This window comes from Amphiura filiformis, chromosome 3 (assembly GCF_039555335.1).
Source record: "Amphiura filiformis chromosome 3, Afil_fr2py, whole genome shotgun sequence".
Classification (NCBI taxonomy): domain Eukaryota; kingdom Metazoa; phylum Echinodermata; class Ophiuroidea; order Amphilepidida; family Amphiuridae; genus Amphiura; species Amphiura filiformis.
This window is the reverse complement of record NC_092630.1, coordinates 82,820,873-82,937,515: the sequence shown is the minus strand read 5'-3', so window position 1 is coordinate 82,937,515 and position 116,643 is coordinate 82,820,873. Positions and strand designations below refer to the sequence as shown.

The 116,643-nt window shown below is 38.2% G+C and overlaps 1 protein-coding gene across 1 annotated transcript; it reads left to right on the top strand.

Annotated features, from left to right (window-relative positions):
• The first annotated feature begins 20,011 nt into the window (after positions 1–20,011).
• On the top strand, positions 20,012–111,445 carry LOC140147549 (E3 ubiquitin-protein ligase HUWE1-like). The gene is given in 81 exon segments (XM_072169329.1): positions 20,012–20,037; positions 23,532–23,626; positions 24,489–24,581; positions 25,635–25,841; positions 26,444–26,517; positions 27,249–27,390; positions 28,884–28,970; positions 29,336–29,383; positions 30,815–30,883; positions 31,755–31,854; positions 32,921–33,021; positions 33,584–33,645; positions 34,353–34,441; positions 35,937–36,017; positions 36,438–36,526; positions 36,994–37,095; positions 37,751–38,075; positions 38,593–38,673; positions 39,421–39,527; positions 40,315–40,492; positions 41,790–41,881; positions 43,131–43,354; positions 43,749–43,806; positions 44,373–44,549; positions 45,166–45,411; positions 46,167–46,752; positions 46,755–46,799; positions 46,802–46,823; positions 47,950–48,072; positions 48,942–49,015; positions 49,818–49,978; positions 50,627–50,959; positions 52,379–52,489; positions 56,019–56,111; positions 58,500–58,699; positions 58,963–59,044; positions 59,275–59,415; positions 60,118–60,236; positions 60,841–60,919; positions 62,040–62,207; positions 62,968–63,109; positions 63,699–64,063; positions 64,258–64,444; positions 65,688–65,864; positions 66,983–67,287; positions 67,691–67,936; positions 69,026–69,197; positions 69,200–69,229; positions 69,232–69,252; positions 70,331–70,633; positions 72,038–72,097; positions 72,438–72,505; positions 73,834–73,975; positions 74,460–74,573; positions 74,992–75,246; positions 76,503–76,571; positions 78,172–78,397; positions 78,979–79,283; positions 79,593–79,846; positions 80,377–80,738; positions 81,273–81,361; positions 82,197–82,352; positions 82,706–82,808; positions 84,614–84,681; positions 85,779–86,047; positions 87,164–87,461; positions 90,177–91,303; positions 92,261–92,453; positions 92,882–93,033; positions 93,793–93,941; positions 94,755–95,110; positions 96,202–96,362; positions 97,132–97,422; positions 98,289–98,670; positions 99,625–99,958; positions 100,972–101,046; positions 101,048–101,182; positions 102,618–102,723; positions 106,348–106,647; positions 107,701–107,891; positions 108,134–111,445. Coding segments are annotated over 80 exon segments (14,055 nt in total). The 5' UTR covers positions 20,012–20,037; positions 23,532–23,581; the 3' UTR covers positions 108,237–111,445.
• Positions 111,446–116,643: the final 5,198 nt, after the last annotated feature.

Here is a 116,643-nt window from a genome sequence, read left to right as displayed (position 1 = left end):
TTTCAAATGTTTAAAGAATGAATATCCATCATACTTATCTTCTCAATTTGATTTTGTTCATGATAACCATAATCATATAACTAGAAATCATACTTCTAATACATTGATTGTACCAAAATTTAAATCAAATTCAGGTCAACGTACTTTTCATGTCAGGGCAGCCTATGCATGGAATTCTTTGCCACCGACAGTAAGAGCTCAGATGGAAAATATGACTTTAGGCCAATTTCAATCAAAAATTAAAGAAATTTAGGCCTGTCTTTATCTATATTTTATTCATTTACTTGCTTGATTTTTGTATATAAATATAATTATTGTATTTTGAATCATGGTATTTATAATTATCTTGTACATGTAGTTGATGATACCATTATACTTATTTGTAATATATTGTAAATACATTGAAAATACTGTATCAGTCTGTATGATACTTTGTAAATATTGTGTATCATAATATATTTTGTTGCTATATAACACGTATCAATGAGGGCCTGCTTGAAAAGCAGTGCTTGTCACTGAAGCAGTATAACCCTCAATAAAGAAAGAATAAATAATAATAATAATAATAATGTTATGTTTCAACTAGTTGTCCTCAACTTGGCCATTTGCCGGGGCCATTTGAGCTCATTGTCGAAGGAGTGGCATGTGCAGCATATTGAAAGTGGGGGTGGGGGGGGAGCATGTTGTTCAGTTCCCCCGAATGGAGTCTGATTTAGTTGGGTAAGGTGCAGTTTTAGCGTTTTCCCTGAATGTCCAACACGAAGTGGGGGCCCCCTTTGCGCACGCCACTGCGAAGCAAACAATTTACATGAGGGATGATGTGTACCCCAGGGTGGTGAATTAGGGTGGTGCAATAATTATGTGTACCCCGGGGGTGAATTATAGGGGGCAAAGATTTTTGGCAGGCCAAAAGGGGGGCAAGCATTTTTGGCAGGTCAAAAGGGGGGGTCAAGCGATTTTGGCAGGTCAAAAGGGGGGGGCAAGCAATTTTTGGCACAGATATGGGCACCGTTTCTATATTACGCCCTAAAAAGGCGTAGGAAAACGTTATGAACACGTTCAAATATGCAAAATTTCCTGCTCGATCCGCTCGCATTATATGTTAAAGGAGTATTTCGTGATCCTAGCATCATCTTTTTATGACATTTTTCAGTACATATCCACGAAAAAAGCATATTCCCAAAATTTCAGTTGATTCCGATTTTGCGTTTGCGAGTGTGACGGGATTCGAAATATTAAATATTATTATTTAGTATCCTTTTAATTTTATTATCCAAATCACGAAGTGCGCCTTTTTAAAGGCGAATTTTCGTTTTGCATTACGTCATTATCAATCAATCAATTAACTGGTAATACGCCTCGCTGATTGGCTGCTTACCACGCGGTATCGCCGGAGTGGAAATTTCAGTCACTCCGGTGATGATCGTTCTAGGTAATTATATTTCTCTTGTTTCTTTCGTTATTCTTTTATTCTTTTTATTATTATAGATGGTTCTGGGAATTGAATCATTCCAACTCAACTTAGATTATTATGTATAGAACACGTAGAGGTGATTTGGGGTGAAATTAATTTTAGGATGTATTTTAAGCGATTTTGTGTGAGCAATTCGAGTGATGCTTCGTTGTTTTATTTTCCGTGTGCGTGTATACGGAAAGCATAGCATCTCTGCACATTTCTTATCGGTTTGGGCCACAAATTCACCCCCAAAATCATGCTTTATCGTGTTCGTATTTCAAAATCATATGTTTTAAACAATATAGTATTCCCGGCTGCTCATGTTGGTATATAACAGTATTTTCTAGGTGAAGCGGAAAGAGAGAAATGGCTGATTTAGTTCGTCTATCTTAGATTATTTTATAATTAAATTATTTGGGTTCCATTATTGCTAGATGGCGTACGTGCAGATTGGTGCATAGTCACGTCATCGAGGTCAAAGGTATACGTACCGCACAGCGCATTACTAGGTAGCACATATACATGTACATGCGCTAATTGCGTTACTCGGGTTTTCCCCGAATATATTTCGGATTTTTGGATTTAATTAATTATTAGAGATGGCGAGTTGCGTATAATATTAACAGGGTTATTATATTTTCGCGTTGTATTATTTTCGTTTGGAAAATAATACTCTCACTCTCTTTCTCACTTTCCACAAATTTATTATGTGTTTACGATATTGTCTGACTTTTGACATTATTCATCATTATTATTAGTATGCAAACATTGTAGCCTCAGCTAAAAGCATTTGTTTAATAACGAAATTACATTTGGTCAAATCATAGAGGCTTTAACATTTGAGATCAGAGTATTTATGTGAAACTCACGCAAGTCACACCCAGATACTATTTTAAATTAATTAGGTCTTTATTACAAAACATGTCGTGTGCAGGGCCTATGATCTCATATAAAGTGTGTGAAGTGTATTTAAATATTCATGTATTTTTATTTTTATAATATGTGAATATTAAGAGCTTACGGAAAGTTATTGGTAAGATGATATGGTATATTTTATCATTATTATATGTGATTTCAACAGACATGATTGTGTTATATTATGGTTCCGTGCACGTGTATGTTTGCTTTTCAGTGCTTCAGACAGGCCTATGTGAGAGTGCGGATCTACGGAGTAGTGCACTGGGTGAGGTAATAACACCCTGTAGGAAATAACGCCGAGGCTGCGGAGGCGCCCGGGGTTATTTCTGAGCGGTAGTGCATCGACTAAGGGTGAGGACACCCCGTAGGAAATAACGCCGAGGCTGCGGAGGCGCCCGGGGTTATTTCTGAGTGGTATATCAACTGAGTCAGCTGAGGAACCTGGAAGGAAGGAGAGAGGCAATGGATCAAAAGGTACTAGCACGGATCCATAAAAGAGAGGAGGTCTGGGGGCCTAATTACTGCGGAGGGTAATATTTGGCGAGTTAATGGTAGCAGAGAGGAGGTCTGGGGGCCTAATTGCTGCGGAGAGTAATATTTGGAGAGTTAAGGGTAGTAGAGAGGAGGAACACGTCAGGTAGGACTGGTGTCCTGGTTCTACGTGGACTGGTGTCCTGGTTCTACGTGGACTGGTGTCCTGGTTCTACGTGGACTGGTGTCCTGGTGCGACGTGGACTGGTGTCCTGGTGCAACGTGGGCTGGTGCCCTGGTACTGCGGGTATTTGGAGGAGAGTTGGGCCAGTCCGAGTTGGGTGATGGAGGAGTTTGACTAGTCCGAGTTGGGTGATGGAGGAGTTTGACTAGTCCGAGTTGGGTGATGGAGGAGTTTGGCTGGTCCGAGTTTGGGTGATGGAGGAGTTAGTCGGTCCGAGTTTTGAGTGATGGAGGGCCTGAGCTTTGAGTGATGGAAGTAGTTGACCAATCCAAATTCTGAGTGATGGAGGTAGTGACAAGGCCTAATGGTATAGTAGGGCCTAATGGTTTGTATAGTGCTATTGTTTATAACACATAGTCTGTTGAAATCTATATTGTTGTTTACCATGTCGTAATTTTAAGAGTAATGATGCATAGAGATATATACGTCATGTATCGTAAAGATACATATGTATGTCATCTTTTATGTATTGTTGTAAATCTGGTCTGCACCTAGAGGGAGGCCTCTATGTGCAAATTTTCAATTGCGTTCAAAAACTTAGCTGTATTTTTCAAAATATTAATATGTGCCAATGCATACTATATGTCATTTGCATGTATTATACCTATTGGCATGCGCCGCGTGGGGCCATGCTGCCCAATTTTTCGTATGCCAATAGGTAGTTGTGTTTTATATCATATTTGTCAAACTTTGTGATGATATCTTGCCACTACATGCTTGCATGTCGTACGCAAGTGTCGTCGAGATTAGCATGGCGCTTCATGGGGCTACTATGCCCAAATTTTCATTTTGTACTAAATAACTTAGATTTTTTTGTAGGCCTAACATGTTATATAATTATATTAACACATTTTTCTTATTTCACTCCGGTGATGATCGTTCTAGATTCTGGTGTGGCGTATTCTAGCATGTTAATTTGGCCCGGGTTTACAGATCCGACTGTTGCCGTTGTGTAGCGTGTTATTGGTGGTACGGCAACTTGTGTTCACTGTTACCTGCTGCCCGGTTATTGTGACGCGTGAGACAGCCTGCTGGCCAGATTAAAAGCTGATGTTGATCAATATGTGAGATGGGTATTTGTGGAGATAAAGTATATTTTGGAAGCCCGTAGTATGTTATACAGATAAGACAAGTGCCACGAATAAATTAGTAACAAATTGCTGAAGTAAAAACAAAGTATCACTGCAGTTTTCTTTGAGGTCCATCACAGTCTCCTCCAGTGCATAGCCGGATTCTAGCTCCGGCAAACCCACCTATAAAGCCACTTGCTAAGTACCTAGCCGCTCGGTCCCGTCACAAGTGGTGGCAGCGGTGGGATTTGTTTGGAGATTAGGAGGAGTTGTGAGTTAGATGGACCCGGAAACTACTGTGGTGTGAACGGAGGGTAACAAGTCGAGGAAGTTGAGCAAGTAGTAAACCCGAAGTCTTGGAAGACCGTGAATTCAAAGAGAGGTGGAAGAGCAAGTTGAAGTAAAAATAGAGGAACAGTGAGAGTATTGAGCAATGTCGGGAAGTGAAGTAGGAAAAGATGGAGGTAGCCCTGGATGGAAAGAGAAGTGGGAAGGGCCTCGGCCCGGTGATAGTAATGCATCGGAGTTAACGGCAACAGAGGGCAAGGTTGAAGCAGAGCAATTGGAGGAGGCAGGCAGTAATGAAAGTGATATTGAGAGTGAGTCCGGAGGTAGTTTAGGCGCTGTTAGTGACTCAGATATGTGGGATGAACCTGATGATAGAGGGCGAGAGGCTGCACGTTCTAAGAATATAACTCGGAAACGAAGGGATAGTACTTCTGAGGAAGGGAAACAGACTCAGAAGAAGAGAGAAGTAGAACGGTTGCAAAGGAGAGTTAAAAGAAGGACTCGAAATGTGTCTGAGGAAGAGGCACCTGGTAGTGATGAGGTTGAGGGTGATGGCGCTAGACAGGAGCGTAGAGGGCGACGGTACAACCTTAGATCTAGGGGATCCGAGAAGATGGCGTCAATGTTGGAGGCAAGTGAGGATGTTGACTCTCGAGAGCAAGATGCCCTGAAGAGAACAGCGAGCAACAGGCTTGATGTGAGTAGTAGAGATTTGGACCGAGAGTTTATGGAAAGATATCAACGTCACCAGTCGAAAGAAGCAGAGATGGATAGGGTCAAACGCGAGTATGAGTCGAAAGAAGCAGAGATGGATAGGGTCAAACGCGAGTATGAGAAGGAACTCGCGGATTGGCGATGGGAGGTGGAAGTGAAGCGAAGAAGTGTTGAGGATGAAAAAAGGGCTTTTGAGGAAGCAGCTCGGGATGCCCAAAACCTGGAGATGGCACGTAGGAACGGGAAAGAGTACAAATGGAGGAAAATGCACGGGCAGAACGTAAAATGCAGAAATTTGAGGCTGATGCCCAAGTTAGGAGACATGAAAGGCAAAAGAGGAAACAGGAAATGCATAAGGAGGAAGAGGAAGGGAAACAGGAGTTACAGCTGATGGATCAAAAAATACGGTTGATGGAACGGGAAGAACGAGAGAAGCAGGAGAGAATAAACCAGTTGCGAGATAGTCGTAGAGAGCAGGAAGAGTGTGAGAGGGTGGAACGAGAGATGGCGAGAGAACGCAAAGAGACTGCACAAGCACAACGTGACGAGCGGCAGTGGAAAGACTTGCAAGAATGGGGAAAGAACACCAAAAGTCAGGCATTCCAACTGGAAAGATCGCAAAAAGAGAGCGAATTTGAAAGTGCTATGCGTGAAGCCGAATTGCGGGGGGTAGAGTTGCGAGCACTGCAAGACAGGGAGTGTGAGCAAAAGTACGGGCCTGTGAATATGGCATGGCCATCCAGAGACGGAGTGGAAGTAGGCTGTCAGACCGATGATTCCAATTCAGGAGAAGAAGTGAGACGGCAGTCTAAGAAACAAGGTCGGCAGAATAGAAGAAAAATACTGCGCAAAGGACACAAAGATAGTGACACTGCAGAGCAAAGCCAACCGGCCTCCTTAAGGCGTGATAAGAGACTGAAGGGGAAAAGCCAATTTGAGGCCAAGTTTGGATCCGTTTCGGGAAAGGCAAAAGCAAAGGGCACTCTGCATGGCCAGGAGACTAAGTCAGATCAAGTAGGAGGTAAACAGTCCAAGAAGAAGACGAATAAAGTACGGACATGTTCGAATAAGTCACAATTGGCTAGCGAGACTGAAACGAGCAGTGAAAGTGAATCGGAGTCTGACTTTAGGCCTAAATCGTCTTCCAAGAGAGCATCGGTGTCAAAGAAGAAAGCGATAGAAGTAGAGAGTGAAACTGAGAGTAGCGATAGCAGTGGGAGTGACTCTGACACATTGTCAGAAAGTGAAGGCAAGCGTAATAAAGTCAGCAAAAAGGCTAAAAGGAGCACTGCAACGGCAAAGCTACTGAGAGAGTCCAAGGGGTCAAGTGACGATGAGAATAAAGCTTCCTCAGGAGTAAAGTCAAATAAGAAGAAGCCTTCAAAGGGGAAGAAGTCGCGGGGAAGGAAGAAAAATAAGCCTGCATTGACATCCACGGATGAGTCCACGAGTGCAGACGACACAGTTAAGAAACGAGGAAGTATGAAGCCCCCGAAGTTCAATGGGAAAGGCTCATTTAAGGACTTTGCCGCCCAGTTCGATGCCTGTAGAGATTACAATGGCTGGTCAGATAGGGAAGCCGCATTCCAGATGTTTTCTTGTTGCCAAGATGAGGCACTGGCCACGCTGAATGTGAATGATATTAATCCACGTGAGGCTCGTTATGCCAAAGTAGTGAAGGTACTTAAACGAGAGTTCGGCCCACGTGAGTGTCCCGAGAATTACTTCCTGTCTCTTTCTCGGCGTGAGCAAAAGCAAGGAGAGAGCCTCCGTGAACTGGGGAAGCAGATCAAAAGGCTAGTGGAGTTGGCGCACCCGAAGTCTGAGAAAGCAGAGAAAGATTACATAGCTAGAGAACATTTTAAGAGGGCGATAGCTGATACAGAGTTGCGCAAGGAACTCTTCCGGTCGACCCCTAAAACTCTGGTGGATGCTATAGGGCTTGCTGAGAATGTAGAGTCATTCTGCAAGACAGAACAGACCAGGGGTTGTGGGAAGCAGGTTGGCTATAGTAGAATAGCGACTGAAGAGAGAGACTACTCACCCAGAGATTCTGAAGTGAGTGAGTTGATTGCGCGTGTGAGCGAGATGGAGCGTGACTTGAGGTCAGTTAAGCAAGCTAGACCTGAAGTTGCCTCTGGTAGGGGAGAGAGAAGTGATAGTCTTGGATACCAGAGCCAAGATGAGATGGTGAGGGTCTTGCTAGAGAAAGTGGAAGGAATGGAGAAGACGATGAGTACTGGGGCCCAAGGTCCAGTTAATAAGAGTCCTCGGCCATCCCCTGCAGCAAAGTCGCAGCAACCACCGCCAAATGGTAGAGTGAGTCCGCGTTCTCCAGCTCGTCAAGACTTCCCACGGAGATGCTTCAAATGTGGAGAGCCAGGGCATATGCAGAGGTCCTGTCCACAGCTAGCTGGTGAACGGGTAGACCAGTGGAGTGAGTGTCGCAATTGTGGAGGCCGTGATCATATTTGGTGGCAATGTGAACGCCCGTTGGCATGCTTTGAGTGTCATCAGGAAGGACACATGTACCGGAATTGTCCTGCAAGATGGCAGGGAAACGAAACGAGGCCAAACCAATGGTCCTGGGGGAGGCCACCTATGAGGAGGGACCAAGGCTGGAGACCGAACCAATTTGCGAGACAGGGGAACAACCAGAGTCAGACACCGGGGAGACCGAACTTCTCACGGACATAAGAGAATTCGCCTTGGGGATAGGGGAGAATGAGCCCGGGGAAATAAAGGATCTATGGGTTTCAACTGTCATACAGGGAGAGAGAGTAATGCTTTGTGTTGATTCAGGGCCTCCAAAGTAACATTAACACCAGAGCAGTACCGTCAGATCCTGCAGGCGAGACGACCACCATTGAAAGAAGAGAAGGTATACTTGCGACAGGCTGATGGGTCCAGAGTGCAGATAATGGGATCAGCCTATATGGAAGTACAAGTGGGTAGTCATGTTGAGAGTGTGCCAGTCTACGTCGCACAAGTCAGCGATAACTTGCTGGGAACGAATTTTCTAAGGAAGTGCGGAGCCAAAATAGATTTTGATAGTCTGCAGCTGATAATTCGTGGTGAGAGAGTGGATTGTCGCACTAAAGATGACAAACCATTGTATTCAAAGCTGGTTACGTCTTCGGAAATTCGTATACCTGCAGAACATGAAATGGTGGTCCCTGCATGCTTGGCTGGTAACAGGAGAGGTAGCATGATGTGCTTGGTGGAACCCATAGATCAGGGGATAGAAGATGATGACTTGATGGTAGCCCGAGCCGTAGTAGACGCTAGCTCGGAAACCATACCAGTGAGAATTATGAATTTGGGCTCAGAAGAAAAGGTGCTTAAGGCGGGAAAGGTAGTTGCCCGTTTGCTCCAGATTGAGGAGGAAGATGTTGAGGTTGAATGCGAACAGTCGGTACGTAGATGTGAAGAAGTAGGAGCAGAGGTGGAACTTCCAGAGCACCTGAAAGAATTGTATGAACGGTGTGCCACTGACTTAGAGCCTGAGGGGAAAAGACAGATCTTCGAGTTGCTTGTCAAGTATCAGGACATATTCTCGAGGGGCGAGTATGACATAGGGCGTACCAAGTTGGTCCAGCATAGCATTGACACACAGGGTGCCCAGCCTATTAGACAGCCATTGAGACGCTCTTCACCTGAGCAGAGGACAGAAGTTGAGAGACAGGTGGCTGAGTTATTGGACAAGGGTCTGATACAACCTTCTGATAGTCCATGGGCAAGTCCAGTGGTTCTTGTAAAGAAGAAGGATGGGTCAAAGAGGCTGTGTTTAGATTATAGGAAATTGAACGAAGCTTCCGTCAAAAGCGCTTATCCGCTTCCGCGGATTGACGACTCGCTCGATGCGCTAGGAGAGGCGAAGTTCTTTTCTACTTTGGACCTTGCGTCAGGCTATTGGCAAGTAGAGCTGGACGAAGATGCCCGTGACAAGTCTGCATTCAGGACAACAAGTGGCCTGTATTCCTGGAATGTACTCCCCTTTGGGCTGTGCAACGCACCTGCCACGTTTGAGAGGTTGATGGACAATGTGCTGGCAGGTCTGCGTTGGGAAGCGTTGCTGGTCTACCTAGATGACGTCATTGTATTTGGCCGTACAATTGAAGAGTCCCTGACAAGGTTGTCCTCAGTGTTTGACAGATTTGGGAGTGCCGGGCTGAAGGTCAAGCCAAGCAAATGTTCCCTACTACAGAAAGAGGTCCGGTATTTGGGACATATTGTGTCCGAGAAGGGGATACACACAGACCCGGACAAGATAGAAGCCGTGAAGGACTGGCCGACACCAGTTACACAGACACAGGTCCGTAGCTTCCTGGGACTGGCGTCATATTATCGGCGATTCATACGTGATTTTGCTGATACGGCTGCACCATTGCACAAGTTGACGGAGAAAAGTGCAAAGTTCCAGTGGAATGAAGATTGCGAGAAAGCCTTTGGCACATTGAAGGAAGCATTGATAACGGCACCAGTTCTTGCTTACCCTAAATCAGCAGGACAGTACATCCTGGACACAGATGCAAGTAATTTTGCAATCGGGTGTGTACTGTCACAAGAGCAAGAAGGGGAAGAGAAGGTGATTGCATATGGTAGCAAGTCACTGAAGAGAGCTGAGAGGAACTATTGTGTGACGAGGCGAGAGCTGCTAGCGATTGTGGAGTTCTTGAAGAAGTACAGACATTACTTGGGAGGGGGCCAAGTGAAGGTGAGGACAGATCACAGCTCCTTAAGGTGGCTGTCGAACTTCAAGAATCCGGAAGGCCAACTCGCCCGGTGGTTAGAAGTAGTGCAAAGCTTTGATCTCTGCCTTGAGTATCGCCCTGGTAGGCGTCATCAGAATGCAGATGGCTTGTCCAGGCGCCCATGTAAACAGTGTGGTCGATGGGAAGGGCAGATGGCCAAAGAGGCAGAAGAAAGCCAAAGACAGGAGGCAGAAGTTGAGGAGGCTGAGTTAATAGAAACAAATGAGATTCCAATGGCCACAAATGAAATTGGGACCCAGACAGAGCCAGAACTCGAGCTGGAAAGTCGTGAGGGGGCTGAAATTGCCCAAGTCAGCACTGAAAACAAGTATAGTAGCGGTGGAGAGCACACTCTTGAGGTTGAAGGAGTTGGTGTTATGCTGGACACACCAGTGACAGAAGCAGCAGAGAACAGTGACACTGAAGTATGGCTAAGGCGTATCACTACCATGCCTGAAGTTTCGCTGACTTCTATCCGAGAAGCTCAGATGGCTGATGAGACCATGTCACCCATTATAGTGTGGAAGGAATCTGGGGGTGAACGACCCAAATGGGAAGACGTTGCACCTCAGTCCGCTGCACTAAAGACATACTGGGGCCAGTGGGACATGTTGACGGTGAAAGAGGGCGTCCTTCTGAAGCGATGGGAAAGTGACGATGGCAAAGAATTCAAATGGCTACTAGTGCTTCCGAAGTCATTAAGGAGGAAGGCACTTGATGCACTGCATGCATCGAAGACTGCAGGCCATTTGGGTAGAGAGAAAACCTTGCCAAGGCTGCGAGAACGGTACTACTGGGTTGGTATGAGCGCTGATGTCAGAGTTTATGTGCGGCAGTGCGTAGACTGTGCCCGTAAGAAGAACCCTCCGTGCAAACGTCGAGCCCCGTTGCAGCAAACCCGTGTTGGAGCCCCTCTAGAGCGAGTGGCAATCGATGTCTTAGGGCCCCTTACAGAAACTCACCAAGGAAATTCATATGTCCTTGTGGTAGGGGACTACTGGACTAAATGGATGGAGGCATACGCCATACCTGACCAGCGTGCTGAGACAGTAGCAAACAAATTAGTGCATGAATTTGTGTGCCGGTTTGGAGTTCCCCTGGAACTGCACTCAGACCAAGGGAGGAACTTCGAGTCAGAAGTTTTCAGTGAAATGTGCAAGATACTGGGCATCACCAAGACAAGAACTACCCCTTATAACCCGAAGTCTGATGGTTTAGTGGAGAGGTACAATCGTACCATAACCAATGCAGTGTCGCTGATGTTGTTGCCACTACAAGACCAGAAGGAGTGGGACAAGTGTCTACCCTATGTGGGCTTTGCATATAGATCAAGTGTACAAGCATCTACCGGTGAAAGCCCTAATATGATGATGTTAGGACGCGAGGTATCTGCCCCAGTTGACCTAGTGTTTGGTGCAGTGCCTGGAGAAGGAGAATGTGCAACTGACTATGCAGAAGAGTTGAGAGAGAGAATGAGAGGTGTACACGAAAGAGCTAGGCATGCTCTGGAAGCGAGTAGTAGGCGCCAGAAGCGAAACTATGACCGCCGAACACGAGATCCTATCTATAAGGAGGGTCAGTTTGTGTGGCTGTTTGATGTCAAGAGGAGACCTGGCTTGTCAAAGAAACTCACACTGCCATGGGAAGGTCCCTACCTAGTGGTGACAGCACTATCGGATGTTACCTTCCGCATACAGAAAACGGCCAGAAGTAAACCAAAGGTTGTGCATGCGGACCGCCTCAAACCATATGAAGGACCAGAGCTAGAGCCCTGGGTGTTTGAAGCTCCAGTCCCGGCAGAGAAACCGTCTGAGTTGGAGACTAATGTGTTGCCGGAGGTGGAAGAATCAGTGGGAGCACCAAGGCCAGATGGTCATGTAGTCAATGGGGACAAACCTGTAGAGAGTCAAGGAACTGAAGAGAAGAACTCAAGTACGAAACTGGGCACAGAGAGACCAAGTAGCATGAGGAAACGTCCAATGAGGGCGGGAGAGAAAAAGAGGGTCCAGTTCAATCCAGAGGTAGCAGTGCGACACATTCCACGATGGGGAAAAGGCAATAGAGTCCCAGGGAGTGGACGTATGGTGGAACAGGTCCGGGATACAGGAGAACCTAAAGGAACACCTAATGTGAAAGACACATATGGACCCCAGCTGTGGGTGGGACGTCGGAATCCGAGCCGAGTCAGACAGAGACCCATTAGGTACCGTTAGCCTAAGAGTAAACCAGGAGAGATTATTGTAAAGTATTAATCCCTTGTATTTTCTTATATTACAGAAATCGACATGGCTTCTAATAGAGCAAGAGTGGATGAAGAATGGGAGAAGGAAAAGGAACGATGGCGAGGAGATTTCCGCCGTGAGTACCAAGTATGGGAGAGAGAATTAAGTGAGAGGGAGAGGAGAATGAGTCAGGCGGAAGGGTACTATCAGCACTGGATGGAAATGAGGAGACATGAACGTTGGCAGTGGGAGATGGAGTTAATGGAAAGAGAACGGAGGGTCAGTGCGCAGGAAAACGAGTTGGGTATGCTGGAGCGGAAATTAGAAAGAGCAGAAAGGAAGTTAAAGAAACAGCAAGAGCGGGTAGAAAGGAAGGAACATGAGAAGCGACAATTGGACAGGAAGATCGAGGAGGCAGAGGAAGAGATACAGAGACTAGAAGAGCTCGAGCGGCAAATCATGGACCAAGAAAGAAAAGAGAGGGAGGAAGGAGAGTATCGACAGAGTCTAGAAGAATGGTCGCAGCTAGGAGCTGAAGAAGACTAGGATCTGCTGTCATCAGAAGACCGACTCCATGTTGGACAAAGGATATTTTGGCCTCGGGCATGTCAGATGATCAAGCTGACTACCATTGCCAGAAGATTGTTGGCTTCAGGCATGCCAGATGATTAAGCTGACTACCATTGCCATGACTGAGCCGGGAGGACCATAGGACGCGATATATTTAAAAATGTTGTAGAGTAAAATGTGTATATATATGTGTAGTGTAAGACAATTTCGAACCCCGTTAGTGTTTCAAAGATCACATTTTGACGGAGCGTCAATAATGTTAGGAGGGGCTGTGTGACGGGATTCGAAATATTAAATATTATTATTTAGTATCCTTTTAATTTTATTATCCAAATCTCGAAGTGCGTCTTTTTAAAGGCGAATTTTCGTTTTGCATTACGTCATTATCAATCAATCAATTAACTGGTAATACGCCTCGCTGATTGGCTGCTTACCACGCGGTATCGCCGGAGTGGAAATTTCAGTCACTCCGGTGATGATCGTTCTAGGTAATTATATTTCTCTTGTTTCTTTCGTTATTCTTTTATTCTTTTTATTATTATAGATGGTTCTGGGAATTGAATCATTCCAACTCAACTTAGATTATTATGTATAGAACACGTAGAGGTGATTTGGGGTGAAATTAATTTTAGGATGTATTTTAAGCGATTTTGTGTGAGCAATTCGAGTGATGCTTCGTTGTTTTATTTTCCGTGTGCGTGTATACGGAAAGCATAGCATCTCTGCACATTTCTTATCGGTTTGGGCCACAAATTCACCCCCAAAATCATGCTTTATCGTGTTCGTATTTCAAAATCATATGTTTTAAACAATATAGTATTCCCGGCTGCTCATGTTGGTATATAACAGTATTTTCTAGGTGAAGCGGAAAGAGAGAAATGGCTGATTTAGTTCGTCTATCTTAGATTATTTTATAATTAAATTATTTGGGTTCCATTATTGCTAGATGGCGTACGTGCAGATTGGTGCATAGTCACGTCATCGAGGTCAAAGGTATACGTACCGCACAGCGCATTACTAGGTAGCACATATACATGTACATGCGCTAATTGCGTTACTCGGGTTTTCCCCGAATATATTTCGGATTTTTGGATTTAATTAATTATTAGAGATGGCGAGTTGCGTATAATATTAACAGGGTTATTATATTTTCGCGTTGTATTATTTTCGTTTGGAAAATAATACTCTCACTCTCTTTCTCACTTTCCACAAATTTATTATGTGTTTACGATATTGTCTGACTTTTGACATTATTCATCATTATTATTAGTATGCAAACATTGTAGCCTCAGCTAAAAGCATTTGTTTAATAACGAAATTACATTTGGTCAAATCATAGAGGCTTTAACATTTGAGATCAGAGTATTTATGTGAAACTCACGCAAGTCACACCCAGATACTATTTTAAATTAATTAGGTCTTTATTACAAAACATGTCGTGTGCAGGGCCTATGATCTCATATAAAGTGTGTGAAGTGTATTTAAATATTCATGTATTTTTATTTTTATAATATGTGAATATTAAGAGCTTACGGAAAGTTATTGGTAAGATGATATGGTATATTTTATCATTATTATATGTGATTTCAACAGACATGATTGTGTTATATTATGGTTCCGTGCACGTGTATGTTTGCTTTTCAGTGCTTCAGACAGGCCTATGTGAGAGTGCGGATCTACGGAGTAGTGCACTGGGTGAGGTAATAACACCCTGTAGGAAATAACGCCGAGGCTGCGGAGGCGCCCGGGGTTATTTCTGAGCGGTAGTGCATCGACTAAGGGTGAGGACACCCCGTAGGAAATAACGCCGAGGCTGCGGAGGCGCCCGGGGTTATTTCTGAGTGGTATATCAACTGAGTCAGCTGAGGAACCTGGAAGGAAGGAGAGAGGCAATGGATCAAAAGGTACTAGCACGGATCCATAAAAGAGAGGAGGTCTGGGGGCCTAATTACTGCGGAGGGTAATATTTGGCGAGTTAATGGTAGCAGAGAGGAGGTCTGGGGGCCTAATTGCTGCGGAGAGTAATATTTGGAGAGTTAAGGGTAGTAGAGAGGAGGAACACGTCGGGTAGGACTGGTGTCCTGGTTCTACGTGGACTGGTGTCCTGGTTCTACGTGGACTGGTGTCCTGGTTCTACGTGGACTGGTGTCCTGGTGCGACGTGGACTGGTGTCCTGGTGCAACGTGGGCTGGTGCCCTGGTACTGCGGGTATTTGGAGGAGAGTTGGGCCAGTCCGAGTTGGGTGATGGAGGAGTTTGACTAGTCCGAGTTGGGTGATGGAGGAGTTTGACTAGTCCGAGTTGGGTGATGGAGGAGTTTGGCTGGTCCGAGTTTGGGTGATGGAGGAGTTAGTCGGTCCGAGTTTTGAGTGATGGAGGGCCTGAGCTTTGAGTGATGGAAGTAGTTGACCAATCCAAATTCTGAGTGATGGAGGTAGTGACAAGGCCTAATGGTATAGTAGGGCCTAATGGTTTGTATAGTGCTATTGTTTATAACACATAGTCTGTTGAAATCTATATTGTTGTTTACCATGTCGTAATTTTAAGAGTAATGATGCATAGAGATATATACGTCATGTATCGTAAAGATACATATGTATGTCATCTTTTATGTATTGTTGTAAATCTGGTCTGCACCTAGAGGGAGGCCTCTATGTGCAAATTTTCAATTGCGTTCAAAAACTTAGCTGTATTTTTCAAAATATTAATATGTGCCAATGCATACTATATGTCATTTGCATGTATTATACCTATTGGCATGCGCCGCGTGGGGCCATGCTGCCCAATTTTTCGTATGCCAATAGGTAGTTGTGTTTTATATCATATTTGTCAAACTTTGTGATGATATCTTGCCACTACATGCTTGCATGTCGTACGCAAGTGTCGTCGAGATTAGCATGGCGCTTCGCGGGGCTACTATGCCCAAATTTTCATTTTGTACTAAATAACTTAGATTTTTGTAGGCCTAACATGTTATATAATTATATTAACACATTTTTCTTATTTCACTCCGGTGATGATCGTTCTAGATTCTGGTGTGGCGTATTCTAGCATGTTAATTTGGCCCGGGTTTACAGATCCGACTGTTGCCGTTGTGTAGCGTGTTATTGGTGGTACGGCAACTTGTGTTCACTGTTACCTGCTGCCCGGTTATTGTGACGCGTGAGACAGCCTGCTGGCCAGATTAAAAGCTGATGTTGATCAATATGTGAGATGGGTATTTGTGGAGATAAAGTATATTTTGGAAGCCCGTAGTATGTTATACAGATAAGACAAGTGCCACGAATAAATTAGTAACAAATTGCTGAAGTAAAAACAAAGTATCACTGCAGTTTTCTTTGAGGTCCATCACAGTCTCCTCCAGTGCATAGCCGGATTCTAGCTCCGGCAAACCCACCTATAAAGCCACTTGCTAAGTACCTAGCCGCTCGGTCCCGTCACACGAGTTATGCATGATTATGTGTATTACACTGCTCCATAGACAATACGTTGTAATTTCGTTCTGGTGCACCAGAATGAAATTCAAATTTCACGATATCTTTGCTAAACGAATTAATCTGCAAGAAATATTTTGTACATAAACATTATGTAGCCAGAGGTTTCCAGTGATATAAAAATCTCAACTTTTTTTGAGAAAAGTGGGGGATGAGGCTGTGGATCACGAAGTGCCCTTTAAGACAATTTAAGGTTTTAAATTCGGGTTCCCCAAAATCTTGCATGTGTAAGGGGGGGCAAAGATTTTTGGCACGTCAAAGGGGGGGCAAAGGTTTTTGGCACGTCGAAAGGGGGCAAAGGTTTTTGGCACGGCCAAGGGGGGGGCAAGCGATTTTGGCAGACCATTTTGAGAATTCACCCCGGGGTACACATAATTATTGCACCACCCCTTATAGGGGAGGCAAAGATTTTGGCATTCCAAAGGGCAAGCATTTTTGGCAGGTCGAAAGGGGGTCAAGCAATTTTTGGCAGGTCAAAAAGGGGGGAGGGCAAGCGATTTTTGGCACAGATATTTTGGGCACCGTGTCTATATTACGTCCTAAAAAGGTGTAGGAAAACGTTAGGAACACGTTCAAATACAAAATTTACTGCTTGCTGCGCTCGCATTATATGATAAGACAATTTAAGGTTTTAATTTTAAATTCAGGTTCCCCATCTTGCATATGTGTAAGGGGGGGCAAAGATTTTTGGCACACCAATAAGGGGTGGTAAATGTTTATTGGCACGTCAAAAGGGGAAGATTTTTTGGCACGACCAAAGGGGGGGTGCAAGCGATTTTGGCAGACCATTTTGAGAATTCACCACCCTGGGGTACACATAATTATTGCACCACCTGAAGACTAGAATTTCTGCTGAATGGTGGAAGGTCCGACTTTCTCATCAGGCCTATACAGGTATTTATTTTATGGAACCTTTGATGATAAAAGTTTAGAAAAAAAAGGGGACGGTCAACCCGGGTCATCGGGAAGCTGCATCCAAAAATGGAGGGGCTCACTGGTTAGCCGCACCTAAAAAAAAAAAAAGGGGGGTCATCGGGTACCGGACTTAAGGGGCATGACAGGCACATACCGTCACTTCCAAAGTTGAGGGCCCCCAGCAGGGGTTTTCTTCATTAATTTTGCAAATGCTGAAGGATAACTTGAGAAACTGAAAATTGATTATGTCCGACTTCAGACTGATTAGCTTCAAAAGTGATCTCACCACATTTTTCAGTAGGGCTCGAGATATCCCGGGGAGATATAAAATTTACTCAGCTTTAGGGGCTGGCATTTTTCTTCTGAAGGGGGGTCTAAATTTACACATTATTATGTTCTCAGAATCTTCCTTCCTATAGGCCCTACTTTGTCCGGGTATTTTGTACAGAGGTGAAGAGTCCAATATAATCAATTATTATGTTCTGATGAGTCCAAGTGTGTGAAAATATTGGATCCAAAACATAATAATGATAAAATTGGATGCTTTACGCCCAATACCGGTATTTATTGGTCTCGCTGTGAGTTTTAAAACTCATGGATTGACTAATAAATATGGGCTCAATTGATCCAATTTTATATCACACTTTTTCCCCCAAAATTTTGTTTTCTACAATTTTTTGACCAAAACTCATTTTTGACCAAAATTACATTTTTGACCAAAAATCACATGTTTGATCAAAACTCACATTTTTGATCAAAACTCACATTTTTGACCAAAAATCACATTTTTGACCAAAAATCACATTTTTGACCAAAAATCACATTTTTGATCAAAAATCACATTTTTGACCAAAAATCATATTTTTGACCCAAAATCACATTTTTGACCAAACAATCACAATTTTGACCCAAAATCACATTTTTTACCAAAAGATTCTGAAAACATAATAATGATAAAATTGGATGGTTTTTTCACCCAATACAAAATTTATTGGTCTCGCTATGAGTTTTAAAATATTGGACTCGACTTCGTCTCGTCCAATATTTTAAAACTCATAACTCGACCAATAAATTTGTGTATTGGGTTCAAAAGAATTTCATATCATTATTTATGTCTTCAGAATCTGGCATCTTATACCTTTGTACATAACCTGGCTGTCCGATTAATTTGTGTATCGGTGTCCGATAAATTTGTGTATCGGTCTCGGTCTGTAACCTCTTCATAGAGTGCATAGTTCATAATACCGTACTTTATATGCAAAAGTCACCATGTATGTCTCTTTTGGTGTGATTGGCATGACCAAATATCACATTTTTCACACAAAAGAAAACATTTTTGACCAAAAATCACATTTTTGACCAAAAATCACATTTTTGACCAAAAATCACATTTGTGACCAAAATTCACATTTTTGACCAAAAATCACATTTTTGATCAAATATCACATTTTTGACCAAAAAAACAAGATTCTGAAGACATAATAATGATAAAATTGGACGGATACTTTTGCATGATACCTGAATTTATCGAGTTTCGAGTTTTCAAATATCGTGCGAGACGAAGTCGAGCGTGATATTTAATGGAAAACCAACATTGATCCAATATACCTTTTCCCAATGTAATGCCAATGATATGATGCCAATGGAAAACCAATATTAACCCAATATTTCTCGCCAAGATTACACCAATGCCAAGTTGCCAATGGAAAATCAATATTGATCCAATATATTTTGCCAATGCAAGGCCAATGCTAAATGCCAATGGAAAACCAATATTAGTCCAATATTTCTTGCCAAGATTTTACCAATGCCAAGTTGCCAATGGAAAACCAATATTGATCCAATATCGTTGCCAATGTAACGCCAATGCCAATAATTGCCAATGAGAAACCAATATTGCTAGCTATTGCTTCCCAGGAAAATACCAATGCCAAGATTGCCAATGGCTTTCCAATATTGGGCCAATGTGTGTATGTTGTCTGGGTTAGGGCTACACATTTAGCCCGGGGGGGGGGGGGCACTCACTAAAAATGGGTGACGGGGATGACATTGACCCCCATTTTTCAACTCCCTCTCACCCAATGACCCCCTTTTTTGGTTTCCTGTCACCAAAAGACCTTTTTCAAAAATGTTGGGGAAATTTCTGATAAATCTCTCACTAAATGACCCCGTTTTTTCAGTATTTTTCCTAAAATTTGTCAAATTATGATGAATTTTTGAAATTTTATCAACTTTAATATCTTGACCCAAAATTTTTCCCAGTCTCACTGAATGACCCCCTTTTTTGGTCCCGGTCTCACGGAAGGACCCCCCTTTTTGGGGACCTTCTCACTGAAAGACCCCCCTTTTTCAGTGTCTAGGCTCTCAACGAAAGACCCCTAGTTTCGAACTGCTTGTCCGCACATCCCCGTCACGTCTAAATGCTTCTAAAGTCGAGTCCCCCCCCGGCAGGCTAGCACTACCCCTCCACATGTTGAAATCAGTCTTTTTGAATAAAATAAACACACTATCTATGGTCATCTTGTTACTCATCAAAAAAATTATGACCCCTCCCCCTATTTTTCTTTCCAGAAATTTATGACCCCAGTATATTTGGGACCCACCGGAAGGAAATGACCGCTCCCTAAAAGACCAGGCTCAACCCAGTCATTGCCAGTGTCACACGATCGTGAAGTGTAATGTTTTAAAGTATCAGGTACAATGCCTGTGTAAGAGATTTTGATTACACTTTTGGCAGCTCTTTTACTCTTTATCTTATGCAAATTAACACTATTCTATTATTTTTCTAAATAAATCTGGTTGAAACAAAACCAAATCTGAAATTTGAGAATCTTAACTTGGCGAAAAATATAACTTTGTATTGAATTTTATTGAACGAGACTGTAATCCGGGTATTTTTCGGGAAAGATGGCGGCCATGCATGTGAGTTCGCAATTTCGCGAAAATTTCTCATTTCCGTAGTACTGAATATGTATCACTTTTGGGTACGATTTTGTTGTTGTATACTGAACTAAGATGTTGAGGTCAAAATGTTGTTAGCTAAAATGTATTCTTTGCTTAAATATAACCTTAAAGTGCGCAGTAAACTAAACTACGTGCTACGACACGTTTTCGGAAACTGGTTTAGCTAGGTATGCCCACATTGCTTATTACAGAGGGCCTCATTCAACTCCTACTTGTGACCACAGAAATGGCTTAACTGTGTAATCCCCATAGGAAAATACAAAAATTTGAAATTTAGACGCCAGAAACCTTACGTAGAAAGATAAAAAGTGTCAACTGGTATACCTTGATATAGAAGTTATCATACACTGATAGTAATTTATTTTCAAATAAAATCGCTTTTCTGTAAAATGGATCGCCGTACTGAAAAATGTTGCATGTACTTGCTTGTTTGTACAGTAATTCATTGTAAGGTACTGTCAATGATGGTCACAGAACTTGGAAAAATACATTTGCCCATAACTTCGCTAATTTTTGTCCTACAGACATGGTTGACCCCTCATTTTTTAAGTTAAATAATCACCTTTCTAAACAAAACAATTTCAATGTGAAATATCATACTTGAAAATTTGATGATCATACCTAGTTTAGCTCAGCATGCAAATGCATGAATCATGTCTAGTGCCGTACTATTACGCTGACTTTCGGATTCGGGGAGGGGGACGATTTCGACCTCCTGGGTTGTTTACAAACAGAGAGGTAGACAAAAAACCGTTCCGCGTGTCCAAACACTCAAGTATCAGAAGGATGGTCCACAATAGCGTGATTCACGTAACCTGAATAGGGATTAAAAAGCTGTCACGTAGAACCATGTGCTTCTATTGTCCAATTTGCCATCAAGATTTCATATGGAAACAGTTCAGACCCAGTACAAGATCATGTCAGAAATTAATATTTTGTTCTGGGTCTGATTATTCGGACTAAATCATGTCATGGAATGCATGCCATGAAACAGCATCAATTTTCATGTTGAACAAATTGAATAACCATGTCGATGCTTGATATGTAATGAATTGTGTTCACCTGTACAGTACTATCATGACTAAGCTATCATATAATAAGGGACTATCATTATTGTCAGTAGCATGGTTATCATTTTCTGCGGGGTCCCAAATTTTCCAGAAAGCGCAAAAGAGGGCGAGATGGCTGAGCGGTTAAGGCATTGCGCTGTCGGCCGGGAGATACGATCGACGAGAGTTCGAGCCTTGGGCTTGCCTTGGTGAAAATTCTCCTTCCTCCCAAAAAGTTCCTATATGGTCGGGAATCCTTCAATTAAGTTCAGTTTCATCACAGAATTTAATTGTAGAATTTCTTCTCGCCCCCATACACTGCTTAGCACGTGCAGATATAAGTAGTGTGTGCGATGTCCGTGGTTCGGAAGTCACGTAAAGCCGTTGGTCCCGTGTTCAGGAGGATTCATCCCTGTGCACGTAAAGTGTCAGAGCTATTCGAGAAGGGGGATCATCCCCGGTTCTGAAAGTGATATCTGCACTCAGTCCTAGGTTCCTGGACAAAGTTGGCGTTTAATACAGCTAAGTCTGGATATGCCGACTCAACCAAGAAGAAGAAGAAGAAGTCGGTGTTAATCAATCATGAAATTGCGACCCGGGCCCGCCCCCCCTATTTTGGCAATTTGTATTGAAATCGGTCTTTTTAGTAAAATAAACACTATGACTATCGCCGAATTGGTCAAGCTGGGGAGATTCATACTAGCGCCCTCAGCGCTTGTTGGTCGAAAGACAGCCTAGGCTAATAGAAATTGGCACTCCATTCGTGGTGGTTGTTGTTATTTAAAAGTGTGGACCAAATAATAATAAAGTACCGGTATCCATAAAACCAGCCCTCGAATTAACCCACGGCACCCATGCATTTTGCCGTGGGTGCCCATCCCCACTGCCGTAATGCCCTCAAAATATGTCCTTTACCCAAGGCAGTCACTTGCCATGCCCTCGGCCTCGAATGAAGTTGCCGTCGGTGCCCCAGCCCTGCCCCTTCATTATAAAATCATCTACCGGTATCTATGTTTGTGTGTGTTTTCTTCACTTTCTTCACGTCAGCAAGTTTACATTCACGTAATTTGTTATATAGAGAATAACATTTACATAAATCTTTAAAATCGCATCAGAAAAATGGAAGGAAATAGTCAAATATTTGCATCAAACTGAGATGTGATGCGATGCAATACCAGCAAACAAGAAGCTTTGTAAAATTGTATTGCTTGTTGCCCAACACATCAACATACAAATGATACATACGTGCCGACGCACAAAAATATTGTGGGATGCACATTTCCCGACCAGGTTTTACAGTTGTGCGTCCAATCGGACGCAGAGCTTTTGAAGGCTAGCGGGAGCCTTGATGTGTAGCACATATGTGCACAGTGATTTTCATCACTTGTTCTAGTGCACTTTTGTATTCCAATTGATTCATGTTGTTTCTACAGGTTTAGCACTTCTCTGGGCCTTGGAACTGGTAATTTTTGGCTATTGAACTTTACCTACATGTACTTCTAATGCCTACATGGCCAATTCCATGCCAAAAGTGCCTTTGTAACGTCTGTAACAAAATTTTGGAACATTATTGCTCAAAACAGGAGCATTTATTTCAAACTTGCTAATCATGCCTCCATAGATTGATGTCACACCTACTCAAGATAGTAAAGAAAAAAAATCTAAGGAAGCACCTTGACAGTTTTTTTTATCATGAAAAACGTTACGGACGTTACATTTGAGATAAAGTGTAACGTCCGTAACACTAAATCAACAGTGTAGGACGATACAGGAGTATTAATTTCAAACTTGCTTTTCATGTTTACATAGAATGGAGTCAGGGCTTGCTCAGTATAGTTAACAGAAAAAAATAAAACACCGAACTGAATGGAGATTTAAGGATATGTACCATCTGTCAAAAAGGCAGGCACTTTTGCGTAACGTCCGTAATGCTCGTTTCTAATTTCTGTAGCTAATTAACTAAGAAAGCCAAAACAAAATTGCTTCATTATATTGAACATTAGAGTGTGTACTAGTAGCATACTAAGAAATAAAGTGTTATCCTAACAGCAAACAGGTGTGCTATTCACTTAAAAGTTGCTTGTTGCATGCATCTGTAACGTCCGTAACGGTGGAATTGGCCATATGCTGTTTCTGTACCCCCCCCTCTGCGTACCGCCTAGTCTGGTATTTTACTTGTGTCCCCACGTCAAGTTGGTGTATTGCTCTTTTTCTTTTCAAATGCAAGTGAATTATAAATTCATCCGCATTATACAATCACAATTCCTAGGGTCATTATATAATGTTTTGTAATGCAAATGTGTACAATGTAGAATATTTCTTAATTAAACTTTCATGCTAGTAGAATATTTCTGTTTGCATTCAAGATGAAACTCATTATTTATTATTGTGCATTCCATATAGGCTGCCAGTGATGGTTCTCTAGTCTAATAATAGCATGTACAGGCCTAACAATGAAGATTGACCAAAGTAAACTGAAGAAAAGCACCTCTGAGGTGGTAAGTCAATAATTTTTTTGTTTTATGTAGTTATTAAAGACGTCATGTGTTTTTGGATGGTTGACTGAAATTTTAGAAGTTATTAGGCCAAAAAAAATAATGGTTTGTCTCAAAGCTCACGAGTGGTTTGAAAACAAATGCGAAATGCGCTTTTTTTTTTTTTGTTTTGGTTTTTTTATTCCCGACTTTTTCATGGTATTTGGAGAAAAAAAATCAGATTTTTGCTGAATTTTTCTGGAAAAACAAAAAAAATTTGAAATAAAAAAAATTCTGCATTTCTTTTTTTCCAAATCTCACGATTTTACAAATCCGCGCGCGAGCTTTGAGACAAATGCAAGTTGTAACAACATGTTTATTTTTAAACACATTTGAGATGATTATCTAGTTTTCATTCAATTTTGTGAAATTCATCTTTATACTGTAACTGTAGATAATCACTATTAAGGTAATATTAAAAATCCTTGAACCATGTTGTGATTAACGTCATGATCATACATGTATATAATTTTATTATTCAAGGTCATTTAAATTTAGAAGTTTTACATAACACTGATAACAGGTGTTCAAATTGAGCATATGGCAGTCAGAGGGGGTGCATCCTGAACAAAGAATGACTGGAAGCAAAATTGTCTCATCTTCAGTTGACATTGTTCATTGCCCTCCATTGAACAGTCATAGCTCAACATTTGACCTCAAGTTGCAGATTGAACTTTGTATAGCTCTCTCCTCTGTCTTGGTATGTGTTTGGATGTCCTTGGAATTCCATGTTTTGAAATTGGACATCATGCTGTTATATACGATGGGTTTTGAATTATGCCGTTCCATATTTAAAATAATTTCTTATTTGTTTTTGACATTCCAGCCAGCTGAGTGCAAGGCTTTAATTGAAAAATTGAAGAATTGCTCTGATTTACATGCCGAATTACAGCTCCACAAGACTTGGAATCATGGAAAGGTAAATCTTTTTTTAATGACAGTAAAAGAATACATCAATGTGGTACAAATTGCACTTCTAGAAATGTTAGGGCGGGCTGTCAGGCGTGCTTTTAAATTGCACTCGCTCGGTAAGAAGTTTAGGAATTGAGATGTGCTATAAGTAGCTCACGTACAGGCAATTTTAAAGTGTGCGATCGCACTCGCATGCCTTAAAACATGCGATATGTGTGTCATTTGTATAATATCAGAATCTATTTTTTTTCTTCTAAAATTAAATAAAAAAGCAGTTAAAGACCCTAGAAACTCCTTATTATTTCAAGGTTGGAAAGCGGAGAAATACTGCTAAGTCTGCAAAAAGTTAAATATCGGCTCGGATCCGATATCGGCCGATCAGTGAACAAAAGTCATTTCGGTTCAGCTCTAATGTAGATTTCAAATGGAGTCAACCATTCAGATAACCCTGTTTGAAAATCACAATCCCTCTGTGGTAGATTAAATTCATGTCTTTCAAATTGTGTGGATTTCAACTGGAATAGTCCAATGTGTCAATTGTATGCAACCTGAACATAACTGATTATGTATTTCTATGAACATCAAGGACATGACAAGCACTAGAAAGCCTTAACAAAGATTAATAGTAGCAGGTGGGAATATCTATTTTACTCTGGGAGATAAATCAATCAAGTCAAAGTGGCAGACCATGCAAGTTTACAGCAGTTGTAATTCATAGTATATTGTAATGATACAGGACTGAATGAATATTACTTGGCAAGATATTTGTGTGAATTATGCTATACAGCTGAGTGAATTTATTCAAGAAAAAAATTGTGAATCAACACTCAAACAATCTCGCCAAAATAGTTTGAAACATTAAAAAGTTCATTCAAGAAACATTTATTTCACAACTTCAAAAATACATAGATAAATGCCATAATTTGCAAACCAATTACATACAAAACAAAGTAATGTGTCCGATCACAAACGCACTGATGACAGTCAAATTCGATCACCATTGCAGTATAATTTCAGCGGATTTGAGTATAATTATATTCCTTGTTTTAAATTGGTCTAGTGTGAACTATATCACTGGGTGGATGTGTTGGACCGTTTTGATGCCATCCTGGAAGACGGTTGCAAAACCGAGCCAGATACGGCCTGGCACCTGGCATGTGACCAACCTAATAACACCAAGCTAAAACAGCTCATACACAGTGTGTTAAACTTCACAGCACTGCTCATTGAACACAGTTTCTCTAGGCATCTTTACAACTCTATTGAGGTAAGAATCAATGATTGTGTATTTTTAGGAATAGAATGTATTCAATAGACGGGGCTAAGTAGCCATGTTGAAGGACATGCTTGACAAGTTCTAAAATGTATGATATCAGGAATGTAAATCTTCCGGAGTTCCAGATTTTTTTTTTTTTTTGCATTTCCGGAATCGGGTGATGATAATTCATCATAAAAAGAGCCCAAAAACTTTTTTAGGAAGAGATGATACCCTGCAGCCTATTCCCCGGACAAACCCCCTAAATGTTCAATACCACACACAAGCCCGCGGCCACTTGTCCAAGGACCAGATGGATATTCAAGAAATGGATATGTTGCCCATTTACATCCATGTGTATGTCAAACGGGCAGGTATGTAGGAAATTCCACAACCATTCACACCTGTTCTATAGGTACTTAATTGTATCAACACTATATTCCCTAAGATAGAGGACAATGGTAATTGTATGTAATTGAAGATGGGAAGTTATGAATGGTGTCATATTCAATATAGGCCAAGATATACTGTCAACTGTCAATACATATGTGTGTGTAGTGTGCTTTAATAGTGAATTGGTTCATGTTTCTCTCATTTTTCTCTTATGTTTACAGAATTTGACAACACTGTTATCTTCATCTGATATGAGCACAGTGCTTGCAGTGCTTAATTTGGTCTATGTATTTAGGTAAGGTTTAAAATAAAACCCAAATATTTACAGATGGTAAATTACTGTACAACTGGTTTCTGTTAATATGCATTATAAAGTATTATTTTGATAATGCATTATTAATGTTTCGTGATATCAAACCATCTTAACTTCAATGTGTTTGAGTTACGCCAAGTAAAATAAATATCATGTATATTGTCCCCGTGCTCACTGATTTTTGGAGATTTTCAAATATTTTTGTTATTTTTCTTATTTGCTCCTTTAGTTTCTAAAATTGTTGTGATGAAAAGACATGTTTAGAAGTTCTTGGTTATCATTTATATCATTTATAAACATAATGCAAACACTTGGTTCAAGCTAGGGATTGGGATTTTGGGAAAAAACAAAAATATTAGGAGCCTCCCCATTTTTATGATGTGTTGACCAGACCTTCGTTTCTATAGAATCTTGGAGCTCTATCAATTGCTCTCCTGGTTTCAACAAGGAGCTCAAATTGAGCTCCTCAAATGAGCTTTTACTAAGAGATTTCACCCTTCTTTTTCTGCGTTTGACAAAGCCTTGCAGTTGCAATTTTACACAGAATTGAAGAGTAAATTTGTAACAAATTAACAAATAATAAGGGCCTCTCTCACCAAATTCTAAGTACAGACAAGATGTGTGTTGAAAGGCAGTCACTTGGAGGAAGTGGTCTGATATTCACAGCAGTGTGCCGTGCATTAAATAAAGATGTTTTTTTTGTACCTTTGCAGCAAACGTTCCAACTTCCTGATCAAATTGGGTGGAGAGAAGAGACAGGAGCTGTTTAATAGGCTTACATACCTGGCAGAGAGCTGGGGTGGAAAAGACAATGGTTTTGGTTTAGCTGAATGTTGTGTCAATGGATCCAACCCTGTAAGTAGAGGAAAGGATTTTTGCTAGCCATAGGCTTCAACACCAAAAGTCAACGTTTTAAGATTTTCTCAAAATATCAAGCGCTCAAATTACAATATTTTCAAAATTATAATTATAAACAACAACAAAACAAATTTAAATTAAATATGTAACATGATGAAATGTATCTGAAGAATAATACAAATTTATATGGATTAGATAGCAAATCACAAACACAATTTCCGATACCATATGTATATGTATGTGTGTATTCACATTCAATAAGTCTTGCACGGAGTGAAATTAATTAGAAAGTACCATTTTAAAAATCAGTTGTATATCACAATGTCCTTACTTACCTGTCTATGACAATACAGTGATCACTCATATGTGATGCGATCAAGCAAAATCAGTCGGAACTCAGAAATATCGATTTTGAGATATAGCCAAACAAAGGAAATATTTCCTTGTTTCCTCTTGTTTTGGAAACTCTTTAATTGCTCATATCTTTGGAACTGGTTGTTCAATTTCAATGGGGTTTTGTGCAAAATCCAGCTTTGAAAATGCTTTTTACTATCCTATAGGAAACTAAAAATTTAATATTTCCGAGTTCCGACTGATTTTGCTTGATCGCGTCACATATTTCACTATCCATTCATGGCAGAGCATATGTAGTATCTAGATGATTGCATTGTCATTCAAATGGATATACAGCCACCCAAGGGGTGAAGCATGGCCATGGTGATGTTTGAATATGGTGCCCATAAGTGAGAGCTTTTGGCCCCCTCAACAATGTGTTGGGCTTATGTTATGGCGTTGTGGTTGACGGCTGTATGGGTGGATGGAAGTTTAAATCCACACTGTGCAGCCTACACACAAAATGATGCAATGACTCAATAACTTAGAATTTGGTAGGATGATAAGAGTATGGTTACCTCATATGCTGTATAGTTTTTGTGTCAAGCTATTTGCATGTTTTGCTGGAAATTCCATTAGACCACTCTGCAGCCTACATGCAAAACCAATTAACTTCTACCTTGGTAGGATGATAAGAGTACGATGTTATTGCACATGTATGAGTGTGAATGACCTATTTGCATATTCTTTGTAAAAACCTTTATTGTGTACAAACTTTTGTTCTGGGCCACCTTCATTACGAACCGTGCAATTCTAGTTAATAAATCTTTACTAAAACAAGACTTGTAACTAGAAGTTAAACTGTGGTGAATTTAAACATTTGCATATTGTTACAATATACGGGAGGTGAAATCATATTGTTGTTTTCCTTCAAATAGAAATTGGAAAGATTGGGTACAGGGACTACAGGAATAGTAAATGACTGGCATGATTGGGTCTTACATAGCCTTAGATGAAATTGTTTTTAAAGTTTGACTTCTGTACTGAATGTAGGAGCAACTGCTCTTTCTATAAATTGTGAAGTAGTTACAAATTATATCTATAAACAGTCAAAACTATTTCCTCATCTTATTTGTCTGTATTCTTGCCATAAACAGAAATTCCCAGCTAGTGCTACAACCCTTCACTTTGAGTTTTACTCTGAGAATGCAAGTACCCTAGATGAGAAACAAGCTTCAAAGAAGGTAGGTCCATGTCTTTAAAACATCTTTTTTCTATTTTTACAGGGCATACATTTGTTTTTCATTTTGCTACAAAATTGTAAAATGTAATTAATGTTTGGCCGTAAAATATATGATTAGATTATGTTGCTGTAATGTGTAGGTAAAGGATGTATGGAGAAATAAGTAAAGTATCAAGTGACACAATCTGGTCCATGAATGCCAAGGGCGGCAAATTTGAAATAGAGATGAAGGTAAAAATATGTCACATATAATTCATATTGAAGTAGTATTGATTAAAATGTTGAAATTTTTATCTTAAAGCAGCCTGAAAAGTCCAACATGGCTGGATTGTACTAAGTCTTTGTTGAATTCAATTATCTTTACAGCATGCTCCCCATTCAGTCACTGTTATACATATAGAAAATGTAGATAAGGTAAGATCCGTTTTGATATTTTTCTTGGAATAAAAAAAAAGTTATTGTGTATATTCTGTTACATTTTTGTCTCGTCTGAAAGGCGGAGACTATGCAACCACTTTTCCACGTGTGTCTTGTTATGTACAGAGTGAGACTGAAGAACAATACTTGGATAGAAATGTTGTTTTGATGTATGTTTTATGGATGACTAGAAAGATTCGGGGGCAGGTTCCCTGAATAGTCTGCAATTATCTGCAATAAAACAAACTAAATGAACCATAGCAATCACATATTCCAGTTAAGGCTGTATGGCACAAAGCCTTCCTGGAAGGAAAAGATTTTCAGTCCAATTTGACCATAGATGGTTTTCTTTCATTTTACCTCATTATTTCAGCATACAATGACCAGAATACCTTCCTGACAGTTGTTACTGACATTATTTTGTATTGTTTGGCAAAGAATACTGTATAGTTGGATATTTTCGCTGAGTCAATTTTTTGTGTGATTTGATTAATTCTGGACAGCTTAGTGGGTATTTAATTCGCTTTTTCAAATATATTCACATTAAGTACTAGGTGTAATAAATATTTATGCAGGGTTAATAATTCACGGCTGCCTGTTTGACCACAAAAATGAACCGCTATACAGTATCAATAACCAAACAAAACAAAAATTTGACCAAACTTGCATGGCTTTAATTGATACCATTAACAATAAAACACTAATTATCATGGGTAATGAGAATGGCTATGGTAAAACAAAAATACATGTGTAATTGTAGAATACGAGGCACCACTCTCAAGTGAGGGGTTAGGGTTATATTAGGGTATGAGGTTAGGATTAGTGTAAGCGTTTAGAGTTCGGGTTAGTATGTAAGAGTTTAGGTTTAGGGTTAGGATTAGTGTGAGGGTTAGTATTAATGTAAGAGTTTATGGTAGTAAAGTTCGGCTTAGTATTAGAGTAACAGTGTAGGGTTAGGATTAGTATAAAATTAGGGTTAGTATTAGGGTAAGAGTATGCTAGGATTATAAGTGGTTAGGATTAGGATAAAAGTTTCGGGTTAAGATTAGGGTTAAAGTTTAGGTTTAGGGTTAGGATTAAGGTGAGTTTATGGTTAAGGTAAGTGGAAGAGTTTAGGGTTAGGTTTAGGATTATTATCTATTCCAACCCCAGTGACACCGCATTAATTTCCCTAGACCTTTGGATGTATTGACATCTAGGTATTAGCATTTTATTTAGAAAAAAATCAATATAACATGGCTATAGTGCTAGTGTTCATGCCCCTCCAGTGAACATATGCCTAATTCTACCCAGGAAAATATGCATGATGTGTCACCCGAGTTGGTAAATATGATTAGTAAATAAGAATGGTATCCCATATTCTGCAATTACTCCTAAAAACTATCCACTGCACTGATAAAACATAATGGTGGTATGTGACTTTTTCAGGTTGCTAGTAGTCCAGCTGATGTAATGGAAGATTTGCTCAGGAATTACAACACACCTAAGGACAAAATGGTAAGTTGACTGTTACCAATATCAACACATTTTGTTGACCAGAGAAAATTACATAGATCAATGCATGAGGAAAAGTAAAGCAGTCACTACAATCCCGGTCATAATAGTTTGAACACTTTTAACATGGGTACTTCAAATATGCCCCCATTCCCCCCGATCAATGTTGGTAGTTGTTTTTTGGCCATGCACCCCTAGCGACATCCAACATTGATTGGTGGGGCAAGGGGAGGGTTGCAGTAGTAGGAAAGGGTTCAGACTTTCCACCAAATAAAATGAAATTTTGTATGTCAAGTATAACAGAAATACAGTTTCAAACAGTTCTACAAGTGTTCAAACTATTTATGACCGGGATTGTAGGTTAAAGGCCCATTCAGTGATTTGCTCATCTGGAGGATTGTAAAAATCATCAAAATTCAGATTTTGGCACCTTTGTTAGAGCAGGGATGCAAGTTTTCCTGCTTCTGCAGGAATTCCTGCTTTCCTGAAGTCCAAATTCCCGCACTTTTCTTTTATTTCAGCCCGTTTTGAGGCTTTATAACCGTAATTTGGGCGCTTTTTCAGGCTTTTCCTGCAAAATCACTTCAGGCCACTTCCAACCCTATTAGTGTTATAGATGTGCTAACATCTAGCCTGATACAACAATTGCTGTCGTAAAGTTAAATTGGGGCTATTTTTCAACTTCTACGCCACAAACTCACTGTATCGCTGTTAAGTTGTTAGCAGCATACAATGGACTATTCATTTGAAGTCCACGTATACACCCGCTACTGAAGACTCGACCTTAATCTTACGGGATGGATTTCAACTGGAATAGTCCAATTGAGAAAAAATTGTTCCAATTTGATTACATATTTTGTTTTTCTGCCACCAGACCTTGCTGTTTACTCACATACGATTAGCCCACTGCTTTTCCAGCCATGAAAGGAGATTACAATGTGTACAGACCAGGCTACAAGCATTGTCTGTATTGGGTAAGTGAAATCAAAATTACAGGTCATTGGTCCTAAGGGCCATTAGTTTGAAAACCCAATAACTTAGTTATAAACCCTAATCTTTACCTTAACCTGATCATTAATCCTAACCCTAACAGTAAACATAACCAGTAAAGTTCAATTTTTTTTATTCCAAGAACTGCTGTACCCCATGATAAAAGTCAAGAGACCAGTGCAATGCAAGACATATGCGCAATCCTATCAGGTATTGACTAAAAGCAAACAACATGTTTTTACATGTGAACATTTTAGGGAAAAAAGTTTGTAAAATCATGGGAAAAACTGTTGCATTCTGCACCTTGAAGGTGAATTTTAAGCAATAGATAAAATGACTTAATAGAGGTATTTTAATTGTATCCAAAGGTTGTAGAAGCATTAGTAATGAAGTAACGCAGTCAATTTAAGAATGAAATTAACTTATTGTATAAAAAATGACAAAAAAATGATTTAAATCAGTGATTAAAAAAATATCATTTGATTTTAATTGTGATTTAAATCGTGATGTGCCAACCCTGATTCCTTGTGTTACCGAGTTATGTATTAGAAAGCATTAAACTAAATGTGTGAACCAAGACACAACTTTCATGAATTCAAATTGCTATTCTGTCGGTCCATGCCACGTCACTTCCGGTTGATGATGCGACTCACGGTCAAGTGAAAACAAGTCCCTGATTCGATTTTTGTTGATGATTTCTGTCATTTGTGTTATGTAAATTTTGGTCGCAAATAGTCAGTGGAATCAAACAACCGTGTCAGGTGGAAGAAACTTACTTGATTTACCGTTTATATACTGACAAACTTAAAATTAAATTCCATGGTCGAGTGTCGTTTTTTCCGAAATTGAATGTCACTCCAACAATATATTGCTATGTAGCCTCCTTCACAGCCGGTTTCTGTTGTTCATAACAAACCGTGAGCCACATGCAGTTTGGGCCCGAGACTAGAGATAGCCCGGATGTTGGACCGACAGAATAATAGTTGTTTTTTAGCTTCTTCATTATTGTATATATTTTTTCATTGTAGTTATATTTTTTTCTCTTTGTAGTTTATTCTAGTGCAATCCAAGAGGTGTCCAACACATTACTGTATAATGGCCTTATAGAAGAATTAGTTGATGTACTTCATCTACAGGATAGTATACTAGTGGTAAGTGGTGGTCTTATTTTTGTTTGTTTTGTTAGGAACAGCATCAATTACATATCTTTCATCAGCACTTATTGACAAGGAAATAAAATGTACAATTGGTCCAAAGGGAATGACGGGCATTAAGCATTTAGTGTACATGTATGTTGTAAGGCTGCAAGCAGACAAATGTATAATTTTATCCCCCAATGACGATGGTATGAGGCCATATCCAGTGAGCATTAGGCAGCAAAAATGGTTTGTTTCTTTGTGTCATGCAGTGCAGTATGCATTTTTGCAGAAATTCTGACATTTTGAAAACCCCCAAAACAAGTAAACAAGGAAACAAAGAACGTTTTTCTGCACAATTTTATGAATGTGCATTGGTGACTGATCAAAAAGAAACCTTTTTCCGCTTTATCAGAATTGATTCCTTTTTTATGCACTTGCCATTTGTATCAATTCCATGGAGCTTGTCAAGTGATTAATTAGCAACAGACGGCGTATGTTAGAACCATGATTTAAGGTGGAAATAGTTAAATATTTGCATGTCTTTTTGATTAATTTACCTGATTTTTTTTCACAGGACATCAAAGCTGCTGCATTACGTACATTAACATCTATAATTCACTTGGACAGAAACCCAAAGTAAGTTTCACCAAACCATAATTTTAAAATCTCATGTAAATTATGTACTTATTTCTCATAATGATTTTGCTCACCTTTTTGACACCAACCATGTAAATTCTAAGACCATTAAAATGATTAAAACAACAATTCAAATCAGCATACCTTGAATAATTCAGCAAATTAAAGACCTCTTATGTTCAGAAATTGACCTTTTAATATTGACCCAATAATCTATTTTAGTTTTGTAGTGACGACTGTGTGACCAGGATGCAATTTACTTGCTGTACGCCCCTGATCTTGAATCTTGCTGAGGGAAATCTGGGAATTAGAGAAAAACTACCAAAGTCAGGGAAATTTAAATTTTGGCATACACATTTCTTTGAAAGAATGCTCCCTTCTCCATCTCTAGGTCGTTTAAGATAGTCCACACCCGATACAACTTTGGTAAAGTGGAAATATTTCTCATTGAAATTTTGAAATATCAAAGAAATGCAGGGAAACCTGCTTTGTATGAATCAAGTTTCTGACCCATTTTGGCTGATTCAGCATGGATGCATGAGGAAACCTTTGATGAGTTAACAAGAGATGATGGGGCACAAGAAATCAATTTTCAAAGATCATTTCTATCTTACCAACATGAGATGCTAAGCAGTGGTCTCTCAGTGGGATTGGTTAGTATAATAAATCTAACATATTGATACATAATGTTTCCTTTGCCATTACAGGTTGGTTAGTATAATAGATGCAACAGGTGCCACATCTTATCATGGCTTCCTTCCTGTGCTTGTCAGACAATGTATACAAACAATGATAGGTAAGAATCAAGCTAACTAGCAGCATAGGTTACTGACTATAGTTAAGATTTTGTTTTCAAATGACATTAATATCAATGTATGTGCTGTTGTATTTTATCTCCATGATTGAATAAACCTACAAGTGCATTAATTTTTTTCATTTTGACGTCAACAAAATCATATCTAGTCATTAACCTTGTTCATAAACATCATAAAGATATATTTCCTTCCTACCTGCAATAAAATTAAACCGACATTACTGCATAGCAGGGTTGTAGCTATGCACACACAAATGTTATTTGAGTATGGACAACAATGTAAGAAATACACTTACCAAAGATCAGCTGCTATTGGTTCATTGCCTCTTGAATATCAACACCTAAATATGTGAGAATATAAGCATCTTGACATTTCTTGACATGTGATTATGTCAGTGTCCAGCTAAGATAATCAACCATCAGTCACATATGATTTCTATTTGTCACATTAATGCTAAAATCCACACACCCCCTATGGAAGATGTGACCATACTCTCCCATATAGGGGGTGTGAATTTCAAATGGAGTCACCCATTCAGGTAACCTCATTTGAAATTCACACTCTTTGAGTGAGAGATTAAGGTAGAGTCCGAAGTTTTAAAACGGAAGAAATTCACGGAATCGGAGGTACAACACGGAAAATGACATTTTTGTATGATGTGACAACAATTGTTAAAAGATAAGAGAAATAAATGTTAAAAACAATCATGAGTTGTGTTTCTCAATTTTTATTATAAAAATACTGTTTAATAATACAGAAATAAAGGTATATTACCGAGGCATGAACCCCCTATATCCCTCCAAACATCGTAATAGTCAGCCTATTATCGTGAGAACATTCCAATCAGAACATAATTGATTAATATTGAACACTTTATTGTGATATTAATATCATTGTTTAGGCCAAATAAAAAAATAAACATGTTTCACGTCCCCTCCCGCTTCCTTTTTTGAGGTTTCCTCAAATATATTTTTATTTTTTGAAATTCAGCTATAACTTTTCAAAAAATATGTCTAGGAAGTTGGGATGCATGCTATAGCCTTGTTAAGATAAAAGAAACACTTTAGGAAGGTTTTGTGATCATTAGAGGGGGTGTAACTCTCAGAACAACAAATAAAAAAGGGCCTCTTCCTTTTTCCAGGCATTATTGTATACGCTAAAACAGCTCTAAATATGTGTATTTACACCAATTTTGCGATAAAAAATAGAAAATAAAAAGCCCCCTCTTCCTCCTTTTTTGAAAACCGGACGTGAAACATGTTTTATTTTTTACTTGGCCTTATACATTTTAAGCTTTATTCATGACACAGATTTACAAATTTTACAACACAGATTACAACACGGAAAATGGATCTTAGAAAATGGTGAACTTCGGACTCTAGATTAAGGTCATGTCTTCCACAGGGGGTGTATGGATTTTCACTGGAATAGCCCATTGCTAAGGATTTGTAACCATATTGTTTATTTTCTTGACAGATCCAGCATTAGAAGCATTCCCACACACATTAGCAACAGCCTTGTTCTCATTCCTCTATCATCTTGCAAGCTATGAAACTGGTAAGAATCTGTCATTATTATTATACAATAATACATTCAAGTTACACATATCACTAGATCACAGACCAAATGGTATATATTAAATTTACAGGTTGCCTAATCATGGAAGCTTTTTGGGTTAAGGCACAGGTCTCTCTAGTAGTAAACCCGAGGTCCTGGGTTCTAATCTTCGGTACGAAACACGAAAAGTAATACCACCTGAGGTCTTGGTTCAATTTTTAGGCAGGCTCACCTCTCCTGTTAGAAGATGTAAAATAAGAAGAGAAGAGCTTCTTGTTTCTGCTGGCCTAGTTTTGAACTACTGTGCTGTAGCCTTTGATAGCCCCTGGTAGGATTGAGTTAAAAAGTGGGATCACTACGATTTTCATAATTGTTTGGTATACTTCTTATTATTGCTTGTGTTTTTGTTTCATTTCATAGGAGGCGAGGCTCTAGTATCTTGTGGTATGATGGAATCACTTCTCAAAGTCATCAAATGGCCAGGTGAAGATGAACAAATCCATACCACAGTAAGTATTTCTTCTTACCTTCTATGTCAGTAAATTTAAAAAGTGAAATTGGTTGTATTCTCAGGTTCCCATTATAAAAGCAGACCCGTCGTAAAAGCAATCAATCCGATATTTTTCAAGCTGTACACAAATGAATATAGTCAACCCAATGCAATAATGGCATAACTCATCCTTAAGGGTATTCAGGAAAAGTAAAGTTAAAATACAGGCCAAAAAATTGAGCAGATGTATACACATGGTAAAGGGGAGCTAATTTGGTTGAACAGTGTGTAAGGTTAAAGCAAGGGTTATATTATACTTAATGTATGTATAGGTTCCATGGGAATCATAAATAATTCCAGTAATTCTGCTCAACACAATAGTGATGCTGTTATTCATTTGAACCCTTGATGATTCAATTTAATTAAACATCGGATATTCTTGTATACCAGGAGTAATGACATTACCATTACTTTATTTTATTCCAGTTTGTGACACGAGCTGTGCGTGTTGTTGATTTAATTACCAATCTGGACATGGCTGCCTTTCAGACCCACACAGGACTCACCATATTCATCAACAGACTGGAGGTAGGTAGCCTGGAGTACATTGAGCATTGTGTGTTATTGCTCTGTGTGCTAGCCACAGGCTTCAACATGAAAGTCCCAAGTTCTGAGATATTTTCTCAAAATATCAAGAGCTATCTTAGAACCACTGAACCAATACTATAGCCCGTCAACTCAGAAGTACAAAGTAAATAGACCTCGGAAACTGGAGGTATGAGAATAATTATTTCAGTGCAATGCGTGTGTAAATGCTTCTTTGGTGCGCCAACTGCTGCGCGTTTGTACATGCTGAGCGCACCATGCTCTTTATGTATCACATTTTTTTAAACACGTAGTGTGTGACGCTAAGCATCGACCCCGATGTCACAGATTTGCTTTGTACTTCTAGGTTGAAGCAGTATAGGTTTGTTTGTACTCATTTTAATGCATTTGTCATGGTGATTCTAAAAATGGTCATGAAAATTTACAGTTCAAATAATTGAAACTTGTCGTCTGCAGTCGACACCCGCATGGAGACTTATGTACTGTTGAAATCATTCTGTGTGATTCTAATTTCATTTTGCTATTGAATTAATAGTAAAAGGTGCATGTTCTTTATTGGTGTTCTTTATCGTAATTACTTCCAAAGAAGTATTCTAGAGTGACAGCTGCTAATAATTTATGCAACTTAATTTTTCAGCATGAAGTCGGCATATGTCGTCAAGAAGTTCCTTTTGTCTTGCGCCCAGCAATCAGCAGCAGAGAAGGCTCAATGTCACCTTCACACTACTCAGATGATGCAGTTGCCATGGAAACAGATGCCTCTGAAATGGGAGCATCTACATCCAGGGATTCAGTGGTTGGAGATGATGATGAAGGAAGTGAAGATGCCAGTAGCAAAGACAAGAAAAAGAAATCTGAGAACATTCAGTGTTTTCCACAGAGAGCAGCTTTACTCAAATCCATGTTGAACTTCTTGAAGAAAGCCATTCCAGATCCAGCATTCTCAGACAGCATACGACATGGTATGTTGACTCCTTCTCACAATTCGGTATTGAAATTACGTAATGTTACTATGTCAACGGGATCACACGCTTGAGTAATGAACCACAATCTAAACAATCATCACACAAAGTATATGGCACTCAAAGGGATATCAAAATAGTATGATCTGGTAACCAAGAGAATTACGTAACCACTTTGATGCTAAATTGGTTTGTCAATTGAATACAGATTGATGGCAGTCAAGATGAATAGAAATTTCTTACAAATTGTTGTTTTTTGTTTTTAATATGTCTCATTTGGAATGAACTAAAAGTGCACTCCTAAGAATAGGTTTGGATGAATGGTTTGAAATGTCCCTATATAGCAAAAACTAAATTGGTAATAATTCCACCTGTTCAATCCTAGTACAGTACATAGATGGGGTGCATTATTAAGAACAGACAAAGGTCTGATTCCCTGACCCAGTTTTCTCAGGAAAAAAAGAACATATGTATAAATGAGCGTTGTTATGTTATTTACATTTTATTTTTACTGCAGTTATGGATGGATCGTTACCAAGTTCACTGAAGCACATAATCAGCAATGCAGAATACTACGGGCCATCACTGTTCTTACTAGGTAAGAAAGTGTAACCATTATCAGTCGTGTAGTTAATCAATAGGTAGCTTAGGTCATGGAGACAGATCCCTGCAGTTTCAATATGTTGTGCACTTTGACATGGCGCTTTATCCTCATTTGCCTTGCTCCACCCAGGTGTTATGCGAAGCTGTTAGGTGATAATTACATTCTAAGTGTAAAGGGCAGTTGAGCGGCATGTGTGCTTGTTACTTGTGAAAGTGAAAAAATTCTGATGTATCGGGTTTCCAGTACACCTTTGTACATATGCATTCCTGTTGGTCCCGGTTGTTTTTGCAGGTGAACACTTCTTTTGACTATCATATTTTAACTTCTTCTGTGCCTACATTTGTTGTTTGTTTCTGCAAAGCATCCTGTGTTTTACTTGCTTCCCCACATCAAGTTAGTTACACATTGCTCTTTAAATGTTCAGTTGTTCGCATATTTAAGGTATCCTCTTGTATCATTTATTGATCCTTGATGTTTTTTGTGTCATCGTCTGTTGGATTCACCATTACCTACTTTTTATTGTAACTGATACTTAAAAGTCAATTATAAATTTTATGGAATATGGACCAATGTAACTAACTTTATAAAATCATCCTAGTAATTCTTGCGTCCAATTACATACTGTCTAAAGTGCAAATTGGTGCTGTAAAACCTCATTTTGAAGGAAATTTGAAGGATTTTGTACATTGCATTTGTTAAGCTTAAATCAACATGTTTTCTTGGTTGTTTTGTTGCCTACAGCCTGTGAATTGGTTACTGTGTATGTGTTCCAAGAACCATCTCTATTATCATCGTTGCAAGACACAGGACTCACAGATGTCATGCTACATGCTCTGCTCATTAAGGATGTAAGTATTACACTATTAGCTGATAATGATAGATAGGATAGGAATCTCAACAGGACATTGAATGGACCTATAAAACTTAAAGGTTTACACACATGCACACAGTCACGAAGACTGACAAGTCAAGAGCTTCTTACAAACTAATTTGCTGGTAGCTCACAAAAAGAAAACATACTATGCATTGTAGCCACCATTAAGCTTTGAAGCTCAAAAATTGAAGTTGAAAATAAATTTTTAGTGTTATATGATGGTGAATTTGAAATTATTTGTTTCAACAAAAAGAACAAAAGCGTATGTTTTTATAAAAGTAAACACTTGGATATAATTTTATTTAGGTAAGAGTTTAGCCTGGAATAATCATAGCGAAAATCTTAACATGCCTATGCCAAGAACAGATTTTATGAAAAGAAATCGTATAATAAAGATGCAGTGCTATGAAATTTCATATCTAATGATGTGCAAACTGGCCCCAAGTTTTAGTTCTATCGAAAATCTTTTTACTATAATATTCTATATTGTTTAATTTGTTTTTGTGGTGTACTGTAATTTGTCATTCTTTCTGTAACACTGCCCCAGGGAACAATCTAGGCCTTCTGTGCAAAAAGAAAGTTGTTGATTAATTGATCTCTCAAGGATTGTATGCACAAGGTGGTCTTACATTCTTAGTAGTAGTATTATTGTTACACAATATTTATAAGGCGCTCTACAGACTGTTACTATTGTTTTCATGTAATTCAATATTGATTGTGTCATTATCATAGCATAACATCTCCTTTCTCGTTTTCATCAGGTTCCTGCCACCAAGGAAGTTCTTGGTTCACTTCCCAACATTTTCAGTGCCCTTTGCCTCAATGCCCGTGGTCTACAGGCATTTGTGCGGTGCAAACCATTTGACAAACTCTTCAAGGTCCTTCTCTCACCAACCTACCTTCCTGCCATGAGGAGACGTAGGGGTGCAGGAACTATAGGTATGAAAGCTTTACTGTCTCAACCTTTTAGTTTGCCTTTTCACCCATTCCACGGTTCCGCCATATGTGAGGAGAGCTTCAATCTGTCAACACACATGAATGGGAATTGAATCGGTCAATTAACATTGTATAAAACCATGACACCCAAAAAAAAAGGCTATACTGATTTTGGATAAGCACTCTTACTACTATGATGCAGCTATAAATACTGCTATACATGCTTATGTTATGAAACTTTACTGCACCCATGATTGCAGTCTTGTTACCTGACTTCAAGCTGGACCACCTGTACTGCATGTGCATTGGTAATCCATTCATATCCACAAATATGATAAATATTTATGCTTGCTTATTCATTGACATTCATCTCAGATTGGAGATTAATGGGTTTGAGCCCATGTGTTAAGATATGGTGGTTCACAAGGTCTTAATCCAAAGCAACTGGGTCCCTTTTTCTCTGGGCAGAACGGTCACTGAGAATGTGTTTTATGTTGTCATAAAGGAACTGCAAAACAGTCCTTGCATATGGTGGACCTGTGCAGTGGGCCAATAGTAGTAACTTCAAGGTGTTAGACCGAGACCAGTCTTAATGGACTGGCAATTTTGGCCCAAAAATGCATAACATGTCCGATAATAACCTCAAGTTCATGAGATAAATGTACATACTACAGTATCCTTTAAAGGTCAAAATTTTTTCTCACTCTAAATTAACAACCTACATCCTCTAAATGTCTATAAAAGAGCAATTTTTGATGCATTATCGCGGTTGTAGCATAGGACAACATTCCGACAGTCACCATTTTGATGTTGCAAAATTATAAATGGCCTTTTTAGACATAGCCGGGTTAGCTGTGGATGGGCAGTTTTTGGATCCTGGTTAATACCCTATAATATTTTGCCATAAACGAGAGCATATTTTAAGCGTACATGGCATATTTTCTGCGTTGAAACATGCTTGTTTCTGTTTGGTTGCTGAGGCGATCTGCTGTTGCCGAGTGGAAATTATATGAAAGAACTTTGCGCAATATGTTTTGTTAGCTCTGACGTAGCAACATCACGGTAGTATGCGCTTATCAAATGTTTACTGCAAAATATTATAGCATTTAATTTGCTTGAATGGAGTGAAATTATATAATGACCAAAAAGATGCTGGTCGAAAAGAGTGCATGTGCTGGCTGATGAAGTATTGAAGTGAGAAATTTGGTAATGATTCAAGTTTTTGTGTGTGGGTGGATGTGTGCGTGGTTGGAGCGAAGTAAATGTTTAACTTGTGTGTTACATTATCCATTTGTTATAGGTGATACAGCTTCATCATTAGGTAGTGCAATGGATGAATTGATGAGACACCAGCCCTCATTGAAGGCTGATGCAATGAAAGCAATAATCAAGGTGAGCAGGCATTACTACTCTTTTAATTTAGATTTCTTTCTAAATATGATGACTATTTGGAAGAAATAGATATTTATTTTTTTAAGTTTGGTTGCCCCTTTAATGACAAAGCACTGATTTACAAGGAGGTCCTGCAAGTACTTAACATAATAAAACAACAGCAAAATGTGAGATACAGATCTGTATAATAATTAGTTCTTTGTCAGCTGGCTTGGCTGCCAGGTCATTATTAACTTGATTTATTTATTTATTTTATTTATTTATTTATTCTTTCTTTAGGCAGGGTAAAATAGCCCTTTCAATGTCAATGCACTGATTTCCAAGGAGGCTCTGCAGCAAAGAGTACAAAATTCTTATGCAGTAATTAAAAAAACAATTTTAAAATCCATTGTTAAGGCTATTTGTCCAGGCTATTGATTAACACCAGTGATGCAACGCCGCACCTTAGGCACACAATTGGGCTACTTGGCGATCACTTGCTGCTAATCAAGAAACCGTGCCGCCACTTTGCAAGTGTCAGGTCGCGGCAGTTAGTTTGATGCATTTTCCTTTCAATTTAGCCGATTTGTAAAGATTTTGAGTCTCTGAAGCTCCCAATTGCAATTACAAAGGGTTTTGTGACCATTTATTGATCGGTCTGTAACTTCCCAATAAGTACCAGAAGTTTTTAAGTCAAGTGCTTTTCTGCCCAATTGGGTGATTTGCGCTCTAAATTAGGGTAAATCCACCCAAATATCCAGTATTGGGCGCTTATTTTAGAATCTTAAAAATTGGGCTAATTACTGCAGCCTGTTGAGCCAGTGTGCCTCGCCTTCGCACTAAAATGTTCTGGCAACGCTGATAAGCACATCCTGTGTATTGATTGTGCTCGGTGGAGATCAAGTGCAAGTTATAGTTTCAGTAAAATGTAACAAGAAAAAATTCAAATAAATGTCCACAAATATCTGGCGATAGTTCTCCATAAAAGATATCGTAATGAGCTTTTAATCAGGGAACAATATTACTAATACTGTACTTTGTTTCACCTCAACTTTGGAAGTGACATAGGCACATATTACACTGGTAGCTGTATCCAATCATGCATGGCATGCTACCTTAATCCGGCAGACCATATTATACACTTATGTATACGGGCAAATTATGTTGTGACCATGATAAACTAAATTTGAGTTGAAACAAATAGAATAACCGTAGCAATATTAACATCAATGTAAAGATTTGCAAGTGACTTGATGATCTGTTTGAACAGCTCCTAGAAGAAATCAACATCTTAGGGCGTGATCCCAAATACATCTGCAGTAGACAGCCATCTAAATCTAAGGGTCTACAATCAGGTGGTGGCAGTGCACCAAGTAGTAGCACTAATGATGCAGCAGAAGACAATACATCAAGTGATGATGAGGAGGATGAGGATGAGGTTGCTAGCACTGTCAGTCAGACAAGTACATCAAAAGCAGAGACAGAGGCTCAACAGTAAGTACACTCACCTAACAATCAAGGCATTTCACCAGGGAATTTCAATCAGTACTCATTTGGATTGTGTTATATATATTTTTCCCCTACACAGCAAAACAGTAAATTAATCATTTGTATCAGGGTGTTAGGTTAATAAAACCCATTTGGAAATGAAAATCTTGTTGGAAGTTTAAATATTTCCTTTTTTTGCTACCTCTGAGGATAATTCAATCAGGGACAGGGATTGCTTTATTACTTTCACAGTGGAAACTATATAATTGTGCTTTATTTGAAAACATCACCTGCAACAGTTTGTTCATTAACTTCATAATGTAAATAACATGCCATAGATATTAAATAGTGATGTTTTAAATCAGGAACTGAATGAGATTCTGATTGGTTTCTCTTGCAGGCAATCAGGAGCCGAAGTGAAAACACCCATCCCTCTATTGGACTACATCTTGAATGTGGTAAGTTGATCATCTTGGTTCTTATTAGCTATCTGCGTTGTGTGACGCGGTGAAAACATGCGTGTCATGTCCAACGCAGTCAAATCGCATTCGGTATGTTGTTAACGGCAGCAAATGTTGTAAACAACACAAAAATTTGAATTTGAATTTTGGTGCACTAAAAGCAGACATTATGGATTCATTGGTGCAAAAAGATGCAATTGTAGACCATGCACCAGATACAGCAAGTGTGAAAATCTTACCATTTTAAAATATAAGCACGTTTTGGGCACAGTTTTGATGTTTATTTTAAACTAAAACACCGATTTCTCAGAGGTCACCTTTGACAACATTGCACAATTTTTGTGATAAGATGACTTAGAAAAATATGTAAGCAAAAGGTAATTTTTCTGCACTATGTGCTAAGAGCACATCAAAGTCTAGGGAAGGTTTTCTCATTTTTTTTAAATTTTTATTTTTTTAAATAAATGCCATTTTTGGCTGAATAGAGTGACAAAATTGCTTTCTACACATGTTTTTTCAATATTTCATAATATTATTAACCAGGACATTGTTCAATCTTACAGATGAAATTTGTGGAAGCTATACTGAGCAACAATGCAACAGATGATCATTGCCGAGAGTTTGTCAACCAGGATGGTTTGACTCCACTAATGGGTGTCCTTGGTTTACCAAACCTACCCATAGATTTCCCCTCTAGCCCTGCGTGTCAGTCTGTAGCTAATGTGTGCAAGTCAGTTCTGGTGAGTTCAGGCAATATTTGTAATACAAATAGAAGTTGTGTATGTACTTCTGCACTTTTACTATAATCTTTGTAATATAAAATTATTTTAAGAATTGGGTGAAGGACTTGCAATGTTGAGCATTGATGAGTACTGAACTTTTATACATGTAATCATGTTCTTTTGTGTGCTGTGTGGGTGGGGGTGTCTTGTGTTTGATGATTGTTTTATGAAGGTATGTGTAGAACAAAGTTCACTGTTGATTATTCAGAAATCAAAATATAAAGACCCAAACAGGTGTTTGTGTGGATGCTCTGTCCACATAAATTGGTTTAAGTGTTGTTAACTTGTATTTGTCAGAAATTATTTAATACTTATGCTTTCATTGTGTTCTGGTCATTGGCTTCGACATGTATTAAGTCCAAGTTTTGAGATATTATCTCAAAATATCTAGAGCTATCTAAAGAACCACTGAATCTGTACCTATTTAAATATAGTTTCATGCTGATTCCAAATTGAGTCATGAAAATGTACAATTCTTGAAATTTTGTAATATTTAAAGAAAATTTGGAACTTGTCGTCTGTGGTCGACACCTTTGTGGAGAGGTTTAATGTGTGAAATTTGTTGTAATTTCAGTCATTAGCACATGAGCCTAAGGTGCTGAAGCAAGGTTTAGTTTGTCTGCGTGCTGTACTGGAATCATTGGAACCGTTACACCAGGCAATGGACACACCAGGAGGATCTATTCTACTCAAAGAATTAGTCAGTGCACCCAACATCAATGAAGCCCCACAGTCATCACAAGCCACACCTTTGCTTCATGCCATGGCATCGGCCCATGCTTATGTTACTCAGTTTGTACATGTATGCAGGGTAGGTCAGGTAAGTCAATATGTGCAGTTAACTAGAACATTCAACTGAAACTAAGTTATGAGATAACATATAGTTTCATAGACCCAATTCAAGTTGAATTGTAAACAAGAGAGGGATGAATTCGTCATTAATTCCATTGCTGCTGCAGACCGAATTATCAGCCTCTTTAGTACCATTTTGATTAGTTACAAAGAGGGTTATATTTGATATTGGGCCAATCACAAGATATGAGAAAAATAGGCAGTAGGGCTGAGAGGTTTAGCTTAAATTTGGTGAGAGATCTTTATTTTGATTGGTTACTCAAATGATTGCATCATGTGATTAACCAATCGGGGGCACAGTAAGAAAGGCTGTAGTGCCAATGAAATGATTAGTTGTCTCAAGCCAGAAGTTTGCAGCATTCCAGAATTTGAATAGTTTAGAATTTGAATAGGCTAGATTTGTTTCAGGGATTTAACAAGTGAAAGGGCTTTGATAAATGCCCTCCTTTATTTGCATGCCTGTTGTATGTAACTAAAGTTAGTATGTCAGATGAGGGAGGAAAAGAAAGCTAGTGAGGGACTAGCTTCACCTCCATGATTCAAACCAATGCTTTGTGCAAACTATTTTGGCCCCCACATTTTTCAATTTCATTATGAATAGAGTTGAAATTAATTAAGCACTTTAATAAAATATATGTCTGCTAGTCACATAACAATAAGATTACACCCATTTGATATAATTATCCTTCAAATTTGTTTGTGTTACCTCCTTTGTATGTGTAGAGTGATGTACGGACCATATCCATCAATCAGTGGGGTTCTGCCCTTGGTCAACTAGTACTACATGGACTTAGTAAATTATACACATCATTGGTGTGGGAAAGTATTGTATTGTTAGCGCTATTTACACCTGGATCTCTCCCTGAAGGCTGTGAACTTGGCAAAGCAGAAAAAGACAAACTTCTACCGAAAGAAACCCCTATGGATGAGTCATCTGGGGTTAAATCAGGCAAAGTCAATGAAGGTGCTGGCACTAGCAGGACTTCCAGTGCTGCTGAAAGTGATCTGTCACTTGTGACATCTGCCGCTCTTATGGATGTAGGTGATGCTTTGTCACCAATGGAAGTTGATGAAGCTAAGGGTGATGGCCAAAGCAGCAAAGGCAAATCCAAGATAAGCCCACAGATGCTGCAGCAACTGAAGCAGGCAATGCCAGTGCTTTATGCACCATCAAGACTCGGTAAAGCTTTATCAGAACTCTTTGGTTTACTTGTAAAACTGTGTGTTGGGTCTTCAGTGAGACAACGGAGTAGACAACATCTGCAACCCAATCTGTCTGTGCCATCAGAGGCTGCAAGAAATACTGCCAGGCGTTAACTGATTTACTAGCCACAAGTTTATCATGGGTACCACCACCGCATGTCCACTCCCAAAGTTCAGGTTAGTACACATTGGTTCACCTCAAGTTTGGTAGTGACATGTATATTTTGCTGGTCCCAGTATCGAATCGCGCATGTAAAGTTCAGAGCACAGAGCCCACCTGCATGCAGCGCAACCGCGAAAAAGCATTCATGTCACTACCGAATTTGATGTGAACCAACGAATGGCAATTATATATAAATTCATACTGCAGACTATATTAATTGATGAAATTAATTATACCTGCATGAAAATATTGATGAATAGCACACACATTGATTACATGTGTCTCAAGTAGACGATGGTTGAGTTAAGAAGTGGGTCAGGGGTCAAATGGGGTCAGATAGGGTTATATTGCTAGACTGACTGACTTATTGCAGTTGCTATGGGATTAGGCCTTTCCATCACAGCTCTTATATTTATTAAAGTTAGATTGAATTCAAATGGAATATCCCATAGCTTTTATGAGTGTTTGCAGGTGGTTATCATAATGGAATATCCCATAGCTTTTAGGAGTGTTTGCAGGTGGTTATCATAATGGAATATCCCATAGCTTTTATGAGTGTTTGCAGGTGGTTATCATAATGGAATATCCCATAGCTTTTATGAGTGTTTGCAGGTGGTTATCATAATGGAATATCCCATAGCTTTTATGAGTGTTTGCAGGTGGTTATCATAATGGAATATCCCATAGCTTTTATGAGTGTTTGCAGGTTGTTATCATAATGGAATATCCCATAGCTTTTATGAGTGTTTGCAGGTGGTTATCATAATGGAATATCCCATAGCTTTTATGAGTGTTTGCAGGTGGTTATCATAATGGAATATCCCATAGCTTTTATGAGTGTTTGCAGGTGGTTATCATAATGGAATATCCCATAGCTTTTATGAGTGTTTGCAGGTGGTTATCATAATGGAATATCCCATAGCTTTTATGAGTGTTTGCAGGTGGTTATCATAATGGAATATCCCATAGCTTTTATGAGTGTTTGCAGGTGGTTATCATAATGGAATATCCCATAGCTTTTATGAGTGTTTGCAGGTGGTTATCATAATGGAATATCCCATAGCTTTTATGAGTGTTTGCAGGTGGTTATCATAATGTAATTACAAAACAAATCAAGTTTGTACCCATGTTTTGTTCCAGGTTGACATTCTACATTTGTGCAGTGAGCTTTGCATCACCGATGCTATTTGATGAGAAGAAGAACCCATACCATCTAATGTTGCAGAAATTTGTTGCTTCTGGTGGCCATTCTGCTCTATTTGAGTAAGTATGAAACAAACACAATCAGTGTTTCAATGATTATCCCCATTTAGGGAACAAACCAAAAGTTTGATGACATCCTATAAATGAAAGTTATTTTGTTATAATTAAAGACCGAATTAAAAAGACTAGTTTGCATCTGACGTCATGATAAAGGCGCGCCGTGATTGGTTGCTGACCTGCGCAGTATGGCATTTTTGGTCTGGTTGACAGGACGTCATACGCAAACTAGTCTTTTTAATTCGGTCTTCAATTATAGGAGGCAGACTCCTTTCACTCTAACACAAGTTTGAAGTGTTGAAAATTCCAAATCGAATGGGTGATGTGCTCCAAATTGTAGATAATGATCAGTGTGCTTGGGTTTTCTGTACACTTTGGATTAGCAAACAATCATTCTTCACACTATAATCGGGCAATCTAGGGATGCTAGCAAGTCGTCTTTACACCTTTTTTGGGTAAATTTGATGACAGTAGTTTAATTTTGCTTTTACATTTACCACGTATAATATACATAATTAAATTTGATGAAGTCTGATGATATCAAACACAACATAGTATGTTGTAATAAAGGCAAGTTCCAGTAAAAGATTTAAGGCTTTGTGACAACTGGATAACTAAGAGCGTTCACTGAAACATCAGAATACCATTCACAGGCTAATATTAACCCTTCACTGTTACCCTTAAACATATGGCATGGGGTATTCTCAAGCATTAGGCAGGAACCATAATCTAGTTACTTGGAAGTGCAAAATCAAAGACAAATAATTTGTGTCATGCATTCATGATGACTCTGTATCAAGAAATTCTGGAATGTTTTTTAAGTACTGAGATTTATATATTTCATAATATTTGTTTTTTATTTTCATGTTCAGTGCATTCAACTGGGCTTTGTCTATGGATGGCAAAGTTCCGATGAAGGAAGGCCTACAACATCCTGAATTACCAGGTAAATATTTCTTTTTTCTAAAGATAGTATGCTACGCATGTTGTAATATGGTAAAGTCAGTCTAGATAATTTTGCTGCGATATTGCGACATGGACAACCTTGGCGATGCCCACCCTTAAATTGGGGAGGACATGCAGCTAGCCTGGACATGGAACAACAAACCAACCATTTTAAAAGAAAACAGCAAAATTGTATTTGTTATGTTCAAATTTATCAAGATTATTTTATTATTTATATATATGATGTGATCAAGCAAAATCAGTCTTTAACTGCTCATATCTTTTGAACTGGTTGTCCAAATTCAATGGGGTTTTCTGCAAAATGTAGCTTCGCAAATGCTGTCTACAATCCTATAAGAAACCGAAATTGAATATGTCTGACTTCAAACTGATTTTGTCTGATCACACCACATATGCATTACAGGGAATATTACTATTTATTTATGTTTCTGGAAGTGATGGCTTTATACTTACGTGAAAGAAGGAAGCTTTATATCATGGTAAAACTGTGTGATAAGACCTTCTTTATGACTGTTGGTCTGATGAACTGATCCAGAAACATAAGGATAACACAATTTCAGAGCAAATACGGAACTGTATATAGTCTTTTTAACCCATTGCAAGCACTTCTTTACAAATGGACACTTAAGATTTAAATGACTAACCATGTACAAAATCTTGCACACTTCACAATACTTGATGCAAAAAGTTCATGCATCATTTGGCTTGGTAGCTGTTTGTAGGAAAAATTATTCAATGTAAATCTGTACAAGTAACAATTACTATGTATTTGCATTCATCAGAGGGTACAGGAGAGTTTCTTGATGCTTGGTTGGTTCTGGTAGAGAAAATGGTGAATCCAGAGGCTGTGCTTGAGTCTCCTCATTGCCTGCCAGCCAAAGCTAACAACACACCTGGCTTTGTACCATTCAGTCCTGCTCAGTTCCTTATCAACACACACAAGGTAAGACACATTATGTATTAAATGTCAGCTGAAGATGAAAACATTATAGCTCTAAAGCTTTTCAGTATATTATTGGAAGAAGGGCCCAACTCCGGCTTGTATTAAGACCTGTACCAGTGCCATGGAAACAGTGTATATCATTTCACATGTATGTAAAAATGTATGTTCATGTATTACAGGTTCCCTGATGATGAGAACATTCTGGCTCTAAAGCTTTTCCAAATAAGTTTTTTCTTAATATCTCAATAACAGTTTTGATGGGGTTGGACCCTTCTTCCTCTTAGGTATTCAATTGAATCAAATGCAACGTTACACTCGTTCATGCTGTATAGCAGTGCATCATGGGATTAGAAAATTCAGTAAGCTGTCTTATCAATTTTGGAAATAGGGTACCACATAACGACAGCAAATCTCAATACATTATGCTTGCAACCTTTTCGGAAATGATGGTTTTACAAACACTAGAGAAAGAGATTCTTAGTATGGATTATGCATACATTAGTCCCTTTCAATGACTATTGGTCTGATGAACTGATCCGAAAAATGTAAGCAAAAGTTTACAACAAAGCGATATTGATAATTATGTAGGAAAAAAAGACCTTGTGTTGCACTATTCAACAACTGTACAACTCTCATTCATTCATTCAGGCTGCCTTCAATGCTATCCTTAACCTATGGGAATGCAAACCACTCAAGATCTATGGTAACAGAATGTCAGAAAGTATCTTGGCCATTTTGTGTCACATTTTACGAGGTGAATCCGTCATTCGTGAGCGCCTGGAGAAGGAAAAGAATGAGGCTGCTGAGGGTACAGCATCAACAAGTTCAGGAACAGCAGCAGTAGCAGCAGGATCAGGGCTGCCAGCATCGGCATCAGGGCTAGGAGGTTCCAGATTTCCTGGCGATTCTGTTTTATTTGGATCAGGACTGCTAAGTAGAAGTATGCCTAGACCCAGTCCAAATGAAGAACATGTGCAACAGGTAAGTTATGTATTTATTCGTTATTTTGATTTTTAGGTCGTCTGAAGGAAAAGACCTTATGGCATCGCAAGTCGTCTATGTGTTGGATCTGTGTCCATCAATAATTTGATCTCATATGAACAGTTCAAAAACTTATTGCAACTTTACTTGGGCCATAGCTGCACTATGGGAACCCTCATCTATTGGGGGATGTTCAAGGTCATATGCTGAGGTCAAAGGTCATTTGAGGTAATCTTGAAAATTGGATGAAAATACAAATTCTGGTCTTACAATATTATTGCAACCAAACTTGAGCCAAAGCTGTATTTATCATGGGACGTGGTGTTCATGGTCACATACTGAGGTCAAAGATCATTTGAGGTCAACTTGTAAAATTGGCTGAAAATTAAAAAAAAAGAGTTTCACATATTTACTATGTATGGTGTTCACTACCCATATCTTCGGAAGATCTATCCATATTTTTTAAGAAATGTCTTTGTTGGGTCAAGTAAAATACAAGTATATTGTTGATGCTTTAACTTCAGATTTACAACCTCTATTCGGAAATGATGGTTTTATAAACACTAGAGAAAGAGATTCAAAGTATGGATTATGCATACATTAGTCCCTTTCAATGACTATTGGTCTGATGAACTGATCCGAAATAGTTGGTTTAGCAAAGCAATAATGATACTGCAATGTTGGGTCTTACAGTTGTCCATGTTGCATGGGAAGTAAAAGCTAATTAAGGTCATTGGGCTATTCCAGTTATAAATACATACACCTCTTATGGAATACATGACTTTAATCTTCCACACAGGGAATGTGACTTTGTGGCTATGGGGTTACCTGAATAGGTAACTCCATGTGGGCAATTAAGGTCATGTTTTCCAGGGGGTGTATGGATTTCAACTGGAATAGCCCAATAAAGGCCATTGTGAAAGTGTAAAAATGGAGAGGGAAGAAGTAAAACAGGACACCTGACCAGGTGTTAAAGAGAGCACTAAAAATGATCACATTGAGCAGTACTCTCTTGTGGTATTTCTACACTGTGGTCAAAATCATTTCTATGGTAATGATACAAGTACCAAGGACAAAGTAGGTAATGATTAATTCAATGGAGGGGGACACAAGAAACACATCAAGGATCAATAAATGATAGAGAGCTTTCTGTGCCTACATTTGTTGCCGGTTGTCCCCTCTGCATATACCGTTGTGTGTTTTACTTGTTTCCACACATCAAGTTGGTGTTCTTTTAAGTATATTTTGTGACACTTCAGCTTTGGATTTCTGAAATGCACAGTGTATCCCTATGTACCAATGCAGGACTTCAAGTCTGTGCATATGTCATTATGATTAACAACTTGAAGTACAAAATCAAAGACACAAAGAAATTAGAATTAACTTTAAGATTTATTTATTTGTGTATGTTCGGTATAGTTGATGGATATGGGCTTTCCAAGGGAGCATGCCATTGAAGCATTACAACAGACAGGCTCATTAGAACAAGCAGCAGAATGGGCTCTTACTCACCCACCAAGGATATCACAGGTAGGACATATGTGTAACATCCCTGAAATGATTCAAAAGAAAAAACTACTATTGGTGCTTGTAAGGATGCAACAAAACTGGCTCCAAGGATACCTCTATTCTGTCTGCTTTTTGAGGTACAAACAAATTTTATTTATTTATTTATTTATTACGGTATAAAAATCCAGAAATACAGTCAGAAAACTGAGACATCTGGTTAACAATGCATACATCAAAAAACACAGAAATATATAAAAAAAACACCATATTTTGACAAAGAACAAATCAAGAATTTAAAAGATTCACAACTGCAGGAATTGTTGATTTTTGGTAGCGAGTTCTCTTGCATCTAGGCGGGTCAAGTTGTTGAGCATTCCTGAGGTTTTTACCGTGTCTTTTACTTTTGGGAGCAGGGAGCATCCTGTTGTGACGCTCTGATTTCAAAATGCTCTCGCCAAAACCTCTAAGGAGATGTTCCAGCCTTTCAACAAGAGAACAGAGCTCAAGCGTCTTCAGAGCCTCTGAATCTGAGCTGTACTGGTTACCGAGTATTATCTGACAGGCGCGCTTTTGGATAAGTTCCATCTGGTCAGCTTGGTGTTTAGTGATACTACTGTGCCACAGAGGACTGGCATATTCTAATACCGGACGCACGTACATTTGGTAGACCAATGTCAGATCACTAGCAGAAGCTCTGAATCGCTTAAGAACATAGAGCATGTACATTCTCTTTGAAGCCTTTGTAATCATTTGACCAACTTGGATATCCCACTGGAGATTGTTTTGAATTGTGACTCCCAGAAGTTTCATACTGTTAGTGGTATCGACCTTCTTGCCATTGATAGTAAAAACTGGAAACTGGGGCTCATTTCTTAGAGAGCAAACATGCATAATGTGACATTTCTCTGGCTTGGGAACCATATCATTTTCATTGCACCAAGTCCCAAGTTGGTTAAGATCATTTTGCAACTGGGAGCTGCCTTTGGACTTCACACAAACAATTTCCCCAAGGGTTAAATCGTCCACATATTTCCACCGCAGTGGGGCATCAATGGCAGAGTCATTTGCCACAGCAGAGAAAATTATGGGGCCAAAGTTGGTCCCTTGTGGAACACCACCCCATACGTGGAGAGATGTAGACGACTTGCCTTGTATCCTAACAGTCTGTTTACGATTGGTTAGAAAATTGCATATAACCGGTATTATAGACCTACGAACACCAATATCAATCAATTTCGTGATTGCTACATTATGGTTGATCCTGTCGAAGGCTTTAGTGAAGTCGATTGCACATAATGACGCATAATGGCCTGGCTTATCAACTCCTCTAAGGACTGTGTCGACAAGATCAACCAAATAATGCGTGGTGGAACTATTCGCAAATTGCCATATTGTTTGGGGTCAATATGCGGAGAAAAATCCTCTAAGGTCCAGTCAGCCAAGTATTTTTCAAAATTCTACCAAACAACTTCGTGAGACTTATAGGCCTCAGTTTATCAAGAGTCTTGGCATTTTTAACCTTAGGGACTGGCGTAATTGACGAAGTTTTCCACACCCCTGGGAATATACCCTCATTCAGACATGAATTAAAAATGTGAGTGAGTGGCATTGTTAGTTCAAAAGCAAATTCTTTCACAATTTTTGATGGTATGTCGTTTGGGTGTGTTGCCTTACGAGTCTTGATTTTGTTAAGACTTTTTCCAACCTCACTTGGAAGTATTTCTGGTGGAGGTAAGTTAGGGCAATACGCCTGCAAATTTGCAAGATCAAGAATAGGCATTTGGTTACAAACGCTGGCAAAATGTTTGTTGATTATGTCAGCAAGCTCCACTGGATCCTTTGACAAGTGATCCATATTTATAGAAGAAGATGTTTTGGACCCAGTCAGATTTTTAACATGACTGTGCCATTTCCCTGTGCTGTTGGTTCTCAGGCCTTCAATATTGTTTTCGTAATATCTCTCCTTAGCTACACATATTTAGCGTTGTATTTCATTGCGAAGTCTCTTGTATCTTTCCTGGTCACCACGCTTGTAGGCTTTACAACGATCATCCATCATGCGTCTCAACTTGTCCGTTAACCCACTTTTCTTTTTTGAGAACATGATGACAAAGTGAGGAGTGCCAATGTTTTCTTCATGTCTATGGATGTCACCAACAAATACTTAATCAGTACCTGATAGCCCTAAATTGCAAACTTTTTGTGCAGGAAGAAAGTTAAATCTATGTGCTATATGACTTCAATTTTCTGGTAGGATAGACTTAATATTAGGGTTATTGATATCAGTATGCTATTTGGGACTTCTGAAAGGATACCATAGGGTTGATGTACATTTAACATGGATCTTTTTGGGTACTAGCTTTTATACATTATACCAGCTTGACCCATACATAAAGCATTATTGTTCCCCTTGCAGTTGTCATTTTGCAGAACTGTCAGGATAAAAGGTGATGCAATAATAATAGACAACATCACAACAAGAATCGGAAGCAATTTCATGCTCTGGTTTGTTGTGTCTTTGTCGTACAGATTTTGTAAGGCAACAAAAAATTGTAGTTTGAAAGCTTACAAGATTTTATAATCCAATGCGGAATGCAGTATTTTTTCGCCTCTTTTTCTGCCTTGTCCTCGACTCAAACTGTCGAAATAAGTTTGAAATGCTCAGAACTTCCAAACTTAATATTTTTATGCACATAATGAAATATTTTCACTGAATTAAAGTGTTAATCATACAATTCAACCAAAAAATGCTTTTAATGCGTGCGGCAGCATTGAGACATTCACAATTATTGCAATATAATATGAAAAACAGGAAGTGAGTGAGAAGATGGCCACTTTTGGCGAAATTCTAGCTCATTGTACCATAGAAACGACATGGAAAATAATGTGATATTTTTTTAATCAACCATGAAAATTTAATCTAAACAGTTGAGTAGATATCGTAGTTAGTAAGTTATTTAAGGTTCTACTCGGTCTTAATTGCTGACAAGAAGTTCTCACAAAATGTATGTCGGAGGCTGGTTGAACTGTACTGTTTCTGTATTCTTATGAGGAGAGCAATACATTGGTATTGTTTTTAACAAGATTTGACCAACTTTGAAATTTCATCCCCTGCATAAGCAGCCATTTTGGATTTATGCAAATTAGGCACTGTTACACTACTTGGACTTTCTGGGACTTATGTGTTATTTAATTTGCTTCTTTGAAATGAATGGTGATTAAATGGATTATGTTGTAATTAGTGGTTCGTTATCCCCTTATTTTTGGCAATTTGACTGGGCTATTAGGGGTAAGGGTTGTACAGATTTAAACTGTAATAGCGCAATTGTAGCATTCTTATCAGTTTAAAGCCACACATTGAGATTTGAGAATCATTTAGAAAATGGTCAGACTAACAAAATTGGTGCAAATACCACCTTGCGCACAAGGATAGTCGTACAATTAGGGTCTTGATTTTCCCTAAGCCACCCAATACACCATTATATAATGAGACTAAATTTTCCAACATTTATTTTTTCAAGTGATGGCTTTAATGCTTTTGTATTGACAGGATTTTGGTATTGGATTGACAGAAGAAGAGGAAATGATGAGAGCCATAGCCATGTCACTTGGTGAATCTTTGCAACCAACTGCTGATGAACAGGTATGTGCAGCATATTGGACCAGTGTAGAATCCAAAGACTTGGGTAGTCCTCAGATGTACAATCATGTCTGTCATGTGTTATACAAAGTGAATGATTTGTGTGTGCCAAGTCTGGCTGAAATGCAAATAGAAATATATAATAGACATATTTATCAAATTTGAAAAATAGTGGGTGTGTGGGGTGAAGTACTGTTGGGTAGTCCCAAAATGTGAGTGGAAATTTAATGACGACTGAGATGCTGTTAATTTAACATGTGGATAGTGTTGCTAATAATGATTCACTGGGTGATAAAATATTAAGGTCGGATCGTCGGCTATCCCGAATCCCCTCAAAATTTCCTTAATTGTACCCTATCCTGTAATAAATATCTTCCCCAAATTACAGATCGGGGCATCATTTAAATCGTTAAAAATAAAAAAAAAACGAAATGTCAATTTTCACTAACTTAGCCGTCTCATTGATATTGCACAAATCACAATAGTATCGTGCATGTATGACCGGGGGCACTCAACTTTGGAAGTGACGGTATGTGCCTGTCAATAGGCCCCTCTTTGAAGTCGACTATACCCGATGACCCCTTTTTTAAAAGCCATACCCGATGACCCCCTTTTTTTTAGTTGGCTACCCAATGACCCCCTTTTTTTGGTTGCGGCTACACAATGACCCCCTTTTTCTAGAATAGCATCATCAAAATGCAACAAAAAATGCGAAACTGTCAAATTTTGCTCCATTTTTTCAAAATTATGCGAAATTTTCAAAATTTTGCTCCATTTTTCAAAATTTTCTACCCGATGACCCTTTTTAAAAATCTTATACTCGATGACCCCTTTTTTCAAAATATTGTACCAAATGACCCCCTTTTTTATTTTGTTTGTACCCAATGACCCCTTTTTAAAAATAACGCTTTGTACCCGATAGGCCCCTACTTTGCGACTGCGGTAGGCACATACCCGTCACTTCCAAAGTTGAGTGCCCCCCCGGGATGTATGAATAAAATAATAACATTGCGTAGCATTGTTTCATTGAACATTTTTGTCTGATTTTTCTGGGAAATTTTTAGAATGCTATGAGTTGTACAGTAAGAATATATGAAATTCTCAGTGCTTTATAACATTTAGCGAGCGACAATATTCAACACACTCGTGCACAGCGGCTCCCCGGGCTCTCTAATTTCCAACCGGGAATTCACCTGCGCGCCTTCGCTACACTCATACACACACGCATTACACCGCTTATATGGAGCTATTTTGGCTCCCAGGTTTTCACTAGTTTTCGTGCACAATTAACTTACCAGTCAATTTGGTAAATATCCAATACCTCAAAGTCATAAATAAAGTGTAGATATGCATGTTTCTGAAACTGAACCATTATTATTGGGTTTTACGTGTCGGGTAAATTTCATGATTTCGCCATGGACCTGTTCCATTAAACACTGTACAAACTACAACCAAAGGAGCCCATGCAGCGCCGGGCATCGCCTAAAATTTTTTTTCCAATTGCGATAACACTGTTAACATACCTCGCGAGCAAGCAAAAAAGACCACGGCAGCCAGCAAAATTACGACAACAAGACTCCCTGTTTAGTGGAAAAAAGTTTTGTTTACCTTTTGAAGGATTTATCTAAATAGTGTTTTCCCACCCAGTGAAAGTATTAGTGTTTGGTCAGAGACTTTTGAAGTAGCAAAGATTGATTGTTGTAAATAGATCTTTCTTTATGAATGAAATTTGCCATCTGCTACGTAATATTTGGACACTTACGCACTCAAAAGTGTTTTCTGTAAAAATGCCTAAAATAGGGATTTTCAGAATTATTGTCACAAAAATTGACTTAATGTAGTCATTTTTTAAAATTGAAAGTTAAACACAACAAGATTACCTAAATTCTCTCGCCAGCTTTTGTTACTTTTCAGCTTCTTTAAGCAGAAATAAATTTTAACGACATCAATATTTTCACAGACTAGAAACACATGCTATTACGTAATTAATGGACTTAGGCGAAAAAAAGCTGGCGAGAGATTTTAGATAATATTTATTTACAATTTTTCCGATAGTAAAAGTTGGAATCAGAGTTCAAGTTTTTGCTAGCAATAATTATTAGTCGTAAAATTAAGGTTGAACTAATTAATTAATATTCATTAATTAATGCAAATTAGCAACTCAAATATTTTGTGGTTTCAAGCATTGGGGTGTGTAGTTTACTCATAAAAATCAAGAGGTGTACACAAGGAGGCGGAATATTTTTTATAATTTTTTCCTTGCCGGCGTGTGGGAACCGAAGTTTCCTATTTTAAATAGATGCATGCATCAGACCTCGATATGGCAACGGCAAAAAGCAACTGTGTTGTTCATAATATTCATTTGTTAACTTTGGATCTCATTTTGTGTAGGCCAAAGAGGAAGAGAAGAAGAAGAAAGAAGAAGAAGAGAGGAAGCGCAAAGAGGAGGAGGAGAAACACAAACAAGCAGCAGCCAAAGAACGGATCCCTGAAGAGCCCCCTCTGGAAAAGGAAGTATTGGATGGCTTTGTTGACTCAATGTTACCAGGTTGTCTGAAATTGCTGGATGATATACCAGATACTGTATATAGGTACGTTGTTTGCAAAACTTCTTACTGCAAGAAAGTGATTGAAAAGGAAAATAATAATAATTTGTGATGCTTTTTCACTGAGGTGTCATTTTAAAGCTTGCAAAATGCTTTCAAAGCAGAAATACTGAACTCAAATTTGACTTTCACCTGTAATGTCTATCCTTTTGATGTGCTGCATTACATAATTATTGTTTATTGTCAATCTGCATGGTCTTTTGAGCAGAAAGTCTTTAACTTTTTTTTTTATCTCATATTTGTTTCAGAATATGTGATTTACTCATTGTAGCTAACAACAGAAATGGAGACAAGTGGAGAGATAGAATGCTGGAGATGCTTATTGCACAGGTAATGTAATTCATTGAATATTATTAAATAAATTATTACACTTGCCCGTGTAATTTGCCACCTGTACCTTGCCATAGGTGGCACCAGAGTGGTGGGTTGTGTTGGGATTCAACATGTTTGGTTAATAAATTGTTCTGTCAAGTAACTCTTTTTCTACTGAGTAAAACATGAGTTTGCTTGTGTCAGTGTGAAGATTGAGTTGGTTTCTGTGATTATTGTTTGTATTCCAGATTGCTGATCATTCCATGCATCTTCTTCAAGTAGCATCTGTTGATGCATCAGAAGCCACAGAAGCAGCCAATCAACTCAGCACTGGCTCTGATGCAACCAAACTGGCTCCAAGGATACATCTATTCTGTCTGCTTTTTGAGGTACAAACAAATAACACACTTTTCTATTTTGAGAACATGATGACAAAGTGAGAAAAAGTACCAATATGTGTTCTTCATATCTATGGATGTCACCAACAAATACTTAATCAGTACCCGATAGGCCTAAATTGCAAACTTTTTGTGCAGGAAGAAAATGACATCTATGTGCTATATCACTTCAATTTTCTGGTGCATTACCAGCAGGATAGGCTTAATATTAGGGTTATTGATGTCAATATGATACTTGGGACTTCTGAAAGGATACCATAGGGTTGATGTACATTTAACATGGATCTTTTGGGTACTAGCTTTTATACATTATACCAGCTTGACCCATATATAAAGCATTATTGTTCCCCTTGCAGTTGTCATTTTGCAGAACTGTCAGGATAAAAGGTGATGCAATAATAATAAACAACATCACAACGAGAATCTGAAGCAATTTCATGCTCTGGTTTGTTGTGTCTTTGTCGTACAGATTTTGTAGTTTGAAAGCTTACAAGATTGAATAATCCAATGCGGAATGCGGTATTTTATCGCCTCTTTTTGTGTGTCTTGAAATTTCTGTAAAACCAAGCACTAGTTGAAAATATAAAATTTAAGATTATGAAGTGAAAGAAGTAAGGAAGGAAGTTATGACCATTTTCATGTTCATGTTTTTGAAGCAGTATTTAAAACCCTGGTTTTGATTGAATATTGTAGGAGATGAAATCAGCATGTGCTCAGAGTGTAGAATCCTCCAATCTGAGGGATGTATTAGTGAAACTACTGGTAGCATCACAACAGTGCCTCTGTGCTGTCAAGGAAGCACCAACACCAAAGTAAGTAGTCTTGATCTTGTATGACTACAGTGTATGACTCCAAACTATACTATAACCATTCGGCTATATACTGAATTCATATTTCATACTTTTTGGAAGAACTCTCCCTTCTCCATCTCCAAGTAGTCGATTGAAACAGTCCACACCCTAATACAACCTTGGTAAAGTGGAAATATTTCTCTTGGAATTTGGGAAATTATCAGGAAAAACTCAATGAATTTTGTTTTTGTGAAGTGCTGGTAACCCCGAATATAGCCATGTTAACCAACTCCAAAAATTAGGTATTAGATCAGTCTGAGACTTGGCAACACAAGCAAAATATGTTCAATCAGCAAAATAGTACTTCCACATTAGAAACGTGATATTGTGTGCTCTTTGCTAAAATGGTCTGTGCTAATTTACATTACCAATAAAGTCTCTATTGCATAGATTTTCCTTGAAGAACTGCTCTTTATAACAGAGAGTACAGTGCTGTCATTTGATTAAGACTTGTCTTTCTGCAGAAGTAAACATCATCTGGTTATTTAGTACCCATATAGCAGCAGGTGAGCCCAAGTTATTGATGGTGTGTGTACTCACCATTCATTTGTTTCTTTCCATGCAGATGGCTGGCACCTATGTTGCTTTTGATAGACTTGTATGAGAAGGCAGCAGTCACAGCCAGAAGGAAACTAGCACAAAAGGTTGGTAAATGTTTGTGTCACCCGAACGAATGTTCTTGCAGACTCTTAACCAGTTTCGTCAACATTTAGAGCTAAATTTTTGAAGGTCATTTTGGGGTTATCCGGGGTCACCCAGGGGTCATCTGAGGTCAAATTACTAAAACCTCGTCTGGGCATGAAACTTGGTGGGTACAGTCAACATTTAGAGCCAAATATTTGGATGGCAATTTCAAGGTCATCCCGAGGTCACTCAGGGGTCATCTGAGTTACTAAAAACTGTCTCATTGGCATGAAAATTGGTGGGTACAGTCATCATTTAGAACCAAATTTTTTGACGGTCATTTCAGGATCACCAGGGTCATCTGAGGTGAAATTAGTAAAAACCTGTCGGATGGGCATGAGACTTGGTGGGTACAGTCACCATCGGCCAGGTAATCGTGCCCAACCAGGAACCACCAAAATTTAGGGGTCAAAGGTCAAGTTTCAATATTGATCCAATCAAGCTCCAATTGAACAGGCAAATCACCATGGCTTGTTGCAGGTTCATTTACTTCTACCAAAAGCGAAAGCGAAAGCAGGTGGTCGCGAAAGCAGACGAGACTCGTGGTTCGAGAACCGCCTTGTGTCTGTATGTATGCGTATGTGGATGTATGTACAATTGTGGATTCTTAATGAATTTTATTAGGTCAAACATTGTTCTAAAGCAAAAATAGAGAACAGTCATAATTGAGTATGCTAAAGTAGGTAACTCTTGTGATCCGTGGATCTCCTTTTTATCCCCTTTCTGGCTTGGGCCATGAAGGGGAATTTTACGATGTGTGTCCATTTTGGTTAGGTTTTTCTTTTTTTCCTGATATTTCCTTCCATATTAATTTATTCTGTATTGATGGAACTTGTAGGATAACTTCAATATGTACTACTCAACCATTTCAAGGTCATCTGAAGCCTCATTGGCCTTTCGAGTGCTTGTCCATAATTGTTGTTGTTTTGTATGATTTTGTAATTTTATATTTTGATTATGGTATTAAAGTTGATTGGGTGGATTGTCTGAGTTTGATGATCTCCCAAAGATGGTGGGAGGATAATACTTGTATTTCTATATTTCAAATCAAATAAGTGTTCAATGTTTAATTCTTCTCAGGGTGCATCACATGTGTGGAAGTGGTTTGACGACTCAACAGGCAGGTGGTGCCAATACAGTAATAACAACAACAAAACCATTGATGATGCTTACTGGGCTGGTAGGACTAGTGTGCGATTCATGGCTGCCAGGAGGAGATATGTAGTGCATTTTAACACCATGGTTCAGGTTTGTAGGCAATAATGTTGGTCATGTGATATCAGGGGTCCATTTCACTAAGCTTTTAACACTTTGTAACTCAAGTAACCATTCGTAAAGTTACAAATACCCAATACTAGACGTAAGTTTATGAAGGGTCCCTGTAGTAAATCCCTTTTACTTACGAAGTGTACCATTCGTAAGTCACTTTAGTGAAACGGAATTTATGACTCGTCGTAAGTTACGAACGATTTCGAGACTTACGAAGCTTCGTAAAGTTAAGTGAAATGGGCTCCAGTATTACAATCATATTACACAGCTTTTAACTAAGTATACTTCTGTACAAGATTTCAGCTTTTTTGCTGTAATATATTAATTTAGAACTCAATTGCCAAAAATGATGTTTCAAGTTAAAGCTAAGAAATGTAAAGCATGTACAGTTTATGGCCACATAGCCACTTCATTGCCACATCATTGCTTCTTGTACATCAATTGAGCAATAGATGCCTTTTGTTGCTGATTTAAAAGACTGGTATATAAGAAGCAGTATACCACATTGTGTTCAAAACCCTGGGACATATCAAATAGAAACTTCTGAAGATAAATGAAAATTGCTGCTTTGTTTTTCTGTAGTTCTGTGTTATGTTTCATCAAACAAGACCAAACCATATAGTCAGGGTTATCAGTAAGAAACTAATTTGAGTAAATAAGTTCATTTTACACTCAATTTCAAAAAAAGAACTTTGCTATGAATTATTTTAAGTGATTTGTTTATCATTATGCTTTGCAGATCAATGAAGAAACCTTAAACAGAAGGCCAATTATGCAAGCATTACCTGTTACAGAGAAAGATGTCAACAACAAAGGAGAGGAGAAGGATGAAAAGACCAACAAGAAACTTAAAAAAAGTAGTTCTTCTGAGAAAGTAGAAGGTAAGAATTAGTCTGGGGAATAGAAACTTCCAATCTGTAGATTAAAAATTCAGGCTTCTGCCTTTCCGCGTTTTGCATTTACAATTGACAAAATGGACCATGAGAGTGCTTCATCCTTCAGAGGGGCTCTAAGCCATCGGCCCATGTACATTGGGTTGACCTGTTCATATCTCACAGTCAGTTTTTCAAAGAGTAGGATTGTAACTTCTGATTGCCTCAGTGCTGTTTGGATATATACTGAGTACAAGCATGGCCTGCGCTGATAGCTGTGGTCCTGGATTTTGTTTCTTATATCCACTATAAACAGCTGCGGCGTCAGTACTCGTGAAAAAGTGCTGTATAAATCACATGAAATATCAATGTTTGTCATGAATAATCATCTGTAAAGAAATGACAATGGATCTAATCACTTCTTGATTAAATGAATTGGATAAACAAAAAATTGATTTCAATTTTGCAATTGTAAAAGGCATGATGTTATATGAATTAATCTATGTAAACAGCTTTTATTGCTTTAAATTCAATTCAATTAGAGGAGTAAGAGGTGTTCATTTAAATGTTGTTATTGTTCTCTTTTCACACCTTACAGCTTCAAGTGCTGGTACCTCAAGTCAAGGAGCATCTTCATCATCAGATCAGAAAGATCCTCCCAAGGAGCCACCAGTAATCCCTGTAGAAGGGTTATCATCTGATCACACTACAGCCATCATCAGAGCATGTGTAGGCCTTATTAGTATACCAGTAGAACCAGACACATTACATGCTGTTATGAGAACATGTCTACGTTTCACAAGGGATCATCGCAATGCCCTATTATTTGCAGAGCTAGGAGGGCCTCAAATGCTGCTGCATCTCACCAATGCTTCTGCATTCAATGGTTTTCCTTTCTTGGCAACCTTGCTACTACGTCATGTTTTTGAGGAGAGAAACATACTAAAACATGCCATGGAAAAGGTAAGCTTCCTCGGATTTGATTGGTATCTGCTTTTCAACACTTTGAACATATTGCAAGTTATCTCCTTTTCAGGAGAATAGCACTGCACTACTTTAAGTTCTAGAGGAGCTTGTAAAAATCAACTAATTGTCACTGAAATTTTATAGACCATCTTTTCATATATTGGCATTAATTGTTCTAATCAAACTTGCAGGTCATATCATCCACCGCTAACAGAGGAGTAGGCAGTGCTATGTGTGGGGTGACATCAGGCAGCATGGGAGCCAGAGAACTTCATTATGTACTGCGGGTTCTCGGGCCAACAGCATGCAGAGATGAACAATTATTTGTTGAGTCTGCAAAAACTCTGCTCAAGATCGCCCTGCCAGTGCCGAAAAGAGGTAACTTTGATGATATACTTGTGTGTGTGTGGGTTTGTTAGTAAACAAGGACATACACACAAGTCTCAAAGTAAACAGTCCATGGTTCCACTGTTCATGTTATTAGATAACATACAAACTCATTATAAACCATGACTGCAGATGGAGGTGTCATTTCTGTTTTGAATAGTGACAACCTCAGTCCACAATAAGTCAAATAAAACTGAAACGTGTGTATTGGAGACTGCATTTGCTTACATATAGGGATGTGTGCATATATGTATGTTATACATATCCATTCCAGTTAGGTTTCTTAGTACAGACCAGTGCAGGCACCAGGCAGAAAACAAGTTACCCCTCACCCCTGTAAAAATTGAAATAAATGACAGCTTTGGACGTCACATAGGATCACATTAATGCCAGGGTTGATTTATTTAAAGAAGGAAAATGCACTATGGGAAGGTCATATGTTTCTGTTCACTATTTGCAGAGAGAAAATAAGTGTTGGGGTGTATGTAACTGGGGGTGTACATATAAATGTTTCTTTTTGTTTGTTTGAAGTTAAGGGATCCAAAATGAGCGTTTATTGCGTTTCGACAGTATTTTTTGTGGGACATGAGAGCACCTCAGACCTATCGAATTGCATTCTGAATCTGAAGCATGTCTTTCTGATATCAAATAATTTTCGTTTTTTGAAAATCACAATATAATACAAATTTTATGACAAATTATAAAAATTTGATATTTTTCAAATTTTGGATATATAACAGTCCTCGAAGTAAATTATATAAATCTAATGATATATTCTTAAAGTGTATGTAGCAGGAGGAAAAGCCGACGGTCAATTGAAAATTTTGACCTTTCATATTGAAGATATGGATTTTTTCCCAAAAGACCTAATTTTTTTTTGGTGTTTTGGGAAAAAAAATCCATATCTTCAATACGAAAAGGTCAAAATTTTCAATTGATTGTCAGCTTTTCATCCCACCTACATACACTTTAAGTATAAATCATCAGATTTATAAAGTTTACTTCAAGTACTGTTAAATATCAAAAATATCAATTTTAATGATTTGCCATAAAATGTGTATCAAATTGCAATTTCAAAAATCAAAATTATTTGATATCAGAAGGACATTCTTCGTATTCAGAATGCAATTCGATATGTCTGATGCTCTAATGTCCCAAAATAAATACTGTCCAAAGCTCATACCCCAGCCCTTAATGTTGTAATTAACTAAGCCACCATTTCCATTTTGTTTAGGTGAAGATGATGATACTAGGTATACGGGTCCCAATGCTCTACAACTACTGAAAGCATCACCACTCAAGTTCTTCTCTCCACCTGCAATAGAAGGTGTAATGAAGCAGGTTTTGTGTGATTTACTTAATGCTTTAGCTGTTCCTATAAATGAACCCAAACCAGCAGAATCAATCACAGGTAAGAATTGCAATGAACATGTACATGGTGAATCTGTGGTATGCAGAAAGTAGAATCTTGGACAATTATGCAGTTACTAACACACGGAATAAAGCAAATTCTATTGTGGTAACTGGATAGTTGTCCAAGATTCTGCTTTTTCTACCAGGCGGGTACAGAAAGCAGAATTTTGGACAATTATCCAGTTACTACCACACCGAATAATGCAAATTCTATCATGGTAACTGGATTGTTGTCCAGTGCTTTTTTTTGTTGACAAATCAGTGTAGAGTAGGTTAGATATGAAAATTGATAGTTTTTTGGAAATTATATTATTGACAATGTATGAGAAATCATTTTTTCTTGGAAATGGAATTTTGTCTGGATTTCTCCATTTTATTTAGCCGTATCAAATTTGAAAGTCGACTGCTCAAGCATTGTTGTTCCCCTTGCAGTCGTCATTTCCAAGGACTGTCAGGATAAAAGGCGATGCAATAACAAACAAAACTGGACATACATGCGTATCCTGACCAACCATGTCTGGTACGTGCTGTCTTAGTTGTACATGCTGAAGTAACTGCAATCAATTCATTCAAATGCTATGATCATCTGCAATAATAAAATTATGTGGTTTTTGTTTTGTAGTACTAGAAGTTCTATTCAGCATCATAGTGAATACAGTATGCCTTACTGGTTCACGCTTGGTTTGCACACCTGTTAGCACCCAAACAAGTTTGTAGTGTGATCATTTTGATCAGAACAGTTAGCAAGTACCAGTTGACTTGACAAGGATCGATTTTGTCGTCATACTATGACAGCAAATTGTTGGGAGGTTTTTGGACTATTCCAATTCAAATCTATACAACCCCTATGGAAGACATTACCGTAATCTCCCACACTGAAGATTTCGAAAGGAGTCGCCCGATAGGGTAACCCCATTTGAAATTCTCACTCCTTGTGTGGTCATATTTTCCATAGGGGTGTATGGATTTGATCTGGAAATGTCCATTCTCCAACATTTGTGGCGAAATATTGGATAAAGTTATTCAGGTTATATTCATTCATTAAAATACAGAGTTTCAAGTCTGCCAGATTATCATATTAACAACTACGTATTGGATGTTTTGTTTTACAACCAGTCACAGCCGCAGATGAGCTGCCAAAAGAGGACACCAGCACAGCAATGGACTCATCTGACACGCCTGCACCAGATGATACACCACAAGCTCAAGCTCAAGCTGAAGCAGAAGCGCCACCTGAGGATACATCAATGGGTGTAGCGCCAGCATCTGATGAGATTGGGATGGGATTGAGAGAGATAGGTGATGAGTTGTTGAGAGCATATGCTCCAAGTGGAGGTGAAGGGCAGCAAGGTTCTGCTGTGAGACCTACTACCCAACGTCTTGATAGCGGTGCTGATGCTGCCACAGCAGCTGAAGATGAGGTAAGATTAGCAATGGGCTATTCCATCTGCAATCCCCATGTGGAAGATTTAGGTCAAGTTTTCCATAGAGGGAGTATGGGTTTTAACTGCTTTTATTTTGAAATACTCACTCCAGCTATGGAAGATATAGGTAAAGCCATATAGAGTGGGTGTATGGGTTTCAAATTGACCCTAGCCAATTCCATTTGCAAAATATACTCCCTCTGTGGAAGACTTTTCTTCCACACAGGAAGTGTGGATTTCAAATGGAATAGCACAATGACACATCTTGGTGAAATAAGTTAATAGTTGCATCTGTATGGAAGAAACTGCTATTAAGACGGGAACCAGAAATATTGTCAGAACTATTAACATTACTATTTATAAAAACTTTTCTTACCTGCCAATTATCTTAATTCACCAGGCAAATGAATCAACAAGTCCTTCTACTATGGTTCCACCTGATGCAAAGAAATCATCTGGCACATCAGGAAATACCAAGAAGGGATCCAGTAAGCAGAGCAAAGATGATTCCTCCAAGACCAAACCATTGGTTCCCAAGTCAGCTATTTTGAGGCTAGTGGCAGAGTTAATACGTTCTTATACAGGCTATGCCCTAGTTGTGGCTCAGTATCAATACATGGCAGGACAAACACAGTTCATCAGAGAGGTGAGATAACTGCTTTAAGCTCATTCAAGTGACTCCCTAACACCATACATACCAATTATACAAAGCTTATGATGATTATGTGGTACTCAGATTTGTACAGAGATGCCAGTTATCAAATATCCTGATTTCAGGAATTTTGCATATTTACCCTGTACCAAAAAGTATGGGAAGAATAATTAAATTTTTTTGTCCATGCAGTTTCAATGCTTCACGACATTGTTTCAATATGAAATTTACACGTAGGGTGAGGATAGCCCCTTGTAGCAGAAACTGACACTCAATCATTTTTCTTATGAGACTTAAACCACTTTCAGTTGTGAGGTCTTCAATTTGTATTCATTTCAAACATGTTTACATTTACAACCCTAGTATTATATTTCAGTATACAGTTTGAACAAATTAGACAAACTTATGATGGACCGCAAAGTACTAAATGACCAGTTTTCTTATTGTGTAATAAATCTTGCAAGTAGTGAACAAATTATGTGCTGTGAGTGAAATTTGAGTATCACCATCAATGGACAATTTTGATTAAAAATCTTCTTTATGTACTTTCTTTATATAGTTGTCTTTATATACTGGGCAGGTGTAACACAACTGCAGAGTCTGGATCAAATCTCATCTGATCCATTGAAACTTTTCAACGGTGAAATTGTAATATGTGCATGGAATTTTGATTCAGTAGTAATTTGGTTACATTTAAAGATGGGTGGCCTGATCGACAGCCTCATCCTCCACCTATTCCTATCAAAATGGAGATTTTGGCATCAGAAGAAAGCTCATATTTTTCTCATAATCTCAGTGAAATTTTAGGCCCAAATTATATTATGTTTAGATGCTATGAATGAAAAGGTGATATACCCCACATACCATTCTATGGGCCATTGTGAAACACATTTTTACTCCTAATATCAAAACAGCTAGTGCAATTTATCTCAAAACTTGGGAATTGGATTATTTTGGTACAGGCCTCAATGTGAGGTACAAAACACAATGCAAAAAAATCTCACCACCTACCTTTAACTGAGAGTTGTTATTCTTGTTGAGAAGAAAAGCCAATGGTGTTGTTATCTTCATTCTTTCCTGAAGGATGGCCCAGTACTTGCCTATATCCTAGATCAGCTATTACCACAGTGTCAGTCAGCAGGAGATAAAGACTGCCCAGCTCTTGCCCAGGTTCTTCTAGCAAGTTTAGCTGCAAGTAACCATAGCCCAGAAGCCCAAACCATGTTGGTAGCAGAGGTGAAAGCTGCCTTGGGGAGGCGCTTGCATTACCTGAAGGTGCTGAGAAACATACCGTGTGCAATCACTTACTTGTAAGTACTATGACATACTAGTGAATTAATTACTATAGTGCAATCCCAAATCTGTAAGTATAATGACATACAGTCTGCTCATAAATCGGGTCCACTTTTTGAACATGGTCCCACAACTAAAGTGAGGGTAAAATTAGAAAAAAATCAAAATGACCACAATGTGTTCAATGTTCCCTTTAATTTGAGATGTCGGTGATGGCAAATGATGCAGAAACTGGTTGAAGGTACACATTCAAAAATTGCAATTTTCACTTATAAAAGAAAGCGCAGTGATTTATAGTGCGCTACGCACAGGCACAACGCCTGAGCGTTGATCCACAAGCCTCAGCACACTTTACAGGTTATCGCTGACCACTCGGCCCACATCATTCCACAAACCATTTAACAGCATTTCAGGGACTTTGCTGCTTCAAGAGCGCACACCCTAGACATTCCACAAATAACCTTCGCAACCAGGATCAGCTCCCCCAGTTTCGTACGGGTTACAACGAGACAAATTCATATTCATTCATATTCATATTTTATTATCAAAAGGTGACCCGAAGGTCAAATTACATGATAAATTTACAAAGATAAAAACAAACATTCAACAATATTTTTTAAAAGAATAACATCTATAAAACACATAAAATGGTATAAAATTTCATTTACAGAAACTAATATTGCACTTGTAAAATAGTATCATTAAATAATAATAAATAAAAAGAAAAGGAAAGAAACACATTGCATAATACACTTCAGAAAAGGGGGGTGATTGCACGGCCACCGTGCATGCAGGATACAATGAGCACATGAATAAAAAGAAAAATTAGCAGTGAGTTCCTTGTCTAGGGGAATTTCAAGCTAACTCAATTTTTCACGAGAGCGTATATTATTAGGCACCACCAGGTGCCTAATATATCGCTCTCGTGAAAAATAATAATTATCAATATTAATTGTACACAAGGGCTACATGGCAATAATCTTACTCAAGTTCATGGATGGTGATTGTGGGCAATGGGGCTGTTATGATAAATGTTGACAAAAACAATTAATTTCTTGATGTAATAATTTGTTGTTGCTGTGGTTTCTTTTGCAGTGTTAATTGGTGTAATAATTGAGGCATGTCCACCAGCTGGAAGTAGCCAGCATCCTTCAGGGACATACAAGCAACCTCAGCCCACCACTATGAACAATATTGTACGCATCATGCTGCGTAAAGGACTTGTCACAGACCTGGCTCGTGTCCCACACAGCCTGGATTTGTCATCGCCAAACATGGCCACCACTATCAATTCTGCCTTGAAACCTCTAGAGACATTATCAAGGGTAGTAAACCAACCCATGCCATCATTTGGAAAAGGACTTGGAAAGGGAAAGACAACAATCACCAGAAGCAATGGTCAGTCTTGCCAATGTCTGCCACTGTTAGGGGTAGAGGCGGTTAGTATAAAGGGTCTTAAATCTCAGCATGGCATGTTAGTGACATATGCATGCATGCCTATCTCCCTGCCTGGGGTAGCTGACTAGAAAGACCCAGTCATGTAGCTAGCTGTTAAAGATCCAGTCGTTATGTGTTTAGCTAAGTGTCTCATTAAACGTCTGTGGAATTGTGAAATAGTGACACAAGCATGCACTTTTTATGAAAGTTATTTTATTGGGTCATTGTTATTTACTTAGAATCTACTTAGTTTGGATGTTTAGTTGTGGTATTATAAGTTCAGAACGTGTACTGCCTGTGCTGTTGCAACCCTTTAAATGAAAGCATGAAACAACCACTCCTTTGCCACATCATTGGGCTAGTCCAGGTGATATTCATACTCCGCCTATATATGAAACACATGACCTTATCTTTCACACAGGGGTTGTAGATTTCAAATGGAGTCACCCATTCAGGTACCCCCATTTGAAATTCAGACTTTAAGTGTAGAAGATTAAGGTAATCTCTTCCACATGGGATGAATGGATTTCATCTGGAATAACCCATTGCTTCTTGTACACTCATAGAGCAATTGATGCCAATTTAAGCTTATAGTAAAGACTGGTTTATAGGAAGCAGTATACCAAATTCCTTGTATGCTGTGTCCAAATGCCTGCAGAACATTTGGTGGTGGTGGGGGTTGGAGGGGGGGGGGGTATCTGAGAGAATTGGATTAAATCCTAAAGTCATTGAAAGCAAGACATGTCTATAGGCAGTTTTTCAAATTGGCAAATTTGACACTATATCAGCATGAAGGTGAATTTATTAGGAACTAGTGATCTTGTTCAGCCAATAAGCTAGTCATTTAGTGAGTAGTGATTTTGTTCAGCCAATGAGCTTCACCCTATTTTGCTCCACAAGGTATATTATTTTAGCATATCTAGGCATTAACAGCATGATACTGTCATCTTGTAGAAGCTGCAGACAGGTGTGCACCAATATAGCTATTAACCTTCTTGCTGAAGCTGGCCTGAGGTCTGATAGCAGGGATGTACAGGAGAGCATTCCGTGTGATGCTGTTTATTTGTCAGTTATGCTAGATACTAGAGTATATATGACAGGATCAAAGGGAGTTAATCTAATGTTACTAATATTCCTCATATTATTTTGTTTCTTCTTTGGAACAAGGAGTTCACTTTTCATGGGGTTCACATCAGAATATATCATTTTTGAAGGGCTAGTAACCAGTAATCATGGTAAATGATGTAAAAAACTTGGAAATTGTACATTTTTAACATTGGACTCATTTCCCTTGATCGTGTCACATATTTCCAGCTCAAGTCAAGGATTAATATATATTTTTTCTTATTCATGTGCCTATCACAGGAGCAAGCATAGGGAACTCAACAAGTGCTGTAACCAATGAAACAAGCCAAGCCAATGCAGGTATATTGCACATATTTTTACTTAGCAGCTGAAATAGGATTTAATGATGAATGTGACCTAGTAATATTCAAAATAAAGAAAAATATTTACCTACACAGAAATAGCTATCATAATATGTATATATTAGTAGTAGACCTGTAGGCAGTACCAGGGATTCCCAGATTAATGATTGATTACGTACAGTTTAAATACACTTGCCATGAAAACCTATCATGAGTGTCTTAACTAATTGGAAAGAAGCCGCAATGTTCAGTCTGAGTCAGTGGCTCATTTCAGAGCACACATAAATGGATAAGTTGAATATAATATGATATGGTGACAATTATCTATTTTCTTTTAGATATGTCTGATGAGACATCACGAGGAGCTGATAGTCAAGTTAATAGCCAGGACACTACTGCAATGGAGGTATGATAATATCAATTATTCATATGAAATCTAGTCAATCTTACTTAACAATTTTAATAGGAGCTAAGATTGCTATTGCTGCTTGTGTAAAAATATTGTATGATTGACAGCTGTATTTTAACACACCAGCATACCAGTGGTGCGTAACGGTGGAATTTCCAAAAACCCACTTGTAATAATTATGATACGTGCTAGTAATTCAAATGTCAGGCTCTTATTTTGTAGTCATGTTGGTAACTAGTGGCAAGAAATGTACAGCCATGATGATGATTAATATTTATCCCTTTTTCCGTGATACATTTCAATCATAAGCATTAGGTTAACCCCATAGCCCTAGACAAAATTGAAACGTGTTTTGTGTTGAACAGTCCAACCTCTCATATCCAGAACTCTCTTGGATCTTTCTGTTATCCAGAAATGTGATATTCATAGAAAAACATCTTTTTATTGCTTTGAAACCTTGATTTCATGCACTGTAGCTTTTAGGTAACATCACAAAATAGGTCACGGTTAAGGGATCTAAAATGAGCGTTTATTGCGTTTCGACAGTATTTTTTGTGGGACATGAGAGCACCTCAGACCTATGGAATTGCATTCTGAATACGAAGCATGTCTTTCTGATATCAAATAATTTTCATTTTTTGAAAATCACAATATAATAAAAATTTTATGACAAATTATACAAATTTGATATTTTTCAAATTTTTGATATATAACAGTCCTCGAAGTAAATTATATAAATCTAATGATATATTCTTAAAGTGTATGTAGCAGGGAGGAAAAGCCGAGGTCAATTGAAAATTTTGACCTTTCATATTGAAAATATGGATTAAAAAAAAAAAAAAAAAAAAAAAAAATTAGGTCTTTTTGGGAAAAAATCCATATTTTCAATATAAAAGGTCAACAATTTCAATTGATCGTCGACTTTTCATCCCACCTACATACACTTAAAGTATAAATCATCAGATTTCTAAAGTTTACTTCAAGTACTGTTAATTTTTTCAAATATATCAATTTTTAATGATTTGCCATAAAATGTGTATTAAATTGCGAATTTCAAAAAATCAAAATTATTTGATATCAGAATGACATTCTTCGTATTCAGAATGCAATTTGATATGTCTGATGTGCTCTGATGTCCCAAAATAAATACTGTCCAAACGTTCATACCCCAGCCCTTAACAGGATTCAATTGCCTTTTTTAGCCAAGCAGAGGCAGTATTGCCCACAAGAGGTTCTGATTATCAAGAGCTTTGAATTGACAAGAGCACTAAAATGATAATATAGCCAAATAAATTTGATGTGCCTTCACTTTTCGTTTCCCACAGCATCGTACGGAATTGGACGATATCATGGATGAACTACTGGAGAGATCTGGTGATCCTGGTCCTACTGTTCTTGGTGAAACACTTATAGCTACTGGACCTGAGAGGCTCGGATCATTAGGACCTGGCTACTTGGACCAAACAGGTAATGTGACAGGATAGCACACATGGCTTGAAATCACCAGTAAACAATCAAGAATATTTTTATGTGTCCAACAGAGGTAATAGTTAAGCTTATTATAATATCACATGACCAAACTTTCCCAAACTAACCTCCGCTCTCTTTAGCTCCGTTGGGACTCCTTCACAGTGCCCCATGTGTTCAAAATTCTTGCCGGCCTTTCATCTGCTCCTAATGTATTCGCACCTCATTCACGTTCCAACTCAAGATGTAACCATTCCCTATGTTATCTTGTTTTTCTTGTTTTTGCTTTTTAGTTGATTTTTTGTTCGCTTTGTATGTAGGGATTCCCTTGATTATGCCCAAAGCCTGGGATAGGTCTTGTAGTAAATAGGTAAAACATGTTTAATGAGTGTACTGATTTATCACAGTACACAGTTTATCATTGTGTTGATGTGTGTGTGGTTGTCAATGTAGTGTCTGATCTCTGTCTCTTTGGATTCTACAGGGGATGCATCGCAAGATGAAATGGTTATTACCATGACTGATGAAGGGGAAGACATGGAACAAGGAATAGGTGATGCAGAGATGAGCAGTCACCATAGCAATGAAGATGGTGGAGGTGAGGACGACTGATGATGATGATACAATAGATTTGTAAAGTTGTTCAATAAATTGACACTTTGAAGTGGTTTACAGTTGTGGTCCTGAAACAAGGTTACCCATATTCAAAGGTTAACTTCTTAAAGTTGAAAAGTCCATTTTGAATTGTTGATTTCCATGAGTAGATAGTTAAAATATTACTGAAAAGGAATTTAAAGAATTAAAATATGGCAACAGTGGCATCAGTTTTCTGCTGGAAGAGAAAATATTAAATATTTCCTAATTATTGTAGCCTAATAAAAATAACCATGATGAATAACCTTTTAGAAGGATTTTTATTTATTTTTGTAATTTGAAGTTTGTCAAACATGCCAGTCATGTTTTACATACATCTTCAAATACTGATCTTTGATACATTGTTATTGATTGTATTACAGATGATGGCGATGAAGAGAGTGTCCATGATGATGATGACTCTGCAGCAGAGAGTGAGTCTGATGATGACAGTGAGGACCAACAAGATGATGCAGAGGAGGAGGAAGATGAAGATGAGGAGGAAGAAGAGGAGCATGAGGAAGGCTCTGATATGGATGCTGATGAGTATGATTACTATGACAACCTAGGGGAATCTTACTTCAGAGTACCAGATAGGGATGAAGACTTGTTTATTCAATTGGAAGATGTCTTTCCTGGTAAGAACTGCAAACATGTCTGCTAATATATTGTGTTTCTTGCATAAGACTTTCTGTTCACTAAGATTTGCAATTGAACCAAAAAGAGTTAATCTATAACTCGTATCCAAACTGTGAGTTTGATTTAATTGATTTCAAGAAAGTGTCAACTTCAGAGTATCTGTCTCTATAAAAGATGGGTTTGTTATTGGGCTCTTCCAGATGAAATCCATTCATGCCTATGGGAGACATGACCTTAATATTCCACACAGCAAGTATGAATTTCAAATGGGGTTACCTCAAATTGTAAACCCATTTGAAATATGCACTCCCTGTGTGGGAGATTAAGGCCATGTCTTCCATAGGGGGGTATGGATTTCAACTGGAATTGCTCATTCTATATCCCACACTCTGCAAAGCATATGTGTAGGCTCTTATATTACCACATCATTGCTACATATGTGGTGTGATCAAGCAAAATCAGTCTGAGTTCTCAATTTCCAGTTTCTTATAGAATTGTAAACAGTATTTGCAAAGCTACATTTTGCAGAAAACCCTCATTGAATTTGGACAACCAACCAGTTCAAAAGATGTGAGCCTTTAAAGATTTTCCAAAACAATAGGAAACACAATTTAATACTTCCTCTGTTTGGCTATATCTCAAAATCAATATTTCCGACTTCCGACTGATTTTGCTTGATCATACCACATATAAACCACAGTGCAATAGATGCCTTTTAAGGCTTATAGTAAAGGCTGGATTTTAGGAAGCAGTATACTACATTGCTTGTATGGTGTGTCCAAAAACCTGAGACAAAACAACAGACCTTTATGGGGAAATATACCTAAGGGGAGCAGCATGGCACATTGGTTAATGTCTTTGCCTTTGGTGCAAGAGGTCTCGGGTTCAATTCCTTGCAGGACCAAAAAAATAAATTCCGCTCTCCCCGTGGCTCATCTGGTACTGGCGGGGCAGATGACCCATGACAAAAGACCTCATTACCATCGGTTTCCGATTAGGATAATAAGCCTGCCTGATCGTTGGCTACACTTGACTGTCCTGCAAAAATTCCCCGACCAGCTATCTACGGCGACCCCCTTCGTTCACCAGGTCACTTGTGCCTGGCCGGAGTTTTGTCAGCATTATCTCCTAGATTTGAGCTGTTAATGCCTAGATATGCTGGAGAAGTTAATGATGTGAATCCTATGTTGATACTTAGTTGAGCTGCTCTTACAGGATTTGTTGAATAAAAGACTTTAAACCATTTCATATTCAGCTTCCATCAGAACCTACCAACTTCCTGTTGCTGTTCATGATGATGCAGCTAACAGCAATGATGTAACAGGTAGGTAACCACCATCTGGATTGATGATCAGGACACCTCAATCCGCGTCTCAAAGCTTGTGAGAAATTCAAAACCTAATGCGGAATGTGTTTTTTTTATTATTATTATTTTTTATGTGTACATTTGTACTGTTAGTACAGTCTTTAGGACAAGCATTTTGCACAGAAGTATCCAATGTCTGTTGCACATATGTTGGAATAGTAGACAAATAAAGTCATTGTCAAAGACGATTTTACTAACGCATGTGGCAGCTTTGAGACTCTGGATTTAATTACGATGTCCTAACCTGTTAGTATACAAATATTAACTGTCTATGAGTGTGATGGTCGAAATATAATCACAAGGTGAAAGATGGATTGTTCCATTCCACGAGCCGGAACGGCAGTGAATGGAACAATCCATCTTTCACCAGTGATTATATTTCACCATTACACTAATTTAAGACAGTTAATATTTGTTTTATATCACTCATGCATAAATTCTATTACTAAAATACTATTTAAGGTAGGAAATACATTTTTCATCAACATAACACCATGTTTTGCCGTGATATACTTCACATTTTGGGGTCCACCCCATAACTAAATCGGCGAGTCCAAGAGTCAGCGCTTACGGCTTTGCAGGCGCACTCACTGACAGAGCACATGATGGTAAAGACTATCACACGGAGAGGGTGATAGTAAAAATGATAAACGGTAATCAACCAATGAACTGTCTAGGATTTATGTATGAGTGATATAATATTAAATATTATCTCAAGAATTCAACTTAACAAGAATTCCTATTAACTCCCAGTTGCTAAATACCCTGCATTATTCTTGGTTTGGATTTGGAGAGGTGTGATAAGAATTTACAATTCATTGGGCTATTCCAGTTAAAATCTATACACCCTCTGGAAGACATGTCCTTAATCTCCCACACAGGGAGTGCAGATTTCAAATGGGTTCACCCATTCAGGTAAGGGAAATTAAGGTTCTGTCTTCCATATAGAGGCCCTGCATGCTTTTATCGCTTGGCTTCAAACAAAGGATTTGAACCGGTATCCTTCCCCGTAATCATGGCGCAGTGCAAATGTTGTCATCAACCTACTTGATGGTAGTGCATTTGTTACGTGTGTGAGACGAACTGTCGCGGTAGATGTAATCATGCTTTTGTTGAATGCATTTGAGTAGTCAGCCATCTTTACAGTATGTTACGTCATATGCACAACCTCTATAGGGGCTTTATGGATTTTAACTGGAATAGTCCAATAGTGAAATAAAATCTTATGTGGTAGAAACAAATAAACCTTGTCAGCTATGTCAACATTGTATGGATTCTTCCTGCATTTTTCCAACCTGAGCAACATGATTTTAGAGCCGTTCAATATGTGCACTACTGAAGAACCTTGTGAACATATTACAGTAGCTCAAGGTTTCTTGTTGGTGCAAAAATAACATGTAGTATTCATTTAGTCTGGCCATACATGGCTGTGAAGTCTTTGTGTCCAGAGCCGAGTGCTGCCAACAGTCATTTAAAAGAAAGACATTGTGATAGTTGAATGAAACATTGTTTTTGATTGTTCCTGCATTAAATTCTGTATGATTTGATTTATTCATAGCTCCAAGCATCCCTGCCGCACCCGGGGCAGTTTCCACTACTCACCCATTGCTAATAAGACATGCTGACCACACCAATCTTACCCATGGCTATGGACATACAATTCGCAGTCATCGAGGAAGAACAGCAAGGGGACATCGGCATGGGCAAGGAAGCAACTCCACACAAACTGTACACATCTACCATTCTGGTGGGAACAGAACACCAAGTGTACCAACTATTCTTAGGTCAGTTGATCCCAAAATCAAATTTTGTAATTCAGAATTATCTATTGTGCGTCAGATGTATACGAGCGTGAACACAAAAAAATGACAAACAATGTTGCTGAAGTTAAATTGCATGTGGACAAAAAAAGCAAGTGTGACCTGGAATACACAATGTCGTCTGGTCAAACGTACTTGAAATTTTTCATAGCCTTTTCATTGAAATTAAAAGGATATTAGCTTGATCCAGACAAGTTATGGTGGTAGTTTTATGCATTATAATATATGATTTGACTCATTTAAAAAGATTTTTTGTAGGATATGGTAGTGTAAATAATAGTATCAAGTATAAGATGTTAAACATGTTATGGCAAGATTACCTAATCTTAGCACACTTCAAACAAATTAGTTCAGCGGAACTCTGCAATACCCTTCACAACATTTGTTACAAAATGTATTCTGATTTTGTGGTGCAGCATTCATATGTTTGATATAGCCATAAGTGATTGATGCCCAGCTCTCAAAAGATAGTGCCTGAAATACTCAGATTATGTGACCAGTATATGTCATCGTAATTCAACCAATGATCTTCTTGGATGTTTCAGGTTACTTGGTTTGACATCGGCAGCTGACCTAGTGCAGTTAACCAGCGGAGGAAGTGGTGGTGGTGGATCATCTAACACAGGGCATGGTCAAAGCAACCAGACTAGGGTGTTTGTGACAGACTCAGTAGAAGACCACCTCTTTGGGCAGAATTATGATAGTATCTATAATGACCTGTATCAGGATAACTTTAACGAGGGTTGGGCTAGCTCTACAGATCCCATATCTAGTGTGCCATCAGCATATTGCAGATGGGCAGAGGAGGCAAGAGTTCTGGATGGAGGGAGTGTGTATGATTGCATTCAAGGTGAGTTTTGGTGACGTTTTGGCATTTCTGAAATCCTAATTGATATCACTTGAGTTGGTCCTTCAGCAAAATCAAACTCACACAGTTGATATAGTGGTAAGTAGAATATTGTGTATACATCAACACTAGAAATGATGGCTTGTTTTTGAAATTCATGTAAGCAATGATGTGAATTGATGTATCCTATTTTCATTTAAAATTGTGGTTTCTACAAATCTGCAAAATACAAACCAACATTGGTAGATTATGTTCTTTGTGGCAGCATGTTTATTGTTTCATTTATTTTAATTTTAATTTTAAACTTGACAGCATTAAAACCTGAAATCCTGACAGTGCTAGAAAAGCAGCGAGATGAAGAATTAGCAGACAGACGAGAAAAACGAAGGAAACAAGCAGAAGAAGATGCAAAGAAAAAATTGGCTGAAGATGCTAAGAAAAAGGCAGAGGAAGAAAAGAAGAAAGAAGCGGAAGCAGCCAAAAAGGCCAAGGCAGAAACTGAAAAGGGAGCCAGCAGTAGTGAGGAGGCTAAAGATCAAGACAAGGACCAGGAGGAAAAGATGGAGGTCAGTAATGATCAAGCAGATATTTTGTAAAATGTTTTATTTAGGTACTCGCCTGTTGTGTTGGAGGTTCCCTGGTTCAATTGACCTTTTCAGTAAATCCCATAAGCCTTTGCGAGTACACCTGAGATATCATCATTTGACGTCAGTACGCGTCAGGCCGATGCGCACATTGTTTGGCAAACATCGTTATTGGGCATTCAAGTTGGTGTGACGACAAATGACAACATCACAGGTTTACTCGCTAAGGCTTACAGGATTTATCGAAAACGTCAATCCCCAGCGATGGCGACTTGCTGGGAATTGGCTTGGAAACATCTGTAGATTAATTCAGACTAAGGCTCTCCTCATGGTACATCAGTTTAGACTGGATACGTGAACCATGGGAGTACTCAATCCGTTGGAGGGCACGTAATGCTGTTGCAGTCAGATTTGTTATATGTTTGCATAGATGGGCATCTATCAAGTGTGCTTTCAATAGCCAAGCATAGCCTTTACAACTGTAAATAAGATATTGAACATTTTATCAACAGGTTGTAGAGGGCAGTAGCAGTAGTCAGAGGTCATCTGATGAGCCAAGCACTGCAGGAGCAGCTTCATTGGATGCCCCAAGTGAGCCACCTACCACATCAGCTCCATTTACAAATGTCAGTGAGCTTGCTGCTTCTGTAGCAGCAGCTGCCATGGGAAGTCTGAATTCAACCTCCCCAGCAATTCCAGCCACAAGCACTCCTACCACTACACCCACCATGCAAAGTACTCCACAGAGCACCCCACCAGGGCCAGCTAGTGGCTTAGCAGCAGCAATTGCTAGTATAGTTGCAGCACCACCATTGGCAAGTGCTGAAGTTATTGCAGAAGCAATGCAGGCAACATCCCCACCAACCACAGAAAGGTAAAAATTGAACTGCATGTATTGAGCCCTGGATATAAGAATACTGCTAAACACAGTGTTAGTGTCTGGAGAATTTAATTTCATTAGAGCAAGCAAGTTATTAAGTGGCAAAGAATACAAAGACAATTGTGATGTTTTGCAGTCTCTCTACAAATTGAAGTACATGCTGACATATTAATTGGTTTGTTTTCCCAGCCAAATGACATTAGGAAAGGAGACTATAAAATGCGCTTTGATGTATGGATGTGTGTGTGTGTGTGTGTGGGGGGGGTGTCTGTTAACCCTCGGTGGCTTTTGTTGATTTGTCCCACATGTTTGGTGGATTTCAATGGGACTTGGACACAATAGCTGTTGCATACATTGACACATGTAATGCCAACATGTTTGAGGTCATCTAGGGGTCACTTGAAGTCATTTTGCGAATGTTTTGTTTTAGGGGTCCTTTGTTTGAATCATGAAAGCCAGAACCGCCCTTCTGGGGGGGGGGGGACACATTTTATGCACAATGTAATTTACTAATCTACTTGTTTGCAGTGCCATTCCAACCATGGGGAGTGGAAACAGAGCATCCACCCCTACCCCTGAATCTACTTCTATGTCTTCCACAACAACCACTACTTCAAGTAAGTATCAAACCTGACCCATAGCTGCAATATGTAATGTAATGGTGGTGTTCAAGGTCACACACTTGAGGTCAAATGTCATATGAGGTCAACTTGTAAAATATGCTTCAAATGAAAAAAGAATGATCTGAAATGAATATTTACAATGGCCAATGCTTCAAAAATTAAGTGCTGACATGCATGGAGGCATTAGCCTATTCCGTTTGAAATCCATACCCCCATGGAAGACACTCAGTTACCTGAATGGGTGAATCCATTTGAAATCTACACCCCTTGTGTTAAAGATCAAGGTCATATCTTCCATAGGGGGTGGATTTCAAATGCAATAGCCCATATGTGGTGTGATCAAGCAAAATCAGTCTGAAGTCTGACATATTCAGATTCTAATAGGATTGTAAACGGCATTTGCAGAGCTACATTTTGCACAAAAAAAACCATTGAATTCAGACAACCAGTTCCAAAGATGTGAGCAGTTTTAGAGTTTCCAAAGCAAAAGAGAAGTAGTTCCTTTGTTTGACAATATCTCAAAATCAGTATTTCCGACTTCCGACTGATTTTGCTTGATCATGTATATGCGTCGATGGGCAGAAAAAACACGATAATAAGAGACAAAATAGCCTTTTTGGACAGTTTTGTAATATTACAGGAAATAAACATTTTCTGATGTTAATATATATTTTGTTGAATTGCCACTGTTATTTAGACTATACCATAGTCGATATTTGATTCAGTTGAACTACTACATAGCACAGAGGATGTTTTCACTGCTCAAACACATTACATTAGAATAGAGCAAGTAGCAAATCAATTACTGTTGCACATGTTTGTCTCCTAGGTGTGCAGAGCGGGCCAGCTGTAATGACCCCATCTCAGTTAGGTGGATTGGCTGGTTTCACTACACCAGCATTGCGGGCATTCAGTGAGGCAAACCCTACATTTGCATCATTACTAGCACAGGATCTGTCAGAAGTTGGCTTGCAGTCTAGTCCAGGTGAGTAAGATGCCTTTTGATTGTGACTTATTGTGATACCATCCACACCCCTTGTCTAGAGGGGACAAGCTGTTACACACAATGTATCCTGTTGCACTAACATGAGTACCATTGGTGATATTTTGACACAGTCAGCACAACCTTTGACCTGTCACCATGATATTGTCGTTTTGGAGAATTGTTCACTACAATTCTCCAAAACGAGAATATCATGGTGATTACTATTACAGATGAGTGAATGTTTTTAGTCATTTCCAAACTCTGTCAACATACTGTTACCTCGTCGAAGGTTTTTGTGTGTTCTAGAAATTGATAGGCATAAAACATTTACCCTGTTATTGTTCGTTTACTAGCCTCTTCCAGTAATCCGGATTCACAAGCAGCAGCAGCTGCAGCAGCAACAACAGATGGTGGCAGTGAGGCAGCAGTAGCAGAGCCTAATGCAAACGCACCAAGGTATTATTATACTAAGACCATAAAATTACTATAGTGTCAGCTACCCATATATACCAAAATGGTTGTGTGTTGATGTTCATTCACCTTCAGTTAATATTACAATTGAAAGTATTAACACCTAACCTGTTTGTTGTTATGAAATTTGGTCCTTTATCATACCTTGGCTCCCATTATTTATTCTTGCAAGTCATTTTTCATAATGTTCTTTTTCGCATCCAAATAAGCCGGCCGGTGTACCTTGTTGTTGGTGGTAGATTGGTGGTGTAGTGATGCGTACAGCAAATATAAGCTGATTCACTTCCTCTTGGGTTCTCACAGTAATCACTATTGGAGTACTCAATGATATATCGGCTACACTTAAGAGATACGAGGGACAGTCAATAGTCTGTAGTTTGTAGAATAAGATATTGAAGAAGTACCAGCAAATTCTTTCTCTTTTGAACATGGTCACTGCATACCTTAATGCACCTGTCTCAATTTTTCTTGAAACAAACCTATGTCAACAAAATGGATAGTGCAATATTTGGCAGAGATACAATGTGATGAAGGCATTCCCTTGGTGGGTAAAGGTTGTTGAACTTTTACATTCTGGTCAAGTTCAGAATTGCTTGGACTTGGTTAAAATCACAAACAATCTGTGACTGTGATGTACGATTATGGAGTTATACGCAAAGCGATAACATTGTGACGTCTAATTTTGACTCCACATGGGCGAAAATAAAAATGATTTTGTTTAAAATCGTCACCCTACTACAATGATTGTCCAAGTCATTTTTTGTAATATTTAGATCAAGTACAATATGTGGTTCAAGCATGCATCGGTTACGTAATCACCCTAAATATATCCGATTATTCCCTTTAATTTATATCACTATTATTTGTTCTTGTGCAAAGAACGCCTGTAGGTAGTCTTCCATATTATACTAAATTTCGACTAACTAGCACATCACCTACTCGGTATGGTCATGCCACAGAACTTTGAAACAGTTTACCAGTACATACATGTGAAAAACTCTTGCTGTTAATCATTTTAAACAATTCCTACTAATGTTTTATGTTTTTGTCTATGTATATCTTTGGATAAGCACTTAGGGATTTCGGTGTAAAGTGCTATATAAGCATGGTTTAGTTTTATTAATTATTATTATTAAAGATTGGGGAATAAATATGTTTAATGCATGCTTGAACCATATTTTGTACTTTGTTCTCATACAAAAAAAATTACTTGGGCAATTAGCGTAGTATGTTGCTGAAATGGTCTGAACATATTATGTCTCTCTGTGATAAATCAGAAAAAGAACAGTTTGCGCTGTGTAGAATGTTTTGTTATCTTGGTTACATATCAAACTAGGACAATACCCGCAGAATCGCATTGAGTTCTATTGAGTCAATTTGACCTGGATAAGGAAGTATCCTAGATAGTTCAAACTATTCTTTAGCTGATTTCTGCAACAAGAGAAATGATTTGAGCATCAAAATCAGAACAAATTTTATTTTTCCCCTAAGTGGGAAAAACTTGACCTGTGACATTATGCTCTTTTGCCCATAACTCCATAACCGTACATAATGGAGAGGTCAAAGTATACTTGAATCCTTAATACAGTGCAAAGTTCAATGACCTTTTTTCCACTAAATGGGGCTACTGTTGAAATGCCTCTATAGCCTATATTAATTAGCACTATAAGTACTGTTGCTATGCCAAGTACGACAACTTTAACATGATTTGCACTATTGTAGTGCATGTGAACTAAAATCTCTTGCACTTCAAGGAACCATTAACCATTTTTTCTGTTTGTGTTTTTCAGTGCTTCCGCATTAAATAATGTGACTCTACCACCAAGTCAGTCTCACGCCTGGAACATCGGGGAAACAGGTGAGTACAGTATCCAGATACTAATAATAACTACAGTCTATTCACCAACAGGCAAAGTCACAGCATTTGGTAATGAGGGCTAGTCGTGCCAAGGAGTACAAAACTGCGGCACACAAACCACATTTTTACAGTCTTTCGCGAAGACATAACGGTCTATGGCGTAACAATTTGTTAGACACTGTCAAATGACTGATCAGCCTTACGCGAGAGTTCTCATTGGTGCGCTCCCTGTAGCACTGGCTGTGTCACAGGGAAATCAATGCAAGAATACCGAATACTGGAGCAGCAGAAGAAAAGTTTCATATAACCCAACATAGTTATATAACTCGGCAGAAAATAACATATGACCTTATTTGCATATATTTTGATATTTAAAACCGTCTTGATATTTTAAAAAGCCATCTTAATTAAGCACCAGGTAATTCAAATTATTAGAATTCTTCCACGCATCCAGATAAGCTGGCTAGTTTATCTTGTTATTGATTGATGGTAGATTGGTGGTGTAGTGATGCGTACAGCCAACATTGGCTGATTCCCTTCCTTTTGAGAGGGTGATATGGTCGAGCGGTCTAAGGTGCCGAGTCGTTGGCCAGGAGAATACGATCTGTGTTGGTTCGAGCCTTGGGCTTGCCTTCGGTGAGAATTCATTTGCCTATCCAAAAATGTTCCTAGGGTCGGTAATCCTGCATATATTTGTTCAGTTCTCGGTTTGGAAAGTCACATAAAGCTGGTGGTGCCGTGTACAGGAAGAGTCAAACCCTGTGCATGTTAAGTGTCTGAGCTATTCGAAAAGAGAATGGGGACCATCCCCGGTTCTGATATCTGCAATCAATCCTAGGTTCCAGAATTGTGCATCTTAGGTAGACTGTGCAGTGCACATGCAACAATACTCAAATTGAGGTACGGCGCGCATGGAGGAAGAAGAGGGTACTCGCAGTAATCACTATGGAAGTACTCGATGATATATCAGCTACATTTTGTTTTATTCACAGTGGGTGCATGTGTACCTGGGAAGTCCATTTAAAACTTCACATAATGATAACCTGAGTCTACCTCGAAAGCACTGCAGATAATTTTATTTTCTTATTTTACATCAGGTGTGGCACTTCCAGCAGGAGTTGACCCATCATTCCTAGCAGCGCTACCAGAAAACATTCGTCAGGAGGTGCTTCGAGAACACCTTGGCATTCGTAACACCCAGACACCACCAACTAGCACCCCATCTGGACGAACTGGCACCACTCCCACTACATCTAGTTCTACCCCTAGTAGTAGTTCTACCCCTGGACCAGCAGACCCAAATAGTTCTCTAAGCCGAGTTAACCCAGAGTTCTTGGCGGCTTTACCACCACATATACAAGAGGAGGTAAATGTGATCTGATTATATTTCCTGTACACACCTTTTATTAAAAATGTGAGGATAGTTATATCAGAACTTTGCTTAATGTTTGATATTTATCTTGTAATAGATTGCAAGTCATTTTTACCCTATTGTAATAATGAACCATGGGTGATAATACAGATGTCTTTTTAATGGAATTGGATTTTGATATGGCCGAGTCACAGATGATATTGCACAGCTGCAGATTGTGTCATTTAACAGAAGATAATGTATCCTTCCCAGAATCATTTTCAACATGAGTCCTTACCTCATTACAGTCCAACCTCTTTTATCCGGCCATAATGGGACCAAGCATTCGCAGCATAAGTGAAAAATCTGAATAAGTGAATCATGTATAATTCTCCATTGAATTACCAAAGTCCCAAAACTAGAACCAAAAACAAACAAACTCAATATTGGGTTTCACACTGAATGATGGTTTGCACTGTATGTAACAGGTGTCCTTCTAAATGCTTTGTAGACTATCAAGTGTTAAGGAATTAAAAACACGGTTTTGTATGAAGATCACACAGCCAGATAACAGAGATCCGGATAAAAGAGGTTCTGTTTAGAGAGTGTGGATTGTACATCATATGATACTCCTATTACTTACTACCGGGCTTACTACAGGTTCCCTTTGTTTCATGTTGGGAATAGACTGGCTAGAAATAGGTTGATAATCACAAAATAAACAAAGCTTGCAAGATCTGGATGTGCTGTGTTCATTGAGGTACTTCTTGGCCCCACACATGTGGGGCTTATGTTATCCCCAGGTTGTCTGTTGTTTGTCTGGATGAAAGCAAAACCATTATTAATCCACTGTGCAGCTCCAATGCAATAACTCAACTTAAAACTTGGTATGGTGCTCAGGTATGGTGGCCTGATGTGCTGTATGGTTTTTGGTCATGTTATTTGCATCAGGGCTTTAAAAGCTCTGAAATGTGCAAAAACATTTTTCAGGTGTTCTAGATTAGGGTCGGTCGGTGGAGGACAATATTTTTTGCCTAAACTGGAACAAAATGTTTGACATTTAATTATGCATTAAAACATTTTCACCAATATCTTGTATTTATGATGCAATTGTGGTTCATTCTCTTTCAGGTACTTGCTCAAGAGAGGGCAGAACAGCAGCGACTTATTGCCGCCCAGCAGCCACCTACTAGCCACCAACCTCCTGCTGATGTAGACCCTGCTGCATTTATCCAGAATCTGCCACCAGGATTACGACAAACGGTTCTGGCTGACATGGATGATACTGTGCTAGCTGTGTTACCATCGGAGATTGCTGCTGAGGCTCAGGCTCTACGCCTAGACCGTGTGCTACGGCATCGTCAACTGATGCAAGAAAGGCTTCTAAGGGAGACTGGTATGCTGAGTGCTATCCTTCTTCAGAGTTCAGGTGCCTTCCACTGTTACTTCCACCCATCCCTGACCCTGAATCCCATCAGTGTGGTCCAATTCCCATGGGGTGTATGTCCCTTCTTTTCCTAACGTTGCCTGGATTGCTTCCTTTAACCTTTTAATACCTATTTCTTCTTGAAGTGTTTTAATCAACACCAGTTCCAAGTTTTGTCAATCTCAAAATATCATGTAATTCAAGAGGTAAACATGTAAAATCAGCAAATATTTATCATGTTTGGAAATTGATAGTTTATAACAACTTCATCAAAAGGACTCAGACAAGGAAGGATTGTGTTTGTTAAATTACTGGATTTTATTTTCACCATAATAACCAATGTTTGGAGAAGTTCAAGGAAGTATAAATGTTTCAGGAGGAAATGATGTATTATACATTTTTGATAATAAAGTGTTTGAAAGCTTAAATTTCAAAATCCGAACAAGTTCATATTATGAATCTGGAGACAAAAATCTAATAAATGTCTCATAGCCCTAATGTTCCCCAAGTGATTTATGCAGAGTTTCATTGGCCTGACTAGCGAAACACCTGTTGCTACTGGTCAATGATCTTGTGCTTGGCATGCAATGGGTCTCGGGTTCAAAAGGCGACCAAAATTTTGTTATCTTCTCTCTTTATTCCTTCCTTCTCTCCTATCCCTTCACCAAAAAACAACAAATTTATCAGGGTTAAATAATTTTCTAAATACAGTGGAAATGGTGGTTTGCTTTTTTGCCTTAAAATAAATGTGAGACACTAACTAAATAATGAGAATAGTAACACTGAGGTTTGTGTAAAATAGTCTTGAATTTTGTAGGGTTTTTTAGTTTACTAAAGTACATCACAATAATTGTGTAAAAACCAGACTTAAAAAATGTTTGAGGGCATCCTCCTCAGCAAATGTTGCAATATGGCTTTAATCTCCCACACTGGGGGTATAGATTTGGTATAGATTTCAAATGGAGTCATCCATTTATGTAACCCCATTTGAAATTCATACTGCCTCTGTGGAAGATTAAGCCAATGTCTTTCATAGGGGTGTATAGATTTTAACTGGAATAGCCCTTTACAAGGAGGAACCAAGACACTGATGCTCCCATCCCCAAATTTCAGCGATTCAGTAATTTACTTACTTTAATCTATTGTGACATGTTTATGTACTGAAATAAGCACCCTGTCATCCATGAAATGATCACCAAGACCAGAGCCTTCCCTAATCCATCTCCCATCTTTTGTTTCTCCTCACCCTTCTGTTACTTCATCTCACTAGGACTCTTTTTCATAGTTTTATGCATGATACATTGTTGTTTATGAAGTATATATCATCCATCTGTGCCACAAGCTATTTTTGGATCAAATTCAAAACTGATGATATGTACATGTAAGTCAGACATGCAATATTTCACTTGACAATTCAAGAATGGCGATTAAAACAAGAATGGCGATTAAAACAAGAAAGGCGATTAAAACAAGAAAGGCGACTTTTATTGCACAGATTCAGTACAAATGGATGATGTAGAATTCATTATAATATGTGCTTGATATGAAAGAACAGCTTGGTTCCAATGATTTCATATTTCTTGTGTGTCACTATCAGCATGTCTTCTTATTTGCATGGCTTTAGCAAGCTGTTGGAATTGGGCTATTTCAGTTGAAATTCATACATGGGCTTAATCTTCCACACAGGGAGTGTGACTTTTAAATGGGATTATCTGAATGGGTAACCCTGTTTGAAATCTACACCCCCTGTGTGGGAGATTCCATAGGGTCTGTGTCATGGATTTCAAATGGGATAGCCCATTGTAAGACACTTGTATTAGTCAGTTGCAAAGTTGTAATTATGTTTGTTCCCAGAAAAGAAAATTACTGGCACAGTGTTATCAGGTTATGTTCGATTTAGCACACGATGCTGTTTGATAATACAAAACACCCTTATCAAAACAAGTATGACCATTATATGTTGTACATTACATATTTAGTGTCTCTATAAAAAACTAGTGCACATTGATTCTAGTTGTAAATGTTCAGAATTTGCCAATTTCACTGGTTAGTCATTATGTGGGCTATTCCAGTTGAAATCCATACACCCATATGGAAGACATGACCTGCATTTTCACACAGGAGTGTGAATTTCAAATTGGTTTACCTAAATAGGTGACTCCTGTGGGTGAGATTAAGGTCATATCTTCCATAGGGGGTGTATGGATTTCAGCTGGAATAGCCCATTCTTTTGTGAATGTTGTGGACAAGGGTAAAGTGAAGGTATCCTTGCATGTAGAACAGTATATACCTAAGGTTAACCAGTGAATAATGCATCCACATTTGCACTGCAATCTTAAACAGACGTTATTCAAACTATAGCCAAGGATCTTTTATGAATGGATTGCCCTACCTTATAACCTTTGGCCTGACATCTTGACAATTGTAGGATACTAATAATATTGGTGTATGTTGGTGATGATGGGTTTAAAACAATTGGCCAAAAGGCAAGTAGGACAAAATATTTGTTCTGCAAATCTCAAGTGCCACCCTGTTCATTGCCAAATTAATAGTAGAATTTTAAGAAGTATTTTGCATGAAAATGCACAAGTTTACAAATACAATTTTGCTATAAATGGCCTGTATTAGTTCAGATAATATGGATTTTGCAGTATTCAGCCTAATTCACTGGCATTCTGAACATTTTATTGATACTCTTACTTCTTCTCTTCTTTCCAGGTCTGCAAAGCCGTCTTGGCCATGGGGTAAATTATTACAGGTTATCTGTTCCAAGGGGACAAAGTGACAGCATGTGGGGTTGGGGAAACCCTCGAGGATCACCATTAAGAAGTAGTAATCCTACTATTGTGCAAAGTTCCAACTTCCAGGGCCGTCAGCTGGTAGATCTTGAAGCACTCACCTGTCTCTTAGTGCTCCTATTTGTTAATGAACCAAAATTGAACACCGCAAGATTGCACAGAGTCCTACGAAACCTTAGTTATCATAGTAACACACGGCAGTGGATATTACAAGCATTGTTAAGTATCCTAGAGAGAACTAGTTTGTGCAAAACGGATGGCAGTGATAGTAGCAGTAGTAACACTAGGACAGGAGAAACTGATAATGGATTACAAGCACAGGCAGCCTCAACAAGTGTTGTCAAATCTCAACCATCATGGTTGTCTATTAGCATGGAGGCTGCACTAGGTTGCAGAGCTAATGTCTTCCAAGTGCAGCGTGGTGCAAAAAAATCCAGCGAACGACAGGGATCGTTAGTGTGCATTCATCCACAAGCTGCTCCCCTGGTTTGTAGACATGCTTTGGACACCTTAGTTTCACTAGCTAAAGTATTCCCATACCAGTTTGTGCCCCAGAAAGCAAAAGATGCAAATAGTTGTGAAACTGTTGAGAGCAAATCTCAGGATGGGGTTGGAGGGTCATCCTCACAGCTATCCCAATCGGATAATAGTGAACCAAGCTCTAGTCAAAGTAGTACAAAGAGCACTAGTGCTATTTCTAAACTTGATATGGACTTCTGGGATTTGCTAGTTCGCCTTGATAGCACAAGTCAGGGACGGAAAGGGAAAGCGGCCTCCAAGACACCCAGTGCCTCCACCTCGGAGAAGGATAGTCAGAATAATTCCAGTGGGCCTTCTCCCTTAGCTAGTCTAATGGGTATGCTAGCACATCCTGTTGTGAGGAGAAGTACAACACTGACAGATAGATTACTGCATTTATTATCATTAGTATCAGCCTCATTACCTGATAAGGATAAAGCAGAACAAGCAGCACAGATAAGCGCTACAGCAGCTGCTGCTGCCAACTCAGCAAGACAAACATCTCAAACACCTAATGCACCAACACAAGTAAGTCTACCAAACAAAGCTGCCAACTATAATAGTATTCAGCAAGCTCCTGATTATTGCTTTATATAAACTAGGTCGTGCCTGGGTCATGCGATGCTCGTAACTTGATTGGGGAATGAAGTGTCGATGTGATGACGTTATTCTATTAGTCAGTCAGAAACCCACTTCTGTGTTTATGCTATAAACAAATCGGCAGACTGCTGAAGAACCTTTGCTGAAAACTATATATACTATGATTAGCTCTTATTATTCGGTTTTGGTTACTGCGCGAGTCAATAAAGTTCCAACTTACGTGCGCGTAAATTCACAAAAGCATGTGTCATTCACGCAAAACGCAAAGTGTAGTTCGCGTAGGTGCTGCCCCTAGCTGTGTGTACGCCCTTCTGTATCAATCCACAATGTTATGAGTCCCGCCTATTACGAGCTGTTTTCCAGTGTTTTGTACTGCTTTTTAGTCCCCAATGCGTGGCTTATGATATCACCCAGACTGTCCCAGATGGTTTGTCTGTTTGGCTGTTCGTGCGATAGCAAATTCATTAATCCAATGCGCAGCTCCAATGCAATAACCGATCAACTTCATTATTATGTTTTCAGGGTTATTAGGAGTTAAGAAAACCTAATAATGATAATATTGGATGGCTTATTTCGCATGATACCATAACATATCGGATTCGTCATACAAATATCGAACTCATGTGTCATGTGATTTGCATATTTATGAATATTAATGAGCTGATTTGCATATTTCGCCACATTTTCATTGATCTACTCTGCAGCTAAATATATCTTGCTGAATTGTTAACCCTAATTGTTTTGCCAGGGTGCTCAAGAACCTTAAGAATGGGCATTATTAGATCACACCCAACCAGCAACGCAAATTTAACATTGATATACAACGCATGGTAATATATCAAAAAAAAGAATGACAGTAACTTAGAATATGTTTCAAACCATCAGGGAACACCTTCAAGCACTGAGGAAAGCAGTCAACCATCAGCAACCTTAGCTACCGAACCATCTCAACCCACCGATGCCCCAACAGCCGGGGCAGTGGCAGCCTCGCCACCAATGGAACAAGCAGTTAGTCCAATGGTAGAGGGGAGTCCAAGTAGCACTAATGGAACAAGTCCTATGGACACTGCATCAGCAGGTAAAGGCATACACAAACACACCCCACACTTGGATACACACACTTAATGTCATGAATATCTAATGTGTGTAAATTTCGGTTCAATCCAAATAAGCTGGCTGGTCTATCTTGTTATTGGTGGTAGATGATTCGTGATTCACTTCCTCTTAGGTACTTGTAACAATTCTCATTGGAGTACTCAATGATATATCAGCTACTCTTTTTGGATTTATTCTCTCTTTCTTTAATTTTTTCTTTTCTCTCTTTGCCTCTTTCTCTATTTTCTTCTTTTCTCTTTCCTTGACCTCCAGCATTTCTCTCAGGCATTTTTTGCTAGTTTTCCTTCAAATTTAATCCCTTAAAAAAGAAAAAGTAAACTTTAATAAGAATGTTAGTACAAGTAATTTTGTCAGTACAACAGCCAATCACCATGGATTCTATTTATGTAGATGCAGATACAAGTGATACTCAGACTGTGGAAGAGACTACTCAGGTTGTTGAGGAGGCGAGGAAAGAGAGTGAGGAAAAACCTTCCAAGACAGAAGAGACCAAATCTGAGAAAACTGTGGTGGAAGAACAGCTTCTTGAATTGGCTGTTGAGGTATGAAAATACATTTATAAGAAATCAAGGGCTAGACCAAGCTAGAACTGGTTGTGTCAACTTTAAGGGCATTTGGACTTTGGTCATCATTTTAGCATGAACTTGTCACTGCCAGAGGTGTCTATGACCTGTGTTGCAAAATATATAAATAATAATAATAATAAATAAGCATTTGTTATGCGCCATTTATCACACAATCGACGTAATGTTCCTGTTGTATTTGTAGTACGCAGGCTTTGGATTTTAGCTTCTACCCACCGCTGGAGGCACTTTTATTAACTGTACGCTATGAATACGAACACAGCGAAAATTCAAATTTGCTTGGTTTGGGTTGCAGTTTTAAAAGCTTCTAAATTTCTCTCTACACCTCCTAATAGCTATATATTTTATAAATAACTACAAGAAAGGCTTTCAACATTCTATGTATGTTCACAAAAAATACCGTAACTTTGCAAGGAATATGATATGGGCACATAAACACACATTTTTGTAATGAATTGAGATAAAAGAGTAACAACAACTACAATATTTTTAAACTGGTGCGGTGTCGTAAATCTTTTTAATTCGGTCTTCAATTATATATATAAATGCCTACATTTATTTTTTTATCAGATAAATGTTAATTGCCATGGGTTGATTTGACAAATTTAGGGCTAATTTGACAAAGATGTGAAATTGTGTTTTTCTGCTTGCTTGCATTGTTTTGTTTGTGCTTGCAAATAAGCCAATTTTCATAATAACATGGCTGTTTATTTCTAGGTTTTGACAGCCCATAGTTGTTCTGAGGATGGTTTGGAGGATGCTACAACACTGTTGATGCAGCTATCTAGAGGCCATGGTATAACTAGAGAGGCTGTGTTAAGATTATTACTTGCTGGAGCACAACAACTTGGTCATACACTTTGCAGGTAATTTGAATAAATATCACCATGGTTTCATGGTATGGAATGCATACACATCTGATCTGATGGTACTGGCTTGCAAAATGCATGAGCATTATTCATTGATCTATAGGGCATTTAATATTTGAGAATAAATAAACCCCAATTGTAATGAATTGAACACTAAAAATAAAAAGAACATAGTAAATAAAATAAGGTTATGTTTTTAAGCTGCATGCCCGATACTGAAGAAAAAGGAGCCCATCCAACACTCTCCATAGGCAACTTTGCTACTGTTCTAAGTACCATACTCCTAAAACAAACCCTGGTGTGATATTTTTTATTTTATTTTATTTAGTTTTCATAAGTAGGGTGTGTATTAGAAGCAAATTTTCATTGAAAACTTCCACATCAAAGATACGACAAAGTTACAAGTACATAAGAATGTGGTTTAATAAAAATTTGTCTATAATTTGGCAATGAGCTTAAGTTGGAATTACGTCCATGTAATGTCATGATTGTGACTAGAAAATGCTAGTTTTAACAGGGGTGTTTGAGTTCAGATTAAAATCTAAATTCAGACTTTTTGATCTTGATTTTTATCTCTACTTCCTCTGTACAAAAGTATAGGAGCTTTCCAAATTTCAGACTATTACAGACTTTTTTTTATTATTTAGATGGTCACTCGCATCTCTGTTTTAAGCTTACTCACTTAATATGGCATGCAAATTTCTGCATATCGGTCACTTTTTCATTGAACAAATTATGGGGAGTTTATTAGGACCATTGCTGTATGCCATTGATATAAATTAGTATTTGCTGTATAACTTTGTCTTGTAGTGACATCAAAAAGCTTTTATCTGAAGTGCAAGATTACCAGTCCAAACATAGGAGTAGTCAGAACAATTCTCCCGACTCTGAGGAACCATCCACGTCTGCTGGCAGTAGTGCATCCCCTGCAACAACTCCTGCAGGCATCATCTCTGATAGATTCAATCAAGGTGCAAACATAGTGATAATGGGTAACAGCAAAGGTACAGGTAGAGGTGGTTTTGAGCTACGTCTACCTTCTATGACCTTGTTCACCAGTAAGATGTCTAACCAGAACTTGTTCTTGAGAATGCTGAAAGTTGTGATACAATTACGAGAGGCAGCCAGGAAAGCAGCCAAGAGAGCTACTGAGACTCAAAGGCAATGTAAGTGAAAATTCTTCTTCTCAAGTGGATACTAAATAGAGAAGATATCTTACACTTCCCATGATACATTTCTCCTGTTTCAATTGGCTGTACTGATTTGCTATCGAGACCAACATGGGTCGATAGTGACTAAATGTACCTCAATTAATAGAGCTCATCCCAAGTGTGCGAATTATGTTTATTTCTTGACTAGCCAGTCTCTTATGTTTAGCCAGTCTATTATGAACATGAAAAGAAAGGGAACCTGTACAAAGTAATAGGAGTATCATTTGATGTAATGAGGTGTTGTGCCATGTTGCAGAGGATTCTGGGAAGGGTAAGATATCTTTTCTGACTAAGGGTTTCAGAACAGTTTATTCTTTGTGAATGGAATGCATTTTGGTATGCATGTAATTTATAAGGGTGGTTTTACAATCAGGGTACATTTGGGCTGAGCACCATATTGTACTCTTTTCAAATATTAAATTTTACTTATTTTTACTTTGTTCACTAATTTCTAATTCAGTGCATGAAAACTTCTTAAAAGTCTTCAAAGCACCTTCTTGTACTTTCTACTTCACATTTTAGCTTTTAATTGGGTAAATGTGAAACAGAAAATATAGTAAACATATAGGAAAAAGTGCATTACATAGTGGCGTATGATACATTGTTTATGAAAAAGAGCATCACATCCCGGGCATCACATAGTGGTGTTTGTGATACACTTTTTCTATTTAAAAAATGTCAGATTTGGGACTTTCATGATACGTCTCTATGTGATGAACCTGATGAAGTTGAGATGCCATTGAACTTGTCTAATAATTTGCGTACTTGTGCCCACTTCATCATGTGAGTGCTAGATAGATATATGCAAAAGCTGCCTTTTGTAATCAACAATTTGTAGTTATGTTAAGGTGTCAAGTCTAAATGGGCTTAACATGCTTCCATGACCAACTAGGGCCATCTGATGAAAATTCTCAAAACCCAATGCTTCATTGAGATAAACAATTGCCAAGCTTTGGAAGCTCTGCAATTGCAATTAAAAAATCTAACATTATTGAGCCATTGCATATACAACTGTATTGCACTCACATTTTGACTTGTATTTGCAGTGACAGGGACAGCTAATCTGGCAGCAGCAGTAGCTGCCCTGGAAGCTGGAGCTAGTGAACTAATGGAAATGGTGAATAGAAGAGGTGCAGCAGCAGCCGCTCTACAAGGAAGAACTGTGGCACCTGCCACTGGCGAAACAACACACACAACACAACCATCTGTAAGTGATGTTCTAATATGTTATTCCAGTTGAAATCCACACACCTGTTATGAAGACATGACTTAAATCTCCCACACAGGAGGTGTAGATTTCAAATGGAGTCGGCTATTCAGGTACACCCATTTGAAATTCTCATTACCTGTTGGGAAGAATAAGGTCATGTCTTCCATAGTATGGATTTCAGCTTTAATAGCCCAATGGATAAATGTAAAACGTGAAGCCTCGCATCCAAATAAGCCGGCCGGTCTACCTTGTTGTTGGTGGTAGATGGGTGGTGTAGTGATGCGTACAGCAAACATTGGCTGATTACCTTCCTCTTGGGTACTTGCAGTAATCAGTATTTGAGTACTCAATGATATATCGGCTACATTTTATTGATTAGTAATTTTGTACAAGATAGGAATTGTGTGCAAGTGTTCTGTCTTGGATGAGTTATGGCATGGTATTTATTAATGGTAACACTGACAAACTATGTAATATGAATGAGGGCTATGATCTTTGAATGTCACTCTCATAATGATACAGCTCGGGTCTAAGAGCATTGAATGACACACTGTAGAGGTGATTTGCTGTCTATGCTCATTGAAATCTCGGATTAAGATAACTGTTTTTGATATTTTGAAGTACCTAATTTAATTTTATCAATAAACCATAACATACAGACTATCATAAAAAGCAGCGACTTGATCCACCCAATCCCAACCACTGAATTTGCAGGTGAACAACTTCATTATTTACCTTCCTTTCTTTGTTTCCCAAACATGTATAGGTGTTGTCCACAAACAGCAACACTCCTACTACCACAACAAGTACCACCACAGCAAGTTCAGATCAGGCATCAGTCGTTACCAGTGCTACTTCTGCTCCCACTGCTACATCAGAAAGCTCAGGAGAAAGTTCCACAACATCCACGACAGGATCAACAAGCAGTGCAACAGTGACACCAAGTAGTAGCTCAGCTGAGACACCTATGGAGGTAGACCAACCTCAAGGTGGTCAGAGGACAAGTCTGCCAGCACCGTTGCAAACACCAAGAAGTTCCACGGACCAAGTCAAAGGGGTAGGTTAAATTAGCTGAGTTCATACACTCCTAGATTGTGAGAATCAATCAGAGCGAATGTTATTAAAATATGAAGTGTGCATAAATACTGTACAATTGCGTATGCGCTCACTCCGTTAGTCTTTGCAGTGCTTTTTGACACGTTCATTTTTCTTGCGGGTTGGTGCATTTATATTTGCTTGCATTTTCCAACATTTTTAGTAACAATTTTGTTATAAAATAGCAAAAATCACAGATTTTTTTTCTCATGTATGAAATAGGTTTATAAATTTGTGTGATCCAGTTGACCTAACAACGGTCATATTCTAACGTGCACTACGACAGCGAATAGCAACGATCACTTTGTGGGTAAATCAAAGTGACCTTATGGATGTTGAGGTCAAGGGATACCTTGAGGGTCAAATGAGGTCATTTTGTGCTAATACTATGTAATTTTTCCTGGAAAGTAATATATAGATCATTACTCATTAGTAAGGTTGGTCAAAATAATTCTTGTGGGAAGGGAGGGTCAAGTTGGGTGTCAAGGTCAAAGAGAAAATACATTTAAGGTGTGAGAGATAAGTTAAAAACCACATTTAGAAGTCCTCCAAGGTAAAAGGTTGTATAGAGGTCAAATGCTCTGATTTGACCGAAACTTTGGAAATAATAACCATGAGGAAGATGACTGAAAATGTATTTTGTTAACTTGCTCAATAACAACTTGTTGTATTGTATTGCACAAGGACATCCCAACATGCATATAAGGGCAACAGATGGACTAGATATGGTCTAGCTAAAATCTCTCAGCAAACACCATAGGTGCTCTTGTTAAGATTTGTTGATTTGAAATGTACTCTTGACAAAGTATTTGTTCTCTTGACATACAGGCCCAAGCAGTAGAGCAACCAAGACTGAGTTCCTACCTAGGCATAGAACCCTTGTGGGAAACCCTTAGTGCCTGTCTGACAGACTTATCACACACCCCAGATCACCATGCTGTGCTAGTCCTACAACCTGCTGTTGAAGCATTCTTCCTTGTACATGCCTCTGAGAAGGACATACCCAAACCACTAGAGTCTCAGCTTTCTGTCAGGGAGAGTCATGCTGCTCATTTGGGTGAGGTCGCAACACCCATGTCCCCCATGCCATCCACTCCTGGGTCAGCGTTGACCACCAGTATGTCTGGTTTCTTTGCAAGAGAGAGCTCTGTCACATCTATTGTTACCGCTAATATGTCGCCAGATACTCAGAAGTTCCTTCGATTTGCAGGTAGGTTTTTTCGATGTAAATTGCTTGTTGTTAAGAAGTACACACTATATTTCCTGGTTTTCTAGCATTGTTTACCTGGAAGCTATGTGTTGTGATTTTGTTTCAGGGAAAATTAGAGTTAGTACACTAGAATCTATGGGCTAATGTGGGAAAAAAATGCTTCATTTGTTGCACTGAATTACCAGATAGAGATAATCCTAGCTGTCTATTATTAACCAAAAGTGATATGTGAGGTTAAGAGCAATAACTGTATCATGTTACCATGGTGGAAGCTTCACTAGGGTTTGCAGTAAATATCAATAAATGTCCAGCACAGGGTAAATAACCAATATGATGGACTTGCATTTGTACAATATCCGAAAGTTAGTTTGCCTGCTTTATGAGCAGTAATGAATGATGAGAACAGTTGAAATAGGTGTTGTTGGTATTTATTGATAGTGAAAATTTTCTAGTGTGAGATGAGTTTCTTTTCTTTAATTTGCTGTGCATATTCCTTAGCCTCAAAATATTGGACTTGCCTATCATTGATGACACAATAGAGGATGACCAAAAGAGGAATACAAAATGTGTGTGTTTTGGACTCGTAATTATTTTCTTCCAAGCCATAATAGAGGCCCTGCATATGATGTATCGTCCGTAAATATGACGGACTACTCAAATGCATTCAACAAAAGCATGATTGCAATCTACCGTGACAGTTGTCTCACACACATAACCCTGCACTACAATCAAATAGGTTGATGACAACATTTGATTGAATGGACTGCACTCCGCCATAACTACAGTGAAGGACACCGGTTCAAATCCTTTGTTTGGAGCCAATCAATAAAAGAATGCAGGGCCTCTATATACAACTGACCTTTAATTTCAAATTTAACTTAAAGGGAGGTTTTTGTTAGTATCTGTGTTTTAGATCATTGTTACATGTAATTGACTTGTACATATTTTCTACAGAAACACACCGAGATGTACTGAATCAAATATTACGCCAGTCAACAGTGCACCTATCAGAGGGACCATTCTCAGTTCTTGTCAACCACACTCGCATCCTAGACTTTGATGTCAAACGACGATATTTCCGTCAGGAGCTTGAACGCACAGATGAGGGCATGAGGAGGGAAGACATGGCCATCCACATTAGAAGAGAGCATGTCTTTGAGGATTCATATCGTGAACTGCATAGAAGATCAGCGGAGGAGTGGAAGAATAGATTCTATGTGGTGTTTGAAGGGGAAGAAGGGCAGGATGCAGGAGGACTGCTCAGGGAATGGTACTTGATCATATCAAAGTAAGTGAAGAAGGGCAGAATATAGGGGGGGGGGACTGCTTAGAGAATGGTGCTTGATCATATCATTTGAATTAAGTTAAGGCAGGTTGAAAGGGAGCATGAGCAAGCAGTGTTTGTACTCAAATATTGAGACAAATAAAGCCGACACACAAAAGGAATGGTATAGGCTCCAGGCCAGGGGTAGCGTTAACCCCCGATCGGGGGTGAATGACCCCCGAAATTTAAAAAATAATAATTTTTCCGTCTCTATATTGGAAATATTCGCAAGCTCACGGGTGAACTCTGACCCTCTACTTTTGGACCTCACTCCTACCCCTGACTATACAGTAAAATATTTTTCACCCCCAAGATTTAATTTTCACCCCATGTATTTGGATTTTTTGCAAGCTCGGAAGTGAAAAACACGGGAAAACAACCCCCGACTTTTGGGCCTTAATGCTACCCCTGATAGGCTCTATATAAGGATCTCAGAAGGCTTGCCATAATCTCTTGTTTTGATATATTATTGGCCTTAACTTGAGAGCTGCAAGACCTATGGAATATAAATGGGCTTTCTTGACTCAATTTCCAACGAGATCAATGTATTTTTTTATTTAAGAAGTACCTGTCCGACCTTGGTTATCCGGATACCTCTGTTATCCGCATGTGTTTGGCAAGCTGAATAATAGTATTGATATCGGTTTGTGTTTTAAATTCCATCTTTATTTCATCAAAATATGTACTACAAATCAATACTAATAGCTGCAACTTTTAAATTTGGCTATTTTCTTTCTAAACACTGCTGTGTTGTTAATATTGCACAAAATTGGACAAATGGGGTGTACAAAATTGGACAAATGGCTGCAACTTTTAAATTTGGCAAAATATGTGTCAAAATATTGAGGATATAAATAATAGTTCTGAAGCTATAGGGTTATCTATAACAGCTGCATACTTTTTTGTGGAGATTTTATTTTCATGCATTATAAGTGTTGAATGAAACTTATTGTATTTTATTTTTTTTGTATCTACAGAGAAATCTTCAACCAGATGTATGCTTTGTTCATGATCTCCCCTGGTGACCGTGTAACATACATCCCTAACCCCGCCACATTGCAATTCTAATCATCTCAGCTATTTCAAGTTTGTGGGTAGGATTATTGCCAAAGCAATTTATGACAACAAACTACTTGAGTGTTACTTCTCACGCTCCTTCTACAAACACATCTTAGGAAAACATGTCAAGTAAGTACTAACAGAAATTATTAGAATTGCATTATTCATGGCAAGAAGTGTTTTAATTTGACAAAAAATGCAAATCAAATATCTGTTATGACTCTTATAAATTCCATATGAAGATTTAGTTTAAAATAGCATCCAATGTTTAAATTCAACTTGATTCTAACTGATCAACATTATCACTGCAAATTGCAGAGAGTATTTTATTCCAAATAGTAGCTCGGACATAAAATGATTGCATGCCAGCCCAGAATTATATTTAATTTTAGGAACAATTGAAGTATTTGATGCATGATTCCTTGTTAAATGACTGGCTATTGTGAACAAATAATCAATAAAGATACTGGAGTATGATGTTTCGAACATTTCAATACAGATAAAGCAATTGATTTGAACACTATCACTAAACCCAATTCAGGGAAATTTAAAGCAAAGTGAATCCTTAAAATAAACCAATTTAATTCAAACTTTGAATCCAAAAATTCTCTTAATAATGATGTTCTTAGAATACACACTGTATATTTTGGTCAATATCATTAGTTTTCAATATATTCTTTTAATTACAGTTTAAATAAATTCTTTTCATTAGGTAAACTTTGGAAACATTTTCATGACTTAAAATCTTGCCAATTACTACACAGTACTTTTCTGTACGTCTGGATAGCAACATTCTTGTTTGTTCCCTGTTTAGGTACACAGATATGGAGAGTGAAGACTATGAATTCTACAAAGGGTTGGTGTTCTTAATGGAACATGATGTGTCGGATCTTGGCTATGAACTCACATTCAGTACAGATTCTTGTTTGTTCCCTGTTTAGGTACACAGATATGGAGAGTGAATTCTACAAAGGGTTGGTGTTCTTAATGGAACATGATGTGTCGGATCTTGGCTATGAACTCACATTCAGTACAGATTCTTGTTTGTTCCCTGTTTAGGTACACAGATATGGAGAGTGAAGACTATGAATTCTACAAAGGGTTGGTGTTCTTAATGGAACATGATGTGTCGGATCTTGGCTATGAACTCACATTCAGTACAGATTCTTGTTTGTTCCCTGTTTAGGTACACAGATATGGAGAGTGAAGACTATGAATTCTACAAAGGGTTGGTGTTCTTAATGGAACATGATGTGTCAGATCTTGGCTATGAACTCACATTCAGTACACATTCTTGTTTGTTCCCTGTTTAGATACACAGATATGGAGAGTGAAGACTATGAATTCTACAAAGGGTACCAGTGTTCTTAATGGAACATGATGTGTCGGATCTTGGCTATGAACTCACATTCAGTATCTTGTTTGTTCCCTGTTTAGATACACAGATATGGAGAGTGAAGACTATGAATTCTACAAAGGGTTGGTGTTCTTAATGGAACATGATGTGTCAGATCTTGGCTATGAACTCACATTCAGTACACATTCTTGTTTGTTCCCTGTTTAGATACACAGATATGGAGAGTGAAGACTATGAATTCTACAAAGGGTTGGTGTTCTTAATGGAACATGATGTGTCGGATCTTGGCTATGAACTCACATTCAGTACAGATGTAAGTCTTCTTCTGTTTTATGCATACTGGCAAATCACAGATACCTTTAAACCTGTCCTTCGTTTTATAGCGAATGAATATAGAAGGCTTTAGCCTAATTTCAGTGTGCAGAGTACCTTAGGGATGGTTTGTAAGGAGAATTGGGCAGAGTACCTTGGGTTATATAAGGATGTTTTATAAGGAGAATTGTGCAGAGTACCTTGGTTATATAGGGAAGGTTTATAAGGAGAATAGTGTAGAGTACCTCACGGTTATATAGGTTATGGTTTGTAAGGAGAATTGTGCAACGTACATCAGGGTTAATTAATGATTTAAGGGGGTACTACACCCCTGTAGTAAATTTGTGACTATTTTTGCATTTTTCTCAAAAAATAATAACACACTGGTAACAAAAGTTATGTTTATTATTGGGGCAAGGAATCCAATTACTACACTGAAATTTCAGTGACTCAAGACAAGCGGTTCAGTATATATGATCGGAAATGAGGTACATTCTAGCGGTACCTCTTTTCTTATCATAAATAACTTAACGGCTTGTCTTGGGTCACTGAAATTCCAGTGTAGTAATTGGATTCCTTGCCCTATAATATACATAACTTTTGTTACCACTGTGTTATTAGTTTTTGAGAAAAATGCAAAAAATAGACACACATTTATCGAGGGTGTAGTACCCCTTAAGGTTGAGTCTGAACCCTGGAATTATGGAAACTTTCGGGCCTCATAACTTCTAAATTGTTGGTCTAAAGTATATAAAGTATACATATTTAGAATGGCAAAGACTTGATAAGTTCATCTGTGAGGTCAAATTTGGCCCAAAATGCCATTTTGGCCCAAAATCCTCAAAGTTTTTGGCCCACTTTTTTCGTGCATCCTAACAAAAAATTCTTGGGCCAAATTTTTTTTATTAATTTTCAAAAACTAGAACAAAATATCTAGGACCCGTTTTTTCATTTTTTTGAATTTTGACCAATTTCACCAAAAATATTTGAAATTTGGGCCAAAAGCGGGCTTTTTTATGATTTTTGTGAAAAATCAGCATTTTTTGACCATTTTTGGTGCAAATTTCTTAAAGTTGGTCGAAATTCAAAAAAATGAAAAACAGGTCCTAGATATTTTGATCTAGTTTTTAAAATTAATAAAAAAAATTTTGGCCCAAGAATTTTTTTGTTAGGATGCACTAAAAAGAAGTGGGCCAAAACCATTATTTTTGGGATTTTGGGTCAAAAATGGCATTTTGGCCCAAATTTGACCTCACAGATGAACTTATCAAGTCTTTGCCATTCTAAATATGTATACTTTTATATACTTTAGACCAACAATTTAGAAGTTATGAGGCCTTAAAGTTTCCATAATTCCAGGGTTCAGACCAACCTTAAACCTATGGCTCATTCTCCGATAAAGCGTCCAAGTTTGGTCTCGGTAATTGCAAAATTCCAACCACGAAGAATTCATGAAAATCATTCAGAATCGTAAACTTTAATAGTTTCAGAGCACAAAACAATGCATGGGTGATTTTTCAACAATACTTCATTTTAAGCAATATTACTTGTACGCATTGGTGGTAACGTATCAGTGGTAACGTATCTGTGAAGCCCTTTCACACTTTTGTCTTAATCGTGCAAGTGTAAAAACTTACCGACTTAATACTCATACTTGATCAGTCATCACCCAATGTACTAAAGTCTGGTATGGTATTTGGCTTCATTTATCACAGCGTTTTTTCCGAGGGGAGTAGAATTTAGGTAACGTATCTGTGACGACATGAACGTAACGTCAGGATTTTTGCCATTAATAGACCTGATTTGTTTTACTTTGAAACCATTGTGTTATGTACCACATATATAATATAACTATGGAGCCTGCTTGATCCATCACATATGAAAACATTGATATAGCTAGTTATTTTGACAGATTGCTATCCATTAGAAATATGGTAACGTATCTGTGAACAATATTGGCGACATAGTCTCAAAGCCCTGTTGGAAAAATTTAATAAACTGCGTTGTGATGTTTTATACTTTATAATTAGGGCATGATACCAGCTAATGAAAAGTACCTATAATCCATTATTATGCGCATGTTAGCTTAACAGGGACACATTATACGGAACGCACCTTGGCTGGCGACATGGAGGAAAACAATGGATGTGTATAATCAGCTTTATTGTTTTATACTTTCTAGGCATGTTACAACCTCTAGCCCCACACACTTTAGAAAGCAACTCCTAAGTATCAGTTATATTAATAAAAGTCATTTCTTTCTGACGAAACAAGTCTGAATACGACTTGTAACTATGGGCGACACAGATTTGGCTTTTTGGACACTTTATCGGAGAATGTGCCCTATGATCTCAACACAAAATTAAGACGTCACTCAAAATTTAGGTCACAATTTTGAGAAGTACAATTAGAGGTACGTCTTAATTTTCATAGGTTTAAATCATTAATTATGAAATCTACCAACACAGATGAACTCTCATGCTAGTACTGTACATCTGGGTTATTATACAAATAATCGCCAAGTTGAATGGAACATTCCATTTTTCAGCGAATGAAAATATTGCATGAATGAAAACACATTCATTATTTGTTATATATATATCATCTAAGTAGATCTGTGTCATTTGATTGGTTGATTGTAATAGCTTGCACGGGTATATTGCACAAATAATAGTCGTAGACAAGTAGCCTGCGATAATTTAAGCTTACCTAGCCACCGGGCCTAACCATGGCCTAACCAATGCGTATTGTAAGCTTATCTTTTCATCTTCTTGTTTTCTACTTTTTCTTTCCCCAAAGAAAAAAATCAGAATATTCACAGGTTTATTTGTTGATGGATTATGTTTCCTTAAGTTATTCTTTATCCAAAATTGCCACAAATTAAGTTTGTTTTAAAATCTCCTGTGACCCGGTACGCTAGCTTACTGTGTTGGTGTGAGCTCATGACCAGGCCTTCTCATTATTGCATCATAGTGACAGCAAAGTCCACAGCAAATTGTTGTACACTGTTGGCTGATCGAACTCTATTAGGAATAGAGACTGACAAAGCATGCAATCTAGTCATGCAATAGAACGTACGGAATGTAACAAAAATGCACAGTACATAAAATGAAAATGTGCGGTGCATATAACAAAATTCCATGGTAGTGATGTAGGCTGTAAAAAAGTTAATTTATTGAATGACATGTGACATTTAGGTGTTATATAAATAAGGATGGTTCATAAGGAGAATTGTGCAGAGTACCTCATGTTATCAGCTGGGATGTAAGTTTTCAGAATTAATCTGGCATTTTTTCCTGATTTTCAGGGTTTTTTCTTCAGGCCTTTTTCATCCCAGGGTTATATAGAGATGGTATTCATTGGTATGCACAAGTAACATCAAGTAAATGTAAATGACTGTTTAAAAGAACAATTTATGACTGGTCTATTCTTCTAACTTCAAAGTGGTTAACATGGCTTTTAATTTAAGTTGGGGGTTGTAGGGACAATTGTACTTCATAAAGATAGAACAATTTTATCATTAATATAGAAATCTCTCATTTGGGGGTAAAAAGGGGAGACACTTCATTCTCACCAATCTTAAAATGTTTATTTTTGTTTCTGTTCTTACTTAAAAATCCTTTAGATTGAAGAATTTGGTGTAACAGAAGTGCGTGATCTAATTCCCAATGGGCGTAACATTCCTGTAACTGAGCAGAATAAAGCCGAGTATGTATCACTTGTGTGCCAGATGAAGATGACAGGAGCCATTCGGAAGCAGATTGAGAACTTCTTGGAAGGTTTCTACGATATCATCCCCAAGAAACTGATCTCTATCTTCAATGAGCAGGAGCTGGAGCTACTGCTTGCTGGTTTACCATCTATTGATGTTGACGAATTGAAGGCCAATACTGAATACCACAAATACCAGAGTAACTCATTACAGGTAATTTATTTGTTTTTTTCCCTCATCATTTGTAGTACTACTACTACTAGTAGTAGTGTTAGATTCTATAATGTAATCATTGCTGTCCTTCTTGATTAAGTTCATCAGGACTAGTATCCCATTAATTAAACATTTCTTCTATACAAGTCCAATTGAAACACTTACTGTATGGGACTTTTCAAGAGCTAAGGTCTGCTCTTTTCATCAGGCAGATGATGCACTGATCTGCTTGAGTTGTTGACACTAACTTGCTTTGGTATTGATTGAAATAACACTATCATCACCAGAGATCAATGCGTCATAACCGGTTTAAAACCCTGGGCAGCTTATGCATGGATTCATTTATCTCCGATCATAGTTAGTTGGAGAATATTTCATTAGACCAATTCAAAGTTAATTCTTGTATGTACATTGTACATCAATTCCACTTTTTTTCGCTTGTATTTCAAGTTGCTTGATCCAATTTTGTTTTTAATTTTTTATGTTTTTATAAATTAAAAATGTTTATGATGTTAGAAAGCAAAATTATACTTCTACGCTACTCTAATGTAGTACTAGGACACCTCCGATGACGTCACAGATGTTGATGACGTCAAACTTGAAGTTTATGATGTTGTTTATGTATTTTGTATGATACTGAAACTGTTTTACCCTCAATAGACAGATTGCCATCTAACTCTTCTGTCACTTACAATATTGATATTTGATATATATTAAACAAATATTCTTGGTTTGTGGGCGTATTATTGAATAATAACAGTCAATCATGTTTGATATTCATACTTGAGATCTTAGCTGAATAATGATAAGTGATTTGCAAATAGCATGCATGTTTGTTTATACTTGGAAATAATTAACAAGCTCATTAATCTGAAATCAAAAGTGCTGAGCCAACAAGTTCTGTTGATATAATGCAAATTTAATTTTCTGAAACAAAATCTTCAGAAAGTAGATAATGCAAATCTCATAGTCAACTTGACCTTCATAACTTGCCCATAATTAATTGCTTCAATACGTCATTTTGCTACATTACGTCATTTTGCTACATTACAGATTCAGTGGTTTTGGCGTTTCATGCGTTCTTTTGATCAAGCGCCACGAGCCAAATTCCTACAGTTTGTGACGGGTACATCCAAAGTGCCACTCCAAGGGTTTGCTTCTCTTGAAGGAATGAATGGACCCCAGAAGTTCCAGATTCACCGTGATGACAGATCTACTGAAAGGCTGCCAACAGCTCACACATGGTATGCACATCGTTTTCCTATTTTGAATTCAATACATTTGGTCTTGAAATAAAGCTACTGGTGGTAGTGTTGCTCCCCATCCCCCAAGAACTGGCCTTGCAAATAAATACCGGATTAAAAAGTGTTGTGCAAACAAAAACTTGTGACATCTTCAAGTCAATGTGGTTTTGAGATGACCATATGATCTCAGACAGTCAATATCCTTATGTAATTTCTGTATGCTCTCTCTATTTTTTTTTCAGTTTCAACCAGCTGGATTTGCCAGCCTATGAGACATATGATAAGCTTCGCCGCATGTTGCTGTTGGCCATCGAAGAATGCACAGAAGGATTTGGTCTGGCCTAAGTAAACCTCGTGAAAAAATCTCCTATGAAGAATGAACTAGAAATGATGAAGACTGTTAAAGTACTGTAATTAATATATCACTAATTGTTGAAATAGCAATTGGATACATCATTGAAACAAACTTGTGTTAGTATTTCCAAGTAATGGAACACAAAGGAAATATGATGGATCATATTTGCTCCTTATTGAAACCAACAATACGTCAGTTTTTGCAAGAGTTTGGTTAGAACATAATTGTAGCAGGCAAATTCATGCATAAACTGTGTTAGGTCATTAAAGATAAACGTTTTTAAGGGAAGAATCCAAGATATTGTACTCCCTTAAACAGACACATTGTATGAAACCCTAGTCTAATGGAAAAGTGGAAGTAATCCATATGTTGAATGCACCTGTGTTAAATCATCAGTGGGTCTACACTTAACTAGAACCACCAAGTGGTTGTGGTATTGAAAGATACATTGTTGAGAATATAGAGGGTGTGTTGTCTTGTCTGAGACAAGTGTGATGATTAATGTATTGGATTGAAATATTGATGGGTTACCTCCGAACTTCAGTTTGATCAGTCCCAATACGCAGGCCTCGTAATATATTTTATGTGGAGAATCCAATCCAATTGACCTAAAATTTAGCTGATTTAAAGTTATTTTTTATTACTTCCGTGGTCCGGGTACGCGCTGGTGAATTGCGATCGCGTAGTAGAAGTGACAAGGTCGCCTACTACGCGCCGCGCCGAAGACCAATGGGTCAACTGGCTTGTTGTCAAGTGCGTTGATCAGCTAATCAGTGTGATTGTTTATTTCTTCTGTGTGTACGCTCGTCTACGCTTGGCGCACAGCTCGGACCACGGAAGTAATAAAAAATTAACTTTAGTTCAATTAAATCACTCTTAAACTCTTTGATGTATTAGTTACAGCCTACACCTGTTTGCCTGTGTGGTACCAGGATTGCCAAACCCTTGATTTGGACGACTTGAAGATTTTCCATGCAATATTTCCTGTTCCATAGAAACCAATGGGCTAGAAAAATTGGGGACTTTTGAAATATGACCTGCAATTAGGGCTGAATATATATGGCAAGCCTGTCCCTATGTGGTATTGGTCAAAGTATAGATGGTTATCACAAAGCAAATGCAATTTGTGTTGCTATCCCTGGACATTGGTACTTATTCCATGGAAGCAGTTTAGTAGACTGTAATTCCTGATGGTATTCCTGATATAATTCCTGAAGTTTTTATTAACTCTCTACATGCTGGTGTCAACTGGCTGACAACAAGTTTTTTTTCAATTTACATGACCATATTTGAAATCAGCATGAAAAATGCATTAAAATGAGTACAAACAAGCCAATGTTGAAGGCTGTGGCTAGTACGCAGAGCGATACCTGTGTTAATGGGCTTTTTTAGATGAAATCCATACACCCCTATGGAAAACAAAAATTTCAAATGGGGTTACTTGAATGAGCGACTCCATTTGCAAAAATATCCCCTCGGTGAGATACAAAGGTCATGTTTTGGGGGATGTGTGGATTTCAACCCCATTTTCATTGGACAAACTTGGGTCACAGTGCTTTATTGACATTGATATTAACTTACCATGCACTTGATGGTACATGTGATCAGTATGTAATTTTGTAGATCTGGCTGATTACTTATGCAATTATTTACACCGCTTATGGGATAGGTATCCGTGTCACCTTATTTTCCTCTTGCAATATTTGCCAACGAATTGTTGAACTTTTTTACATTGTCAATATGTACATGTATATGTTGCTGTTCATGTGACTGTATTGCACACACAATGATAATAAGTAAAGGGGGGGGGGGTCGCAAATTAAAACCAATTGTAGCCCAGCCCAGAGCATGCAAATATTAAAACAAAAATCAGCAACCACAGTGATTTTTATAAGCTTTACCTATGTATGTTTTGAACTTCATCGCAACATCTATAACCTGTTATGATGGTTAAAAAAAACCATATGATGCTGTGGGCCATTAGTGCTTATTTAAATTGATGCATCCTACATGTCCTTCATCTAGATGTATATACAAGCTATCTAGAGGGACAATTTTCAGATTGCTAGCATTTGCACAAACAACCATGACCTAATGAAAATATATAACCATAATGTGTTATGAAAATTATTAATTTAAACTTTAACACTACTTGTTTATTTCGCTTACCGGGAGCGCTTTCGAGGAACTTCCTCGTCATCAACCGATGTTGTTAGCGGATGAAGTTTAAATTAATAATTTTCATTGTTATTACCACTACGTATGAATCTGCAATTCTACATAATGTGTTAATTTGAATGTCTTATAAGACAAGTGTAAGCAAATCTCCCACAGGATACAAATGTGACACAATATGATCCATTCAGACCAAAATTGGCAATGATAAAATTGAGATGATGCAAACATAAGGAGCAAAAGGGTCATAGAGACATGCATTATTGTAGAAAGGAATCTCAACATGGTCTTTACAAAGATCATCTGAATGTCAGCAGCTGCTGACAGTGCCCCTTTGCTATCCTGTCCTACCAGCTCCTGCTTTTCCTGAAATTCAAATTTTTGTTAAGCCTGGGGCTAATTCTAGTAACTTACTAAAGTAATCAGATATCCCAACAAAGGCAGATTAACAGATTTCAACACGTTTTCTAATTATCAAGTTCAAAACAAAAACATTAAAACCATCCATCATTCTGCAAGCAAAAACTATTTTCTACAATATTGTAAACTATTTGTAATAAATATATTGATTATATTGTTGAATTCAAACAATGTAAAGGTTATAATATAAGTCAACTGCTTTTGTTAAGCTGCATAAAATGCAGGCATAACTGTTAAAGAAATAGTGAAGTTGCAAAAAATTAAAAATACAAAGCTGGATTTATGTAGATACTGTAAAGTGCAGCAACTAAGTGAGGAGTTAGAAAACTACAGAATTATATTCAAGATTTGTTGGTAGGTGTAGCATTGTAGTTTTAAACAAATCTTATGTAGATTGTTATAAATATTAACAACAAATTATATTCATTTATATAAATGTTGATTTTTTTGCATGTTAAACTAAAAACAAAAGATTATGATTTGTTAAGTTCTATTTTGATTTCTGTCTTGGAAAATAGTGTAATTGAAAAACAAAATGTTTCAAGTGTATAATTCTTGTTCCAGTTGACAACATGATTCTATACAATAAATTCCAATATTAATATAGGTTGCCGTCTCATTATTGGGTTAGTCCAGTTGAACCTTTATCTCCCACGCAGGGAGTATGTAAATACATCCCGTATGAAAGATGTGACCGTTATCTCCCACACAGGGAGTATGTAAACACATCAAAAATAGTAACTACCTCCTTGGAGCTATAATGTACTATCTTTTAAAATGAGTTTGGTCAATTTTTTTTTTTTCAAACCTAATTTTTTGGCATAGTGGGACCCTGAATTTGGGAAAATGTAACATCTAAACAAACATTTTTGATTTAGCAAGCTCCTACAAAACAATTAATCCCTTTTTTGTAATTGACCACACTTTGTTGCCGTTGACAGCATTTGCTACCTCCTTAGGCCGGAAAACTGAAGGTGGAAAACTGAAAGCGAGGCTAAAAATGTAAATTACATGCGCTCAATTATGCAAAGTTAATTAGTCAAGTAACTATAAGGATTATCAAACTAAGCCTGGGTATATATGTGGCCGTACACTACGAATGAGCCGTAAAATCGGCAAATTGTATTCCGAGTTAAAGTGTAAAATGCCCGGGGGTGCCACTCATATACCATTGCATGTTGTCATCACTGACCAGACACTTTTATTTTTCACCCAAAACACTGACATGCCCAAGGGCTGAAAGGTAACCCTTACCACTGACCTGCTATGAAAAAGGATACCCAAATCACTGACCACAGCCATGGTGCAAACAAAGGTACCCATATCACTGACCTTACATGTCCCAATGACCCTTTTCACTGACGAAGGTAGAAAGCAATATTTACCTAGTGTATTTCCAATCCCTTTACATACAATTTCTGTTATAATATGAAATAGCCTGGAATATCATCAGCTATCATCCTTAACACAAAATTGTGGTCATACACAACAAACAAGCTGCAATCATTTCATTGGTATCCAATTAGTACAAGTACATCCTGGGAAGATCATACACCAACAGCACTTTTTTTTTCCCCGCTTAACTTCGGTTTTATGCTGGTGACAAACAGCGATGGCAAATGTCACTTCACGATTTCCAAAAGGCATGGTTCCTGTCATATCTGGTTCAGCAGTGAATCGTATGTCGTAATCCATTCCGCTTACACAGTATCTGTACCTTGTACAAAATTCGTAGTCTCTACGCCTGCCTCACGCAGCCCGCTTTCGGCGCGCAGCATGCACAAACATCACCGAAGTTTTAATCATGGTACAAGACCGGGCACAAGACTAATATATTACACTTACAGACCCGGAAGTAAGAAGTTGTTTACAATCAGGAACGAAAACAGCGGCTGACGTCAAATGCTGGACTTTGATTTTTCATGAACCCAAAACGCCGACATATCTATTGTAAAAAAGTACCTTTTTTTCCAGAAAACACCAAAATTGAGACCCTTCAAGCGTCCCTTGCTGGACGTGGGCCTATGCTTAAAAAGATACCCTTTTACCGCGAAATTTTGGTCGGTGATGACTTCATTGACGGTTCAACTGGCACCCCCGGGGTAAAATGTGTGTGAAGGTCGTATTTATAGGTACCTCAATTTGGTGTTACATGAATCTCATTTGTTAGCGCCAGTCAAACGCTGTTTAAACCAATCAATAATCCTATTGCTGAAGTGGATAATGAGCTACCTATTTCTATAATCCTTAAATAGCTCTAGTCTTTGTTTGCTTTGGCTAAATCCTGTTCAAGTGGTGGGTTACAAACCATAGAGGTTATCCACTTTACTCATGTGTGACTTCTAACAAAAGGCGCTGATTCCCGTAGTATTCCTTATTCAAAACAATTCAATGCATGACTCTTGGCGGGCTATTTTGAAACAGTCATGGTTGCACATGCAGGTACTTCTTTTGAAAGTCCTAAACAAGGTATAGCAGTCGTTGATTAAAAACTTCGGTCGAAGTTTTGCCACAAGTTAAAAAAAATAACGGTTAGTTCATGAAAAAGAAGAAGTGAAATTTAGCAAAACGCGACGAGGTTTATTTGCCCGTATTATAGCTCTATTGTTCCGCTATTGTATCCGCTATTGTATCCACTATTGTATTCTATTCATACAAGCTACTGCAAGAATCGCGGCAATCCCTGATATTGCTGGTTACTACCGTCGGCGTTGCGCATTTATTAACATTCAAAATGATCCGATACTCTTACATTTATAGACTTTTTACCGCTTTTTATATCATATTCAGAAATTGCAATTATGAAAACTACAAACTTTGAAAGTGAAATATATTTACCATCGAAAATATATCATACTTAAATTCTATAGATACCCAACCCAGAAGTGCCCATTTATTTTCTAAATTTTTGAGTGAATACGATAATGCGATTGATTTTCTTACACGTAAAATACGGCCAATTTAGAGAGAAAATCTTGTTTCACGTATAGGGCCAGCAAAGGGCCTACTATAGACATTTTCTTTTTGTTGGCTGGCCGCTGAGCTACATCTTTTTACTAATTATAGGTACGTCAAAACGTGTTCCCATGTTGAAGGAGAGAAATAAAGGAAGAATGAATGAAAGAAAGGAAAAAAGAAAGGAAGGAAAAGAGAAGAAAGAAATAAAGAAAAGAAAAAGAACTAAAAAGGAAAGGAATAATGAAAGTATAGGCCTATGAAAGAAAAACGAAAGAAAGGAGGAAAGAAAGAGAGAAAGAAAGAATGAAGGAGAGAAAGAGAGAAAGAAAGAAAGAAGGAAAATTAGAAAACACAGGAAATTAATACAAAAAACTGCTATAATGGAGAGAATGAAGATCTACCAAATGGGCAGGGCGTGACCAAAAGGAAATTAAAGTTTGAATGCAGAAATAGTACATGTTGTTCCTTCAACCAACGCTAGTGATCTGAACCTGAGCTTTGGAGAAGGCCAGTGACTCTAAGATCAGACGGAATATGGGGAATATCGTTGTAGTGGCGCGTGATGGGACTGTCATGGTTGTTTTTGCTCACTTTGACAAAGTATTTTTGTACGAAACGTCAGTGTATAATTTTTTCTAAGTTTAATAATTTATTTAATTTAAAAAGAAAAACGTCAAGTGTTCAAACTTTAAAGCTCTTTTTTCTAAACAGCGATTTTGATTTCAAGTTAGATCATTTTACCAAATCAGGGCCGAATTAGGCTGTTTAGCTTAATCATGTGAAGTGACCTCTTAGCTCTTGAAATGATATCACACTGATCAGACTGATCTTTATGTTATTACAGTGAGGCCCACATACAATGTTCAACACAAAGTGAACGATGTTATAACTTGGAGGGCTAACAAACCAACACCGCCAAATTCGACTGACGTGTGTACAACAGACTTACAACGTGGGAAACTATGAGGAAATTGAACACTCGTTGTCTGATCATGCATGTGTTTATGGTTCGGATAGCGGTTACTTTCCAGATCTCGTTCCGCTTGGGTTTATTGAATACACTCTAGGCCTATAGGCCTATATAGTCATCAATATGTCGTTTCCAGTCCCTGTCTGAACTATTGGGTTCAGCTATTAATTTTGTAATAATTCTTTTTACCCCATGCAGCTGATTGGGGTGGTTACGGTCGTTAAAACAACTAACCATGAAATGAGGATATCGAACTAGTTTGCCTTGCAGGGCTTAAAAGAACCACAAACCATGTAAATATGGATATCCAACTAGTTTGCCCTCAAGCTTCAAAAATCACTCATCGCTAAATAGTTTACCAAGAGGGCTACAAAGAACCAGTAACCGCGAAATATGGATATCCAACTAGTTCGCCTCGCATGGCTACAAAGAACCACTTACTGCGCAATATTTTTTTACCTCAAAAAAAAAATTAATATCTACCAAAAAACTCCTGTGTGGCTTTTCACCCTTTTTTAAACTTGGTCCCATTCAGTAAAGTAGTAATAACATGAAGAACGAGTCCTAATTTCTACATGCAACAATTAGGTTTAAGACTGTTCGAAAGCGGTACAATATGACGAAGGCTATGTATTATCAAAACATTTGAAGGTTTATATTTTACTATCTTGCGTGTTCATAAAGAGTAGTAGAGTATTATATATACTTAGCAAATTGACTGTCTGTCAACCTGCTATATATAGGCCCTACATCTGTAGGCCCTACATAGGCGCAGAATCGCACAAGACGATGAAGAATTTAACAAAGTGAGTATTTGCTACTTTTGCTTAAATCAAAATACATTATAACGTCTTTACGGACGAACAACGAACATATTAATTTACTCTACAAAATGAACACTGACAACTAAGAAAAGAAACAAGTAGCCTAAAGATGACTTCGAATGGGTCTTAAGAAACTTTCATAAATGGGACCAAGTTTTAAAAGGGTGAAAAGCCACACAGGAAAGATTTTTAAACTGTGGCCCTTTTTACGTTTTGAAACGTTTTTTGGTAGATAGGATATGCAGCTTATAGAACACGGATAACCTCTATTGTATTTTGTCTAGGTATGTATAACCAACAATTAACAATGAGAGGATATTCCTGAACCTTGATGACTTGAGGATGATTTGAAATGACCGCCAATTATGACTTTGATATTTATTACCAGCAATGTGGAAAAAGAGACATGTAGAACCAAAAAAGGGACCATTTTGTTGAAGGAGCAGAGTTTAACAAACCATAACCCAGCTTCTGGATATCGTTTGAAGTCAAATGATATTCGCTACTTAGCAGTTCGCCATTATGCACTATGTGCGGGAGAGCCTCGAACTGGCAGCATACATGAAAGGAAGAATTATGTAACCTTACACAGAACGTTATGACTAGTTCAATTCCCATTCATGTATGCTGCCAGTTCGAGGCTCTCCCGCACATAGTGCATAATGGCGAACCGCAAGTAGCTTAATACCATTTTTTAAAGCTTATGATATATATTTTCTAAACACGAAATAAAACAAAATTGACCGGCCGAGTTTATTGCCGATTCGTGGTGTACGGTTGACCGGTCACATATGTAGTACAAGCATGACAAGCACAAGGAGTATTACTGTGTTAGGCATTTTGCTAATTTTAATCTACATAAGGCCAAGTAAAATATTTTTTATCGCAAAATCAGTGTAAATACAAATAGAGCTGTTTTGCAGATAACAATAATGCCTCGAAAAAGGAGGCCTTTTTATTTGTTGTTCTGAGAGGTAAGACCCCTCTAATTATCACAAACCCTTCCAAAAGTGTTTCTTGTATATTAGCAAGGCTAAAGAAAGCATCATA